At 44.7% G+C, this 144,179-nt stretch overlaps 1 protein-coding gene across 3 annotated transcripts; it reads right to left on the bottom strand.

Moving 5' to 3' along the window:
* Positions 1–29,828: 29,828 nt before the first annotated feature.
* GPR161 (G protein-coupled receptor 161) lies at positions 29,829–138,371 on the bottom strand. Of its 3 annotated transcripts, XM_085622992.1 has the most exons (8): positions 138,252–138,348; positions 137,214–137,369; positions 126,199–126,252; positions 97,231–97,636; positions 87,995–88,719; positions 42,412–42,516; positions 42,050–42,166; positions 29,829–38,062 (listed from the first exon to the last, which is right to left on the bottom strand). In XM_085622992.1, exons 2-8 carry the CDS (start codon positions 137,245–137,247, stop codon positions 37,818–37,820), a joined length of 1,686 nt encoding a protein of 561 aa, XP_085479118.1. In that variant the 5' UTR covers positions 137,248–137,369; positions 138,252–138,348; the 3' UTR covers positions 29,829–37,817. The 3 variants fall into 3 exon arrangements, with proteins under 3 accessions (XP_085479118.1, XP_085479119.1, XP_085479120.1); XM_085622993.1 differs by lacking the exon at positions 137,214–137,369 and having other exon boundaries at positions 138,252–138,371; XM_085622994.1 differs by lacking the exons at positions 126,199–126,252; positions 137,214–137,369 and having other exon boundaries at positions 138,252–138,363.
* Positions 138,372–144,179: the final 5,808 nt, after the last annotated feature.

Below are 144,179 nucleotides of genomic sequence, written 5' to 3'. Positions count from 1 at the left end.
AATTTCCCTTTAAAGGATGGAATACCCCAAGCCTTGCCTTCATCCTCTATCATATTGCAGTATTCTTCATAAGAGTCAGAAGAAGTATTTAAATCCCCTGCAGTGATTACTATTGGGTTGTGGCAAGTTTTCGGGTCAGAAATCCAAGCAATTAGTGCCTGTCCGAGGGTCAAGAGACCTTTTGCGGTTTCTACAGGAAGGCTCTTTTGCAAAACACATTAAAAAGTGAAATTTGTAAGGTAGAACAGTTAAAAGTAGGTGCTAGATGCTGGAGTGATTGCAAGTGATAGGCTTAATCTTGCAGTTCAATGGGATATGAATCCAGATGGACAATCCACCTGAAGGTGGGGTTTTTTGTACAGAAGGGACATCGCAGCAACTACTGCCAGACCTGTGCAGGGGAGAGGGCACAGGTATCCTGGAATACGCATATGTGGGGTTTGTGAAAGAAGAGTGAGTGCGTTCTCCTGTGAATTTAAGATATTTCCTTGTTCCACAGTTAAGGTGTTTTCTGCTATAAGTTAAGGTGTTTTCTGCTATAAAGAATATGAGCTTCTCGTATATTATCTTGCTTTATTATTATTCACCATCGGAAAATATTCATCATTTTTGACATATAGGACATGTTTCACAGAATATCAAACGCCACAGCAGCCAACACATGTTTCACCCTTTTAATGGGCCAGTTAGCCCGGGGCTTTCTCAAGGCTTTTACATTCAAACAAACATCATGATTTCAACAGTCCTGGTAATCAATGTCCCACAAGACACGTATTTAGAGAGGAGCTTAGGTAGAGAATAGGTTATACCGATATGGCTGATCATGTAATTTCAAGTCATGGGTTTAATCCCCGATGTCAGCATTCGCCGATAGTAAACTTCACTATTGTTCCTCCTACACAAAAAACATGGAAGGGGCATTGCTTGCCAGGGGGAGAGTTTTGGACCTTGCATTTGAAAACTGCATGTGTGGTATTTGTTGATAAACTCACACCATTTATTGTCGTCCATGTTGCCCAGCAGGTCTGCCACATTCCAGCGGAGTCATTTGAAGAAAGGGCAATGATGTACTTTATATGAGGACAGTGAATGATTAACATGTGAAGGTGCTGTTAATGCTCAAATGCTAGATACGGTATTAGATATCTTGGAGTGGTTTATGTAGTAAAGACTGCAGCACATCATCATTCTTTTTTTTTTTTTTTTTTTTTTTTTTTTTGAAAATTTTATTGTGCAGAAAGAAAATTACAATCACGGGCCTACAACCACCAGGGCCGGCCGCTAGTAGGTGAGAGATCACACAGTGCAATAAAAATGACTGGCCCACCGGGGACCCGCATAATACAGAAGAGCATACTGCACATAGAGGAAATCAGGATACACCCTTTTAACATAAATAACAACTTAAAACAAGGGCGAGGCAGAAAACATAAGATGGGCGTCAGGCCACAGCAGGGGCACGTCCGTATCCGACCACCCGATGGCAGTCAAAAAACAGGGAAACCAGGAGGTAGGGTGGGGGGGGGAGAGACGGGAATACAAATCTATACTCATGTGCCAGATAAGTAAGGAACCATCAAGGATCAGGGGGACATGGCTACATCAGACGTTTCCATCAGGGGGGGAGCACAAATACTTCCACGATACACATTCCACTGCCCCCAGATTCTGTTCCAAGCCCCGGGCTTACCACGAGCCACATAAACAGTCTTTTCCCTAAACATGCACCAGTCCATGTTCTCCTTCCAGACAGACACGGTGGGGGCCCGCTGCGAACCCCAAAGCTGCGCTATGTCCCTCTTTGCTATCATGTTCCCCAGGGAACCCCACCGCGTCTGGGCAGCATTATAGTCATTGGGCTCCCACACATTCAAAACACAACGACGCACCTCCGGCAACAGCGCGACCCCGGTGACTCTCCCCATAACCTCATGCACCTGACGCCAGTATTCCACCACCTCGCGGCACTCCCACAGGATGTGAAGAAAGGTGGCACTGCGCCCACAGCCACGCTTACAGAGCCCGTCCTCAGAAAACCCCATCGAGACCAAACTGGGGCCCGTAACGTAAACGCGATGGAGGATCTTAAGCTGGACCAACCGGAGACGGGCCGGGATGGCCACCTCCTTAGGAGATGACAGCGCGGACTGCCAGTCCTCGTCGTCCAACTCAACTCCATCCCCCGTCCACGTCTCCCGTAGACGCACCAAAAGGTCAGCCCGGTTGTTTATCAACTTTTTATATATCAAGGAGATAGTACTATCGGTAACGTGACCATCGAGTACGCGGTCCTCGAGGGGCGAAGAAACAGGGACCGTGGACCCTTCCCCAAAGACCGAGAGCAGGGCATGCCGAACCTGGGCGTAGCGAAAAAACTCCCTCTCACTAAGATCATACTCGCTTCGGAGCGCCGCGAAGGTCTTGACCGCGCCCTTGACCCACATATCCCCCACTCTGCTAATACCGATCGTGTCCCAGTGCTCAAAGCCTTTCGTAGTCCAGAGGCTCCCCAGGCGGTCTGAGGCAAACAGGGGAGTAGCACACGTTAAACGCTCACCCCTCCCCATCGCCACATTCGCCGCCTTCCACACCCTTACCGCAATCTTGGTAGGGCCCGTGAGGGTACCACCAGCAGATCGGGAATAAAGCGCTCTGTTGTAATTACCGCCGGGAAGCAGGAATTTATCCATCTCATACGCCGGGTTCAGACCAGGAGCATACGTGGCATGGTTAATTGCCGACAGTTGAGAGGCCCAGTAATACCGTCTAATGTCAGGAAGCGCGATGCCCCCGTCGTACCAGGGGAGAGTAAGCTTTGCCAGAGCGATACGCGCCCGCCCGTCCCAGACCAGTCTCCTCTGCAAGCTCTCCACCTCCCGAAAGTAGGCCACCGGGATGACATCAAATGAGTTCTGTAGTGCGTATAGAAATCTGGGAAGGGACATCATTTTGTACAGGGCCGCGCGACCAAGCGGAGACAGGGGCAACCTACACCAACGCGCCACATCCACCCTCAAACGTCGGAGTGGAGACAGGAGGTTCTGCTCATAGCGGACCGCCGGGTCCAACGAAACATACACCCCCAGGTACTTAAAGCCGGATGAGGACATTTGGATAGGAAGTAGAGGCGGCAAGACGGGAGGGCCACCGGAGAGAGGGTACACACAAGATTTGGACCAGTTAATTGTCAAGCCCGAGTTTTTCCCAAAGGAGGTGAGGACATCAAAGAGAACATTGAGTGACTGTCGCGGCGAGGTGAGGTACAGAAGGATATCATCCGCGTACAGCGAGACCCGATCCTCGAAGCCCGGAGCCCACCGGATCCCCCTAATAGAGGGCTCCCAGCGGAGCCAGGCGGCGAGCGGCTCCAAGGCCAGAGCAAAAAGCAGAGGGGACAACGGGCACCCCTGCCTAGTGCCCCTCCGGAGAGCAAAGGGCCTGGAAGCCCGCCCATTGACAACCACCTGAGCCACTGGTCCGGCATAAAGAAGCCTCACCCAGCTCTGAAATCCCTCCCCAAAGCCAAACTTCTCCAAGACCGCCCAGAGGAAAGGCCACTCGATGGTATCAAAAGCCATGGTGGCGTCCAATGAGACCAATACGGCTGGTTCCGAAAAGTATTTCGCCCTAGCTAGGACACCGTGCAGACGCCGCAGATTAAGAGCGGTATTACGGTGGGGGATGAAGCCGCTTTGATCCGGATGAATCAGATCACAGATAACGCTCAGCAAGCGGTTGGCGAGGACTTTAGCCAAAATTTTGGGTTCTGCGTTTAAGAGGGAGATAGGCCTATATGAAGCACAGCGGTCACGTGGTTTACCCTCCTTAGGAATCACGACTATAGTCGCCAGACGCTGGTCGGCGGGAAGGGAACCCCTCTCGTTCGACTCCTGAAACATACGACGAAGGAAGGGCGCGATTTTATCCGGGCGTAGTTTGTATAGTTCGATCGGCAGGCCATTAGGGCCCATGGCCTTGCCCGAGCGAAGGGAGCCAATCGCGGCCGCAATCTCGTCGACGGCCAAGGGGGCATCCAACCGCTCACGGTCCTCGACGGATAAGCCGGGCAGGACAATATCCCGTAGCAGAAGACGAGAGTCGTCTTCATCTCTGTCAGACACCGGGGAATACACCGTCCGGAGGTGGTCAGCAAAGCACTCCACAATCTCACCAGGTTCAGTCACACACGCTCCATCTGCAGCCCGGAGCTCTGGGACCACACGATTCACTCTCTCCTTCCTATCCAGCCACGCAATCAATTTACCAGCCTTGTCCCCAGCATCATACAACCTACCCTGCTGCTCCCTATACATGGTCCGGGCAGCGTCTGTGACAAGGGACTTATACTCGAACTGTTTCAGGCTGAGGGCATGTAGCCCATCCGGCGAGACACCCGTCTCCAAGGCCGCCTCCAACCCCAAGATGTCGGTCTCCAGCTTCTCCACCTCCTCCGTCTTAACCTTCTTAGCCGCCACAATCTGGGATAGGGCATGCCCACGGATTACTGTCTTAAAGGCCTCCCACAGGGACACTGCGGACATCACCGACCCATCATTCTCAAGGAAGTATTGGTCAATCGACTTGACCAGACTATAGCGGATCGTGGGGTTCCGCAGGTACCAAGGGTTAATAGGAGCGATCCGCCCAGCAGACCGCGTCCCAGTGTCAAAGAGCAACCACAGTGGGGAGTGATCAGAGATACCCCGGGCCAAATACTTAACCCCTCGAATCCGACCAGTCTGGGCCGCGGGCATAAGAAAGTAATCCAATCTGGAGAGACTCCCATGCGCCCCCGAATGAAAGGTGTACTGACACTGTGTAGGATGCATTAACCTCCAGCAATCAACCAGACCCAAGGTCTCCATGAATCCGCCAAGCCACCCCTGCGCAGCAGGGAGGGCCCTGGGCGGGTGGCGATCCCGGTCGCCCGAGACCACCGAATTGAAATCCCCACCCATAAGCAGAAGACTATCAGGAAGCTCAAGCAGCATTCGACCCAAATCTGAAAAGGTGGAGTTCTGGAGGCCCGGGGGGACATAGACAGAGACCAGGGAAAGGGACTGCCCCTCCCACCGCCCAGTCAGAGCCACATAGCGCCCTCTGTCGTCCGGGACTACCCCGGTGATCTCCAGCGGAAGTGAAGATCGCAGGAGAATGCCAACCCCTCTAGAGCCAGTGGTGAAACCAGAATGGGCAACGAGTCGGTACCCCCCCCTGTTCATGGCATGACAAACGTTACCCACCAGATGCGTCTCCTGTAAAAACACCACATCAGGTGACATACGTCGCAGGTACTGCAGCACAACACCCCGTTTGATACGGTCCCCCAATCCATTGACGTTCCATGACATCAATCACAACCCGTCTCCCCCCATCCCCCCCAATCGATCAAGAGTCCCCCAGCAGTTAGCGCGACGCCCAAGACAAGAACAGAACAAAAGCCTCGCATGAAAAACAAAACACACAAATCAAAACCCCCCAACCCCCCCCAACTACCAACTCCCCCCACCCTGCACCCCTGCGACCCAAAAAACCACCCCAACTTGCAGTGTGCCTGTCGCCCCATAAACCCCATTCTACGGAAAGACCCCGGAGGAGGAGAGGGACCCGTCCCCAGCCGCCCCCCACATAGATCATAATGAAACAAAATGCAATAGAGAAGTCAAACCCAGCCGAACAGTACAGAATGGCAAAATCAAGGACCAAAGTCACTCCGAGGGAGACCCGCCACCCTCGGTACCAGGAGAGGGCCCAGGCCGGTCCCCGCGGCCCGGCAACGAGTCAAGCCAGTCACTCACAGTCACGGGAGAGTCAAAAAAGAGTGTCCGATCTTCGTGCTCCACTCTGAGCCTAGCAGGAAAAAGCATGGAGTACTTGAGACCCAGGTCGCGGAGGCGACGCTTTACCCCTTGGAAGCCCATCCTTTGCTTCTGGACAAGTTGGGTGAAGTCCGGGAAAAAGTTAATAGACGCATTCTCATGGCGGACCGGGCCGTGGGCCCGCGAGGCCTGCAAAATCACATCTCGGTCTCTGTAATAGAAAAGTTTGGCCACAATGGGCCTCGGGGGGCCCCGGGCCGCGGCCGACCGCCCGGAACCCGATGGGCCCGCTCCACGGCAAAGAACTTACTCAGGCCGGCAGGGGCAAGATGCTTAAGGATGAGCTCTTCCACCAGGAGATCCACCGGGTGGTTGTCAGAGGACTCCGGGACGCCCACGACTCGGACGTTATTGCGGCGGGCCCGTCCCTCAAAGTCCTCCAGCCGCCGGGCCATCAGATCGTTGGCCGACTTGAGGTCGCCGAGAGTGGCCCGCTGGTCCGACACATCCGTAACCAGGGTGGACGTCCGCACCTCAAGCGATTGGACCCTCTCGTTGGTCTTCGAGAGATCCGCCCGAATCAGTGCGACATCAATTGCCACCGTGTCGATTTTACGGGCCAAGGCCTCGTATTGCGTAGCAATAGTCTCCTTGATGCCGTTGATGGCGCCCATAATGTCCTGCAGGGACGGATCCGAGGGCATGGTCGAGCCACCACCAGCCTCGTCCGAGGGGGCTCCAGCCGCTCCAGGGGACCCTCTTCCTTGAGTATAGCGATCCATGTTGTTCGTCTGGACCGGACCCCGCGGAGGGAGGTCTTAGTCTTACGCCCCTCGGGGCCTCCCCTGCCACCCATGAGAACCACGCTCACCAACGGGGACCGCCGGCCCAGCTTCAAGGGGGGTGCCGGTCACTCAGTCAGAAGCCGCACCAGGTACCGTTGTGCGGCCGGGCGAAGAAACAAAAATCCACGGACACACTGGTGGCAAGCGGAGACAAGGGCATCCAGCGGAGATGAACACCCAGCCGCTCCAATCAGTGACGACCTCCAGCTCCTCAGGGATCCAAAAGTGAAACCGAAAGTAATGGAGCGGCCCCTGGCACAGATCCGCTGCCGCTGTTGTTCAATTACAACCCGGCTCCACAGGTCACCCTCTCACCGGGCACAGCCATCGATTGGGCCTCGAAAGTTCCAACCACCGTAAATCAGGATTCCCAGGTCCGATTTGATTTCTGAAAGAAGATCCACGCTCAGCCAGAATTCGCCTTCCAGATTCCGTCAACCAAGTCAGGATAGTTTCAGGATAAATTCCGAGGAGCGGCAAGGGTCCGGGGAGCCCTGTGCTCACGCGACCATCTTGGATGCGCGCTAGGCTCCTCCCCCCCACATCATCATTCTTGAGAAGTTTGTCATTGGCTTTCATTATTGTTCTACTGTCGTTGCAGATGTCATATCTTATTTTCGAGTGGAGATTCTGAGCTAATGAGAACCCTAAGCATGGGTCAATGTTTTAGTCCAGCAGTTCTTTACCTTTTGAATTCCATGGACTTCTACTTAATCATTACTGGAGCCGGGGACCCCCACTGAAATCATTATTGAAAACTGGGGACCCCCACCAAGTTATTATTGGCAGGCTGGGTCTATGCTAAGCATTTTCGATGATTTGAACGACAATAAAAATACACAAGTATTGAAAATGCAATAGGTCTTGCCTTTAATCAAGTCAAAGCTATCTGCTTATGGTATTGTATAGCAAAGCAAATGGCTTTAACTTAATGAAAGGTGAGACCTATTGCATTTTTAATGCTTGTTTATTAGGTCTTGCTGAGCCAGCGCATGCGCTGCTCTGCGAGACATTTAGTGTACGGGTTTCCAAAGTGCTGCCACAGACTTTTGGTGGCCTAAAGCTTGCGTGCACGTGAGCGTGCACACGCGCAGCCACCTTCTACACAACTCCCGCTTCTCTTGATCACGATCTCTTTCACTTTTGCAGGCCGCGCGTCCGTGTCACTTTCACGGACGCGTGGCCAATGCTTGTAATTTAGTGTTTGCAGTCTGCCTCCTCTCCTCTGTTGCGTCCTGCTCCCACCCCCGTTAATTGTCTAGTCCCCTTCTGGCCATCCACGTTGTTTGCACCCCATTCTCCCTCTTGTACCTGGGATTTCACACTGTTCACATCATGCACAAGGACACAGTGCGTGTTTGCATGAACTATTAGTGACTTCAAAAGCTTACTTTCCGCACGTGATTTTGGGCTGATCTTTAAGGTTGGAAATCGCGTGCGTGTGTCATGTATGTGCTGCTGCCTGTGTCAGGTGAGTCACGGAGGCTTGTAAAGTTGCCCACACTGCTGCTCCAGGTTGTGTCAGGAAAGGTTTCACTGCTGCCAGGCATGTTCTCTGTGGAAGGATTATTTAATTAATTTGAAGATGTATATAGCGCGGCTTATCACTACGTGAGGGTTTCCAGGCGCTGTCTGGGCACAGGGAGATGAAGTGATTTGCCCAGAATCATAGGATTTTGAGCCGAGACGCGAACCCAGAACTCCAGCTTCCGAATTGGCAGCTCTGGTCCCTGCGCCACGTCCTCTCGGGATAGCAACGTTTCCTCCTCTGTCTTTATTTGTTTTGTGAGGTCATCTTGCTGTGTGTAGAGAAGCGTGTGCTGCTGCTGCTGCCCTTGAAGTACCTGTTCTGTATAATGGATTGTAGGTTGGGAAAAACATTTTCTCTAACCAAAAGCCAGGCCTCTCCTGTTGTCAGTGTGTTTGTACATTGTCCTGGACAGATGTCAGCGGGCGGACCGACACTTTGTGCTCGTTAAAGGAAAATATAATGTGCCCCCTTCTTTTCCCTCAGGTCGTTTCCCTAACGGTCTTGGGGCAGTTCTCATTCCTTTATTTCACGTTTGTTTCATAGCTCACAGGCACTACATGCTACTGCAATACTCGTGGATTTACACCAGCACTTGTGACTTATTTTGTGTTGCATTTTTTTGCTCTGAATGATTTTCTCTTTTTTGTTTCTCTTGCGATGGCTTGTCCTGACGCCACGTCTTGCTGAAAGTGAGACTCCATTTTCTGTAAACACGCATTTCCAATGCAGTAGGTCTTGCATTTACGCAAGTTTAAGCTATTGGCATTGTAAATGACAGTGTCTCTTCTTTATGTTTTAAAAACAGAAACAAAAATAAAAGGCATTGTTCTTTGTAATGTCAACAGCTCAAACTTGCGTAAATGCGAGACCTATTGCATTGCAAATGCTTGTTTATTGGGTCAAGAGCACAAGAGACACCCGAGCAAAACCACTTACTATAGGGAGGCACTGCACAATGTTTTGGGCTTCGCAGGAAGCGGATCACTTGGTTGGTTCAGGCATGTTCGTATCTTGGTGAGGCAGATAGGTTTGTTACATTTTTTTGTCCTTCCCTCAGTCCCTTACCACTAACACAGCACCTGAAGTCAAATTTGCATACAAATTATGGTTCCAGGAGATATTCTCCAATACTACACCTGGATTTTTTCCTGACTTACAACCGTATACCCAAACTAGAGGGTTATGTTTGGATAAGGGGGAACCAGTGCTGGCTAAGGTTCTGTATTTTAAGTTCAGGGATGGCATTTTACATTTCAAATATTTTACTTTTAAACAAGGTGCTTTGTCTAGTCACAGAAAACGAGGGTACAGTTGCCAAAACTGGGTTGAAGACGAGACACACTTCTTGTCCCTTTGTCCAATTTATGCCTTCCAGATGTCAAAATGGCTCCGGCAACTGTAGAGAGCCCTAGGCATCCAGAACCTCAGGTTGGGACTGGACCTAGAGAAAAACAAATTTAAAAAACGTTGGTGTTCGCAGTGTCACATTATCTGATATCTCCCAGCACAATCAGATGCTGTTTTATTGATCAATGAAAAATATGTTTTTATAAAGTGTGTGTGTGTATAAATTTTGTTCAGATTGTGTTTTATTGTATTTTAAAGTTGTATGGATTATAACCTATACCGATTTACCACATTTGGTGTTAAAGGCATGTGTAGGTGTGTACAAAATGCAATGATTAATCTTGACACACGAATAAGCAGTTGTAAGAAATGAGAAATGGTGAATGAGGCATGCTGGTGGCTGCATATCTTCAAACCACCAAATCAACAAACCATCTTACAAATCTTTGCGTTCTTAAATATGTAATCAATGTATGAAAAGTGTATAGTATAAAGTAAACTGTATTGGTTTCTTCAGCCTAGACAAACGAGTGAACCACGAGGACCGAACGTTTTACTGTGTACAAAGACAGACATAACATTTGGCCTGACTATGATGCAAGTGTTTGCATTGACACTGTGAGGAATCTTTATGACAGCACTCAGCCGATAAAAGACTTTACGTTGTCTGGCCCAAAGATAAGTGTTTCGCCAGGTTATCAAAGGACTCCCTTTCGCCGTCTCCAGTAAGATCTTTTACAAGGCACCGATTCCACGTCTTAAGTTCTAGTAAACATACATAACATAAACATAACAAACATAACACCAAACACACTACTGAGCCTGCCACTGACAAATAAATGCATAACCCATCTCTTTGTGTAGAAAGCAAGCTCCTCCCCCAACTTCCTAGCAAACCCCGACAGGGGTCTTCAACCTTTACTATCCATTTCATTTATGAACAGAAAGTAAAGATAGACAAGCATTTGCAATGCAATAGGTCTCGCATTTGCGAGAGTTTGAGCTATTAGCATTGTAAGTGACAGTGCCTTTTATTTATGTTTTAAAATAACCAAACTTAAATAAAAATCATTGTCATTTACAATCCCAATAGCTCAAACTCGTATAAATGCGAGACCTATTGCATTGCAAATGCTTGTTTATTGTGTGGAGCACCATAGAGTTTTCCGATTAACTCCGAGCAGTGTGCATCAGTGCTTTTTTAAAAGCTTTCACAACAATAAAAAAAAAACACAGAAAAACAAGGGTGGAATGTTGGGTAGTAAAGCAGGTTAGAGGGTAGGGTGGGGTGGGGTGGCAGGCGGTGGGAAAGCAAGCAGAAACAGCTGGCAGGAGGCACGGGGGCGAAGAGAACCAACACAAGACACGGAGCTCGGTTGATGATAAAGTAAAACAAAGGGTCTGGAATAGGGTGACCCAATTCAGAAATCCAACTAGGTTAACCAAGTGCGGCAGCGACTAGAAAGGCCATAAATTTCATTAGCAGATAACAACCAAAAGTGAAGCGAAAGCACGTGACCAACAAGAAATGCAGCTATTAAGCCCCTGTATGTGGAGAGTGGCACACTGCACAAATGCCCTATAGCATACCATATATATTAGCTGCAGTTTTTTATGTTTTAATATGTTTTGTTCATTAGCGTTCCGGGAAACACGGGGTGAAATTCAGCCCCTGTATGGAGAGAGCGGCGCACCGCACAACCGATATTTTAAATGTACTGTAATGCATAATGTATAGCAAAGATAATTGGAAAGGAGCAGAATTGTATGCACTGTAACTGTTGTGATATTGTTCCATGTAAAATTACTAATGGGGTAGGATAACTGGCACAATAATTGGTGTGCCATATTTACAGACATGATAACATATGATGGAGCATTATTTCCTCCACAGACACTTTCTGAAGCATCTGATGGCATGCACAATAACTGCTGGGGCATGATTACTGGCACACTAGCTCACAGTGCATGATTGCTGTCACAATAACAGTTGATCTTTGTGCTCAGGACAAAATTTTCATTACTGCTGTTGTAAAAAGTAGCACACGGCTCTGCTGTGTATTATTATTTAATAAACGTGAACAAAACAGTGACGAAAAAGGTCCTTTGGGGACTGCTTTCAATTACAAAAAGTTGAGAAATCAGAAGTGAAAGCACATGACCAAGGAGGAATGCAGCTATTAAGCCCCTGGATGGAGAGAGTGGCGCTCTGCATAAATGCCCAATAGCAGATCATACATTTTAACCGTATTTTTGTATATTTTAATATGTTTTGGTCATGAGCGTACCGGCAACCACCAGGTGAAATTAAGCCCCTGAATGAAGAGAGTGGCGCACTGCACAACTGCCCTATAGCATCCAGTGAGCAGCTTCTGTTGAAACAACTTTGAGAGGGAAGTTTGAGGCAGTCTTCGAGTTCATTTTTGTGCTCAGGACAACATTTTCATTACTGCTGTTGTAAAATGTGGCACACGGCTCTACTGTGTATTATTTAATAAACTTGGACAACAACAGTGACAGTTATGCAGCACAATATCCTTGGTGCAATAACATTAACTGTTGCATGGTTAAACACTTATAAGGTCCCAAAGGCGAGACCTATTGCCTATGCTTGTTTTTTTTTAGTTTGTTTGTTTTCCTCGGCTCAATATCCCACAGATGCTGCACGCTGCTGAGCTCCCCAGGAAGGGGACCCCTCATCTCCAACAGTGCTGAAGATGTGCTCTGAGAAGCTGCGCCAACTCCCCCACACCTGCTGCCTCTGAATAAGTCACTTCTCCCCGCGCAGGTCCTCAGACAGGGCAGCAGGTGCCCCCCAGTGGCCAGGGTCACACGTCGGGTGCTTCTAGAGGCTGCAGCGCTCAATAGTACTCTAAAGTGCCGGCTGCCCTCCTCTTCTCATGGGGCGTCCTCCCTAGCGCCGGTGGCTCCGATGCTCCTGGCTGCCAGGTTCAGCCCTGTTAGCGGCTCCTCTTCAGGAAATGACGTGGCGGCTCAGGAGCCGGTTGGCAGGAGACGGAGGGACACAGTCCAGCTCTGCATAGGTGAAGCGAACAGTGTCTGGGGCCTGCAGCATGTGCTGGGGGTGCCCTGGGGCTTTATCTAGGGCCTAGCAACCGGAGTGCACCGAGGGTCCGTGAACGGGGCAGCTACTTTCAGTCTAGTAGAAACAAGCATTGGGGTTATGGTGTCACTCACCCAAGTAAGGCTTCGAATAGGTAAACCTACAATAAAAAGTCTGGAATTACTTAGTTTTACCAAAATTCAAATGTCCTGTCAAATCCTTAAGCTGAAAGAAGTTCATACAAGATTTCTTTTTCGCGCCTTTGCGGAATCCCCTGCAGAAATCGATGTCCAGCCTGGGATCAGTGTGTTTATTTTCGAGATCTCACATTTAGAAAAATGTTGAGCACTTTATAATGGAGGCTGTAACAGTAACCCTCACAAAAGACCTAATTCCCCAATACTCAGTAGCGTTGCCAGTGTGACATGGGCGCTAGAAAGGACATGGGCCGTCTGGATGCTGTCGGCAATATAAATAAAAAGCAACAATCGGTGTGACGGCCCCCTCAGACCTCTGGGCGCGGTGTCACTGCACTTGCTGCACCAATGGAAGCTACACCACTGCCACTATTACACCTGTGTGATTCTCAGGGATGGGCATTGAAGTGTTGTGTCATTAGAGTGGAAGGAGGCGTGCTGCCAGGTTATACTTACATGTACGAGTCTCAGAACGAGAAGTGATAGGTGACATCTGAGCCTGTTGCCTTCAGCTGTTGTAGCAGGTGCATTAACCCTGTGCGCTGCCTTACCAGTTAACGTAAATAGTAACCGCAAATGTCAGCGACGCCAGGGGGCAGCTAACTCTTCTTCAGTCGTGTGTTTCTTCGTGCATTGTGGGACTTGCGGTTCTACATCATGTACAAATGCATAACTACAAAAGCAAGCATGAACTGGGAGTGCTACCATCACCCCTCACTCAAGGCACCTCGAGAGCTCTGTGTGATGAGCGTTGCTGGGTGTACTATATCGGTTTACCAGTTTGAACTTCCTCTCGTCTGTAGAGATCTGCATTTATACTTCAAAGTTAGTAAAACAAAGTGTGCTCACGTATGTATTTAAATTTTACAGTGCTACGAAACGTCAAAGGACATGTAGCACTATTCGTTTTATTTTCTCATAGTGTATCGGGTGCCAGAAGCATCACCTATTCTTATTCCGTGTTTCAAAAAAGGTGGAAAGGGCAAAAAAGGCGCGAGCTGCTCTCTTGTTTAGAACTATTAGCAATGCGGGCAGAAGGAATCCGGATGGGGCACCATGGCGGTCTGCGCCCTGTCTGAGCTAAGAAATGCTGAAAGGCTCGAAACCCCCTCTCCCCCCTCCCCCCCCAACAACCCTATGTCGCCTGCATCTAACATATTTATCACCTGCGGGATTTTCTTAAATTTGTGTACCCCTCCCTAATATTCAAGCCATATCTACCTGGTTCTCTCCCTTCTGTCCAAATTATGCCATTTCCCCACCACTCAATTCGCTACCTCATCTGTCAGTGGCATCAATATTCTTACATCCAATCTGATTATTTTGAAATGTAAATCATTGAAAATGAAATTAATGAAAAATGTAAATCATGAAAACACTTTATATTTGTGGGGAGTCTCTCGCAAAAGAGAGGTGTTCAGATAGTGTAGTAGGTTAAAACGCTTGATGGGAAAATCCGTGGGTGGTCTGCAAAGTATGCCACTGCTCTGTACACCACCTTCAATTGTGCGTGACTTCGCCTTCACCCTTGCAATATCGATAAGAGAAGTGCAGTCCAGTTGATATTAGCATCTGATATCACCTGGTGGTGAAGAGTGCGAAGACAGCGGTGGAAAGCAACGAGCTGAATTGTATTTTCAACGTATCTGCATCCTCGCAATGTGTGATCTTGGGCTAATCAGTTTGTCAATTCCCTTTAATCTCGGTAACGCTGGTAGCGCCAAGAAACAGGATAGAATATGGTGCAGGGGACTATATATGTACAATTGCACATTTGCTTACAGTGAATCAATATTCGGGTAAACAACGATTGATGTAAAAAAAAAAAAAAACAGTTCCTAGTATAAAAGAGGCCCGTCGTAATAAAAGGTTTCACATCGCCTGGGGGTTTATTTCCTACATAGAGCTGTCAGAGGGGGTGATGTGCTCCCTACGTGGAAGGGAACTCTGCTGGGGAGGAATTACTGGTCCGTGCAGCCGGCATCCCTGCGTGGGTGGGGCGGGAGCTGCGCGTGCTTGTCATACAGCAGAGACAAGCGGATGACACAAAGCAAGTCATTCAAGAGCGGTGTCTACAGCGTTCGGGACGGGGGGTGAGCAGCACGGCTCGGAACACTGAGGCAGGGAATAATAGCTGGGCGGGGTAGGGGCTGCACGGAGAAAAGCAGGGTAGAGAGAATTTGTGATGGGGTGGAAGCAACAACATCAGTAAAAGAGGGAGAGAAGGGACAGCGTGTGAAGGAGAGTAGCGTGATGTGAAGAGGAGTGTGCATGAGCGGTGGAAGCAACAGCATCAGGAAAAGAGGGGAGAAAAGGGGCAGTGTGTGAAGAAGAGTAGCGTGATGTGATGAGGTGTGGGCACGTGCGGCAGGTTCGGGGTGACCAGAAGGAGCCAAAAAAAATGTCCCCAGCATTTTGGAGGCCGTGAGAGGATGCCAGTAAATGGGGAACACACTTTAGATGTTGCTCTCTGGTGCGCACCACTGTAAAGTTGCGATTAAATGGTTTTGATTAAATGAAAGACAAAGAACGCTTACTTGGTTAAAGCATGGTCGGGGGGAGGAGGGCTTTAACGCGGCAGGATGTGACAGGCGATTGGTGGAGGGGGGGGCACAGACGGGCACCGAAGCTGAACACACATCGACACGAGCAGGAAACGCGAACATCCAAACATAAGCCGAGACAGGAAACACATTTAAAACAAGACAAGCCCGGCGGAGCGTGGAGCACGCGCTTGGCGGGGGCGGGGGAGCGCATTCCAGGCGGGGGAGCGGACCCTTTGAAGTACGATGCCAAACGGATTGCATGGCGGCACGATGCACGTGATTGTGCGCGTGCTCGCCATGCAATCCGCTTTTGGGAGCACTTTTGGGAGCCCCTTTACTAGAGTCTCGCATAGCGATTGCTATCGCAATAGCTAGGCGAGACCTAAAAAACAATCCCTGGGGTCGGAGGGCGGTTTGAAGGGGCCACTCAGGCCAGTCTCTTCAGCGCTCCTTTTACCTTCCTTTGTCCGAGTACAGAATGGTCTGAAAAGCTGGGAACCTGCAGGTGGGAAGGTCTGAGCCACAGTGGGAGTCAAAGCTTTACTCAGCCCACATAAACAAAACAAGCACAGTCTTATGTAGGAGCCCGACTTGTGGGTTGGTTAATAAAGTAAATAACCAAGCGCGGCCGCTAATGTTTGCGGACCGCGCCACAAAATATTTAAATAAACATATGCAAATGTGAAAGCAGCCCGCACAGCCAAACAATTAAATAACAAGACTGCGAACCCGGCGTCAAGTGTGGTGGAAAAGAGTGCATAGGGACCAGTTAAAGGAAACCGTATCATGCCGCATGTGAAAGATCCAATCCTGGTGGGTGGGGCCAAAAGGTGACAAGGCAACAACAAGGAGGGACTAAGATGCCTCCTTTACAATCAGAAGCCTGCGTGTAGCCTAAGCTATGACGCAAGCCAATGGGAAAAGGGGGTGGGGCTTCAAGTCACCTTTCTCGACCGTATTGATTTCAAGAAGCTCTCGGAAGCCTAGAGCAGCGCATGCACGCTCCTTTCGACAGCCGAGACCTAAAAACAAGCATTCATCAAACAAATACACAAATAATTTAATCTTTTATTTAGTTCCCAAACAAATAAAAACAAATTAAAAAATCTAACTTTTAATAAGAAGGTTGGAGCTTTTCTAAATTCAATTGCGGTCACGCACCATGCATATTATATTCTGTTTGATGCATTTGCGCTGCTCCCACAAATCAATCTGAGGATACTAGCAATTTTTAATTTCCAATTTTAAAATCCTTTACATTTATAGAACATTTTAATTTGACAATTTACTTCTTTATATGCACTTGTTTAGTATGTTAATATTTCATTTTCTGGGCAGTCAGAGACCCCCTGAGAAGGCTTTGGGGACTCCGTAGGGGTCCCTGGACCACAGATTAAGAACCACCATTTTAGGCAGTTGAACTAATATGCTCCTAATACAATTTTGTATTTGCATGGTGAAGGATAATGAGACCCAAGCAAGAACAGATACTTTTGAAGTGGGACCTTTGTTACCAATATTCCTAAATTGCTTAGTAATGACTTTTAAGCCTATAAAGCAACACATGGGAGATCGGTCACCCAGCTCATCCTCGCGGTTTCATTGTGACCTAAATAGATACTAGATTGTCAAAGCCTTAAAAATGTGGCAGAAGGAGCAATAAATTTAATCTGCTCAAAATTTCGTGAAGATCCTAAGAGATGTAGTTGGGGTAAAGTAAATTCTATTCGCTTCAAAGGGCTCCTACGGCTCGGTAATGGAACTGATATAGTTGTCATTTTCTACACTTCACTGGGCAGGAGAGAAAATATTTGCATTGGCTCCCTAGTTTCAGCTATTGTTAAATGTTCCTGTGTCTTATTCTATTGTGGGGAAAGGCAGTAGGGGACAGAAGACCTGATGGTCTTACTCATTGCCCAATGCGGCAGTTGTAGGGGAGGCAATATGGCCGCATTCAGAATGATTAGATTTATTGATACAGATCAGGTGATAATCACCGAATAGCATCTTATTAGAAGCAGTCATATTTGATTGAACCACAGATTTGGCGTGTATTGCTCTCTATTTATTTTATTCTTGCTAGTTTTCTAAGTTTTGTATTGGACACAAACTGGAATCCACTATTCAGACCATTGTCTGCAGTGTCTGTTGTTACAAGGCTAAGGTCCATAGTCTCAATAGGGGCCAGTGTTTTGAGAGGAGCCTTTGGTTCAAATGCCATGGTTCCAAGAACGCCAGGCGCTGTGGGAGTTTTTGAAACATTGCCACGGTCAATAAGGGCAAGCCTAGTGGTTGTAGGTAGTGGAATATGGAGGGCTAATATACTAGCCCCAGTTGCAGGTGATAACTTTTCAACAGTTTGCATAAACTATATAGAAGGCAACTAATTAAGAACTTTTAAAGAAAAAAAAGCTTTAAATCCTTCACTACAGTTTTATACCACTGCCAACTCAAAGCTATGACACCTCCACATGAACTGTAGCTAGGCGTCGCTGAAAAATAGGTGTGGTGAGATAAGCACCCTTGAGCTCTAGACAGAGCACCAGATATCCTGGTTGAAGGATTATACCCCTAGGAGAGTATCCATCAGAAGATAAGTCCCTCCATCTTGAAGTGTGCTTCATGTATGGAAGCGAGATGCCCAGTTTAGTGAAGGCAACAGGTTGGTGAATGACCCACACCTGATCTGAAGCATTCCAGGGACAAGTGACACTGTTAACCAGACTGTATTTAATAACATGATATTGCCACAAAGCTGCTTTAAAGAGAAAATCTACACTAGCACCGGAAAGCCCTCACGTGTGGATGCAAGTTGAAGGACCAAGTGTAAAATTTACAAGTCTAAGGCTTACAACGTGCACATTTGCAAGAAAGCTACTAGTTTCACCTATAAATGATATCATAAATCTTAAAAACAGAGTATTTAATTCCACATTGGTACAAGGGAACCTCCCCTGTGGCATATCAAAGCTTAATTTTGAAGCTCAGGCTACAGAATCAAAGCATAAAGTGCGGCTTACAGTACTGAAACTAGAAGAGCTCCAATGGAAGCCTGTAGGCATACCAACATCGTAGCGGATATTACTGGATCACACCAGTCTGTTTATGAGGCACATATTACTCTTTTGCGGCCCCCCCCCCCAATCCCCACATGTGGGGAGGGGCCCAGAAGTTGTTGGTTAACTTTCAGCTAGTAAGAGGAGTTGGCCTAACAGCTAGGGCGGTCGACCTCGAAACTGGGGAACTGGGTTCGAGTCTCGGCAAGGACGCTGAACATCCTATGATTCTGGGCAAATCACTTAATCTCCCCGTGCCTAACAAAAATGACTGTGTCCTAATGTAACGCACTGGTGCTATGTAAAGCGCTGCGATACCAGATTCGGGTCAAGTTTGCTCTATATAAAACTCTGTAAAAAAATAAGGAAGACACGGTTGAGGAAATTGAGCGTTTTTTTACATGAAGGGAAAACAGGCTTCTTGTCTTTTCTTATAATGCATAGAGCAAAGGTGCTTATTAGAAAACAATTCATTAAATGCTCACCAATTCCCCAAGTATGGAATAAGGTACAGCCTATCCTGGGTTGCAGATGTGCAGCACTAGCAATTCACCCTTACAAAATATTAAGGTAGCCCTAATACTGCCGGACCTACCACAGCTTCTTCTGGAGTTTACTCACTTGACCGTAGATGTTGTGATAGAAGTAGCGGAAGAAATAAGGATGTTCCTGCAGGCCTAACAATATGCAACCTCAAGGTGGTCAAGGAACAAGTGAATCCAATCTAGGGCTAGGCCCATTATTCCAGTCCATTATTTTATTACAGTCACATAGTCTACCACATCTGTCTGCAACCAGTGGATTGCGAGCGACCAGTAAGTAGCTCGCAGCCTTGAGTTAATTTTTAAATAAGCACAGGATCACATTTTACTTTTAAGGTTAAGGGAAAGCGGGTGTTCACCTTACATTATTATCACCAGGCTGCAGATGGCAGAGCGTGATAATAAGCAGTGCTCAGTCAGATTCATGGTCCAGGCTGGGCAATAGAGGTGAAGAACTGAAGTATTTAACTCTTAAATTACAGTCGGAACAAAATTATGTTTCGGAATGGGAGAAAATTAAAATGAAAGTTTACTCTAATGATTAACTCTTCCTTTTAATTTTCCCCCATTTCAAAGTGTTGCATCTGCAAGCAGCAGGCCCTTCTCCTCCTCCCACTCCCTTCCTTCCTTCCAATCAGCAAGCAGACTCCAGGGTTTTCGTAAGAGTAGGCAATAGCTGACGCACGCCTTTTTTAGGTCTCGCCTGGCGAACGCAGCGCGAAGCGCTGTCGCCAGCGAGATCTATTGTTACTGACTTGCCTCGGAAGTGGGACAGGAGATGGGCACGCGCATGGTCTCGGCGGATTTGAGTTGGTGTACGCGCCTACAGCCACGCGGCGTGCACATCTCCTGTCTCTCTTCCCTCAGCAAGCCAGTATCCAGTTTCACTTTCGTCCTCATTAGTCTCTGTGAACGCTCATACATACGCCCCAGCATTCAGTGATCCACATCAGCGTCTGCTTAGGTAACTGTTCGCGCCACGTTAATTGGCTTTCTGCGTTGCTACATGATTAGCATAGCTCCAACTCGTAGCAAAACATTGGCAGCCGTCTAACTGCCGCCATAGTTTTCTTAAAATACGGAAGGGGATTAAATAACAAATTACTTGTTTCTAAAGCCGAATAAAGTTTATATTGATTGACTGACTTTCTTACCTTTGGAAACCATAATAGTAATGTTCAGTAGCAAAAACCCAACCTCCACACGAAGGAGCGTCCTGAGCGGAGGGCACTCTCCATGCAATGGGGAATCTGCTGCGTGAGGCGCGGGCATTACCACAAGCAAGCCCTTCTCCTCACAAACAGGGTTAGACTCGCGCACCCTAAAGCTGAAAACGTCCTCCGGAAGTTCACGTTCTAGATGCCTTAACCAATAGCCCTCTTGTCACCTTGAAAGCGTGCGCACGCCCTAGCCGGAAGATCCTGCCAGTCTGCTGTTGACGCAACCAATCGCGCAGATCTTCTCGGGAGCGCGTTCCTCCCAACAGAGGAAGTCACAAACATTGTCTTTGCCTACCTTTTTGGATTGTGAACGCTTAAAACACGTGTTCGGGATATAATAAGTATGTGAGGTGGCAGATTAGTTCCAATAGCCTGTGCTTTATTTTTCACATCGATAAGAAGTTTTGCAGTGCTGCTGCACATCGTGTAACTGTCGTGAGTAAGTTTGCGCCGTCACCGGTTTTGTAGCTTCAAAGTAAGAGAAGTTTGCATTTAAATAATGCTTGGTGGACATCTCTCAGTTGTACAGAAAGTAAAATAATTTCATTTCTCAGTGTAAGAGTAGCTTACATGTTATGCTTGGGCAAAGCATTTTCACAGGAGGCAAAACTATTGACACTTTTCAAAGGGAATGTGGTGCAAGGTGCACATTGGGGATAGCGCGGACAGCAAAATGGGCAGCAGAAATGGAACGGAACACACAGGGTAAACTTCCTTGACACGCAACGAGCAGCACCAATGCATACTTTCCTCACGGAAAACTACACATGCCTGAACAAACAATTCAAGCGACAAGCTCTCTGTTCTTTACCCATTATGCGTTGCTAAATTTCTTCTGCTTACTTCGTTAGTCGGTGGGATATTAAATTGCACCGATTTCTGTTCAAAGGCTTCCACTTTCCTGTTCTCAAATGTTGGTATGTATGCACATGGGCATCAGCAGTGCGGTCTTCCTTCACCCACAAGATACTTCTGGCAGCAGAAGTGGTAAGATGAATGTCACTTACATTTGCTAGCAATATTTCTGGTGTATACCTAGTCCCTGATTTAGAGTTTGGCAGAGGGAGTGTACTTTACTCCTGCCATGGCAAGGGTACTCTACTCGCCAGATTTACAGATGTCCGCCAGTCCAGCAGAATCGCTAGCAATTCTAGGGACTACTGTCAAAGCATTCCTGTCAATGCATTGAAAGTTTGATGGACGGCTCTGTCAACATCCCATAACCATATGTCAAACTTTCAACATTTTATTTATTTAAAAAAACATAATCCTAAAATGGCATTTTATTTTTGAAAATAAAAATCAATGCCCCCACCCCTCCGCCATACTAAAAAAACCTCATGGGAGAAAAGTGATTTTACTGTTTTCACTGTCCCTTACCACCAGGTTCTTACCTGACAGTGATGAACAGTGAAAATTGACCATGTGTTTGCCAACTCTAAATAGGGCAGGCTGACACATGGTCAAACCTTCCACAGCCCTTACTTCGTCGGTCCGTTGGAGGTGTATGTAGGCAGCTGAGATGGAGTAGTTTATGCTGTCTACATACTGAACTTTGCTTTGGCGTAGAGGGTTCTGTGTCGCTGTTGTGAGACAGAGTACCCACTCCACCAATGTATTAATCAGGGACATAGTCTTCCTGCAGATTCCTCACCTGATGAACATCCCTCCAGGCACCAGATGTTCAAAAACTGTGCCAATAATAGCTCTCCAGTATCACCAGGGGCTACGTCGGTTCCCAGACAGTTAATTTTGATCATAATTTTGTTGTTTTCGTACTCTAATGATTTGGGACTATACACTACTTTGAGGACTCTTGAGTGGCAGCCTTCTTTTGAGTTGCTATGGGCTCTTACAAATCCTGCGCTTGTATTTTGGTTGCTAATTAGAGGCTTTTCATTTGGCCGTTGATGCATTGATGTTTGATCTTGGCTTGGCATAAAGAACGTGGGATATCACTCCGATTTGGGTAAAAAGACTAAGGCCGACAGTTTGTTTTTGAGACATTACAGAGCCAATTTTTTCCTTATACCTTCAGGCCATTTTTAGTAGATTCTTGAGTTTCGCCTAGTTGAGTAGGTAGAAATTCTATTTTTATTAACAATTGATCAGAGAACATGTGTACGCTTAGCAGAGTTTTAGTGTTTAGAAATGTTTCCCCAGTTTAAATAATCATGCCGGAATTTCAAAGTGTATTGTCGATTTGGTAATATGATGTGTTTGTAAGTTTCCTCCTCGTTTGCAGCCAGTTGTATTTCATTTCTTTTAGAGTTGCTTGTGTTTTTTTTTTTAAATGTTTGATTCTGTCTGAACACTTTTGTCTGCTTGTGTGATTGACTGTTTTGTTATCTCGAGGTTATTTATACTTTTGGCCAGGTTGCTTTATGTTTTCTTTCACTTACTATATATACATATGGTCGACCGACCTTCCCCATCGGTTGAATGCTAGACCCGATTTTAGGCTGCACAGGTGTTAAATTTGTTTGCTGCTTTACTGAGGCGGTGGGCTCGGTAGAAAGCTTGGTCCGAACTTTTATAAAATAATGTAGTCCTTTTTTCAATAGCTCAGAAGGTATGTGGCATGTGCAATGCGGAGGGTGAGGGTGCCAAAAACAAAGCGCCTGATTTAGAGTTTAACAGATGGGTACCCAGTCACAAATTCAACACATTTTCCATCCACCTTAATACGGAGTTTTATATAGCGCAAAGTTGACCCGACGGTATCAGAGCGCTTTACAGGAGCACCAGTTGCGTTACATGAGGACACATTCATTTTTGTTAGGCACAGGGAGATTAAGTGATTTTCCCAGAATCACAGGATGTTGAGCGTCCTTGCCAAGGCTGGAACCCGGTACCCCAGATTTGAGTTCGACCGCCCTAGCAGCTAGGCCACATCCTCTCTCCAATTTATTATAAGTCCATTATGTTATAATGGACTTGTAATAGGGCTGACGAAATATCCCACCCACAACTCAAAATAAGGCCAAACGACTGTACAGGCCCTAGAGTGGAGCTTTTTGGACTCTATAGAAGGTGATTTAAGAAAAGACATTTGGGGCCAAATGTACAAAACCTTTTTTGAGGTCGCAAACGGCCTGATTTGCAGAATCAGGACATTTGCAAATGCAAAAAAGGTTTTAAAAATGTACAAAAGCCAAATTGCGATTCGGTATCCCATTACCAAATCGCAACTTGGGTTTGTGAATTGGTATTTGGAAGGGGCGTGTTTAGGGTGTCCCCTCCTAATACTGATCTGCAATAGTATGTATGAATGTTGTGCAACCAAAATACGGACACAAAACATTCCTTTTTTCCAACACCTCAAGTGTGGTGGTAACCATTTGCAAATGGGAAAGGGTCATCATGGGACCCCCTTCCCCTTTGTGAATGTTGATACATATATTTCTCAAGAGCAGGCAGCGGTTCCACGAACCACTGACTACTCTTAAAAAACAAGCATTTGTAATGCAATAAGTCTCGCATTTGCGAGCGTTTAAGCCATTGTCTTTGTAAATGACAATGACTTCTATTTATGTTTTCAAAACTAATATGTAAATAAAAGACATTGTCATTCACAACGCCAATGGCTCAAACTCTCGCAAATGCGAGACCTATTGCATTGTAAATGCTTGTTTTTTTTGCTCGCTCGTTCTTGCTTCTCCCTTCAACAGCTGAGTACGAAATTGCTCTCCTCCCAAACAATCCTGTCGCTTCTAGCAGCCTTGCTCCTAGACTTTCTGGGAGCGAAGACACACCCGCTTGATTCAAAGGGAACGTGCATCTGAACCCACCAAGCAGCCATTAGGCAGCTGCCACTTGATGCGTCTTGGCATGTCCATTTCACTGGACTGCCAGGCACATGCACATGCACATCACATACATGCAAAGCAGCAGAGCACGAGTTAAGATTTAGAAAAACACAGAGGGGCATGGAAAGGGATACACCTCGGAGATATTCGAGGACCCTTCTTCGCAGGAATGGTAGGACACTTAGCAAGAGGATGTAAACGTGGTGTCAGTGTGACTGAAAGGGCGAAACCGCTACAAAAGGTTTGCTGCTGCGTGCTGTCTGCGGTGGCGTCTGCTGCGATAAAGATTCTAATGCAAGGGGCGCTTTGTGTTAACAACGCTGAAAATATACTGGGGCGACGAGAGAGAAATATTGCATTTGGAATTTTGGGGGCAGAACAGCAGAAGGTAGGAAATGGTGGGTGTGCAACACGGATGCCATGGATGTATATCTTTCGTTTGTGTGCCAATCCTTAGGAATTCATTGTGAAATGGGTTGGCAGCTGAGCAGCGTGATGGATTATTTATGGATGTGCTTTTAGAACAGCTTAAAATCTCGTCTACTACAACACGGAATGTGCGTGTAGCTGCTGTGCAAATGTCTACCCAATACTTGGTTACCTGTTCTGGGCAAACAGTAACTGACATGTTTGGTGTTTAGGGCTTACTATCAGATTAGTTGCTGCGTTATACACTTATCTGTGGATAGACGAAAGGTTGAATCAACCACTCCACAATGGAACATGTGACTTGCAAAATATATGCTAGGTATGAGCAACATAACTGACAAATATGCAAAAAAAAACATCACATGAAATGCACGTGGAGCAGATACACCTACTGTAGGATAAAGTGGATAAAAGTGAAAAGCTACATCCAAGCCCACTAAACACATTTTCACCGTTTTAAAATGACTACCTGGGTAAGAATAGCAGCTCGCAAGAATGTAATAAAAATGGTGAGATTTTCTTCACTGTGATAGAATAGATATTGTTGAGCCTTAAGCCACACTGAGTGAAGAAACCTTGTTTAGTTGCAAGACTTGACTCGAGGCCGCTGAGCCAACAGATCACAGGGTCTTTTCAAGCGGACATTGGCTGATGCGAAAACAAGATAGCAAGGCTTGAAGCAGCGACCAGATATCGCAAGAATGAAAGGGTCCCAGGAAAGGCCCCATGTAGCGCCAAGTACCAGCATGCAGCCTAATGGAATAAACTCATGAATTCATTAACCAAAAGCAAATACATGAAGCATCTGCCATCTGTGTACTAACTGAAAAGTCAAAGAGCAGCACAAAACACAATACATGGCTTGCTGCTCATCCCCAAAACTGTCCAGCAAAGTAATACTTCAGAACCAGCTTGTTGAACGACACTATTAAACACCAAGCAGGTGTAAATTATGAAAGAGGTTATTGTAGCACGTCACTATACAGGATTAACTGATAAAACTATATATGCCAAAACGGCACTTCATTGGCCAGGTGGTCACCCAGTCAATACAAAACATCATATGCAATGTGATTGGTTATTTACTTGTCCACAGGGCCCTGGGGGGGGGGATCACTAGTTCTCAACAGTGAACCCTATGCGGACTGGACCGTGGCTACTGATTTTTGCATCGTTGATGCTGCGGCTCTAACTTCACTGAGTGCTGCTATTCACTGGAAGTCTGCCTTGTTAGAGACCCGCATTGAGGCTGGAGTTGCAGATACTGCTGCACATGCTGCGCACAGGGCTACACTTAACGGGAGTTGCATAGGTGGCACTGGCACTGGTTGTGGGATGGAAACGGTCTGCCTCCTCTGTGGTGACTGAATAACTTAGGTGCTGAATGAACTGGCAGGCTAAGATGTTGTTGAGCATGCATGGCCATTCCAGTCCAGTTCAATATCGGACAGTCAACTGGCAGCTGCTAGCTACTTATCTGGTCTCATCAGTAATTCCTCATTTTAAGTCCTCTAGACAGTGCTGCCGCTGCTTTTCTGGCCCGAGTGATAATTCCTCATGTTAAGTCCGCCAGACAGTGCTGCTTCTATGGTCTCATCAGTAATTTCCCTCATTCTAAGTCCTCCAGACAGTGCTGCTAGCTGCTCCTCGGGTCCCGTCGGTAACTCCTCCATTCTAAGTCCTCCAGACAGTGCTGCTGGCTGCTCCTCTGGTCCTGTCGGTAACTCCTCCATTCTAAGTCCGCCAGACAGTGCTGCTAGCTGCTTCTCTGGTCCCGTCGGTAACTCCTCCATTCTAAGTCCTCTAGACAGTGTTGCCCCTATGTCTCTGTTCCCAGGACCCCATTCTTAGTCCTCTGGACACTGCTGCAGCTGCTTCTAGGGTCCCAGTGGTAATTCCTCATTCTTACGCTTCTACAAAGTGCTGCTAGCTGCTTCGCAGTTCCCGTTGATAATTCCTCATTCTTGGTCCTCTAGACACTTCCATGCTTCCCTAAAGACCACACTCTCGTTGATACATGGCAGCCCTGTCAAAGTGCCCCTAGTCAGAGTATTTTGCTAAAACAAAAATAGAATCTAGTTCTATGAACATTAGGCTTAAAGCCAATTAGGCTGCGTGTAGGAACATCTGGTAACAACGTGTGAGTTGCTTAGCCTTCAGTACCTCAATGATTTTCACTGAGCAGAAGTACTATAGAAAAAGTTGGAGACCCCTGGTCTACCACATTATATGCTGCAAGTGTTTCTAGATTAATTGCTACTTTGTTGTCTTAAAGTCAAACTACTAGAAGAGTGTCTTGTGTGTTTGCACAGTAGCTGTCACTGTTCCACATAGGTATTGTCATTTTGCGATTACAGTTACAATAATTTTGCTTTTTGGGCCACTTAGAATCAGTCTACAATGGCTAGTATCACGCAGTCAAAAAATATTTTCTTCCAAAGTAAGCGACTACTCCTAGCATCAGCATTTTGGTGTTAACCCTTTGACTTGAGATGCCCTATGGAGGTCTGTAGTATCATGGATGTTCAGTGGGGAACACAATCTGCCAGCATCCTAACCCCTAGCTGTACTAGGGCTTACAAAGAGGAATCTAGGTATGGAGCAACTAGAGAGGTAGAGTTATTCTTTGGATATATTTTTTATGCACTCTTGCCTTTTCATTAACTTAAATTTAAACAACTTTTATGAGTGGTGTCACTAAAATTATTCCTCGCCTGTTCTTGGTTGCTAAAACTCAGGAATATGCCAAATATTTCCTCAGGTAATTTGCAGCACCGCTGGTTTAGTCTGCATAGAATGCACTTCTGGTCCTCTATACTGCTCTGTAGACTTAGATTTTGATTAAAAATTTGTCTCATCATTGTGGGATTGGCTTCATTACTCATTGCCAGTACATTCACTATTTCTTGATGTTGGCAAGCTATTTGTACAGGACTTTGCTTAGGTTTTTACTCCTTTAGCGTGGTTGCTGTATGCAGTGTTTTGGATATATTGTCATGTAGTGTTTCTAGAAAATCAGTTGTCTTACAGTTAACTGTAGACCGTTCCACCTTTCCATGTGTGTTCTGTCAGTGAAGAGGGTTTCATCTAATTTGTCAGGTTGCCATCCTGTGGTTTGCTGCAGTGGCATATAGTAAAAACAAATTTATAAAGCAAGTGTTATTTTCAACAAATTATTACCTTGATCTTTGTTAACAGGAAAAGGCAGTGAATATTCAGCAGATTTGTAGTACTCAACAAAAATCGGGAGATTGTTAAAGAAGGCTGTTGTATATAAATGTCCATTGGCCAGTTGTATAAAACAGGATAGGTTTATTCAGGCTGATTTCCAAAGGTAATTTTAGTAGAAGATGGGTAGAGGGAAGTATAGCCCCACCAGGAGCAGCCTCCCTCAGCCTGCATCCACCAACTGACACTCCAGACATAAGCAGGTACCCAAGCATTCCGTGATATCATCACACATTCCAACACTCATCCTGGCTGAGCAGTAGGGAAGACACAGCAAGAGAAGAGGAGTTCAAGATCTGATGCATATTTTGTTTGTTTGCCCTAACTCCACAGTAGTCATTGCCAGAAAGCGATTTTTAAAAATCAATTCAAACAAAGTGTAACTCTACAAGTGTACAGAGTTTGATTTCCATTCTTAATTCACCTCCCAATTAATTTGTATGCTACAATCTGTTTAAATTTATAAAAACGTTTTTAAATTTGTATTAGGATAAGTGTTCACAATTTTGCTAAATTATAAATGTAATTTTATTCTTTTATCATATTTGTTGTTCTCAGTAGAGAACTAAATCAAATAAATACATTTGAATTTTGATTTGAAAAGAGGAATGGCAACAAGTAATTTATAACAAAGGCATTATAATTGTCCATCCCATGTACAGAAATAATCCAGTGTGCCTGGCCTTTGGCCCTGCATAGGAACAGTTGGGTACAAGGCTGTACTACAGTCAAGCCATGCACGCATACTTGCGTCCCAGGAACTCTGCATTGGGCTTGGCCTTTAGTGAGGCCCAATCCTGGCCATCAAGTAGACCTAACCCATTGCCCACAACGTTTGGCCCTGTACAGCCACCCCAATTTTACTCCATTTACCTCCCCCAACCCTGACTGAGCCCGCAGGCCCAACTGTACACTGCAATAGCGGTGTCCATTCAGGAACTGGGGACGGCATGGCCTTTGGACATTTTGCCTGAAATATCTGTTGGTGCTGTTGACAATAGTGATGAGATCACATATGCCATCAATAATATCACTTCAGATATCATTTGTGAACTCATGAGCAGTGCACAGCAGGGGTATGAGTTACAGTTTGTGAGGTCTACTATAATGGCGTTATTTCAGGGGTTTTGCATTGTAACTACTCCATATCAGAATTTTTCATAGTATTTGAAATTTTTATTAGCAAATATGAATTTGAGTATGTACAACTATAACGCAACTTAAAGGGCCGTGTGCTGAGCCTCATTTTACACAAACCAGGAGGCACATGGCCTACAGCTATATGATGTGTGCCCTTTGGTCAAGGGCCAGCCCCCACACCACTCATTTCATCTGCACACATCCTTGAGGCATGAAAGCAACCTCTGGGCAGTCATTTGTGGGACTCTATGCTATAACATTTGCCACCTGGACTGAACTTCACAACACTCTTCAAGAAAGAGAAAGGTTTTGCTGTAAGCTTCGCTGTGGATACTGTCGGCAAAGAAGGGAGTGGTCAATCAATGTCCACATTCATAACAGTTAAAATCCCCTGCTACCAGTACAGGTTCATTAGGAATGATCACCAATATGAAGGAGGTGTTGCTTAAATTAACTTTTTGGGCAGTCTAGCTTTCCACCTATATACTTATCTGCACTGATCAATTAACCTCTTTTCCAATCCTCGCTGGACTAAAAAAAAAAAACAAAAAAAAAAAAACCCCAAAAACTCCTCTGGCATATCTAGAGAAGGTGGTGCCATCTGCGCTTTTTTCACTTCAGTTTTTGTGAAGTGTGTGTTCAAAGTAATCCAGATAATGCCTATCGGAAACTTCACATGTATAAACACCCAACCAAAACAAATAAAGGAGACTCTTGCTTCCCCTCGTGATGTTGCTTGTTCTCAGACTTGTAAGGGTTGTAAGATGAGGTGGCTAATGTGATTTGTAGTGTACTCTACTGGTAATAAAGATCTTTAAAGGGGTCAGGGGTTTATGCCACGGCCTTACTAAAAATAGTAACACTCTGTTATATTTCTGATAACAGTACAGTTGCGATGCAATTGCTGTACTGTTCCTAGTATTTATCAGTGTGATACAGCCAATAGGAATACTTCCGGTGTTATAATGTTGCAACTTTGTCTCTAGTATAGAAATCAAGTAAACCCAAAACAGCCATTTTGTGTACTCATTTGATCGAAAACTCAAACACAAAAGAAAAATTCAGTGTAAAATTTTATTAAAAAATTACAAATTAAAAAACTGCTAAAATACATTTTTTGTTTCCAACTACATATAGTAAAACCTAACATTTAGAAAAGTGAGCCATTTTAACATTTTCTCTTCTCAAAATATCAGTCAAGAAATGTCACTTGTCAGATTCATCACCAGCAATGTATTTAACCATCCAGGCAGTAGTTTAGCACTCCACTTTTGTGTCAGGTGTGAACTTACAATTTTAAGTGAAATAATGGAACTGTAAACAATGACACTTCTAATTAATTTCTCAGTTTGTTAGTGCCATCAACGTCAATGTTAACCATGATGCAACATTGCGAACCAAGGATTGTAGAAAGCTTTGATAACCAGCAGGAAAAATGGCACTTTTGATCAAAATTAAAATATCAGTTCTGTTACACATTTATAAATGACAAGCCTAATCATACTACTCTTTACTCAAACACTGGTTTTAAAAATATTGACACTTGTACTTTTAGAATTGCAGGAGGCAGTGCACTAAGTCCTCATGTAACATAACAGGTGCTTGTGTAAAGCGCTCTGATACCCGATACCTTCGGGTCAAGTTCGCGCTATATAAAACTCCGTAAAAAAAATGAAAAATTAAGCATACAATTCAAAAACATACAGACTGTTAGGCAACAGATAGCTGGTACAAAAATGTAATGTACGGATAGATCCCCAGGGATCTGGTCTCCATGTATTATTTTGAGATGCTACCTGGATTTTGTAAACTTTCAACTAAGATCCCTAAACCAAAAGGCACATTGCTCTATAGTTTTTACAGATGTGATGCCCTCCAAGGTACTAAGTGTGTGAATCAAAGACAGCAGTGATCAGGTTGCCTTGTCCTTTCCATCTTAACAGAGGAAGGTTACCACAACCGTTTGGTCAGACAAGAGATATGGTGCTACGTACCTATATAAGGACACCGAAAAATTGCCTTGAAAAAAAGTCAGCAAAGCTCTATAGGATTTGAAGAAATATACAACGTTCTCTTGCATGTAGGCAACAGATGGTGCAAGGAGTTTTAGTAATTAGTAGGTATACTATCCACTTTGGCAGATATAGATGCAGATGAATGCTGGTGTTAAATCTTTGGTCAACCAATGTATAAGAGGTTGTCACAATGGCTTGTGACAGTAATTGCAAGGCATACAATCTCCTTTTAAATTGCATTTAGACAGATTCATATGAAAATGTTATCAAATCCAGAGTGACCATAATCAATGAATAAAAATAAGTAATTAACAGGTTAGCTTCACGTAAAGAAAAACAAAAACGTACACAGGGCAGTACAGCCTCCTGTGACCAAAAGTGAAGAGACTTTCTCCATTGTTTAATCTAATTTAGACAATCTTCATGTCTCTAGTGTTTGTACTACTATAATTGGCAAGTCTGTTTATGGTGCATACTTTACTCCGTAAAATGTGCAACATTTCACTAAGCGGATGCTAAACTGGTGTACGAAAACGTACCCACATACACAACCATAAAGTACACATGGCTGACTAAATATAACCTACAAACATATTTACAATAGTCAGGATGAATTCGAAAGCAAATGTTTAACTGGATACAAGGCTTCTATTTATTCAAAATGTTGCCATTAATAAGTGGGAAATGTTGTATCCCTGACTGTGCAATGTGACATATAATGTGGAAAGTCATTTCACTTCACACTCTTTCACAAAAAGGCTTCCAATTGAGAAGTTGGGTACTTTATACATTTCTAAACTTGCATTACTGTTCTGAGAACCTCAGTCTATACATCCATAGTTTTAAAACGAAACACTGTTTTGAGCTGAGGATTTGCAACCAACCTAACAATTCCAAACTAAAACAAAGCATGAAAACCGACCTCAGTCTTATTCCCCCTTTCTTGCCACTCAGCCTACTGCCTTTTCTCTGCATGCAGAATTAAAAGTCTCCTTTCTGGATTCCCTGTGCTGTGAAACAAGCATATTTCCTAGCATATGCTTTTAAAGCAGTACGAAGAAACCCACCATAGCCTATTACATCTGCGTGCAATCAAAACACTGGCGAGAGGCAGAGCTTTCAATACTTCGTAAAAGTGGTAAGCAGTGGTGAGTGAAGAAGGGGTTGCTCCTGTGCAAGAAAATAATATTTGAAGAAGAGTGCAGGTTGAGATCTAGAAACCCTTTCTTATGTGGCCTTAAAATGCTACAAAAATAAGATTTGCAAGACAAAGATATTCCTCAGATATGATAACATGATCAAATAACAATTTGAACTCACTCAAAATTCACGTTTGGTTGTGAAGTCATCAGAACAACTTGCTTACGTTGTCTTTAAAAGGGTGTGCATATTCAAATACTTGAACACTTTGAGTGCAAAGACATTACACACTTTACATGATCTAAATACAAACTGAGAAACGCCATATGTAAAAATATTCTATTCAGAATAATATGAAAAACCTTTATGAAATTCACTAACTCTTCAAACAAGCAAATAAATACATTAAGTTGCAGAGATACAGTTCGTCATAACAAGTACACAAATACTGAACTATTATTTTTTGTCAGAATAATAATACATTAAAGGGTAGTGGGATACTGCAGGGAAACAAATTAAATTGTCTGCTCAAAAAGGCTAAGATCATACATGCAAACTATTGCACGTATGTTTTTGTTTCATAATTTGGAAGAACATCAGATTCAAGTACATTTTATTTGGCATGATTTTTCAAACTACCCACTTATCTTTCATTAATGTTTGACTATGGCACACCTTCACTCCGAATACCTGTAGAAATGTGTCAGATGCCTGCGCTAGACAGTTTCATTTTTCATGCCAATGGAAATATATTTCAAGGCATACCTCACCACCCACTTACAATATGGTTGTAATATTAAAAACAACTTAGTCGATAATTACAAAAGAAGGTATTTAAAGCGGATTTGGTGTTTAAACAGTGGTGTCCTTTAGCTTCAGAATAAAACCTTATACAGTCTCACAGAGGAATTCTGGAAAGGCTTATATTGACTACTGGGGCAAAACTTTCCATTGCTATGTCTCAGCCTTAAGGACCATGTCCCACATCAAATGAACAAAATAAAAAAATCTGGAATCTGTATAAGTATTGACATTGATTCCAAAATACAACTTCCAAGTTTGTGTTGGTTGATAAGGCATATGTTGGTGCAAAGGGGAAATTATCCTATAGGCTCTCTTATAATTTACAGGAGGCCCTTAACCATGTCAAGTTTCTAACCATTCTATATGACTAACAGGTAGCCTATGATGAAATATGCATACATTATTCAGATACTAATCTAGTTCACAAAATCTTAATAACAAGGGTTAAAAACAAAAAAGCTAAAGCTGTAAATTTTGCATATTGCAGTACAAAAAGAAGCACAGTTGTTGTAAGTTCTAGTCACAAGGAGCCTGCATGATACAGATGCCCGACGCAATGCATTAATATCTGACATCATTGTTTTCTTTTCAGCGCTTACCTCAACGACATTACCTTTCCCTCTCCCACCATCCTCGTCCTCAAGAAAAATCTAGATTACTGTCACTTTTTAGAACTGAAATCAGTGTGTACAAGGCTAGAATACAAATGCCACTTGAATATTTGATATTGACCATTTGGCACTGGAAAGTGTTTTATGAAGCAGTGTGCATTCCTGCAAATATTGAATACAAATCTGATCCCTCTACTTGTAGCTGCTTGAAGCTATTTTTCATTGTGCAGTTGCTTACACTTTTGTTTCTGAATGCATAAATGCAGCATCACTAACTAACAAAATGTATAAGTCAATGTGTGCACACAATAAGACAGTTAATGTTAACACTATATTACATATTGTCAAAGCATTTTGTGGTGGGATAATATGGTGTTTCTCACAAATAGTGTGAATTTCCAGAGTTGTAGTCTCACTTGTGAGATTAAACGTTAAACATTACAAAAGCAACCCACAGCTATAATTAAAAAAATACTTTGTTGGTGCAACATTAAGGACACATTTCTGGCAGATGCAGGAGTTCACAGCACTGATATGAAATCAATTTGCTGTAAAAGGGGAGGAAAGCAAAATATACATAAAACATTTGTATCCAGAATGTATGCAGACATGCAGAAAAACAACCAAGCTATAAGTTCTCATTGGTAAGCTAGCTCAGTGATGTAATGCACCTGTTGCCCATGTGCACTTTTAGCCTGCAAGTCATAGATTTAAATCAGATTGTGTCACTAGAGCCTCATACTTTTCAGTAGTCAGTAAAATTAGTATATCATTAAGTTACAATTAGCGTCTGTTACTAGCTAAGATCACCTACTTAAGTTGCATTAAAATAAAGAACATAGTTACCAATAGACTTCTGAAAGAATCATTGCTGCAAATGATAGTGTACAGTTTCTTGACTTGCTAATCAATAGGTAACCTTTCCACCATATGCCCAGGCTCAAGTTTGTCTCCTTACTAAGCGTGTATTACCGAGCAGTCTTTAGACAGAAAGGGATTTAAAGGCTGAATTATGATGCTTCAGTCCTGATAAGAATACAGAAATGCGCTAAAGTACTCAAAACAGAAATCAGAACTGAAAACCGATAAAAAATAAAAAAGAACTTAGTCTAGTGCCCTACTGTGTGCAACTAAAATATTAACCATTTTAAAAACATGAAGTGATTTGTACTTCCAGTAACCATTTTAGAGATTTAAGAAATGGAAAGCAACTTCTTCTCTAATTAGTAGAAATGCAACACTGGCTTAAAACTGGAGCTTCAAAGGGAAGACAACATGATAAGCAACACTGAGACAGCTGTTTGTAAAAGAGGAAGTGCCCTTGACAATAGTTGGCAAATCAGATAGGAAAGAAAGGCTCTGCCTAACTTAGAATTCATCAGATACTTATATTAAAACTTATGGCTGCATTTGACATGTTTTACTCAGCTTGTAGGCCATAACAATTATTAGCCTCCCATTGGATGAATTGTCACTTTTGCAGGAAGTGCCTCTTTACAACCCAAAAACAGTGTAACCGTTTGGGTGTTGTGCAGTATATAAACTATGAAAGGTCATCGTAAAAAATCGAAATTGTGGTTTTTTTTATTAAAATGTTTTGTTTTTGGAAACAATCTAATGCCTAATTTCTAGAAATCAAAGTAAAGTTAGTCAGCCTGGTTCTGCCTAGGCTTGAAAGATCATGAACATCACCCCCCCCCAAAAATCCAGTTCTTAGAGGTAAGGGCATAGAAGGAGGGCACTTTCGGTAACAGAAAAAGGCCACATGGTGTTGGCAGTCTGCACTGTACGCTTTGAACCAACTTCAACATAACCAAAGCACGATGCTAATAAAATTATGATGAGCTATTTAACAGATTTACAGTAAAGGGCTGTAACACGTAAAGGCTGCCATGAATTATGAACACAATCTGTCACATTTATATTACTTTTAGGGCAATATCAGCTAATAAAATCTCCATTAAAAGCTTAAAAAAGAAATCAGATCAGTTAAAATATTTGTAATCGCTGTGTTCACACCTAGAGGGTGATGAAAGCAGCTCGATTGTCAATTTATAGACTTCCATAAGTTAAATGTGGGTCGACAGAGCATACCAACCATACCAGAACAGAATTCCCTCTCGATAAAAGAACAATATACTCTGCTCTCTTTGCATTCAGACAATGCACAGCCACGTCAAGAGGCAAAAGATGGAAAAACTGAAGCAATCGAGGATTGGTGAAACCTCTGAAGAGATGTATTCAATGTAATAGGGAAAGTTGGGGAATGTTGGCTTGCTATGGCATTTTTGGAATGGTTAATGGAAGGCTGTGAAATAATCACACTTGAAAGGATTGGATACATTTAAAAAAATGGACGTTCAATGCTGTAAGTTCCAGCTACAAAAAAGGGAAAACCCCTCCATAAAATTCCACTAAAACATTATGTAGTGCATGTTGTAGAAAAAAGGGTTCCTGAGATTCCCATTTAGGAATGTATCCATGTGTATTGAGCCAAATAGTTCTATACAAAACAGTTTGTGACCCTTTTAGTGTAAGTTCCAAATACATAATGTGTTTGTAAATCTAACATTTTGGATAGCACTAGCATGGTTAGACCCTCCGACATTTGCTAGGCACCTCTGCTTACTAAGAAATCCTCTCAGCCAAGCTTTTCAATGTCCTTGAAACAATTCAAGCCCATGATGCTGTTCCTACAGAAAATAATCATAAATGCCACAAATTGAACACTCAATGAACTAAAACAATTTCTGCAGTCATTCTCCTTGTGTAATTTTAGAAAGTTTGTTCTGGACACTTTGAAAAGATTGAAAAGGCAAAAATGTAGTGTGCATAACAAAAGTACTTACACACTGCAATGAATTACTAACGTCTGCTGATGTAATCTTTGCAAAATAAGTGTCAAATATCTGTAAGCATTTCCTAATTTCCAAACTTTCATTTTGGTAAGCCAGGTAAAAAGCAGATGAAGTCTCAGATTTTAAGGTAGAGGGGCATAATTCAGGAACCAATCAGAATTAAATGCAAATGTGATCTAAGTTTGGTAGTAAAAACAAAAAAAACCTCATTATAAGAACTCAGAGCTATCGTGCAATAACACGTCACTGAAAGCGAACACTTACTTATGCATGTATGCATAGAGAAAGAACCCCTGAACGTATAGATGTAAATATCTACAGTAGATAATGCATCTCTAGGGGAAACTAAATACTGTCAGGACAAGTGCTTCTGGTAATACTGCTACAGTTATTTACTTTAAACTCCGTTTTCCACTTAGTCGTGAGCAGGAGGACGCAATAGAAAAGTATACACACCCGTTAACTATTACAGGCTGTGAATTAATTATAAGACTCATTGAGAATTGGTTTTCTCAAATGAACCTTACAAAACACATATGTTTATGTAATTTGTGGTGTGCTGACAATTGAAAGGGTAGAAAGAAAACAAATTCGGGCATTATATAATTTAGACCATGGGATCTATTTTCTAAATTCACGTGATCTTTAACCTTGCACGTTCTTCCATTCAGGTTTTTTCTTCTTTTACTCATAACAATAACTCCATTTTAAAGCTCTGTATTATATTGTAAGCATTAGCGTCTTTCTTAGTACTTCACAACAAATACTTTCATTTGGTGAAACGTCCTCAAGCCCAGTTCAGATGACCCAGAATTTCTTGGCCGTAAAACGCTAACCACCCAGAATATGGAATTTTGACACCAACGGATCCCTCTGAAATCCTGACACAAGAGTGGCAAACATCAAAAGCATGGCTGGGCAAGGGCTGCTGCTGGCACTCTTGCTGGAACTTATATTCTACATGCCTCCTTCTCCTGGGTCCCCTTGCAACCACTCTGGCATTTTTTAGGTGGAGGTGCCTGGACGCAGGTGCGAAGACAAAAGAAAGCACTAATATATAATGTTTGCTCATCTACCTCCCTTCTATCCCCTTTCCAGATAACTGCTGTGCATTTTAGATCATAAGTACCACTAGAGCAGATAGTTTCCACATGCAGTTATGACACCCATGGAAATGACTCATTCACTTCTGAGGTCAGGTCTTAGCAGCTGGAAATGAGCATTTTTACTTTTTTAAGCACTACGTGCAGCTTGGGGACTGAAGGTCTATAGGAGTACCATAGCCATTTATTCACACTGTACTTCAGCACCATCAAGGAAATCTAATGTACTTTGTATAAGCATTTGGCAAGATTGCAACCATCCCTTATTACACCTGGATAGAATAACTAGTAAGAAGGAGTGGCAGTCCCTACAATTTAGCAAACTCATATGTCCGTGCACCGTAACCGTAGATCAGATAGGTTCAGCACAGCAAAAGGATTGATCTCCATGTGCTTCAAAGTAACTGATTTCAAGTGTTTTTTGCTTGCGTTGTCACAAAAAAAAAAAAAACACAAAAAAAGGAATGAATTTAGTCAAAGTTGGTGGATTTGTTTTCTTCTTTGTCGCTACTGTTAAACATTCCCTTCCTCAATACTCTGCAGGTGAAGTCTTTGACCGGTGTGGCTTTTGGTGCATTTTCTCGTATTGATACTGCCTGGAGTTGTTCGCGCTGCAAAGGAAGCACCTTGAATGGCCTCTTCCCCAAACAAACTGATTTTAGCATCAGTTTCGATAGTTTTTGCAAGACTGGCAGCAAAGTTGTCCAACGATGTATGGACTTCAGCACTGACATGGACAATAGATTTTTTAGCTGATTCTGGAATAAATCAAGAGATACATATAACATTAAAAACACTGCAATTAATAGACTGTATGTAATAAGTAAAAATGGAGAGAACGTAAGCACCACCAACAAATTGGATTGTTTTTGTAACATTAAATGTTTTGCATTAACACATTTAAGCTTCACAAGCTTAATCTTGTCTAGACCAATGGCCCTCTTCATTCGGTACAAGGGAGCCTGGGTATATTTAAGCATGCCTAAACATCAGGATTTTAGCAGCAAACCCATATCAATTATGACCACTGTATAGTTAACTAGAATGAACTATTTCGGTCCATTTAATCATAGTGTAATTTTCCTGTTTCATATTCTTGTAGGCACTTTAAAATAATGTATTTTGTATATATTTGTACTATCTTATTAAGGCATTTTTTCTGAAAGTCAAAATACAACAAATTAGTCTAATTTAATCTAAAGGGCACTCATTTGTATCTATACCATTGTAAACAGTTGAGGGATGTAAAACCTGAAGTTGCAGGAACAGAGAAAAGTCCAGCAATATTTGCAATCTGAAATACAATAGTTACACTTTGCCCTCACACTCAAAGAATGCAAGGTCTGTGAGGTACCTTTCAAGTACAACTGGATTTCACATCGATACAGCAGTGCTTTTCAAAAGCAACAGTTATTGTGTTGGAGGTAGAAAGTGGAGCAAATAGCTGATTCGTAGGATTACAGGGTATCCGGAATAAAAAAAGTGTATAAAGTTAGAAAATAAAAGAATGACCTTGTGGAACTAAAAGTCTTAGGAGCAGAGAAAGTGTGATTCTTTGGCTGCCACTTTCCCGCATTATTATGAATCCTACACACTTGCAACGTAATGCATCATCTGCTGCATAATTTTCAGATTTTAACAAAAATGTATGTCTAGCTCAAACAGATCAAATGTTACTAAGAATGCTTTCACAAGTCTTGGTGCACAGTGACAGGCCCTTTGAATCAACCTTTCAGCTGCTGACTGATGCATCTAGGTATTAAACTGATAACTAATGAAGTGGAACCCTTGCCCAAACAGTGTTAAAATATGTAAAAACTATGGAATAATTAATACTGCCACAAAATGTGCAGGCAGTATGCTGCATAATTTGCCTTTCTTTGGAGCATAATTTATTAAACCCTGATGCACGATTAGGACCTTCCTTGCTACTTAATTCCAGTGACCCTACTCTTAGTCCTCCTAAGCTGTAGGCTCTTTACCATTATTATCTTGTGGTTCTCTGCCACCTACTGGAGAGACCACAAACTACGCCTGTACTTGTCTTAACCTTATTTCCGATTTCTAATGTGTGGATGGAATTTATAGAAAAAGATAAACAGAATGGGATGAGGAAGAGAAAATACCCAGCAGGCTAGGCAAATCGCTGCACAGAACCTTCTGATAAAATGTTACAGTACACTGGGAGGATTCCTGGAAGATAGTATTTGCAAAAGTTTCATGCCTGAAGAATGTCACAACAATGCCTAAATATTAGATGGAGGCCGGGCTTCATGCAGAGTGTAGTAATGATAACTATTCAGCATTTGTAGTCTAATCAGAGGTTGTGGAGGAAAAGCATAAGCAATTAACCCTGGCCAGTTTCTCTATAGTGCATTACCCATGGACAGTGGGTGTAGGTTTTGGGAATTTGGCATTTTATGCTGTTGCAAACAGATCAATTGTGAGCATTCCCCAGTGCCTGATGAACTTTTAAAATACTTGGAGAGTCATTTCCCATTCAAGTACTTATCAATAGGTGCTGTTAATAAGTCCACAAATTCAATGCCCACCCCGGAAGATGCTTTACTTTAAGCAAAATTTGGTGATGACTGGCCCAGTGCGCTATCGATTATACCAATGAGGACCGTTGAGGTGAGCGAGGGCTCTTTGTTTCTGCAAGTCACACATTGCTGTCTCGTTTGTTTTCACCAGGGCTGTTTTACTGCAAAACAGCACTTAAAATACTTTGAGTTCCAACTGAATTGCTATTAGCTCTAAGAAATTGCTATTCATTTTTTGCTGCTGTTGTGTTTAGGTGCCTCGAACTGCCAGTCTGCCAAGACTTGCACCCTATCCCGACACTGCGGCATCTCATCACCAGTGGCGGAGGTTGGCAAACAATCAACCCAGTAACAAGTTCTTGTGGCTCCACCCTTTGAGATTGAGCTGAAGTCTACCATCACTAGATTGACACATTGACCCGTAGCTTGTGACTATTTCCTAGCCAGACACTACTGTGGCGGCCAAAAGGATAGTTGAGCATGCAGCACTATCGCAATGCATAAGGGCTATCCTCCACAATAAATTCATTATCATTGTTACAGGACATATGGCATCTGAAAAAGATGGAGCAGCCTTTAAAATGTAATTTCCCTCTCCTGGATGAGATGAGCTTAGCCTATGACTGATTAATACTACCCCAAAAAAGCGATGTATCTGATAAGGGGAGAGTTGCAACATTTTTTGGCGTGGACAGTGAAACCTAACCTGTGTACTAGTGACTCGGCTGTCTGAGTGTGCGCTAGGCAGTGCTGCTCTTTATCAGCGAGTCGTCCAGATACGAAAGACATGAATAGCGCTGCAGCTAAAGAGTGCTGTAATTGTCCCTAAACACCTTCTAAAAACCTTGCAGGACGTCTGTAGTTCAACAAGACCCTGTAACTACCAGGATGACATGGCCGCTTTGCACATAATGTAATGCAACATAAGGGTGAAGGCCGTTGCCCTTTGTGGAGGGCAAAACTAATTCAAATGGCAAGAGTCTAGGACTGAACCTTTTGAACCGGATACTACTGGATGAATCCAAAGAGGTTTTTGAATAGTTCATGAGAATTCAAGGATACACCAATGGCAGCAGTGTTCAAATTACTTGCTTTCCTTGGTTGCTCACCTTTGGGACAACAGTACTGAAGTAGAATCCTTAGCACTTAATATATCAATTTAAAATTGCAGGCCTCATGGCAAATTGATGAAAGTCCACCCGTACTTCAAAAATAACTATCCTTCCAGTCGTCTTGTTTTATTTAAGGAAAACCATTTTTCTTAAACTAACCCTCACCTACCAAAAGGTCCCTTGGTGGCATGCTTCATCATCGGGTTCTTCCCGCCCGCTGCGGGACGGGGCATGCTATGACAGAAAAAGATGTGGGAGCACTTTGTAAGGTGTGGGCTATATAATGATGTGATAATACCTGGCTACATGGAGCCTAACTTTTATTAGAACATTGGAATGTGGAGCACTCCATTGTAGACAATGGAGTGCTCCATGCTTCTACGGGCCGGTAAAGGCCCGCAGAGCAACATTCCAATGTTTTACAAAAGCCGCTCGAAGCTCGAGGGGATTTAAATCTCCTCGAGCTTCGAGAAGCCTTTGTTTAATTTGTTAGAGTATTCTGCCCTCTAGTGGCAGAATGTTCTAATAGCCTTATAGCCCTTCGTAGCAGGGCTATACCGCTATTAAAGTCCCGCTGCTTTTGTTAAAGTCCCTCGCCTTCGGCTCGGGCCTTTAACTCTGCAGCGGGCCTTTAATAGCCGGTATAGCCCGCTACGGCGGGCTATAAGGCTATATTAAATCCTGTAGCTAGTATTGTTAAAAAAGAAGGGGGGGGGGGGGGGGGGAAGAGTGGGAGAAATACACTATAATGGGGACACCTTTTGGTGGGTGAGGGTTATTTTAAGAAAACGTATCGTTTTCCTTAAATAAAACAAGACTACTGGAAGGATAGTTATTTTTGAAGTATAGGTGGACTTTCTTTGGTTAGCCATATAAGACAGGAGGAGGCGGAGTACACAGCGAACTTGACCTCTTTCTCCCCCTTTGTTTGAAATGCTTATGGCAAATTGAACAAAGGCATATCCCACAGTAAAGGTAACATACTGATTTACCTAATAGAATTGATAAATAATGCATCAATTCATGACATTGATAAATAATGCATCAATTCATGACATTTCTGAAACATAAGTCATCAACTGAAACATACCTTTAAGTTGCTCAACCTCGTCTTCAAAAGTAACTGAACTCCTCCTTCGGCTAGGATAAATATACTCAGGCTGGTGTGCACTGTCAGAACATTCCTCAAGCAGCATTACATCAGTACCTGAAACAATTGGGAAACCGACAGAATATGTGATCTAAAATGTTACTAAACAGTTATAGCAAATAAGATGGAATGATTGAAACTAAAAAGTGTCACTGCTTGTAACAAACATATGCAATACCCTAAAACAGAATGACACTTAAACCTTTACATGAAAATTATTACCAATACTAAAGCTTGAGAAGCAGCTGCAAATATACCAATCACCAGTTTCTATATAAATGTATCAAAAACGTTATATTTACCAGATTCTTGTGAGCAACTGAAACCAGTATCCCCAGTGCTACTGCTATACCCAGCAGGCTGTGAACTTGCCATGATAGCTGTGAGATGTGGCGACAATCCCAAATCTGAAAAACACATTGTGAAAAAACTGTTCTTAGAATGGGATAAGCATTTAAAAGAAATGCCTTTTACACTGTCTTTACAAAAGGCAAACTTAGTTCATATCGATATACATTAAAATGTGATAATCAAAGCAAGCCTCTCCCTGTGAGTAAGTTCACTTTACCATAAAAATGAATTTAAATTCTTAATTATGTAACATAACAACCAAATATTTGGGTACTTGTCAAGATGGCATGTTAGCATAGAGTATAACAAATGTAAAGATAGCAAGAATATGATTCAAGATTACAGTAGTCTGAGATTACACTACTGTCCACCAGCATAATACCTCAGATACAGCATCTGGAACTGGGGACTGGAAAATGCACTAAGCGATGAATGAAGAAGGGAATTTACATCTTGTGGCAAAATATTAGTTGCATATGCTGACAACCCTTATTTCAATCCCAACTTATTTATTTCTTGGTACACCAGAACCTTTTCCCAAGAGGTTCAGCACATACTTGAAATGAATACAGTACAGAAACAGTTTAGTTGGTAGACAAGATGTTTTGTGGATTTGAAACATGGCGGGTAGTAAATGAGAAGCAATATACAGACTTAACGAACCTGTACCTTATATGTATCTTGCACTCTCTCTCATATATAAAGATTTGTGTATGAACTAAACACATACATTTATGTTAGGGCATTTGGCAGTAGAGGGGAGTAAAAAGCAGAGCTAAACGGAATTAGTGTGGCCACTTTCCAGCGGTGTCTTGGGTGACAAGCCAATAAAGAGTACTGTCGCTAATACCAGAGAACGAGTTGTATGGTAGCATCACTACTCATGCTACATGGATCTATGAAGTAATGTTTGAGTACTACCCCTTTACCCACCTAATCCAATGAAGGTCACTATGAATAAGGACACAATATTGGCTTAATGAAAATGTTACAAACCTGAACAGGGAGGAGACTATTGAGCTGAAGGGCCATGACATGCTGGTGGTTATGAAGGGCATAACCTAAGGGAGGTAGGGGGGCAACAACGGTATCAGGGTGAAATGTTATTGAGAATTAGATATTTTAGTTAAACAACTCATCACTTTACAGGTAGGGGGTGTGTTTGGGTGTAAAAACCCTACCTCGATCAGTCGCCATAATTACAGTACACCAAACATACTCCTCACACGTTCCTTTTGTTATTCAACTGCGATGTGAAAATTCTGGGCACAGTACTTTCAACACATTTACTCCAGTGTTCACTAACCTGGAGCGTTTTGCAAGAAATGGCAATCAGAAACGTAGACTTTGGATGCAAATTCCACTGGTGCGATTGCTGATAAATGGCACCTTAAATAGTCAGTCATCTTTATTTGGTACGTGGATAATACTAGTGCACATTCCAGTGAGAGGTTCAATGAGGGGCACATATTCAGATGTATCACATACATCACTCATAACCTGATGGGATGGAATAAACTGTTTCCCTTAACGGATGAAATAGCGGTTTTGAAAAATGCGTTGCTGCTTACATTTTATCGCTCTAGAAAAGCTTTGCGAATCTGGATGCTACTGAGACTATGCGTGGGTGTGCAATTTCCCTTAAGAACTTCAGTCAAGTGTAGGAGGCCAAATTAAGCATAGTTATTCTCCCTTTGAACCAAAGGTCACGCCAATCTTGTGCAACTCACCCCCTTAGAAATGCCCACAAATCAACTGCTAGGGATTCTACATTTCAAAATGTTCCAATTGACCCAATAATGTTCATACCTTCCAGTGATGTATGGAAATCATAGCCGGCTGTACGAATGCTGACAATACAAATCTAGGAGGGAGACCTCATGCAAAGAGGTTTCTGATAGTAAGTGCCCATTGGTGCATATGAGGAGTTCATTTTTTCTTGTCAGAGAGTAATCATTGTTACAGTCACAGAGCCATGCAGTTCAATATTCTAAACACTATGCTGTGCCATTAAAATTAGTGTTCACCTACAATATGATGTCAAAGAAAACAAGCATCTGCAATAGGTCTCGCATTTATGAGAGTTTGAGCTATTGACATAGTAAATGACAATTCCATTTATTTATGTTTTGGTTTTTAAAAACATAAATAAAAGGCATAATCATTTACAATGTCAATAGTATAACCCCTTCTATGCGTCGGATGCGCGGGAGCCGTCTGACACCATGGCACAGGGAATCCCTCTGGCACGGGCACCAGTGGGATTCCCTTTACCCCCAACAGCCTCGGGAGCTGGGGGGGGGGGGGTTTAAGAGCTTCCCCAGCTCCCGAGGACCCCCCCACTGGTTTCCCTGAAATGACGATCAGCGCACACGTCGAGCTAACGTCATTTCAGTGAAACCGAGACTGAAATGAGACAAGAGGCTAATTTCTGTTTCGCTTTCTACGTGCTCGGCGGGCTATCTCAGCCCCCTGAGCACGTAGAAAGTCAGGAGAGGTATTGTTGGAAAGGGGATATTCTCCCCTTTCCAATGGTACCCCTCCTCAGTGGATCCCGGCTTGGCAGGGATCCACCCACTAGGCACCAGGGAGGGGGGGGGGTTAGCCCCTTGGGCAAGGGCCTTTGCTCCCCCCAATAAAATTAGATGAATTCAGTCTTTCTGGCCTCCACTCCCCCGGGCGGCAAAAAGCCCACTAGACGCCGGAATTTATTTTTTGGGCAATTTGAATTACCCCCACAAAAATTACAGTCTTTCTGCCCCCCCCGGGGGCAGTACCCTCTAGGAAGCAGGGATTTTTTTTGGCAAGTACAATTAGGGGTGGGGCTGCCCAAAACGGGCATGCGCCAATGCTCCCACCCCCCACAAAAATTCCAGTCTTTCTGCCCCCAATCTGCCCCCCCGGGGGCAGAAAGCCCACTAGAAACCAGGGATTTTTTGGTTGTTTTTATGTAGGGGTGGGGGCTGCCCAAAATGGTCATGACAATACCCCCAACCCCCGCTCCCGAGAAATTCCAGTCTCTCTGCAGATGGGATAGTGGCCCCTGATCTGCCCCCGGGGGGGCAGAAAGCCCACGAGGCACCAACGATTTCGCTGGCTTTTCTTATGTGTGGGGGCTGCCCAGAATGGGCATACCAATGCCATAGTCTTCTGCCCCCCTTGGGGGCATATAGGGGCAAACCCCAACCCCCACTGATTCACCCCTCAGGGCGGCAGAAAGGCCACTAGGCACAGACTTTTTTTTTTTTTTAGCAATGTGCCTCCCTGTGGGTTTTTGGCCCTAGCGCAGCCGGCACATAGGGGACCTAGCAAACCTGTACCTAGACACCATGGGGAATCCAGGATGGGGTGACTGGTGTGCCTCTCACCAGGTTCTGTTACACAGAAGGCCTAACTTAGTTAAAAAAAAAAAAAAAAAAAACACCATTTTCCTCACATTTCTGTGATGGAAAGTTCTGGAATCTGCGTAGATCCACAAAATTGCACCAACCCCGCATTCCCCAAAGTCTTCTGAGAAAAATGGTACCTCTCTTGTGTGGGTGGGTCAAGTACCCGTGACAGGCAAAGGCCCAAAACCTATTGAGGCGACATCAAAATTACCTATCACAAAACAACCTGGTTTTGCAAGGGGGGGTCCCATGAGATTTTGGCCCCGGGCTCGGGGGCCATCTAGGGAAACCTACCAAACCCACATATTTCTGAAAACTAGACACCCTGGGGAGACCAACAAGGTATGGCTTGCATGGGTCCCCCATCATTTCCCTACCCAGAATCCCCTGCACACCTTAAATTTAGCTGAAGAAAATCACTTTTTTCCTCAAAGTTCTTTGTGGGAAAGTTATGGAATCTGCGTGGATCCACAAAGTTCCTACCACCCAGCGTTCCCCCAGGTCTCCCGATAAAAATGGTACCTCACTCGCGTGGGTGGGTCAAGTACCCGCAACAGGCAAGGGCCCAAAACCTATTGAGGCGACATCAAATTACCTATCACAAAACAACCTGGTTTTGCAAGGGGGGTCCCCATGAGTTTTTGGCCCGGGCTCGCCGCCATCTAGGGAAACCTACCAAACCCACACATTTCTGAAAACTAGACACCCTGGGGAGTCCAATGAGGTATGGCTTGCGTGGATCCCCCAATGTTTCCCTACCCAAAATCCCCAGCAAACCTCAAATTTAGCTGTAAAAAACACATTTTCCACATATTTTTGTGTGGAATCACTGTGCCGGAATAAATGTCCTACCCTACAGCGTTCTCCTTAGTGTCCAGAGTAAAATGATACCTCACTTGTGTGGGTGTCCAATGCAGAATTGGCTAAAAACATATTTTTACAAAAAAGTAGCGCTTAGAATTCTCGGTGCTATACCCTTAATCCCTATGTTTTGGGCTCTTCCCAGTCACAGGCCCTTGCCCCACCCACACAAGTGAGGTATCATTTTACTTGGGGCACTGAGGGGAACGCTGTGGGGTAGGACATTCGTGCCGGCACGGTGATTTCACCCAGAAATGTGGAAAACGTGTGTGTTTAAAGCTAAATTTGAGGTTTGCATGGCATTCTGGGTAGGAAAACGTTGGGGGATCCATGCAAGCCATACCTCGCTGGACTCCCCAGATGATGGGGGCATCTGCATTTTTGGTCCCGGGGTCGGCGGCCATCTAGGGAAACCTACCAAACCTACACATTTCTGAAAACTAGAGACCCAGGGGAGTCCAGGGAGGTATGGCTAGCTTGAATCCCCCAACGTTTCCCTACACAGAATCCCCAGCAAACCTCAAAATGTTATTAAAAAAAATCAAAATGTTTCTCAAACTTCCGTGTTGGAAAGCTCTGGCATCTGTGTGGATCCACAAATTTTCTACCACCCAGCATTACCCCAGGTCTCCCGATAAAAACGATACCTCACTCCCGTGGGTCGCCTCAATAGGTTTTGATTTTCTTCAGCTAAATTTAAGGTGTGCAGGGGATTCTGGGTAGGGAAATGATGGGGGATCCATGCAAGCCATACCTTGCTGGACTCCCCCGGGTGTCTAGTTTTCAGAAATATGTGGGTTTGGTAGGTTTCCCTAGATGGCCCCCGAGCCCGGGGCCAAAATCTCATGAGACCCCCCTTGCAAAACCAGGTTATTTTGTGATAGGTAATTTTGATGTTGCCTCAATAGGTTTTGGGCCTTTGCCTGTCGCGGGTACTTGACCCACCCACACAAGTGAGGTACCATTTTTCTCAGAAGACTTTGGGGAATGCGGGGTGGGTGGAATTTTTGTGGATCCACACAGAATTCCAGGAGTTTCCACCACAGAAATGTTTTTGGGGACAGATTGAGGTTTTCAAGGGATTCTGGGTAGCAGAACCTGGTGAGAGCCAGACAAGTCACCCCATCCTGGATTCCCCTGGGTGTCTAGTTTTCAAAAATGTGTAGGTTTCCCTATGTGCCGGCAGAGCTAGGGTTCAAAATCTACAGCTAGGCACTTTGCAAAAAAAGGGTCCGTTTTGGGCCGTTTCCTGTTGCGGGCACTAGGCCTACCCACACAAGTGAGGTACCATTTTTATCGGGAAACTTCGGGTAACACAGATTTGTAGAGCAACTGTTATTACCTATTGAATTTCGATGCATTTCTGCCTTCCAAATGAAAGACAATGTGTAAAAAAGAAGTCACTTTGAAAAATTTCATATTTCTCATGCTAGTATGGGTACTCACAATTTCAGAAATGTGCAAATATCTAATGTTTCTAAACTCCATATTCTGTTCCAATTTCAGAAATACATAGGTGTCTTTCGTAACTATTTTTCCATGTATATTTTTTCCCAAATTAATTTCTATATACCAGGTACATAATAAAAAACCTTTGCAAGACGCGGCTCAGTTTTTGGCTCTGGGTTAGTCGGGTTCTTGGTGAACCTATAAGTCCTATATAACCCCACAACCAGAAAGGTCCAGTGGATGTAACGGTATATTGCTTTCACACAGCTGTCATAATTAGAAGAAGTTACAGAAGAAAACGTTGGCACAAATGTCTGTTTTTTTCAACTAATTTTCAATTTCCTATATTCAACTGTTAGTTTTTATAAAGAAACCTTGAGGGATCTACACAAATGACCCCTTTCTGGAAATCAGAATTGTGTCTACTTTTCTAAAATGTATAGCTTTCCAGGATCCATTATTGGTTTCATACGGCTTTCTACCATTAACTGGAAGAAGGTTGAAAGCACAAAAAATAGCACAAATAGGCTATATCCCAGTAAAATGCCTGAACTGTGTAAAAAATGTTGGTTTTCTGATAAAAGTCTGCATGTCCATGAAAGCTGGGAAATGGTGATTTCGACCCCACAAACCCTTTGTTGATACCATTTGCAGGGAAAAACCATACTCTTTCATTTGCAGCACTTATTTCCCATCCCCCCCCCCCCAAAAAAAAAGTAGCTGTTTATTTGCTAATTTCTGGGTCCCCTCCAGGGGAATCCACAAACCCTGGGTACCTGTAGAATCCCTGTGTTGTAGGAAGAAAAGGACGCAAATTTGGCATGGGTACCTTGTGGTCAAAAAGTTACAAGGGCCTAAGCGCGAACTACCTCAAATAGCCAAAAAAGGCTTAGCACAGGGGGGGGGGAAGGCATAGCAACAAAGGGGTTAAACTCTCACAAATGCGAGACCTATTTATTTTTTTTAATTTTTTTTTTTAAGATTTTTATATAGCGCGAATTAGACCAGAGAAATCGGGTATCAGAGCGCTTTAGATGAGCACCAGTTTCATTACAGATGGACACATTCATTTTTGTTAGGCACGGGGAGATTGATGGATTTGCCCAGAATAACAGGATGTTGAGCGTTGTTGCAGAGAGTCGAATCCTGTTCCCCAGCTTCGAGGTCGACTGCTCTAGCTGTAAAGCTACATCCTCTTCCCTACTGTATTCCAAATGCTTGAAGGCATCGCTGAATTGCCCCCTTCTGTCTCCCATGGTCCCTGAAGAGCTCCCAGTTTGCTACGAGTTAAATAAACAAGCCGGTCGTCACAACAGCGCACGAGAAACCCTCCTGCAGTAAGAGAAACCCATTAAAGAAAATAGTGGTTACAGACTAAAGAAGACGTACCGTGTAACAGCTGTAGTAAAAGGGCCAGTCTTCATGGGAGGTTACAAATGAAGACAAGGCGGTACTAAGGAGGGACTAACAAGCCTAATAACGAATCAGAGGCCAGCATTTACAAAGGACAATGACACAAGCCAATGACAAATATGGGCGGAGAGTGGGCGGGGCTTCAAGCTTATACTCCATACAGCATGGCTCGCAGAGCAGCGCATGCGCTGCCCAAGCTCGACCTGAAAAGGAACTCTGGACCTTACAATAAATTACAATTATTCATAACTCTAGTTTTAGAAGAAGTGAGTTTAATTAAGCACTAGATCCGAGGGCGTGGCTTGGATAGGGAGGAAGATGGCAGCTTGAGCCTGCAGCTCTGCACCAGGGGAGCGCTTACACTAAATCATTCGCCTACACAGCCCACAACATGGCAGAACTAGTCAAAATAGGTGAGTTTTTTTACTTAATGTGCACTAAGAAGCTGCCAATTAGGACTCCGGTGACCCAGTAAAAAAAAAAACAGCGCATGCAGCCTTGACTTGGACTGTAATGGCGCTGCATGACTGCACAGCTTACTCGGAGAACAGAAAGCCAGCTGTACAAGCATAATAGCTGCAATCAAACAAGCGCTTCTAACTTGCAAGTGAGCGCGCCAGTCCGATTGTCTGTTTGACTGTATACCTTCCCTGAATTAAAGCAACCTACATGAGACATGGAGCCACTAGGGCTAAGGGAAAATGGCGGCCTTGTATGTATTGATCGGAGGATAATAAACTGATATACAGTCAGTGACACCGTATGAATAACTGAATGAGGATAGTATTTTGGATGGATTGATTGAGCTCAGATGCGTCTAGAAGCTTAGAAGCTCTAACATGCATTGAAGTCCTGAGGCTCTTTAATCAAGCTCGTCAAACAGCTGAAGTGGCATAGGTTGCATTGCTCAGAGAAAGAAAAGCCCACTCTGCTCAACACCTGCATGACTACCTTGGCCAACGTTGTCAGATCGCATGGACAAACATATTTACCTATGTTGATGATACCCAGTTCATCCTTTCGCTATCAAAAGACCCCTCTGCCACACTAACCCACTTGCGCAGGTGCATGACACGCATCGTCGACTGGATGAGACAACTGTCTCAAACTCAACACAGACAAGACAGAAGTGCTGATCTTCGGGAACAACACCTCCCTGTGGAATGGCTCCCTGGTAGCTTCCCGAACTAGGACCCTCACCCACTCCGACTAACCACACCGACAACCTTGGCATCATCCTGCACAGCAAGCTTACCATGAAAAGACACATCAGCGCAGTCTCATATGCCTGCTACCACACCCTTTGCATGCTCCGCAAGATCTTCAAGTGCCACTCCTTCAACACCAGACGGACCGTCACCCAAGCCCTTGCTACCAGCCAACTGGACTACAGCAATGCACTCTATGTAGGAATCACCTTGCAACTCAAGAGACTACAAACCATACAGAGCTCAGCAGCCAGACACATCCTAGACCAGGGGTCTCCAACCTTTTCTGTAGTGAGTGCTACTTCTGCTCAACGAAAGTCTTCCCGAGCTACTAGCACATTCTATACCTGTAAAATAGTGACTACACTATGACCACCCAAAGCAGGATTTTCAGTAGCTACCACCCAAGTACACCAAGTGCGGTTACCAGCAAAAATGCTGGGAAAAAGTCCTTCAATATTAAATGCCTCCCCTTGACTTATGAAGTAGCATTCAAATCTTGACATGCCCAGTGGCACAAATAACATAACCACAGCAGTACGTCTCCCCAGCTCAGCTTGAATTATCATTCACCAGTTTCTGAAAATGCACATTTTTCTATCTAATACTACTTTCCATTGTGGGCAAACAAACTCAATTTTCCAGAAGAAACCCCATTTTTGAAAACTAAAACTGCCTTTAAAATATCAGTTTTCAGTTTTCGAGAAATGCACAGTCTCAAAACATCAGCTTGTCATTATCATAATGTACTCCCATGTACAAATGCCTCATATGGACAGACTACTTTGAATTCCCAGGTATTACAGTCTTATGCCATGGATGCTCACCATTGGTATAGGAAACAATAGTCCTAGGCTTCTTTAAAGCTACAATTCAGTTATGAAAAACATTCATTAGTCAAAGGGCATCCGCTACATATAGAATTAGCATTGTATCATTAATGTACCACCATTTTCTTTACAATGCAAACAAGTATATCCTCAAAAGACACAAAGGCACAAAATATCGCTCCAATAGTGACTGTTTATTATTTAGTCACTTTTATAACAGATCACCATATTCAATGCTCCAAATAGAGAAAGATGTTGCTCTAAGGGGAGTGTGAAAAAGGAATGTGCTCGTGAGGTAGGACAGATATAAAGGAGGGGAATCCAAAAGGCAAATTCAATAACCAATCAATTACACATTCTGGTATCCTTAGTAAAACTGGTTGTGGTTCATAGTGGCACCAGTTTTACAGATAGGCCTGTCCCTTATGGATTTACAAATATTCATTTCATGGTTTTCTGATGACGCACAGAGAACATTCATCTGTGAAAAGGCAGGGCTGGGATGATATCAGGTACAGGCCCACTGGGGGAGAGTGTCGACGTTTCGACCCTGGTCCAATGAGGGTAATTTATATCCTCTGCAGGCGGGGGGAGGGGAGGCAACCTAGGGTGAGGTACAGTCAGGATACAGCCCCTGAGGAAAAAGGATCTGGGATAAGATCACATATCCGTCATGACCATTAACATGCCAGGAATAGGTACATATAGGCCAGTCATGCTCAGAGTAGGTCTATGATGGCTGCCAGCATACCACAACTAGACCAAAAATACTAAAATAGTCAAGGATGACCATTATTATGCCATTGGCACTATTATGTCAGGAATGGACACAATTATGCCAAATATAACACTCTTATGATGGGGCTAGCATATATATTTGGTGGTTCTTGGCACCAGGCATAGTTTCAGGAAGCAATAGTGTTTATTATGGGCACACACATAAATGTTGATCAATCTCTTAATTTTCTCTGGTCTGGATCATACCCTGTTCTCCTCAGGTCTTGAGCTGATCATGCATCTAACTGACACATTTTCACTCCGACTCCTGCCGTCCCGCACTTTGGTGGGTCAGCACTGATTACAGCTCATGCTACTGCCTCCATACTTTGATGGTGCTCGGTTCACACACATGTTGTGACTGATAAAGGAGGGACTGCAACATGGTCAATCTCTTTGTGGCTTAATCATATTGAGATTGGATACAGACTGTCATGTAGCAGGTCCTATAAGCTGGCACAGTGTGTGTTTGAGTGTTAGTATGAGTTACTGTGATAAGTTTGGCTGGCTGTCACTCTTAGGGTCTTGAGATGATCAGTGCTGCCTTCTTTAATAGGCACCTACTCTGAAATTGATACTGGGCTTGACTTCACCTCAGAGAGCTACTTTGAAGGTACTTGCGAGCTACCAGTAGCTCCAGAGCTACTTGTTGGAGACCCCTGTCCTAGACCTTCCCAAGCGGACCTACATCACCCCTTACCTCAAGAAGCTCCACTGGCTCCCCATTCAGAAGAGATGCCAGTTCAAGATGTTGACCCACACATTCAATAACATTCACAACCAATGACCAGCATACATCAACCACCACACTAACTTCCACCTCCCCTCCAGACATGAGCACTCCAGTTCCTCTGCCTCTCTCCACCCCCACATGTGCCGAAGCAACACAGTAGTACGCTCCTTCTGCTACCTTGCTGCGACGTCCTGGAATGACCACCAACTTCACCTCTGGACCTCATGCTCTCTACTGAAATTCAGAAAAGGATGCAAGACCTGGCTGCTCAACTGAGCCTGCTAACAGCAGTGTTCTATGCGCCTGGATACCCTCATGGGTCATTATATGTGCTTTACAAATCCAGATTTATTGAATTATCTCAGATTTGTCTAGTAGCTTAGAAGTTCTAAACTGCATTGAGGCCCTGGGCAGAGGCAGATGAGTAGAAGCGTAGAAACATAAACCGGCATAAACTCCAACCGGGTCCCACAAATAAAGCGGCATCAACAACGGAGCGTGACACCTTATGGGGGCCATATAATGTCTGAGCATCTGAAATGAAACTTCAGAGCGACTGAATTGAAATAACCTTATACCATATGGAAAACGGAATTTCTGCATCTGTGTGGCTATGTATAAGCAATCCTTAAGATCTACACTGGTGCTGGGGTGGTGGTGGTGGAAGGGGGCGGCATGGCCAAGATGGCAGCGAGTACGGATGCAGGCTGAATAGCTTCGCATCGGGCTCGCCATACAATCCTGTATTTAATGTGCACCAGCCTGCCAATCGCTGTGTGGTGAGCAGGAAGATACCTCCTAATATCATTCTGTCCCGGTGGCCGAGAGGTTTGATTGCTGGTGGGACAATCCGGCTCGGTGAGCCCCAGCACCTGGAGGTCCGGCCGGGTGCGCTTGCTGCCGCAGATTTGCACCCGCTCCTGCTGTCGACCGCTCCCTTCGGCGGACGAGTTGTGCCAGCTGTGGTGGACTCGCTGTGCAGGGGCCCAAACGGCCTGCATCCACCCCACGGAGGCCAAGAGGAAAGGGATCGATGACGATTACTCCGCGGGCACACTGGGGATGGCACGATGGCCTGGGAGAGCAGGGCCTTGCAACCCCGGCGGAGAAGAACTCGAGGCCTTTTATTCGTCGCCCTGCCGCACGTTCCTGAAAATCATATGCAGGCGGCATAGAGTGCTAGGAGTGGCTGCCCCGGTCCCGCTGGCTGCACGAGGGCTGCTACGGACGGTCTGCAAGACAGGAATTGACCCGTCTGGGTGCCTGGAGCCTGGGGAGGCGCCACCCCTCCTGGAGCTGCTCTTCAGGTCCCACTGTAGAGCCCGCATATGCCACCTGATATGATCGACCAGCAGGATGCAGAAGGCCATGAGGCCCAGCAGCCTCAGGGTCATTCTGACCGAAACCCGGGACAGAGGCTGAAAGATCGGAATCGGAGCCTGAATGTCCCGGACTTGCTGTTCGGGAGGATAGACCCAAAACCGCCAAGTGTCCAGACCCGCTCTGATGAAGAGGAGCTTCTGCGAGGGAATCAGGTGTGACTTTGGCACATTGATGGAGAACCCCAGCGAATGCAGGAGGTCGGCCATAGACTGGAGACGACTGCCTAGGGCGAGCTTGCCTTCAACAGCAGTCGTCGAGATGGAGGAAGACTGACACCCCTGATCTGCGCAGATGAGCTGCAACCACCGCCATCACTTTTGTGAACACCTGAGGGGTGCTGGTAAGGCCAGAGGGGAGCGCGGTAAACTGGAAATGCTCGTGGCCTACCGTGAACCGCAGGTGGGCCAGCAGGACGGGGTTGTGAAAATAAGCATCCTGCAAGTCCAACGCTACCATCCAGTCTTCCGGGTCGAGGGCAGGCAAGACATTAGCAAGCGTCAACATTTTGAACTTCTCCTTCCGGAGGAAGCGGTTGACGCCCCCAAGATCCATGATAGGACAAAGGCCCTTGTCCTTCTTGGGGACCAGAAAGTAGTGGGAGTAACAACCACAACCTACTTCTGGGACAGGAACGCGCTCGAGGACTCCCTTGGCCAAGAGAGCCGTAACTTCCTGCTAGAGAAGGGCCAGATATTCCTCCGACATGCAGTGATATCGTGGTGGCATGGCTGGAGGAGTAATCTCGAAGGGGAGGGAGTAGCCCCTTCGGACTATTTGCAAAACCCACCTGTCCGACGTGATGGTGCGCCAGTGGGGGAGGTGATGGTGGATCCTGCCGCCCACTGGCATTTGATGGGCCTGAAAAGTCGGACTAGGAGGGTCTGGAGGCTGCTTCAGAGGGGGGGGGGGGGGGTTGGTGGACTGGCACGCCCGCTGGCCCCCGGAACCACGACGGTTGTTCCCCCGTCCCCAGCTGCGCGAAGGGTGGGTAACTTGCTGCGGCCTGTGGCTCTGGGCGGGACGTAGCAGGGCACCCCTTCCGTAGACACAAAAGGGGCGAAAAGCAGACTGCGCAGGGTGGGTGGAGAGGCCCAAGGACTTGGCCATAGCCCGTGAGTCCTTGAAACGCTCAAGAGCGTGGTCTGCTTTGTCGCAAAAACAGCGACGGCCATCACAGAGCATGTCCATTAAGGTGTTCTGGACATCCCCTGAAAAACCAGTCGGCCTCATCCAGGCGTAGCGACGAAGCGCTACGGATGTTGAAATGGTCCTGCCCAGAGAGTCGGCAGTGTCCAGCCCACAATGTATCGCAAACTTTGTTGCATCCCTCCCGGCAGACACTGAGGCAGCACGTGCGCCTCCATATCCCACACCGAGTGGGATTAACAGCCCAAGAGACATGCGGTGTTTACGGACCGCAGTCCTAAGCTGGCGGAAGAGAAAATGTTCTTTCCAAGATGGTCGAGCTTCTTGGATTCCCTTTCCGGTGGAGCGGAAGGGAAGGCGCTTTTGGAAGTGGAGGTTTGGACCACCAAGCTCTCCAGGGTGGGGTGTTGGGAAAGGAAAGTGGGGTCGCCCGGAGTCAGGCGGTGGCGTCAGGCAATCATCCTGTCCACGGGAGCCCCTGAAATGAAATGAAATGAAATGAAAAAAGTATTTAATAAAGCGCAATGCGGCCAAGCGGCTTCCTGGCGCTGGGGACCTGGTCAGAGCTCACAGAAGGGATCCGGGGACTTATGAAGAAAAGGCCTGGGTGAAAAGAAAAGTTTTAAGGGCTTTTCGAAAGTGGGAATAAATGGGGATGGAGCGAATATGAAGTGGAAGGGTGTTCCAGAACTGGGGGGCCAAAACGGAGAGGCGAGTGCCACCAGTTCTGAGTTTACGAAAACAGGGGATGTGCAAAAGAGAAAGAGAAGAGCGGAGGGTTCGACTAGTGACGTGGGATGTAATAAGGGAGGTGATGTAGGGAGGGGCAGAGCGGGAGTGAGCTCGAAAAGCGAAGCAAGCTAATTTGAAAAGAGATCTGAAACGGATAGGGAGCCAGTGAAGAGATTTAAGGACAGAAGTAATGTGAGAGAATTTGGGAAGGGAGAAAATAAGGCGGGCAGCTTGATTTTGAATGGCCTGTAAACGTCGAGACTCGTAGGCAGGAATGCCCACGTAAAGGCCATTCCCATAGTCGAGGCGAGAGATGACTAAAGCCAGGACTATGGTTTTAAGTGCCTCCGTAGTGAAAAAACGAGAGATTTTCCTGATGAGACGAAGGGAAAGAAAGCAGGAAGACACAACGGAGCTAATCTGACTATGCATTGTTAAGTCAGAACTGACTTTGATGCCAAGGGTGCGAACAGAGGGAGAGGGCGTGGGAGGGGGACCGAAGGAAAGGGGCCAATGTGCTGGGGACCAGGGGTTAGATGAACCACCCGTGAGAACAAGTTCCGTCTTATCGGGGTTGAGCTTAAGATGGTTAGCGCTCATCCACTCGGAAATGAAGATTAAGGTGGAACTGAACTTAGGAAGAGAGTCAGGGGAGGAGGAAAGATCGAAGACGAGCTGGAGGTCATCTGCGTAGTTATACACAGAGACCCCCAGCTCAAGAAGAGAAGTAACAAGGGGACAGATATAAAGATTAAAGAGAAGAGGGGAGAGAGAAGAACCCTGGGGAACACCACAAGTGACCGGACGGGGGGGGGGGCAGAGAAGCCGGAGAGATGAACCGCCTGGTACCTATCCCGAAGGAAGGATGCCAGCCAGGAGAAGGCCGCACCCCGAATGCCCGCTGCGCTGACACGGGCAAGAAGAATGGAATGATCAACCGTGTCAAACGCAGCAGACAGATCGAGAAGGACCAGGGCTTGGGGGAGGTTGGAATCAGCCTTCCCCTTGAGTTCATCCAGAACCGCGAGAACCACTGCCTCCGTTGAATGACCTGAGCGAAACCCCGCCTGATGGGAAGCGAGAAGGCCATTATCCTCGATATACGCGGAGAGGCAAGAGGTGACATGGGTCTCGAGGATTTTAGCTAAATAGGGAAGAAGGGAAATGGGTCGGAAATGAGCAGGGAGGGAGGGATCCAGACCAGGTTTTTTTAGAATGGGGAGAACGACGGCAGATTTAAATGATAAAGGAACAGACCCAGAGGCCAAAGAAGAATTAAGTAGAGTGAGTGGGGGAACAGGAGAATCATTAAAAAGAGTTTTAAGGATACGCGCCGGGGCGCAATCTGTCGGGGAACCAGATTTAACCTTGAGCAGGTAGTTATGGAATAGCTCAAGAGAAATAGGAGGGAAAGTGGTGAGGGAAGAAAGCGGGGAAGTAGCAGGGCGCATGAGGGTGGGTTGAGGTACAATAGGAATGTTAGCTTTGATCTTCACAATCTTGTCTATGAAAAAGTCATTGAGTGACAAACAGAGGGACTGAGAGGGGACCAAACCGAGGGAAGAACGATCAGAAGTGGCAAGATTGTGAACCAGAGAAAAAATTTCACGGGATTTGTTTGCTGAGAGAGCTACTCTCTCAGTGAAATAGGAGGTTTTGGCCACAAGGATAGCTTGTTTGTAGTCAGTGAGGAGAGATTTGTATTTAGCACGCAAAGGGGGAGAATACTGCCGTCTCCAGAGACGTTCCGACCGCCTGAGCTCGAGTTTTAAAGCTTTGAGCTCAGGAGAAAACCATTTGTGCGCATCGTAAGGGCGAACCGCCTTAATTTTTTTTAGCGGGGCCACTCGATCGCACGAGGAGGAAAGCCATGTACTGATGGCGTTAGCCTGGGACTCAAGGGGGAGGTTAGTGAGATCAGGAGCAGAGGAAACCAAAGAAAGTGAAAGAGAATCAAGGTCGGTCTGATTCCAGTTACGGGCAAGAAGATTCTTGGGAAAAGAGGGCTTATCAACCACACCCAAGTGAATAGAAAAAGAAATAATATAGTGATCCGACCAAACACAAGGAGAAACAGAAGGAGGTGAAGCAAGGGGACGAGAAGACCAGATTTGGTCAAGGATATGACCTTGTACATGGGTAGAGGCTGTGACATGGGAGGAGAGATTCAAACAGTGGAGAGTGGCTGAAAAGTCTTTGGAGAGGAGATCTTCCTTAGGATCTCCTGGCCAGAAGTTGAAATCTCCGAGAAATAGAACGGAGGAGTTGTTAACCACCAAGGTGGCTAGAAGATCCTGAATAGATGCTACGAAAGAAGGCATCGATTGGGGGGGGACGGTAAACAAGAACAACAGTAAGAGGAGAGGGCAGATTAAGGGAGCGGGCCACAAGGTAGTCCACGTTGGATATGAGGGGGTGAGAGAGAAGTTGAAATTTAAGTGACGACCGGACGATCATCGCCACCCCTCCACCGGCCCTACCATCCGAGCGATCCGCTCGGAGGGCATAGTAGGTGTCGGGGAGGATGGCTAAAAGATCAAGGAGAGAGTCAGCAGTGAACCAGGTTTCAGTCAGAAATAAAAAATCAGGAGAGTCAGTAGTCAAAAGATGAAAGAGTGCTGTCTGGTGTTTGACTGCAGACCGGGTATTAAGTAAATAGGCAGAAGCTACAGTGGGAACAGGGGGGGGGATGGGAAACCGGAGATGATGTAGTGGGGCAAAAGGAGGAGTTAAGAGAGGTTGGTAGCGAGTGAGGCAAGGAGGAGGAGAGAATACCAAGTGAGTGTAAATGATGTAAGGGAATAGGGGGAGAAGAAGGAAAGGCAGATAGTGCTATCAGTTGATCAGGGGAATAAACCAAGTGAGGAGCAGGGTGTGTGGCCCCTGGTCCCGGCCCGTCGTGGACGGGTGCAGACGGGCTTAACTTAGGCGCAACTTCGGCGCGCCTTCGTCGCGCCCGCTGAGCTCGTCCGCTGCGCTGCCGGAAGGCAGGAGCCGTTATATAGGGACGACACATGGGAATGGAGGGTCAAGGGGGCGTGGCAGGGGGTGGAGGAGCCAAAGAGCTGCAGCGCCGAGGCCAGACCCGCCCAAGATGGAGGAGCCGCCCGTCCCTCTCCGAGCGTCAGGCGAGGAGGGGGCGATCAGCGGAGGCGGTCTGGTCGCGTGCAGGAGAGAGGGCAGCCAGGAAGGATCAGGGCGACGGATCCGAGGCGCCTTGAAGACGTGCAGGTAGGCGGCAAGTAAAAGGACTGAAGTCCAGAGTCAGGAGCTCTTATTAAAAATCACGTTGCTCCCGGAGAAGCCTCGGGAGATCTGGCGACAGGTCAGATAATGAGAGCAAGTGTGCGCCTTAAGTGTCAGCCAGGGGGGGAGGAGCCAAAGAGCTGCAGCGCCGAGGCCAGACCCGCCCAAGATGGAGGAGCCGCCCGTCCCCCTCCGAGCGTCAGGCGAGGAGGGGGCGATCAGCGGAGGCGGTCTGGTCGCGTGCAGGAGAGAGGGCAGCCAGGAAGGATCAGGGCGACGGATCCGAGGCGCCTTGAAGACGTGCAGGTAGGCGGCAAGTAAAAGGACTGAAGTCCAGAGTCAGGAGCTCTTATTAAAAATCACGTTGCTCCCGGAGAAGCCTCGGGAGATCTGGTCCCCTGTGTTGGACCTAGACAATGTGCCCAAAAGGGTGAGGGCTTCATTAAACGAAAGCAAGGGCTCTGAAGAGCTCGCAGCCGGCTGAAGCACCTCCGTCAGGAGGTTAGTCCGGACTACCACTGTAGGAAGCTCTAGGGTGAGAGCCTCGGTCGCCCTATGCAACACCACTGCGTACGACGCTCCCTCCTCCGTAGACACGGTAGGAGGAGAAAACATGCTAAGGTCAGCCGAGGTGTCCAAACCACTGTCATCCCCCGGTTCCTCTCTCCAGTCCCGTTCACTGTACTGGTCAGCTAGAGGGTCACGTCACCCCTCCCCGTCCTCTTCCTCAGTATCTGGGTGCCATTCTGGTTGAGAAGGGGCCCAAGGAGTAAACCGGGACATAAAAATCCCTCTCTGCTCCGGGTCCAGCGTCTGACGACCCCGGTCTGGCTCCGGGTCCACGTCGCTATGGAGGCCGGGGTCAACGCTGGCCAGGGTCCAACTGGCGTCGAACTCGGTAGTGGTGCCGATCCAGATCCAGGCCTCGATCCAAGGGAGCGGCGCTAGGGGCTGGAGCCGCCGGCGGAGAAGGCATAGGCCCCCCCAACTGAGTCCGCGAGGCTCTAAGGCGCGCCGGTGGGCCGCCCAAAGATGGCGTGCATCGCTTTGTAGAACATACGAAGCTGGGCGGGAGTCGCTCCAGGTCCCGGAAAGGGAGGGAAACGCGGAGTAGACTCTTCAGGCTCCACGCGCGGTCCCGCGGGAGAGGTACCACCCGCGTCCCTCGTTGGGTCGACTGACCGACGAGGAGAAGTTGAAGCGCGACGATTCTTATGCTTAGACTTACCCGACCCGGAGTGCGAAGACTTGGAAGACTTGGAACCAGAAGGATGGTGGCTCCGCGACCAGTCCCTCGACCGGGACCTCGAACGGCACGGAGCCGACTGCCGGTGTTCAAGCAGCTTTCGGGACTGCTCCCGCAAAGCCTTCGGCGCCATCGACTGGCAGTCCGAGCACGACTTGGGGTCGTGGTCGCGCTCCAGGCAAAAAAGACACGCGGTGCGGATCCGTCACTGACCTCAAACTGACCGGGAATCCCTCAAAAGTCGAGAAAAAGTCAGCCAAAAAATGACTAAGTACCGCTCTTCCCAGATCTGCGCTGGCTGGCGGGGAAAAAGAAAGAACTGACGTCTCTAAGTAGCTACTGGGACGTCATTCCGGCGACACGGTGCCAACGACGGACGTGGAGCCAACCAACGCCACCTTCCGACGCGCAGAGGTACCGCTGACGAAAAACTTTCTGGATCCAGTCGGACGCCTGGGGGTAATTCTAAGGTAAGGAATCTATAACTAATGTGCTTCTTTCAGATATACATGTCAGTTAAAGCTCATTTGTATAACCAGTTGAAAATTGAAAAAGATAAATTAAAAAAAAAATCTGCACTAGAGCGACAGCTATGGCTCAACATTTGAGACACAGCAGTGGAACGTATTACACTTCATGGAGGCTGTGATTGTAATAGTCTGGTGTATAGTAGCACCAACTGTAATTGTTACAGAGGACATGTGCTTCATACATGTAATGCTACTAATCTGGATTGAACTGGTTATGCAGCGCTATTTTAATTCTATGCCTGAAAGTTAGCACTCATAAACCTCCCTTAAGCTGTACGAAAGTTCTTGAAACAAAACCAAAATGGCAGCCCGCAACCACCATGCAGAGTAAAACAGGTTGACCAGCCAACTCAGAGTCATTGTCCTCGAGCATATTGCTAAAGTAATAAGGGAGTCAAGCGCACCGTAGAGGAAATGTACTAAAAGTGGTTTAAAAATGGGTCTGCTGTTTTGGGTGTCAAAGAATGCCTTGCCCAAGATTCTGATCAACTGGAGTCAACTAGCCCAATCAGCATGGTTTAAAAACTAGTGAAAGTAGTTTGAAAATCTTCTGCCATTTTGGGGGATAAGGGAGTGTCTGGCCCAAGATTAAGACCTACAAGAGCTGCAATTTACTACCCGGTATCAACAATCATTCAACCATTGCTCCAATTTTAATATGAACACCTGGTTCCTACTTAAGGCACAGCCATATCCTGGCTGATGGTGCAGATAGTGCTCACACTGAACTTGATAATGTACCCACCGCCTACTTAAGTGCACAGCATTCTTTCTCCTGGGTGACAGTGCTCACACTTACCTGGAGAAAAACCACCCCTTGACTCACATCTATTTGCTTGCTACTTGGCAGCTCAACCCTACAGCCATTACTTCTACCTATGCTGGGGCATATAGTCAAATACAGGTGGAACAGTGTATCATCCACATCCCCACTGACAGGATACACAAGTTCACTCAGAGGAACATTCCTGCCAATATGGGAGATAGAGAAACCAAAGCGAGCCTAAAATGAGTCAAAACAGATCCACCCAATCCCGACCCCCATTAAAAAAAAAAAAAACATCAACACTACAATGGATAGAAGTATATTTTTTATGGTCTACCTGATTTGTCTCAGTTTATAAGAAAGTAATATTTGTTGATATTCTGATCTACTCAAACCTTCTGTATGTCCTCACTCCCATTTAGCAGAGTCGAAACTAGCCAATACAATGATTTTGCGGTCTGAAAAAACAAGGTAGGATTATTTCACTTCAAAATGAGAATGTGAGAGACACTGCTAACTAACAAAGTGGTTATAATGTAAGCTCTGTAATCAAGGTTATATCCATTTTTAAATATGTATATAGCTTGATTTACGACTACCAGTGTTGTGGTCAAGAGGTTCTAATGCATCAGCCACTTGCATTGCTAATTGCATATTTGGAAGGTAAGATCATTCATCTGTAAAATTGCCTGGTCATTAACTAATCACTACCGCTGTATGTTACAACAGTTGCATGATATTGTACGATAGTAGTCCATACACCTAGTTTGACAATGGTGTTAATTATCTTTCGCTGTTTTTATCCTAAACGAACCATGTCCCTGGGGGAGCATTTCCTCCTTTCGCCATTTTGTTATCATGCTTGGGGTAGTGGGGTGGATATATGGGAAAGATTGTGCGAACATTTTGTTTTGTTTATTCTTGGTTTGTTATGGTTTGCCATTATTTCTTCACTACACTTTCAAAGGAAAGTCCTACAGTATATGAGTGAGTATTCCACACCTGAATGAATTTAACACAACTCAACTGTCAACATTTTCATGCATTTCTTGGAAGCTTTTGTGGGCTTGCATTTACTATACCACAACTTCTCATCATCCCGACTTATTAATTAAGTCGCCTTTACCCGTACACCTACAAGCAACCCCACAACATTCTAGCTAAACCCATTAAGTCCTGCAAGGGAGATAAGAATACCAGGAACCATACTTATGACGAAAACTGAGCAGAATATAAAGATAACATCCCTTAATGTTAAAGGGATCAACCATCCAATTAAGAAAAATAAAATCACTGACTACTTATACAAACTTCGGGCGACATTATCCTACACCAGGAAACCATGGTTGACTCCACACATATCATCATTAATAACCAGATTAGTGACGTAGCATGCTCCACTGCAGTGTCCTAATTTTGCTCTTAAAAAGTCAAATATAGATATGGTGTCCAACCTATCTGATAAACAAGGGAGATGGATTGTCTCAAAGCTTAGCAAGAATAATATCTTATGTGTGGTCTACGTGCCCACTGCCGACAACCCTTCTTTCTCGAATGACTGGTCAACTGAACAAAACTTAATTCCTGACACCGCCATGAGCATTTTTGCAGACAATTTCAATATACTGCTAGATCCTACACTAGATCAACTCACACAGTGTATTTACCACCCCACAAAAAGCCATAAGGCCGTAAAGAACTTATGCTCTAGGCACAATCTCATTGACACTTGGAGAACACAAAACCCAGATGAAAGGAACTAAACCTTTTACTCAACTCCACATAATTCATACTCTTGAATAGATTGCCTACTAATATCGGGACAATCTTTTAGCAGAGTTGACCAAACGACATTCGAGCCAAAAGTGATCTCCCATTACTCGTGCATCATCTTGACAAACTCTGATACTTCACCAGATATAAAGCAAAAGCAACGGAGATTCAATAAGGAGATACTCTAACATCAACATAACATGCAACTTATTGAAGAAGCTTTATAGAACTTGCTTCGTGAAAACTATGAAAATGGCTCCTCTGACTTTATTAGATGAGAGGCACTTTAAAATGGTGGGATTATCACAATTAGATCGAATATGAACAAGGAAGCTAGTACCAAGCTAAAGGAACTAGAGAAACAAGTCATAGACTTAGAGAAACCCCACATCACCTTTAACGATAAAAACATTCTGAATGAGATTGTCAAACAAGCATTGGCATAGCCAATAGGTCTCGCCTTTGGGACCTTATAAGTGTTTAGCCATGCAAAAGTTGATGTTGTTGCACCAAGGATATTGTGCTGCATAACTAAATACTTATAAGGTCCCAAAAGCGAGACCTATTGGCTATGCCAATGCTTGTTTTCTTTACTGACGTTTACAGTAAAACCACCATTACACTAAGGGTGAGACACTGTTGGCCTGCATACACCTCCTCTGTTTCAAGCCTGATCAATATAGGCTAGAGAGGTGCTTCACGTGCTTGGGAGAACGGCTTTTCATGTTGCCCACAGAATCGATAGTGTGCTGCATATGGCTAATCACTTAGAAGATACCAAAGGCGAAACTTAAAACTATGCTAATGCTTTACTGCAGCTGCGGCCCTTTGCTGTGGGGGAGAGGCGCGCTAGCCCTGTGGGCAGTGGAGCTGCTAGCATCTGTGCTGCCTGTGTGCGAGGTGGGGCGCGGGAGGTACATTCTCCGTCTGGGGCTGTTTGCCCGTTCTTCCCCAAAGTAAGGAGGGTGCTGCACGTTGCAGATGACACAGCTGTGGGAGGTTGCTATCCCTGCGCCGACATCTCCGAGGGCCCTGTGTTGTGTGCGGTGGATTGGCGGCGGCGCCTATGGGTGGTGTCCTCCGAAATACGAAATCGTGTCTTTAATGGACTAGATGGTGTTTACCGAGTATCTACAATGTCCTAGTTGTCGGAATCAAAGGTGCTACCGGAAAAGGCGAAAAGCTGAGCGTATGAAACTGCAGCAGCCGCATAAACCTCTAAATTCTACGGCAGTGTTTCGTGAGGGGAGAAGTTGCTCACCTAAAGGGCGCATGCATGACAGTGAGGCCGGCACGCACTGCGAAGGGCAAAAGATGCTGGCGGATAAGAGACTGTTACCAGTTATTCACTGTGGCATTTTGTGAGCACGGGGAGGACAGGGGCTGCCCCGGCACTGGATGCCCGACTACCGTCTGCGCAAGGGAGGGGGACGTTTTCCGGCAACAGCCAAGGAAGGGTCAGAGCGGCGGATTCGCACTGCGGCAGCGCTGGAGCAGTGTGGCCCCCCTGCCGTCACTGCCTGTATTCTCTCTGTGACTCGTATCGATGCTGATTTCCCCACACCGGTGTCTCCAGCACAGGTGTTGCATCCTGCATGCGGCCTGCAGGGAGGAACACTAGGAGCCAGCTGCGCTGCATTAAAGGCTGAGTGCACTTTATGCCACACCATCAGTCAATTGGCCCCCCCCCCCACCTTTGTTTGTGCCTGGTAGGCGGCGTTGGGGTGGCTGTTCTGGGACCCTTAGTTACAGCGGAGGCAGTGCTGTGAGAGTTGCAGGGAGGTACACGTTGCGGCTATTCCACCAAGTAACACTTTGGTGCACCTTACCTGTGATAGCGAAAGCTGCCTCCAATGTGTGAAACCCGGCGGCTGACGCTCAGCATCACCTGCATGAAGTAGGAATACAAGCCTGTGACGAGAAGCTAGTTCCTACAGTACGATGCGCAATGGCTGGAAATTTACGTTTTGAGATCGAGCACAGATGAACTGAATGAATGTGGTCGTATGGGCTTCCCACTGCTCGGCTAAAACATACTCATGGGCTGAACAGGCATGCAGCTACAAGAGTTAGGTGGGTGAGGCACTCTGCCCGTTGGACTGGTTTTGTCGCTGCTGTCCCATGTTACCACCCCTCGAGTGCAGCGGTGGCCTACGGCTGTAAAAGTGGCGCCACCTAGCGGCCGAACGGCAACTTCAGGGAAGTAATTTGATACTGAAGCGGCTCGACGGAGCAGACCAATCGATACTCTGATGTGGAGCAGTTTACCTCTCATAGGAGGTTGCACTATCGTAACAGATGCTGGTTACCAAAAAGGTAATTGCTGCATGTTAACGAGGCAGAGAGTTGCTCTGAACTGAGAGGTGTGATTTGCTCGTGCAAGCGCTGAGGCCAGCCAGGAAATCAGTAAAGACGAGCGCGAAAGTGAAAGCTCATTGAGGCACGCAAGGCTTAATAAGCCTTGACAGAAACCCACATGGCGGCTGCGCACGTGCACGCTCGCGTGAACGCAAGCGCTAGGCCACCAAAAGCCTGTGGCAGCACTTGGAAAACCCACACACTAAATTTCTCGCAGCGCATGCGCTGTCTCAGTGAGACCTAAAAACAAATATGACTACAACAAGATTAAGCACTTGAGAAGGCACTTGGGTCAACAAACAAGCATTAGGCTATGCGAGGCTAACAAAAAGGGCAAAACCGTAGAGCCTATTTAAAAGAATAGTATACAAAGATAGTCTATAAATGCTATTAAGGAGGATAAAGGCATCGTCCACACTAACTCCAATAAAACTGCAGATATCTTCAGAGAGTTCTCCCAAGAACTTTAGACAAGCAATACATAAATAGATCACAAGTGTGACGCACATCTTGAGATGAAAATGAGTAATTGGCCTATAAAACAAGAGGAAATAGCCAATGCTATCAAAAAGATCCAAACTTCGGCCATCAGGAACGAGTTGAGAAAGTACGCAGACATAGAGCAGCACTAAAACACCAGATACCATTCAGGTCGCAAATGCTATTGTTAATCCGCCGCATATGGCGCTACTACCCTTACGATGACTGGGGGTGACAGGGATGTGTCGCTTTCCATCCTTGCCTGGAATGTCAATGGGATGGGGGACAAAATCAAGCGAGGGGTGGTACAACAGTATTTAAAGCGCCAATCTCCAGACGTAGTGTTATTACAAGAGACACACCTAATTGGGAATAAAAGCAAAGCACTTACGCGATGGGGATATAAACTTTTGGTACATGCAGGCTACACTACAGGCTCACGAGGAACAGGTATCCTAGTTAAAAAAAACGTAGCCCTAATTTTACACCGGACATGGGCGGATCCCCGGGGTAGATTTGCTGTTCTGGAGGCTCAATGGGAGGGGAGAGCTTTAAATATAATTTCAGTGTACCTGCCGCCGGCACTAGGTAAAGACGCCCTAGCGGATTTGGGTAAAATACTAGTCGACCTCCCTGCAGGCACCCTGATCATGGGCGGAGATTACAACCTCACGATCGATGACTCCACCGACAGACACCCGCAGAGGATAGGAGGTAAATCAAACTGGCTCATGCCAGCTATGGGCCTCATAGACATAGGGCGCGACGCACACTTGGCCGCGCCACAGTTTACTTACTACTCAAATGCACACAAGAGTTCATCCCGTATCGACTATTTCCTGACGTATGCGGCCACGCAGGGTTTTTTTTCGCATTCCCGTGTCCTCCCGAGAGGGATCTCCGATCACTCCCCGGTGTGGATTGAGTAAACACATAGGGAACGGCAGCCTCGAAACACGATCATAATAGACCCTTGGTTGTTAAAGATACCGGACATCAAGGAAGACCTATGCATTAATACCAAAAACTACTTTGATGATACTCTGATGTGGAGCAGTTTACCTCTCATAGGAGGTTGCACTATCGTAACAGATGCTGGTTACCGAAAAGGTAATTGCTGCATGTTAACGAGGTAGTGAGGGCACGTTGCTCTGAACGGAGAGGTGTGATTTGCTCGTGCAAGCGCTGAGGGCTGAGGCCAGCCAGGAAATCAGTAAAGACGAGCGCAAAAGTGAAAGCTCATGGAGGCACGCAAGGCTTAATAAGCCTTGACAGAAACCCACATGGCGGCTGCGCGCGTGCACGCTCGCGTGAACGCAAGCGCTAGGCCACCAAAAGCCTGTGGCAGCACTTGGAAAACCCACACTAAATTTCTCGCAGAGCAGCGCATGCGCGGTCTCAGTGAGAACTAAAAAAAAATATGACTACAACAAGATTTTAAGCACTTGAGAAGGCACTTGGGTCAACAAACAAGCATTAGGCTATGCGAGGCTAACAAAAAGGGCAAAACCGTAGAGCCTATTTAAAAAATAGTATACAAAGATAGTCTATAAATGCTATTAAGGAGGATAAAGGCATCGTCCACACTAACTCCAATAAAACTGTGGATATCTTCAGAGAGTTCTCCCAAGAACTTTAGACAAGCAATACATAAATAGATCACAAGTGTGACGCACATCTTGAGATGAAAATGAGTAACTGGCCTATCAAACAAGAGGAAATAGCCAATGCTATCAAAAAGATCCAAACTTCGGCCATCAGGAACGAGTTGAGAAAGTACGCAGACATAGAGCAGCACTAAAACACCAGATACCATTCAGGTCGCAAATGCTATTGTTAATCCGCCGCATATGGCGCTACTACCCTTACGATGACTGGGGGTGACAGGGATGTGTCGCTTTCCATCCTTGCCTGGAATGTCAATGGGATGGGGGACAAAATCAAGCGAGTGGTGGTACAACAGTATTTAAAGCGCCAATCTCCAGACGTAGTGTTACTACAAGAGACACACCTAATTGGGAATAAAAGCAAAGCACTTACGCGATGGGGATATAAACTTTTGGTACATGCAGGCTACACTACAGGCTCACGAGGAACAGGTATCCTAGTTAAAAAAAACGTAGCCCTAATTGTACACCGGACATGGGCGGACCCCCGGGGTAGATTTGCTGTTCTGGAGGCTCAATGGGAGGGGAGAGCTTTAAAAATATAATAATTTCAGTGTACCTGCCGCCGGCACTAGGTAAAGACGCCCTAGCGGATTTGGGTAAAATACTAGTCGACCTCCCTGCAGGCACCCTGATCATGGGCGGAGATTACAACCTCACGATCAATGATTGCACCGACAGACACCCGCAGGGGATAGGAGGTAAATCAGACAGGCTCATGCCAGAATTCATGGCAGCTATGGGCCTCATAGACATAGGGCGCGACGCACACTTGGCCGCGCCACAGTTTACTTACTACTCAAATGCACACAAGAGTTCATCCCGTATCGACTTTTTCCTGACGTATGAGGCCACGCAGGGTTTTTTTTCGCATTCCCGTGTCCTTCCGAGAGGGATCTCCGATCACTCCCCGGTGTGGATTGAGTACACACATAGGGAACGGCAGCCTCGAAACACGATCATAAAAGACCCTTGGTTGTTAAAGATACCGGACATCAAGGAAGACCTATGCATTAATACCAAATACTACTTTGACGAAAACCTGGGGTCGGTGGACTAGGCCTGTACTATATGGGAGGCATTCAAGGTGGTACTGAAGGGCCTTGGCATTAAAGACTGGCTATACAGGTAACAAACGCAAAATGATTCTCCAGCTGGAGGCTGAGCTTCAACACTGGGAAGCTGAGTATGCTGCCAATCCCACCGATGATGCACTACACCGCCTCACACTTAAGCAAGATGAGTACAGACTGAAGACGAGGGAGCATATGATGACCAAACACCTAAGTATACAACATAGACTATATGAGCTAGGAGATAAGACGGGAAAGACACTAGCATGGCTCGAGAAAAGAGATCAAGGGGACAGGTGGGTGCAGCGAATAGCCTTGCCCAATGGCGAGATGGTTACGCACCCCAAGGACATAGCAGAAGCGTTCGTAGAGCACTTTGAAAAAGTCTACTCCCCGTCTACCGCATATAACGCGGAAGACTCCAGACAGCTCCTCGTGGATAGTGACCTCCCCACCCTTTCTGAACAAGACAGACAGGTCCTAGATAGCGACCCTTTTAGATGAGGAAATTCTGAAAGCAATAGCCCAAATTCGCTCGGGCAAGGCGATTGGGCCTAATGGCACCCCTATCGAATTTCTGAAAGTTACGGCCTCGCAAATAGCCCCACACCTTCAAGCCATGTACAACGAAAGCTATGAAACAGGTCGACTCCCTGCAGATCAGCGTCTGGATACTATAGTGGTGATCCACAAACCTGGGAAGCCAGGAGACAAATGTGGGTCATATAGACCAATATCACTGATCAGTGTGGAAGCTAAGATACTAGCGAAAGTACTGGCCACGAGGTTGGTCGGGGTCATCTCTTCCCTGGTACACCCGGACCAATCGGGCTTTATGCCAGGTAGAAACAGGACGTTGAACATTCGTCGTCTCCAGAACGTATTGGCCCGGAAAAACTACATACAGGAGGATGCGGCGATCATATCCTTAGATGCCTCTATGGCGTTTGACTCTATAGAATGGCCATATCTATTTGAGGTGCTAGCGCGGTTTGGGTTCGGCCCTAAGTTCCTAAAATGGGTGCAACTCCTCTACGAGGATATCTGGGGCCAAATACGGGTTAACAACCATGCATCCCGCACCTTTCAGTTAAGGAGAGGCACCCGACAGGGCTGCCCACTGTCGCCACTAATATTCTCCCTTATGCTTGAACCATTGGCGGCATGGATCCGGCGGGACGGAATGGTAAAGGGGTTGCAATGGACGCCAAATCTGGAGGACAAAATATCATTATACGCAGACGATATCCTCCTCTATCTTGCCTCTCCATATCGGTCGATCAGGGCAGTTCTAGATATATTCACTAACTTTGGTAAATACTATGGATACGCTATTAACTGGACCAAATCTATACTGTATATCCTCCATGGGCAGGTGCCCCCCCTCCCCACCGATTGCAGATTGGAGGTGGCTGAGGATGGGTTTCGCTACTTGGGGGTGTATGTTACGGCAAGTCCGGTCCTGTTTTACACCCACAATCTGGCCCCCCCACTGACCCGACTGAGATCCGATGTCGAGCACTGGCGGTCACTGCCGCTCTCCCTGGCGGGCCGAGCCGCCCTCTTTAAGATGCTTGCTCTCCCGCGATTCTTATACATCCTTCAAAACTGCCCGAATAAGGTTCCAGATACCTATTTTACAGCGGTAGAGAGTGAGGTTTGTACGCTACTATGGAACGGCGGCGCCCCCCGGATATCGCTGAAAACTCTCACCAAGGGGTGGTACGATGGCGGCATAGCCTTGCCAGACCTGAAACTATATTATTGGGCCTCACAGTTGGTGGTGATAAATCATTGGATGCATCGGCCCCCTGACGACCCAGCTTTCGTGCTCGATAAATATCAAACAGGTCGTACGGGGTATTTGGGAGCGCTTTGCTCCAAAGGCAAAAAAACATACATGTATAGGCCCTATGTCCCATACAATTGACATTTGGTGCCGAGCTAATTCTCAACTAGGATGGGCAAACGTCCTTACAAAGGCGACACCACTGTGGCAGACCCAAAGACTTGGTACATTAGGTTTTCAACCAGGGTTTGACAAATGGGACCTGATCGGTATCTCAAAGGTCGGAGACTTGATAAAATAAGGAGCCGTCCTTAGATTTGCGGAACTGCAGGGCACCTACCGTATGACGCAAGGTGAACTATTTCGCTATCTTCAGGTTCGACATGCCCTCCAGACAGCATTTACTGACCCACACGACATCCCTGACTCATCACCTCTAGAGGACAGATTATTAGATGGGCAACTGCACTCGAAGGCCACATCCCTGACGTATAAAAAGCTATGTACCACCTCCCCGATACATTTGAGGCGCTTCGAGAGAAGTGGCAACAGGACGTAGGACCCATTGAGGATGAAGACTGGAGAGAGGTTTTGATGTCTCCTAGGGAGGCAGCGATTACCCTCCGATACCGACTGATCCAATTGAAAGTCCTGCATAGGGCCTATATGACGGGGGTGGTCCTTGCGCGCATAGGGGCTAGGGATGACTCACTATGTATTAGAGGATGTCAACGGGAGGCCACTTTCCATCATACGATATGGGAATGCCCCGTGATCAGGTCGCTATGGGAGGGGGCCACAACTAAGCTCCAAACCGCGCTGGGGAAAACACTGACCCTCACGCCTCAGATAGGCTTACTTAACATATGGGTGGATACAGACCTCACGGAGATAGAGCGGCAGATGGTAACGCTGGGCTTCACCCTGGTCAAACGGGAGATAGCACGCCGCTGGCGGGCTATAGAGGTGCCATCCATACGAACATGGATACAGGAGTTAGACAGATGTATGATAGCTGAAAAGGAAGTCTTCATAATTCGAGGGTGCCCCAGGAAGTGGGAAAAGAAATGGAAAGCATGGAACAGATACAGAGGGTCCTTATGTACATCCCCACTGGCGGATTTGGCAATACGACAGAAAGAACTTAAAGAAGTGTTAAAACTAGGAATGTAATTCATTGGAAGTTATTCAGAAAAGTGTTTTTATGGTGCTGCTGCTATGCATATAACCCTGTATGTGCATCTGATAAAATCAATAAAATGTTATCCAAAAAAAAAAAGATCCAAACTGGAAAAAGCGAGGATGGGTACACAGCACAATTCTTTAAAACAACTATTTAAAGTTTTATATTATGGGACCTTTTCTCTATTAGCTAAGGATTCCCTACCACCAACAAGCTAGTGCCAGGCATAAAAGTGGTACAGCAGGGTACCTTCTTCAGAACACTGATGGACCTGTGAAAAACAGAGTAAGGACTGCACCTGCTGAACCGAAGGACTGGAACTCAGAAGGACGGAGCTTGCTATTTACCTGTGGAGAGAACCCTCAGGGCGGGATCTGCTCCTACTCAAACCCAGAAAAGAAGGATGGACTTCAAGGGCTGGTTGGCTAGCCTTGTGTTAGACTCCAGGAACACAGCACCTGCAAGAACCCAGCAACATGAAAAGCCCAGGTGACAAGTTCCTACTGGTTTTACCCTGGGCTGATGGCTTCCAGGAAATGGAGTACTAACTCACCAAGTGCTGCCCAAAAAGTCCGGGACCCTTGGCTGGAGTTAGTGTACTCTCTCCACTTCAAGACTGCAAAAATAGGCAGTTTTTCTGAACTTTTTCCTAAAAGAATGAGGCTACCAAGGGACTGCCACCGAACCAGTCGTCGCATTGCTGGTGAGCTTCAACTTGCTAGTTTGCCTTGCTGAATGCAGCACCAAATTTTCCAAGTTTCTGGACGAATGTTGAAAAGCACACCATCAGTCTAGCACTCTGTAGGATCCATCTGGCTGCCCGCTACGCCGACGAGAACAATCTTCCAGAAAAAACACTAAGTCAAAAGGTAAACTTTTCATTGGGACGAACCTAGTCTTTGTATCGGACACGCGCTCCATTATGGCCAGCCTCGTCTTTTGACTTTAACCTGGTCTAGCATGACCAGATACCCACGGTTTGCGCTTTGGGCTTACTGGCGTTAGGAAACTCAAACTCCTAAAAATCATGTCTCCAGTTCCCCAGATTTGAATTTTCTTGTTTTGATGTCTTATCTTGGGGATTTTTATTGTGTTGTGTTTTCGACTTAACACAGTACTGGTAAATGATTTACACTGATTTTCCTTTGTGTTAAGCCTGACTGCTCTGTGCCACAGCTACTGAGGACTGTGCTAAGCTTTAAAATACTTACCTGGATTTAATCCAGAATAGTGACATTATTACTTAGTAAGGTCTCAAAACCACACCAATTAACAATCAATCCACTTTCTCACATTATACATTTATTTTATTTATTACTGTTGCGAAGCAGTTCCAAAAACTCTACATTTGGTCCAGCTATTTTAAGTTGTTGGTTTTAGGGCTCGTGGTGGTTTGTCGTCATCCTATTTTTTCCTGCTTGATGTACTCTTTTTGTTTAGTTGTATGATTTTATTGCTGTGCTTTGAGATTATTCATTTACTGCTGTAGTAAGTTTGACATTGACTTTGGAAATGTAAATTGTGTTCATTCTTATTTTAGGTACAGTCTTCTCATGATTTTCTTATAGATATATCCTCTACCTTCACTCTCTAACTCATCCCAAACCTCAATTTCCTACTGTGGTCTCCCTAATCTATTTCTAGGGACTATTGCCTACGCCATCTCTCCTTTTACTTATTCTAAACCTCATCTTATTACTATGATCTCCCAAATAACACTTTCTATTTCCTCAATTATCCTATTCAGTTAACAGACTTGCGTATCTACCACTCAAATTAACTCATGTTTCCCTATACTAATCCTTTTTGGGCTCCAGAGTACCGTGCTACTTGCCGAAAAACACTTCAAACGCCTCATCCGGTGTAGTAAGCGCTATATAAATACAATTACAATACTTTGCCAATATTGGTCAAGTCACAGGCACCCTCGCAGAGGCCATCATAACTGTTATGCCAGGGAAAGATGCCTTGCTTCCAAACAATTACAGAGCATCGCAATGTTTAACCTAGACTGCAAAATTTATGCCAGTCTTTTTTCCACCTGGCTACAAAAATACACATCTGATCTCATCCAAGCCTCACAAGTTGGATTTCTAACGAATTGAATATCCAGCGACTATAGAATACTCTGCCACATTACTGAGAAAGCCAAACTGTCAAACACCCCTACACTAGCAGTCACACTAGATGTGGAAAAATCGTTTGCTAAAGTAGATTTGCACGATTTAAAATTGGTCCTTGAGAAATGTTACTTGGATGAACGACTGATCCAAATGATAAATGGTACCATCACAACCCTGTGGCTAGGGTTTGGGCCGAGGGGACAATCTCTAATCAATTCTTCTTGAAGCAATATACCAGATAAGGCTGCCCCCTCTTGCCTCCCCTCTTCCTCCTAGCACTAGAGCCATTTCTCCATAACCTTAGGAAATATGCAGAGATATCCTGTGTCATTTGAAAATACCACCATAAAAATAGCTGCCTAGGCAGACTATCTTAATTACCACAGAGCATGCCCCCTCTTCCATGCTCGAATGTCATTTATCAAGGAATTTGTAGAGATTTTAGGCTTCACACAGAAAGACAAATCTGGGGTTAAACTTAACATCGGAAATAAAGAAATAGCAATTTCAGGCCTCGCATGGCGGTCTGGTTGCATCAAATATTTAGGGATAGAATTCTTCAATGACCTTATTAAAACTTTAAAGCATAATGAAGAGGACACACTCAAAAAGATCAACAAACTACTTAATGATTGGTCACCCAAATTTCTCTTGGGATGGGGAAGGGCTGAATCCCTCCAAATGATGATTACCCCTCTAATGATATAATTAGTATACTCCCAATGACAATCTGGACAACTTATTCCTTATTGACAATAGCTCCAACAAATTTGAGGCAAAAAAAACAAACTAATGATAAAGGAGGTGTAGGCCTCGCCAACTTAAGAATCACTCCTAGACAGTAAACCTATTATTTGCTCATACCTCACGATGAAAAACATTCACCTTCCCCATTCTAAATACATCATGAATAATAGTAAAAATGCTATTATGAGATTGGACCACCACTCTAAAATAAGATGCGTAACTCCAACTTGGCATCCATCTGGCTCAACCCCAAAATTAGGATTGATGGACAACCAATAAAATGGTCTGACTGTCAAGTAGAGCCTAGTCAATCACTTATTTGACAGGACCTACCCCCTACCCTTTTCAAATTTACAATCGCGCTACAGGTTGGATAGCCTCGACTTTTACAAATTTCTAAGGCCCAGCTTTCCAAAAACCCAGCACTAGAGATAGACCCCAAGACTAGCTAGCCTCATTAATAATTTGTGCGAAGCAGGCCATGCGGTATCCAAATTATACAAGCCTCTCACCAAAATCTACAAAGTCTCATTCACGGAATAAACCAAAATGGGATATAAAACCTTGCAGTAGGAACATAAAATTTGATTTAGATACCCATCTAAAAATACCCCTTTACAAATAAGATTTCGCCAATGCCGTCTTAAACTAAATACATACTTCTTCACAGATCCTACTGGAGGAGTGTGGCTCAATGGTTAGAGCGGCAGACCCTGAAGCAGAGTTCTGGCCAGGGACCAGGGTTTGATTCCCACCTCAGCGGGGCTCGGGCTTAATTTCCTCGGACCTGTCTATTCTCGCCTCGGTGCCTATTCTAATCACGGGCCCCACGCTGCAACTCTGGGCAATAGCTTGCTTAGCCTCCACACCGGCCCCAACAGCGCTAAGGATGCCTGGCTTCACCCTGGGGGTGCCCAGGAGTGGACACTTCACAGGGAAAGCCAGGAGGGGTTCCACAGCGGTATGAATATCAGCGCCAGGAAAACGCAAAGGCGACACCGCAAGGTGGCCGTCTGGTGACAGTGCGCTCTATAAGTACCTTGACATTTACATTTACATTTACCCCTGAAAAACGACAAACTCGACCCCACCTACTGAAACTGTGGCGTTCATACAGGTGTCCTGGTACACATGCTCTTTTATTGTCCCACACTACAAAATTACTGGGATAACATTTTTTAATTAATTAAAAGTACCTAGGCCATTAACTCCTTTAATGAATTCTTACATTTTGCTAGGACCCACAAATAAGAAATGAAGCAGATGAATTTCGCCTAGACTTAATGTTAACTCTAGCTTGTAAATTGGTTCTCATCAATCGGAAGAACTCCAATATTATTCTTTGTGGAGTGAATGGCTAATGCTTCTAAGAGGATAAGATACTACCGCACTGCAACTTACTCCCTGGCGTCCGCCCAGCAGATCTATCTTGACGCTGCTACTGCATCATTTGAACGACCATAGTCTGAAGACTTTCTTGCTATGGCCTAAACAGTCTGATTTACTCAACACTCCACCTTGGTTACATAGTCTCAAATATCAGTAATGCAACTCTTAATGAATTCAAAACAGCTCACTCATACTCATCCGATCTTTGTTATTCAAGTGTTTATTGTAGTTCTTACTGTGTGTCCATAAACAACACCAAGAAATTATGTTTACCCCCCTTCCCTAACCATATGTTCCTCTCGATCTATTCTGCTTGTGCTGGACGTGTTCAGTGATACAATACAATTGTAATACGGACTGTATGGAGGGGACATTCGGTTTCTTATGTTTCTGCATTCCAACTGTTTGTCTATCTTCTTATATAAGCAATAAAAGATTATTTGAACAAAAATAAAGTATCCACTAAAGCCTCTTGTGAATGAACTGGTCTTCTAGAGAAACCAGATTGTGGCTCTGTCTGGATAGCCATGATGTGACCCTCAAATGTTGGCAACATGCCTTAAACTTAGATGGAACAGAATCTCAAGGGATGTTGAAAAAGTATGTTTTTTAAAAAAAATACCTTATTTTGCCTTTTTCTTTTACTTAAGAGATCAGTCAGCATCAGCAATGGGGGTAACGCGAACTTATTGTAAAGCAAAAATAAAGTTCTAAGTGGAGAAATAAAGTAGGACAACTAAAATCCGCTCTGCTACCATTCAGAGAAGTCTGACAGCAAAACCTAGAATATGAATTGTGTAAACCTGATGGAAAGGACATAAATGCATTGGAGCTGAACAATGAGCCGAGCACCTGAATAAAGCTGTGGTACAACAGCAAACCTTTCAAAAACAGTGGTGGGTCAGTCCACACAATACGACAGACAGTTAATACTGCATACCTTTATAACATCAGTGACAGGCCTTCAGAGATCGCAGAACTCCCGTGAAGAAGGTAAAGAAAATGGATAGCTCACCAGTGTTTGACTGCAGTTGGTCGGTTCAACTAACAAAGTGACCCACGCCTTTGCGATTTTATATGAACCCGTTACATTGGCAACCATCTTCAACAACAAGCCTTCTACTGTGGCATATTTGTATGTAAGCCTTGATTCACCCAGTCTCAGATGAGGGGGAACTTTGATTTCCCTGCCATACTAACTACCAGGAATACTCAAACCCTAGACAATGGAACAACTTGTCTGAGTGACATCTGTGGCAGAAATTAACCATGACACAGTTGGTTCTGTAGTGAAAAAGAAGGTGCGAGAAACATGTGACACAAAAAATTAAAGTGCACAGACTTGAAGTGGGAGTTATGGGAAACTGACACAGCGTATGCCAACAGTCTCTCCAATTTGATTGGTTTTGCCCTTTCCCTATAGCCTAGCTAGAGATAATGCCGGGCATATTACAAGGTGCAGCCTTCAGAGATCTTACCCACGTGCTAACAATTGTGAAAATATTCATTTAAACACACTGCACATAGATGATGTTCTAAGTCCAATAAGAGCTGAAGGGAACCAACCCAGTGTGGGACTCTGCCACCTTTTTGTGGAAGAAAATCCTATTCAAGAGAATAGTATTAGCATAATGGCTACCCTATTCATAACCTAATTCTAAATTATGCTACAATCAATCAATCATCGCATTTATATAGCGCACTACTCACCCAGAGGGTCTCAAGGCGCTGGGGGGTCCGCTATTGCTCGAACAGCCAAGTCTTGAGTTGCTTCCTGAAGGCGAAGTGGTCCTGGGTCTGGCGGAGGTGGGTGGGGAGGGAGTTCCATGTCTTGGCGGCGAGGTAGGAGAAGGATCGTCCCCCTGTGGTGGCTCTTCGGATGCGGGGGACGGTGGCGAGGGCGTGGCTGGTCGATCGAAGCTGGCGTTTGGGAGAGTAGAAGTTGAGGCGGCTGTTGAGGTATCCTGGGCCTTGGTTGTGTAGGGCTTTGTGTGCGTGGGTGAGGAGACGGAAGGTGATTCTCTTGTTGACCGGGAGCCAGTGCAGGTCTCTCAAGTGTCTGGAGATGTGGCTGCGACGGGGGATGTCCAGGATGAGTCGTGCTGAGGCGTTCTGGATCCGCTGGAGTCTCTTCTGGAGTTTGGCGGTGGTTCCAGCGTAGAGGGAGTTGCCGTAGTCCAGACGGCTGGTGACGAGGGCCTGGGTGACCGTCTTCCTGGTCTCGGTGGGGATCCACCGGAAGATCTTGCGTAGCATACGCAGGATGTTGAAGCACGACGAGGAGACAGCGTTGACTTGTCTGGTCATGGAGAGGGAGGAGTCCAGGATGAAGCCCAGGTTGCGTGCGTGGTCTGTTGGTTTGGGTGCGCTGCCTAGGGCGGGGGGCCACCAGGAGTCGTCCCAAGCGGCGGGTGAGGATCCCAGGATGAGGACTTCCGTCTTGTCCGAGTTCAGTTTCAGGCGGCTGTTCTTCATCCATTCGGCTACCTCTTTCATCCCTTCGTGAAGGTTGGCTCTGGCGGTGGCGGGGTCGTTGGTGAGGGAGAGGATCAGCTGGGTGTCGTCGGCGTAGGAGATGATGTTGAGGTTGTGCTGGCGTGCGATGTCAGCGAGGGGGCTCATGTAGACGTTGAAGAGAGTAGGACTGAGCGAGGAGCCTTGAGGGACGCCGCAGATGACTTCGGTGGCTTCAGATCTGAACGGAGGGAGGCGGACTCTCTGTGTCCTTCCGGCGAGGAAGGAGATGATCCACTCCAGTGCCTTTTCTTGGACTCCGACGTTGCTGAGGCGTTGTACTAGGGTACGGTGGCAGACAGTGTCGAAGGTACAAACTTCTACTCTTGTCAACGTATTGCTCTGGGAGTTTTAGCCGGGCAATTTTGTCACATACAGTAAGTGTAATATCCCTGGTAGTTGCTGCCAATTGCACTTTAATTAAATGGTACCAGCCACCATGGGGGTGTACTTGAAGGTCCAGCATCCATGTCCTCAGACAAGTGTCTAGAATATAAATTAGTGTTGCTGTGGGTGAGGCACTAACATTTCCCAAACCTAGCAATCTTATCAGCATGCCCAACTTTCTCCTGTTGGATTGCTGCCTTGGGTATAGCCGAGGAACCCATTCTGTTCCAAGTTTCAGAAATTTCAACCCCAGTGGGTCTAGTCTAGGTTGGACATACTTCTCCTCCAACGTAGCATCCCAATCCCAGGTGGCTTTCGTATTTGTGACTCAAAGTTACTTAGCACCAGTAACCATCTTTAGCTTTGTTGGGAAGGAATATCAACAGGAACTTTACCGCCAAACTCCACAGCTTCATTTTAATGCCCTCAACTGAATCTTGTTGTTGTTCGAGTACTTGGTTGAAGGTGGAGGAAGATAAACACAGGCATTCTGGTGGTGCATGCAATCATGGCATCTTGACATTTATAGAAAATGACTTGGATCGGTGTTAGTCAAAGGACAAGTAATGATGCTGTGCGGAGGGGCCCCATGTAGGGATTAAGGGCCAGGCACTTCTGAGGACCTTGTGAGCATGCTGCATGAAGAAGCTCCTCTTCTGGCAGGCAACACATTAATATGGTGGCACCTTAACCAGCCTTTTGCCTCCCTGGTTGGGTAATCATGGAATTTAAAGTGACCCAGAATATCTTACATTTGCTGTTTAAGGATAGTGACTGTTGCCACTAGGTCTCCAACAGACCCTTTTGAACTGGTAACTCTTACGGGGATATTGTGCAAATGACAGCATTCGGAATTTAAGTCTATTGTTACCCAGATCGGTGCATGAGATGAAAAGGGGGGCAACAAGGTTGAAAGTCCCCCTACTCCGGTTACTTCTCACACTGGCGGAGTACCAGCTCCGACCAGGACAGTGGAGCCGGCCTTACTAAAGACATTTAACCCCTTCAGTGCCCGCCCCTTTCCCCGCCCTGTGCCGGCCGTTGCATTAGCGGGCGGGGTCTATGACGAGCTGGACTCGTCATGGGCACAGCGCAACCGCGGCCCATGACGAGTCCAGCTCGTCATGGGTACTGAAGGGGTTAAGGGCATTCTTTTAAATGTACGTTCGGTGGTAAAACACAAACTCGAGCTGAAATCTTTTTAAGTTTACATAACCCTGACATGGTCTTCTTAACTGAGACTTGGGCGGAGGCAGCATCCGCTCCTGACTGGAATGCCGCTCTGCCCTCAGGTTATGCAGTTCTGACCCTTGATCGATCGGGTAGTAGAGGTGGGGGCATTGCCATTGTCTATAAGCAAAATTTTAAATTCCACGCTGAAGCAATCCAATTCTGTATTAAGCTTAGGGACGTAACGATATTCCAAGGCCTGCTGGTCTATTGACCGCCTTTGCTTTTCCATTGGCCCTAGATTCCCACTCCATTCTTGGCGATTTCAACTTCCATTTGGAATAGAGTACTAATCCAGACACGAATAGACTTCTAGATGTCATGGCAGCCTTTGGTCTACATCAGTTAGTGACTGAGCCCACACATGAAGGAGGCCACATTCTTGATGGGCTGTTCTCCAATTACCCAGATGTTACTTACTGTAGGGCTGATGCGCTTCCGTGGACCGACCACAAAGCAGTATTCTTTGAGGTCAGGGCCAGGATAGCCGGCACTGGTACCTCCCTTAAACCGGTTAAGGTCATGTTTAGGCAATGGACTAGGATTACTAGCACCGGTCTAGCGGCCGCCCTTGACCACCCCCCTCCTAATCTAGACAGAGATAATGATGTGGCAGCAGCCCAGTTTAATGATTGGATTTCGGTAGCGATCAATCGTGTCGCCCCCGTACAGACGGCCACACTCAACAGGCGCCCGGCCGGTGCCCTGTGGTTTGGCCCTAAACTCAAACAACTAAAAGTTCAATGTAGACGGTATGAGCGTATGTGGAGAGTGGATTACAGCAGGGCCACTAAAGACCGCTATAATTTTGCCCTTAACAAATACAAAGAGGCCATTCGTTTAGCCAAGACTAAACATCTCACGGGGAAAATTCAGGCTACAGGCAATTCTGCAAAATAACTTTTTAAATCTGTGTCCCTTCTGGCCAAACCTCAGCAGGGCAGTTTGTTCGGCCCTGACCAGGACTTCTGTAATCAGTTGGCAATGATATGATAAGGTCCAGACAATATATGATGATCTGTCTAACCTCTAAACCCCACTCGTTGCCCAAGGTTTATCCCAACCCTTTTCGCCTTCCGAAATTAGGCAGGATGGCTTTACTAGGTTTGGGTTACTATCTGTTGAGGCTGTAACAGACATGTTAAAAACCATCAAATCAGGCTCAATTCTCGATCCCTGTCCCCAGTCGGTTATGCATTTGGTTGCGGACAAGATCAGTCCGACCCTCATGCTTCTAATAAATCAAGCGCTGGTGTCAGGGACTTACCCTATTGCCTGGAAGACTGCCAGCATCAGACCAATCCTGAAGAAAGCCTCGCTTGATCCCACTGATTTTAAAAATTACCGGCCTATTTCTGGTCTGCCTCTGGTTGCTAAGATTATGGAAAAACATATGAATACCTTGCTAATTGAATACCTGGACTGTAATAATTTGCTCGATTCATCTCAGCATGGTTTTCGTTCGAAACACTCCGAGTCTGCTTTGATTGCTGCAGCAGAAGGAATCCTGGCAGCAGTTGACGGGGGCGGGAGGGCTATTTTAGTCCTCCTTGACCTCTCGGCTGCTTTCGATACCGTCAATCACACGGTCCTAGTGCAACGACTAAAGGAGGGAGGCATTAGTCAGCGAGCTCTGGCCCTTCTTTCCTCTTTTCTGCAGGATCGACAGCAATCATTGAACTGGAAGGGTTTAAAATCAGATAATCTCAATCTGCCCTGTGGGGTTCCACACGGCTCAGCCTTATCCCCTACCCTGTTCAATCTCTATGTGCGGCCGCTGGCTACTGTTGTCAGGAAGCATGGCTTTGCTTTTTTGTCTTATGCGGACTCGCAACTGGTCATTTCGCTATCCGACACACCAGAGCTAACAGCGGTACTGTTTCATGCTTGTCTTAAGGACATCATGGCCTGGATGACGCAAAGTTTCCTAAAAATCAATACAGAGAAGACTGAAGTCATGGAATTTGGGAACGGACCACCAATTTGGAACAATCTTTGGTGGCCGTCAGAGGCAGGAGTCTGTTCTCTCCCTGTAGAAAAGGTCAGAAATCTCGGCGTGATCTTTGACAACAAAATTAACATGGCAGCACATGTGAACAGCATAACCTCTGCCTGTCATTTTTTGCTTAAAATCCTCCGTAAAATCTTTCCTTTTATTCCCAAGGCACTCCAGAAGACGGTAATGGCTGCTCTTTTCATGTCAAGACTCGATTACTGTAACTCGATGTTCTTGGGCATCGATAAGTTCCAGATCAGTCAAATTAAATCTTTGCAGAACGCTGCTGTTCGCGTTCTTTTACAACTTCCGAAGGGCCATCCCACCTCCTCTGCAAGAAGATCATTACACTGGCTTCCTGTTCAACAGAGAATTGAGTTCAAGGCATTTTGCCTTGTGGCCAAGGCACGCTATGGTGGTGGGTCCACATATTGTCAGAATCTGTTCAAACTCTAAGTCCCCCCTCAAGACCTTCGCTCGGCCAATCTTGGCCTGATCTGCACTTCTAGATACGGACGTGCTAGATGGGGTGGTCGTTCATTTTCCACCTGTGCAACCCAACTATGGAACAAGCTCCCCGTCACCCTACGCCTTCAGCCAGACCTCCTTTCTTTTAGGAAATCCCTGAAGTCCAGGCAATTCAATGTCCAGTAGTCACCTACTTCTACCTATCTCCATCTCTATCGTCTTTCTCACACTTCAGCGCCAAGACGCCATTGGCATTCGAGCGCTTAATAAGCTTCTTTATACTTAAAGTCCGTGACAGTCCAGCAACACTGTGTAATCTCAGCATTTTGGTTTATCATGTATTCGGTTTCTTTGGGGCTAAGGAGGATAGGGAGAGCCAATTCACCTTGGATATTCAGCAATCAACTGCCGAGGTACAGGCCTCTCATCATTACTAGAGGTCAGCCAGCATGTTGCCTCATCCTCAAACAAAGCACTTTGGGGCTGTGCGTACTTCTCTCACCAGCTCCAGGCCAAGTATGGATCATCAGTGCAAGGCTGCAAAAGACTATATGACAAAGATGTTTGGATACACCACACATCTTGATCACCCAGCTCACTTCTCTCCAAGGGAGGTATGCCTGATCAGTGCACTGGGCTGCAGCAGACAACCCACACTAAGGACTTACCCTGCCTGCTGTTCACTTGGTCCCAGAGCAATAAACATCATGATCATTTGATTTAGCAACAGATTACCAGAAGCCCCTCAGGTTTCAGTCATGTGTCTCCAGCAGCAATGCCTGCATTCACCCAGCAATACTGCTGGAAGGTACTACACCCTTATTTTATTTATTTTAATTTTAAAAGGTTTTATATAGCGCTGGCTAGACCCGGAGATATCAGAGCGCTTTACAAGAGTATCAGACCATAGTTGCATGTTACATCGTTACAAAGGTTACACAGTTATTAGAACATGGCAACATAGTTACATGTAAGGTCGAGACAAACAATAAGGACATATATGTAAGGGAAAAAGCAGGCAAGGGGAGAGATTCAGGGGAGGGGGGTGGGAGCAGGGGAAGTAGACAGAGAATGAAGGAGGGAAAGAGGAGGGGAGGATGAGAGACAGCATGGAAAGAGGAGGGGGAGGGCGACGGGGACACAAACCGGTAGACGAATCAAAGCTGCGTTCAAAGTCCAGTAAGCTGTGATCCCAGGGGGAAGTGATATCATTTCCCCATCTCTGTTGGGAGAAGCTCCCTTTACGCAGTGGACTCTCTCAGAGGGGTCTCTGATACTCCAAGGCCTACATACTGGATCCTTCCCCAAAAAGGGGAGAGGGAGTCCTTTGCCAAGGGGTGCCATACCATACCTCAACTGAGTGGCTCCCTTGGCGCTGTGGACTCTCTCAGCGAGTTCGCGGAGACTCCAAAGTATAAATATTGGATCTTTCCCCAACAAGGGGAGAAGGAGTGCTTAGTCAAAGGGCACAAAGGACAGGGGGCTAGGCAGTGTAGCAGGCAAGGGGAGAGATTCAGGGGAGAGGGGATAGGAGCAAAGGAAGTAGTCAAAGAAAGAAAGAGTACTAAAAGGGAACAAACCGCATCAGTTTGGGGAACAGACTGTTTTCTCTCTGTGGCCAAGAGTTTGCCCCATCTCTAAGGTAAAAGCCTAGCACAGGCCATTCCAGAAGCGTTGCCATCCAGGACATGAAGCACACAGTTTGTAATTCGAATTATTTTTCTCAATTTACAGAGGTTTATAGTACGCTGCACATCAGCAATCCAGATGTTTTCATATTAAGTTCTTGGGTGCAGAGGATGATGCTCAACTAACAGTGTTTAACCCAGTCAATTTCCAGGGGAGATAGTTCGGAATCATGAGGCTGAGGGAGAAGATCATGAACCCAATGAAGGCCAACTCGTGGACCGCAGGGTTCTCTGTAGAGGACACGTATGTCAGAGGGAGTAGGCATAGGTTCTCCAGGACGTTCAGGATAAAGTTAATGTGGCACAAGACGTGGTAAGTGCGGGTGGAACATGACGTGGCACGATAAAGATTCCAGTAGGCCACATCCACCAGGAAGCAGGGTGCAGAGTGGAAGCCAATGCAGAAGCGCCAACCATACCTTTGTGGGCTTTCCCCCCCAAATCGAAGCGCTAATGGAGGAGAGAATTCAGAACCCCAACCTCATCAGATACCAACTGCGCTCCTCCGGTCCTCTACTCGCTGAAACTGCCACTCCGATTTGGTGACTGCGGTCGGCATACAAGGTAGAGACACGATGAATCACCCCAGGAGACAAAGAAATCTTCCTTCGGGTGCGCTATGCTGCCATCTTAAGAGCCAGGCGAGGTATCTCGTAGTGCGACAATGCTCATTCCGGCGCAAATCTGAATATATAGAAATTCCTCACCGGACCTCAGATGACGATGTGGACACGAGGATTCAACCATAAGCAGGATGCAGAGTGACCTCATCTGTCAGCGGTAGCCACCAGGAGAAAAAATAAACACTACGTCCGCCATTTTGGTTCGCTGGAGAAGATCGAGACACGGTGAAAAGTCCTTAATTGCCAATATCCCATTCAGCTAAGGAGATCATTAGACGCAACAACCATTCTGATGTGAAATGCCATCCTTTTCAAGCATATATGGTGCCATTTTCAAGGGGGATCCAACGGTGATGTTCCGCACTCGACAGAGCGACGGGATCAGGCAGCTATCGTCCAAGCCACGCCCCCTTATGCTCAGGAGCCAACACCCAAGAGAACTGAACTGGTACCCTGGCATGCGAGGGGATGCATGTTCACCATGGGCAACAGAATCATGCCAGAATGCTGTTTTAGTAAGGTACACAGCAGAGGATGTGGGAGGCAGCCACTGGCATGTCTATCCTCACAGAAAGTAGTTTTAATGAAGCTACTAGATTCATAAGGTTTCCATTCAACCTTCTCTTCTTAATATTGGAATAAGATATTTATTTTTATGGAGAGATTTTCAATATGTCAAAATGATTTCATAATTGAGTAGAGCTTAGGATGCAACCAACTCTAGCATATTTTCAGATGCAAGACTGACATATGGCGATTTCTGTTGCAGCCTTGCCCAGCAGTACTAATCTTCAATCACTAGGACTTGTAGAGTCTGGATACGGTAAGGACTTCAACAACTCAATCTCCAACTAGTTAATTGTTGCTAAGAGGACAAGAACAAATAAGACTAGAATCCGTTTTATTAAAAAAGGATAAAGAATAAGAAAGTGGCTTCTCTACATAGAATTGTTTATGGTAGGAAAATTGTCCCAAGATCTCGCACATAAGCAGAGTTAGTCAAACATCTTTGAATAATACACAATATTTCATGATGGAGAACTGTGATATTCGAATTCTTAGCCGGTAATGGTAGCAGAAAGATAATCCCCTGCTATGGATCTGAGCTTGCAGTTGCTGACCGTACACTATTTATGACAATCACACAACTCTTTATATAAATCAAGGCTCTCCTGTTGCATATGTCTAATAACAAGATTAACATCTTTAAAAAAAAATATAAAAAAAAAATAAAAAAAAGAGTGATAAAAAATAAATCTTTATATTTTTGTGTTTCTGAAGCACAAGAGTAAAAAGAGATATAGCGGACAATGCCTAAAGTACTGTTTAAACAAGCTATAGTAACTAGCTCAAAATCGGTCTTTGGCACTTTCTCAGTTTATAGGTGATCGAGTTTGTTTTCTCTACAGCAGTTGTAGGATATTATCTCCAATTCAAGGAAGCAAAACTCCCAAATAAGGACTCGAATAGGATCATGTACCCGAAATAAAATTATCGTCTTTGGTGAAACAGTTTAACATTGGGTCTGCAATTCATATTTTTACATCTACATCTTAAGCATACTGGCCAACTTCTAGTCTTCGTAAATTCCATACTGCTCAATGTCTTTCGACCCTTCAACACATCTTAGTCCCAGACTTGATAGGAGGAAAGAAAAACCCACCATACTTCTTTCTTTAATAGAAAATAAGTAACATTTACACACACCACTTCCAATCCACCTGCCTCAACTCCCTCTGAATGAGTAAAATAATGCTGGCATCATAAGTTTACGCTGACAAGTGTAGTTAATCCACCCTTGCTTTACATATATAAAGCAACAATGGTCTAACCACTAGCTTCTGAACTGACCACCACAAAATACGGACACCCAGACTCCATCAACCAATGTTCCTGCCCTAACCATGCACTAATGTGCACACTTTTTCAATTACATGTGGTATAATGCAACATGATCCACATTCACCTTCCAAGGTTAATTAGCTGTACAAAACACATCCCTCTATCCCTCAAACTAACAGGACAACCCTTTCCTACAAACATAAAAACTAAATTCAAAAAGGGGTCCATTAGACTTCAATAGTCAACATGTGATCCTCCTAATATTTGTAAAACAAAAAAAATATGTCTTAAAGTTGAAGAGTTTAGTATGTAATACTCATTTTCATTTGAAAGAACCCTTCTGCAATTAGCTACAGCTCCTTCAGAATCAGTGCATGTGATATTAACGAAGATTGTTTGTTATATTATTAATGTATCACATTAACATTGCTTTGAAGAAAATATATGTACAGGTTTTTAAAGTGCCTGTTAACAAGTTGGGAATATATTCATTACCTGTGATCCTGTTGGAAATGCTGAACATCCTGGACGTCCTATGACGTTGAACAAAAGACTCTCTGTAGTATCGGTCTCCAAAGCACATTCCTAATAGCTCCTTTCGAACGGTTTTGTTCCACAGTCCATAAATAAGTGGATGGCAGATTGCACTTGTGAAAGAGAGCCAAGTAGCTAAAGTCTCAAGAGCAGGTGAAATACTGTCTTTCCCCCAAAGGGCTTCGGTGCTTATCACAACCATGTAAGGTCCCCAGGTGAGAACAAAAGCACCAATCACAACTAAGATAGTAAAAAGTGCTTTGCATTGATTGGCAGAATAGACAATATGCGGAAAGGCACTCCTTTTGCTTCCAGATGAAGAGGTAGAAGTGTTTGAGTTTTTTCTTCCATTCTTTTGGGAATCTTCTTGAACGATGACCACAGTACCACAGTGAACCTTCCGTGCTTTAATTCTAGCAACACGGAAGATAAATCCATAGCAAAGCACCATAACAAGAAACGGCAGTAATGCACACCAAATCTGCCAAAAAGCTGTGTATCCAACATTCTTGTGCCAGGCAGCTACACACATCCATTTGAAATGATCAAATTCCAAAGATGACCACCCAAAAAGAGGAGGAAGGCATCCAATGAGGGAATGCAGCCATACATAGACGATGGCAAAGACTGCTCGATTTCCAGTTATCTTCATAGGATAAACCATTGGATAGAGAACAGCATAATAGCTAATGAGAGAGAGAGAGAGAAAACTATTTTGGTTAAACAGGTGTCTGTATTGGTTTTAAACTTAAAAAAATAAACGTGCCATTAAACATTAGTGTTGGAAAAATATATATTAGTCCTAGCAACAGAAAAAAATGCTTAGCAACTACATAAGAGTTCAGAGATGGGAGAACATGGGTTAAGTAGTACTGCCCCCTCACAGCGAGCCCACGTCAGCAAGGTCATCCTCCAAATGGACATCTGGGGGCCGGTAGATGCCTTCCATTTCATAGTGATTGCCCGTTTTGCTTGTACTAACGTTAGGTCTACAAATCTAGTAATGAACCAATGTTTAGCAGGGGATGGGAAGTTCCCTCGTAGGCAGACGAGTGGGGTACATAGGAGGGTTCTATCTGATACGTCATTAATACAGGCCATCACTCCCTCCCAAACCTATTGTAGTTCCAGACAGGCCCAGACCATATGCAGGATATCAGCTCCCAGATCTCCACATCTAGGACATCTCAGTTCACGTGCCCCAAAATTCTGCATTATCTTCCCCGGTGTAAGGCATGCACTATGTAAGAGGAAGTAGTTAATAAGTTTAAATCTGGCACTGCGAGAGACTGTATGGACATTATTCAATATCTTAGTCCAGTGTGCCTCTAGGAACGGTACAGCTACAGCCTGCATTTTCTAATTAGTGAACATATCTCCCAGTTGCAGTAAAATGTTACTGTGGGGATTTTGTCAGTCTGGGCTTGCAACTCCAATATTCGTGGTTTTATACGTTTCCTCAAAATTATATAGATTCTTACTTCACTCATTGGGAGATATGTTTTTTGTAAAACACTGAATAGTATGATCGAACCATACTCTTATGATGGGTATACACGCTTGCTAATGTAATCTCTTACCTGCACAGCAAATTTCAATATTATCCCAAATTGAAGATAACAAGAGTAGTAGGGAGTTTAACTTACGCTTTGCATATACATAACATGATATGGAGCATGTGGTCCTAACTCTAGCCAGGAAGTGCAACTTTGACCTGATCAGCTGGCAATATCAGGCTTAAATAGTAACATGAGGAAGCCTCTTTTTTTAAAGGACACGCAGGTGGGGAGGTCTGACTCACTTGCAGGCAGCCAAAACAAAGCTTCACACACACTAAATGCCCTACTGTAATCGTGAAGGCCAGACAACCAAAATCTTCTTTTGGAGATTGGAATTGGACGTTTTCTGAGGGAAAACATTGCTTTGCAGTTGACACACCTGCAAAATCTTATACATTTTGTCCCAATGACGCCACAAGGTGTAACAGAACTGAGAAGAAAGACGTGGGTTCAGAAATTGTTAACAGCAACTTGTTTGTAAAACTCAATGTCTTATATTCATATGAATCTAGGATAACATTTAACTGTGTTCTTATTTCTACCAGCGAAAGTGGTAAGTTGAACTCCCGAGTGTATTCCTGTTTAGAACCGTTGTTTAAAGACACTTACTCTGGAACCAGACAAATACATTAATTCCTATTTTGGAACCTTCATATGAAGAAACTAAAATTATAGCAGAATAATTCTCCCAAGTTTAGTCTTCTTAACACCATATGTAAAAATCCCCATCGTACTGTAGTAGATGCCTTTTCGGCAACAACTCTCACCAATAAATAATGACCTAGCCTAGTTCTTCAAACATCTATTAAGGGCCTATTCACAAAGGTCATTATTTTTGTAAACGTAAGTTAGGTCAGAAATTGCCTTTTTTTCCATTACTCGACAGAAGTCAACAAGGGGATTCCTGGCAGCTGTAAATGCATTTACACGAGTGGATTTCCCCACCACTAGTGCAGAGAAATCTGCAGTAGGAAATCAAGAGGTGAGACGTGAGAGTTTTTAGGCATGGTTTGTCTTTGAAGTTTGGGCTCGCCCACAAACCTATACAGTTGTAGGCATTCTCAAACTTCTCTCAGATCCCTTTGCACCATGGGAATGGCCAGAGGATGGAAAGGGGTAACCTGGTCCCAGGGGCACTTAATCGAACAAACTGACTGGGAAAATCAAACTCATTTACAACTAAAGTGGGAGAAAGCAATTCTGAGGTGGGGTTTGTCAGCTTCAGAGTACGGGGTTATCCTACTCAATGGCGAATTGTTGAACACAATAGAATGTTGAATGGGAATACTGGCTCAAGGAGCAAAGAATTACATGCGATTGGGGGAAAGCCAGAGCTAATGTTAGTGGGAGGCCCATAGGAACCTTAAATATAGGCTATTTACATAGGCCCAATGTTGAACAACCAACTAAGATTAAAGTACTATCATGGAATGGGATTAGTGGTATGTGATCTGAATTGGATTGGGGGCGGCATATAGAGGACACAACAAGAGGATGGACGGAGTGCTGAAACATTTTAACCGCCCGCCACCAGTCACAGATCCGGGTTTAATCTATTGTTCTTTTGCTCACTATGCCACCCCAGTTTGGACCCAACCATATGTTGTTTAACCAGTGAGAAGACGGTAGGATGATGAACTTTAGTTGCTCCACAGCGCCGAGACACCTTCGGGTATTTGTCGCGCTATAAAAGTTGCGTAAATAAATAAATAAAATAAATATGCAAATCAGTCTTGACCCTGTTCCTCATGGGAACAGTACAGCCCTAACTGCTGGGCCAGATCCTCTCTGGACCGGAAACAAGCATCCTAGGACCAGTTTTAGTGTTTGATCACTCATCAGCCAGGCTAGCTTGAATCCAGTGGCACAGTGAGCAATGCATACAATTGGTTGGTTGCTCATAATGTAGAGTATGAGGTGATTAATATCCTAGATAATATGCTTTCCAAGTCATTTGGAAAAAAGCCACCTAATAGTAGCTGGGGATTTTAATATTATTTTTGAACCCAAGACAGACAACATCGCTTTCCATCTTCGTAAGAAACCTCAAAACCTGGCTCTTCAACGGACCCCCTCCTTGATAGAGTGGAATCTGCACCCCCCACCCCCAGCGCCTTGAGACCCTTACGGGTGAGTAGTCGTGCTTAACAAACGCCTAATTGATTGACCTCCTCTGATCTGACTGAGGAACATGATAGCCAGTGGAATATTCCACAGACAGATCTCCTGTCTGAAGAGGTTTCCTAGATCGAAGCAAGTATTTGCCTTGAAACTTAATTTTGATCTACGAGCTGCCAATGGAAGGACACCTTCCGATAAGGAAAGCACGGCCACATTCAATAGCCTGGGTCACTCGAGTCAGATTTAATCAACTCAAGTTGTTGGCCCTTTCTGAAAGACATGGTAGTAAAGAAGAAACAAAAACCTCACCCGCGAGCTACAGAACATCCAGAACGCCGCCGCAAGACTGGTCTTCAACCTGCTAAAACACTGCCACATCTACCAGCACCTGCGCACACTCCACTGGCTCCCCATCGAGGCCATAGTCACGTTCAAGATGCTCACTCATGCACACAAGGCCCTCCACAACACCGGACCAGCATACCTGAACAGCGGACTCAAATTCCACGCACCCCAAAGGACCCTACGATCAGCCCAGCTCTCCTACGCCGAGGTCCCACGCACCAGAAAAAACAGATCGGGAGGCCGCTCCTTCTTCTACCTCGCAGCCAAAGCCTGGAACGCCCTTCCGCTCCAACTCAGACAGACATCGCTTCCCATCTTCGTAAGAAACCTCAAAACCTGGCTCTGACGGACCCCGTACTTGATGGACTGGAACCTGCACCCCCCCCAGCGCCTTGAGACCCTTACGGGTGAGTAGTTCACTTAACAAACGCCCGATTGATTGACCTCCTCTGATCTGACTGAGGAACATGATAGCCAGTGGAAGATTCCACAGACAGATCTCCTGTCTGAAGAGGTTTCCTAGACCGAAGCCAGAATTGGCCTTGAAACTTAATTTTGATCTATGAGCTGCCAATGGAAGGACACCTTCCGATAAGGAAAGCAAGCCCACATTTAATAGACTGGGTCACTCGAGTCAGATTTAATCACCTCAAGTTTTAGGCCCTTTCTGAAAGACATAGTAGTAAGGAAGAGACTGGACAGTGACCATAAAGCCTTAACCCTGAATTTAGTGAGATGTATGATAGAGAAACCACGGATTATAGGAGACATGGCTTGTTGGGGATCTTTCCCACGCTAATAATGGAAAAGTAATTTGGTGTGACTTGGGGGCATATGTATCAAAAACCGTATTTGCGATTCTCAAATAGCGATTTTTTGAGAATCGCTATTTGAGAATTGCAAAACGGGATGTATTTAAAAATTCGCACATATTTTGCGAATTCTTAATATTCCTTAATTTCGATTACCAAATTGCGAAATCGCAATTAAGGAATACCTTCCCATTCATTCCTATGGGCCAGGAGGCCCATAGGAATGAGTGGGAAGTAATTCTCAAATTGCGAATCGCAAATTGAGAAAAATTTCAAAGGTGCAAGGGTGTCATGATGACACCCTGATGCACCCCTGAAATGAGCATGTGTGCGCATATGGCGCACATACATGCCCTAAGGTCATGTATGTGCGCCACATGGCACTTTGAAAAATGCCAAAAATTGCATTTTTCAAAGAAATCGCACATTACCACCAACTTGAAGTTGGTGGTAATTTGCGATTTCTTAAGGAGAATTCGCACAACTTGGGTGCGTGTTACATAGCATTTAAGGAATCACAATTTGCGATTCCTTAAATGCTTACGCAAAATTAAGGAATCGCAAAATTAGCGATTTCTTAATAATGCGATGCGAAAATGTCACATACATCGCGTTTTGCGATTTTGCATTCGCAAACGCTGTTTTTTTGGGGATTCGCAGCGTTTGCGAATACAAAATCGTTTGATACATATGCCCCTAGGTCATCATGCACCTTAATGTATTGAAGTAGCCCACAAGAAGGTTAAGGTAGAAGTTGAGAAAATGTCTGCCCTTCCCCCTGAGGAAAGAATAGTCATAATGCAGGAAAATCATGAAGTGTTGTATACACAAATTAGAGAAATGCTATTGAATCACCAGACAATGTGGGCCATAATACTCCTAAGGATGTGGCCTGGAATAACAAAGACTGCAATGAAGCAAAATCAAATCTGTTAGCAGCTTTTAAGGTAAAAGGCAGATCTGATTTGGTGAGGTGTAGATTGCTTCATAGGGAGGATGGGATGACACCGGCAGATCGCCTGGAACTTCACACAATGGGATTTGAGGGTCTACTCGACAGTCTCTATGGAAGCCGGTGTCCAAGTGCACCCGAGTGGTGATACACTGCTGGAGGGCAGCACTTGGCTCGATTCATTCGGACCGCAAACTAACCAAACTCACCCCCCCTAAGGTGTGGCGCGTGGCTCCATCAGCTCTCTGACTTAAAGGTGTTCCATCAAAGGGACTGTATAGGTATCACATATCTGGGAGATGTTTACAAAGGGACTACGCTGATGTCCTTCCAAGAGTTGCAGGAGCAGTATGCCCTGCTGGCCACCATGCAGTTTTTTCGTTTTCTCCAGCTGCGACATGCCTTGGCAATGCATCTTGCCTCCGGCACACAAATCCTGGAATATAATCACTGGAAACAAAAGATACTGATGGGGCAGTTTGGGAAGGAAGAGATCACCCAAATCTATCGCTCATTCATTATTCACGCTCCTGATAATTTGGACTCCCTTCGCCAAAAGCCGGTTGGATTTGTGAGACTTAGACGATGACTGGCGGGAGGCTTGTATGGCCCCTAGAGAGCTGGCAATCTCTGCGCGACTGCATATGATACAGATAAACTATCTCCATGAGACCTACATATCCACTTCACGCATACAACAGATGTTCCCCGATGCTTGTTCCCTATGAGAACGCTGTAAACAGCCAACTGCTGACCTTCTGAATGAAATGCAGGACTGCACTGGGCTTAAGCCGTTTTGGACTGAGGTGGATAGTGAAATTGCTGAGGTCCTGGGTTAATCCCTAGAATGGCCTTACTGGGGCTGGTGGAGGAGCTGGGGGGGGGGGGGGGGGTCCCCCGTGCTGAACAACTGTTCGTAGGCCTGACCTGCCTAGTGACCAACATAGATACATTTAGGATTTTCGGCTTGCCAAATCAAAAGGCCTACAAGAGAAATGTGTACGTGGTAGGTAATCAAATTGAGCAGGTGTCCTATTGTGATTACCTAGAGGTAAGACGAACTCCAAATTTAAATTTGACAATGTTAAACTGAATACAAGTTTATTAGATCACTCCTGGGCCTCCCAGTGAGCACACAGATGACTCAGGTGTACATAGAGATGGCACATCGGGGAGCTGACCAGAAAATAGAGAGCAGACTTTTCATTTACTGGTACAGATTGTGGACAATGGCAGCCTTAAAATCATATTAGGCGGGAGTAAATGATCTCATATCTCCTGCATGTGTCCATAAGATCTGGTGGCTAAACGCTGTAAAATCATTACTGGGGAGACTAGGTCTGGACAAATTTTGGGTTACCCCAGAAGAAATGGATTACATCTCCAAAGCAGGCCTGAAAGAAATATATTGGGAATATTGGATGGTCCACATGGTAACAAATTGCAGAGGATCTTTGACCTCCGAGTTCTTGGATGCAAAACCCTTCCCCTGCTACAAGTCCTCAATAGACAAAATCACCCCCCCCCAGCAAACTGTATAGTCTGTACACAATTTGTTTTGCAGCAAATGGCCAGTAGCTATACGTGGGAGTGACCTTTGTCCTTTTGTGTAGAGGCATCAGAATCATTATTCACATTCTGCTGTCCAGCATACCATTATCAAAGAGCAAACTGGATAGCACCTAGAGGCTGGGTACAACTCAGCACAAGGAGGCATTCAGGTTCTTTAGCTCAGACACAAGCAGATTGATGGTTTTCTCGATTGCCAGATTTCTTATGTCAATTTGAATCTGGTGCAGAAAATGCATTTTTGCTTGTGTGGTTCTAGCTTTAAGCCCTCTTTTTTGTATATTTGCAGACTTTTGCTGGGCAGTCTCCTAAACTGTGCTTCTGCATAACATTTGGCATATGATGACATTTTGTGACTCTTAAAATAGACAACATTAGCTGGACTAATGCTGCTTCTGTCACTACACTTTATTGCCTTTTGCACATAAGGGAGTTGTGCTTGGGGAGTTAAGAGCCCCATCCCAGAAAATGTTTGGTGGTCCTATAAGGAAATCTTTTGTGGTTCTATTTTAGTCTCCCCTTATGTAAAATAGGAGATTATTGCTAGACTCAGTCCTCTAAAATTATGCTTTCTGTATACTATAGCCTTATAGCCTGCAGTAGTGGGCTATACCGGCTATTAAAGGCCTGCTGCAGCGTTAAAGGCCCGAGCCGGTATAGCCCTGCTACGAAGGGCTATAAGGCTATTAGAACATTCTGCCACTAGAGGGCAGAATGTTCTAACATTAAACAAAAGACTTCAGGGAGCGTGAGGGGATTGAAATCCCTTCAGGCTCCCTGAAGCCTTTGTTCACAGCCACAAAGAAGCATTGGAATGTTGGAGCTCCGGGCTTCTACCAGCCATTATAAGCCCGGAGCGCTCCATTGTTTTCAATGGAGCTTCCAACATTCCAATGTTATAATGTTTTTTATGTAATGAATTTATGGGATTCATTAAACAGACAACACTAGCTAACTTATGCTACTTCGGTTATTTCACTTTATTGCTTTATGCACATAAGGGAGTTGCGTTCTTGGGAGCTAAGAGTTCTGTAACAGAGTTTTTAAAACGTTGTGTTTTTGCCAGGATGGAGAAAATTGTTTAACTGGTCATTTTTATCACCCTTTGTTTTTTAAATTGATTTTAGCTTCCATTTAGTTCTTTCAATCTGTATTTAAATTTAAGAGAAATATATTTATGCACTTGCGGTTTTAAATCATTGTGGCGAGGAATCAAAACCAATGTAACCTAGCCTCATCGGAGAAAGTATGGATCGTATTTGGAAATATGACTTTTTACTGGTTATGCAAACTAAATTGTGGAACCGGTGACCTGCAAAAATATATGTCAAATAGCCAAAACGAGGTAAAATTTGATACAGCCACGTGAAGTGTTACTATTGTTGGTCCACCATAGCATGGTTGTTTTATATGTAAACTTTTCCTTGTGATGATTTTATGTTTAGTCGTACTTTTACAATCATATTGATCGAAATAAAGTTATTATGATGAAATAAAACATGAAGCCCATGAAAGAAAAAGACGCAATATTCCGCACCCTGGAAAAGATGACAAGCAAGTGCAAGTATGCAAATCTACACACAAACTCGCTAAAGGTTTCATTTGACAATCAGGAAGAACCTGCATAAAGTCTCTTAAGCATTTGTTCCCCATTATCATATTTTTATAAGGAGATGTAGGTGAACATACTATTATATATTTCTATGTGAAACGGTAACAAATGTTAATCACAAATGCAAGATGCATATATTCTTGTTATGTACAGTATTGTTTAAAAACTGTGTAATGAAGTTTGTACCACGAAGATGAGAAGAGAGAAAAATATACTGGGCAACTTACCGATCGATAGCAATCAGTCCTAGAGTGAGCATGCTTGCAGAGCTGATCAGCATGTACAGAAGTGCGGAGAAGTTGCACCAGACTACCCCAAAAATCCATGTCCTACGAATGGAGCTAGTGACAACAAAAGGGAGTACCAAGACGGACAAGAGACAGTTTGACAATGTTAAACTGAATACAAACTTATTGCTTAGTGTCAGGAGGTAAGATTTCTTGTACAGGGTGACCGTAATCACAAGATTACCCAGGCAGACCAGGACAGCAATAACTATGATGGCAATAGATTCAGTGACTATAACAGCATCATCTTCTTCTGAGGTATGGTTTGTTAGTTCCTCTCCATCTGTAGAGTTGCTGCTCATTGTAAATAAACACAGTTGTAAAACAGGCTGCACATGATGCCAATCTGCAATAAGAAAGAGAAAAGCCCTTAGAAACATATACAATGAAACACACAGCCCACATAGTGTTTTAATGACGGTCTGTTTATTTATTGTACAGTTAATAAAAACTCACAACACTTGATATAATAATATCATTGCTAAAAATTTAGGTTTAATAAGTACGAAAAGGAATAAAATGTCTACTTGTTAAAAGTCTTTAAAAAGAATTAAAGGTCATAGCTCGAGTCTATTAGTGGCCCATTTTTTCTTTGAGTCTGCCCGCCACTATATCAAAAAATGTTGTTGTTCTGCAATTTAATTGGATTTCCGTGGGGTTAAAACAGAGCAGCACGGCCTGTCTACAGCTGGTTATCCTCCTCTGATTCCAAAGGGCCCGAAGCAGGGAACGCCTTATGTCCATAAGGTTTTTGCAAATACAAATAATGTGTATAAGATCTTCCTTGTTTTACGGATCAGTACTGTAGAACTAAGCCATTCAAGTTGCAGGATCCCAACAATATAATGTTCATATTACTAGCCCCTGAAAGGTCCCTACATATGGTACTATAGATCTCACGAGGTACGCGAGAACAACTCGCAATCGGTCGTGCGTAGGCCACAGGAATCTTCATGCTGGCCTAAGCGCCTGATCAGGTGAGGCGTGGGTGGACAATTGGCATTCCGGTCTCTTCTACCTCACTCCCTGGGGTCTGGAATAAACTTATCTTTAATAGTCTGCTGCTTCCTGCATCTTGCTTTCGCATACTACCAACCCTTCCATTTGTTTCCCTATTTCTAAACTATGGTATATTTTCTTGTTTTAACCTCATCTAATGTACTGAGGCACAGTTCTCGTACCATGTTTACTTTAATGTAACTTAAGAAAATTATTTGGAAATTTGCCTTCTTTCCTTTGCATATTGGTGCCATAATGTGCTTTATTATATGTCGTGAATATCTTGCTTTATTTGGGCTGCTACCTCAACAATAAAACGTCCTTTAATAAGAAGGATTGTTAGACCTGCTTTGCCAGTCATTCAGCATTTTCTTTATGCATGTGCCAGAACTTGAAAATGCTTTGATCTTATAAAAAAGAAATGTATCAAGATACTGGAAAAATTACAGAAAACCAATGTTACGGACTTTATACTACTTCTAGAGTAGGGCACAGCATTTTTAACACTGAAGGCTAATTCGTTATTGAGAGGGTGCAACACTTTAGCCTGCTAGTCAGACGCAGCTTAACTTTCAGCACAGTCATTAACAAACATAGGAAATGGCAGTCTCTCCTTCAAAGATGTGACCTCATCTTTAGCTTTGCCAATGGTGCTGACAATGTTTTGTTTTGGAGGGAGAGAAAACAACAACAAAAAACCACTTGTTTGCCCTTATGAACAGCGCCAACTCCTACCCTCCTCCAAAAAGCCAAAGCAAGATGACAAAAATGCACATGCGTCAGACATGCACTTTAAAAAAAAAAAAACATCTTTATGGGTTTTTCACAGGTTATTCATAATACAATCTGTCAGTTGCGTTATACAGAACAGTACAGTGACATTTACATATGTGACACTTGTTGAGGAACCAGGTTGTATAGGTTGCTGATAATAGACAACAGAAGAAATAATAGCCATTTCGGACGTTATATGCAGGTCTATATATGCTATCCACTACGTGATTATCTAATAAAATAGCAAACTATCTGTGGCTCAACATTTTCACACCAACCAAAGCAGTAAACACAAAATTATGCGATTTCAGTTAACTCACAGGCAACATGTGGTTCGGAACATATCTAAGCTAGGGCGGCTGCTTAGGAGTACACCTATTAAGAGCAGCGGGTGCAGCTATCAAAAACAAAAGCAGACGGGGGTGAGGGGAGGAAACGTCATGCGCACTTGTGCTGTCGTATAATCACAGGGGTCAGTTCAGCCGAGTCACACCCGAGGGGGGGGTGGGTATGTGGACAGTCAACACAACAGACATGCACGTTGAAAAGCAGCAACCATTTTTCCCTTTTAATTTACTAATCCAAGATGGCAGACCCCAATATTGCAGTGAATAAAAACATATAAAAAAAGTGCACAAAACCATATAAAAGTGAAAGAAATGGCCTGATACCAAGCTGCTCATTCTGTGCACTTCAACAAACAGACTCCAAGACGGAGCGACTGAGGAGCAACAAGTGGGTTGGGCTAGGGTGATTAGTCACACCGGAGCAGTGGAGCGCGGAACAGTGGAGGAGCCGGGAGGGGTGTGGAAGCAATGGATGAATGGGGGAAGGGGTGAGCAACACAGAGCGGGGATGGATTTCAGGGAGTAAAAGTACGCAGCCAGGCAGAGCAAGAAAACAAACAACTCTCATAGGATGCTGAAAAGGAGAAAGTAGTTTCCTAAATGTAGGCAGCGGAAGAATACAAGCAACCCATTCAAAAGGATGATAACGAGGCTATGCTTCAGGGGAGGGTCTAACAAGAGGACGGAAAGCCAGTGAATAAGAACCAAGTAAGTGACATTGACCAACCATCCAACCAATGGTAAGGAATGGGCTAACATGAAACCCGCTTTACGTATTGGTATTGCCTACAACAGGTCTTCGATAACGGACAGCTCAAATGTTTTGTGCGAGAGACTTAAAATGCTAGATAGTAGCAATGTTCAGAAACTAAAAACAAAGGCACAGCCTCAGTATATCGGCTTGATAAGGAGAATCTCAGCCTAGCCAACTTCAACACTTGGAGTATATTGTGATGGTAGCCATTTGGGAACCGGTCTAATGTGTGGACGAAGAAACTAGCATTTGATGGGCTGCCCTGCGCTGTGCTACAACGGCATCTTAGGCTGCAGAAGTTGAGTGGATGGAGAGGCATTTCTCTTTATACTCTGCGTGTAGCTTACTTGGCGATGAAAACAAGGAATATGCTTGCAAATGAAACAATATGAAATACGAAAGAATATGAAGATTTCCTACATGATTTCCATCTCTTTCCAGTTAAGGCTTTGCCTAAGGAGCAGTGCACATTAAAAGCATTGCAGACAGAGGCAGCGCAAGCATTCCCTCACAAAACTGGTTTTCTACCACCGGTGAAAAAGGCCACGGTCTAGAAGCAAAAAGTCAGTAGAGAGGGGTATAGATTTGTTGATGAAGCAATGATTTCCCCAGAGACAGAGGTAAGATTGTCTGGAACTACTAAGACTTTAGATATGGACAGCGACGGGGGGATATAGTGGGGACTGAGCTCGCTAGCTTTTCCCATAGTTGGTCCTTCCTGTAGCCCCCCTGCTCGCTTTCACAGGGTCACCCACCACACACAGTGCAACAGCGTATAGAACAGGAACCCAAGAACTAATTCAGAAAAGAAAGGGGATTTACTGCCAAGGCATTTAAAAACATGAAAGCATAATGTTAAGGATAAAAATGGTCGCTATGAAAATTGAAAGCAGCAGTATATACATTTTAAATACTCGGAAGTGGAAATAACAGTTGAGCAAAAACCACAAAGAATGCTGGAGACTATAATAGGATCCTCGTGTGCTGCTAGAGGTAAATAGACATACTCAACAGGCTTGATGCTCTTTTATGCTGTCCCTTTGTCAGTATGCATTTGCTATGTGTATTAATGAATGAAAAAATGGTCTGTCTACCCTCCAAGCGCATAAAAGATTGTGTGCTCATTCAGGCAGATTTTCAAAAACAGTTGTGGTAGACAGAATCAAACATTTGGATCCTAGTGGACCTGTGACACACAAAACACAAAGAGGGCCTAGTGTTGATATGATGAAGAAGCTGGTCGCATCACTGGGTGCAAATGCAACACACGACTGCTCAGCTACTGCAATTTAAAACCCTAATGGCCTTATCCTGGGCTACTATAGCCTTTTTAAGTGTAAGTGGGGGAAACTAAATCTGCGGTCTTGTGCAAGAACCTAGGCTTCCTTCAGTTAGGTAAATACTTCAGAAGAAGCACATTATTGCCTCTGACATCTTTCTGCCAAGTCATTTTCCAGCTCCATTCCCACTATCGGACTTTTCTCTGCAGTTAAAATCCTGGTGACGCCTTTGGAGAAAAGGCTTACCAGCTAAGGTTCGGGATGCTAACTTTGACAAAGTATCCATTCAAGCAAAGTTATGAATAGCTTTTGCCAGAATGTCCTCACCGACTACAGCACTGTCTGTATGCATGTACATATACAGCAGGATTTGGGAAATGTGACCTATGCTGGGAAGCAATGGAGCAAAGAAAAGGCGGAGAGGGTCTACGCGAAAAATATAGGATCATTTATAACGAGGCAGATAATAAGTTAGACTGTATTGTGTGAGTTGATGAAGGAGTAATGCTACTTGTACAGATGTCTTCTTAAAATTCTGAAAGAATCTGAAGGGTCAGAGCAGTTCTGATGTCAATGGGGATGTTGCTCCAAGTTAGGTGTACAGTATGAGAAGGTCCGCCTTCAGGTTCTTTGCTTTTTTGCACTTCATTTCCAATCTGGCAGTCATGTGGCTTTGCATGTGGTGCTGCCCACCTGAGGAAGCTAGAAGTATATGGTCACACTTCAAGCCCTTCAAGAGATGAGCAGCATGTAGGATGCTCTTCAGGAATGCCAGAGTGCTGCTGAGGAGGTCGTTACGCACAGTCCAGTCGCAATAGATTCTTTGCTCCTGGGAAGATTATTTTTGCCTCCTGGACAGCTACAGTGAAATCTGGAGAGATGGCCATCATTGTGGAAAAACAATTCACGTTGTTTTAGAGGCAAAGTGTCATATCCCAATCACTTTAGATCAAAAAGTGTACAATGATGGGCCCGACAGTTGGACCAGGAACCAATCTAAGGGTCAGGGTGCAATGCGCTCTTTCAATGACAAAGAAGACCGAACACTTAGCTTTATCAAAAGGGCACATAAGACTATCTTCCACAGAGGTTTTCCGTATAGTCGATACTGGGACTCCCACAAAACTAAAATTGTTGGGTTAGATTTGGCCAAGAGATCTTGGTTTTTAGCCTGGTTCACATAAGGGACATTTTCATCTGCAGCACTTTCATACTGAGCATTAGAATAACAATCTGTATCAGACATTCTCCCCCAAGTCATATCAATATGAATTGCTTGTATGTCTCATCTACCCATCATGCAATCCAAATGATCGTCAGGGAGCTTATTTCACCCACGGTGGTGCAAACTTCTTTGTACATCCAAAAGAGATTATATATCCTATCCACACTGAAAATCAATGCATTGTTCAATTTGTGAGTCAGAGTCCAGGGCTGGCTCCCTTTTCGCAGCTGTTCGTTCTCTTGTGGTCAAAAGCACTTGGTGTCTGCTTCAACACCTTTGCTTTGCCCTGGACGATTGAACAGAATGAGCTACATGCCCAAGGTAAAGAAAAGGCAGGTCTACCACTGTATCCGGCTACTAGCCAGGTCACCTACACTTAAGTGTTTATGGATCTGTGTTCACTACCCTTGCAGAGGTAGAACAGAATTAATATACCAGGCAAGCCAAAAGTCAGTTGACTGTAGCATTCACAACTGGCAAAGGTGCAACTGCTCTGCTTCCATAAGAGCATGAGGTCCACACCTGAGCAGGAACTATGCTACAGTCAAGAGAGGAGCCCAAGAATGGTAAATAGAAAACAATTAGATCATGCTGTGTTTTTGGGGGACGAGAGGAGTTTGGAGGGTGGTGGGTTTCAAGTCAGTCAGCAGTTGAAGGAGCCAAGGGTCTGGCCTCACAGATCCCCAAAAAACATGTTACACAACAAGATGATCACAGGTATACCAGCAGTCCCCGCTCACCTCTTGGCCACCGCGGATTAGGCAGCCAGGTTGGGGCGTCACTTTGTCAAGCAGGTGAGCTTCATGCAAGCGTGTTGATCATAACGATTGTGGGCATAGTATGCTGAAGGATCTTGTATTTGAAATTTTTAGAAAGCAGCCAGTCATAGCTCCCAAGATATTACAGTACATTCATATTCATTTATATATTGTGTGCCATAGCATCCTTAATTATTTTGTTTGCTCTAATGAAAGAGCTCATGCAGCACACATCTTCAAGATCGTAAGGCAATCTGTTCGAACCAAATGTATTTTACATTTTTCTATAGCTCTACTCTGCCCAGAAGTGACAGTGCAAAGTGAACCAAGATGTATTGAAACAAGCCATGGGGGTGCTCACTTCAGAGTCAGCAATTAAGGACTGAACACATTTGTAAAAGCTCAATAACAGTCAGCATATTTAGGAAATCTGTGGTGATCACATAGGAATTAAAGCCTCTAGTAGCAGGGGAAACAAACAAATTCGGAGGGTAAGGAAGAGGGGGTAAGTGTACGAACAGTAATGATCCCTCCCCTTGCTCGCTACACTGATTCAAGTGGAAAGACCAGAAAGAAAGTCTAGGAGCTCATGAATTACCAAACCAAGTGGTATTTAAATAGAAACGTTTTTATTTTTTGAGAAATGTGTACAAATTTTCTTGACCTCTTATTTCAGCTGAGAAGAAATTTGAAAGGGCTGGGGCTGCTCTGGAGAAGGAATGGTAAAAGGCCTCATGTGTCCTCAGTTTTTCGGCTGGAGTATACTTGATTGTTCAGTGTTCATTCCCTAGTGAGATCTTTAGGGTAGATCGCAAGTAAGGGTTTGGGCCAATTAAATGCCTTTGAAAGTTATGGAGAGCAGTTTAAACAGGATTCCAACATCAGCTAATGGAGTTCTTTCAGTACTGAAGCAAATGGATCAAATACTATGTTGCTAGACACCAATTTTGCCAATGAATGCAGAATAGCACAAAGTAGCGTGTGTGCGAACTTTGGGGTTCTCAGAACTGTGGCATTATCATAATCAAACCAGCTATTACTAGAGTTAATGAATTATGACAATCAGCTCGTGCAGATTTTATTTTTTTCAGGATATTAGTGTAGATTTGGATGACTGTACAGTGTGGTCGAGCTGTGATGACACAGATAGGGAGCGACTGATCAAGAGGGCAAAGTACTTTACTTCATTTGATAGAAGACCGAGGCACTTCATGTTTGAATTTGCATTCTTGGCATCTTCGCAGAATTCACTATTCTCTGGATTAAGGCTGAGAAGATTCAATGTCATCCACTATTGCAATTTTTTCCAGAGTGAGAAGATTGTGGCAGGAGTTTGCTTTTCAGTAGATCTGTGCCTCATCAGTACACTGGTGGATCTTAACACCAATCTCTTCCATGAGATTTCTCATTAGCTCCACGTACAAATGGAATGAAACCGGCGCATATACTGAACTCTAAGGGGCTCCACAAATTACTGGTTTTGTTTTAAGGTAACCCACGGTTTTCAGATGGTGAGGAATCAGATCAAGCAACCAAGAACCTTTCCGATGAAGCACATACAGCTATCAAGAAACTGGAAGAGAACAATATTGTCAAGGGTATTAAAGGCTGCTGTTAAATCGAGAACGGTAAGGAGGCTAGCACCAATATCATTCAATGCGTTATGCAAGTCATCAAGGCGGTTTAATATTGCAGTTGCTGTGCTGCATCTCCTGTGGATAGCAGATTGGTAGGAGGCTATACCTGTTTTGGAGGCAAGGCTTGCTCAGCCAAGATGGCAGACTCACTCTAGTGAGGCTCCACTACAGTGCCCATAATTATCAGCACAATATCTGGCTGCCAACGAGCCAGCCAGCATTGAGACCGGTCCAGCTCCATTTCCAGCTCAGCTGCATACCGGAGGAGCTGCCCATTTCACATCAGACCCACCGGAGGCACCTTCCAAGCCTAATGCCGCTGTTGGAGCCTGGGGCGGGAGACCGCACTGCATCACGCTTGCAACCACCTGGGCACCCGAGACAGGACTTGGGGAGTGCACTCACACTAGCGACTGCTGAACCGGCCGTCCGCAACAGAAGATCTCAGACCCAATACACGGAAGGGCCACGTGCCACTGAGGGGGCTGTCCCCGCTATCGTTAAGCCTGGTAGGTGCCACTGGACGCTGCTTGCTTGCTTGGTGAGCCCCGCCCTTCCATCTTTCGCTTCCGGAGACTTTGGGGAAGAGACCATGGCCTGGAAGACGCATGGGCTGACGGGACTGCAGATTCGGCCCCGGGGAGCAGCTTCAGGCCTATCCATGCGACTCATGGCTTAGGGAACCTCCCTCTGCTCATGACTCAACTCAGGGCTTCTTGCAGGAAACGCATGTATGGGGAGATATTGTTCCAAGCATGCACATAAGGTGGAGGGGACAGGTCTATGCAACGTTGTACTAGGGCTATGCGTGGGGTGTCATGATCTGGGTGGCTCCTGGGGTGCCTTTTCAACATAGGGGTCATGTGCTGAATCCAGAGAATGATTTATTTTGTCTGTAGTCCCGGATGCACTGGAGGTATGCTTTTTAAATGTATATGCTCCAAATGTCAACTTGCACGCTTCCCTTCTTTCTGATGACTGAAAGGATACTGGCGGGTGATTGGGATGCTAGATCATGAGTCCCCCAGGAGAACATGAAACCCCATATGACTGGACAGCTAAGAGAAGTGAAGCAGGGCCTTGGCCTTCTGGATGTGTGGAGAAAAAGACACCCAGTGTCCAGACTGTTCTGCTATACTCCAGCGATGGTGACATATAGCAGATTGGACAAATGTTTTGTTACCCCTGGGCTCGCTCAACAATTTCAGGAGGCTACCTATCTAGCGCAATACATATATATCTCTGATCAATCCCCACTCCTAGTCTACCTGGCAAGGGGCCGTACATGCATTGCGGTGCCGCTATGGCAACTGCACGTCGAAGTGACAGACCCACCCTTAGTGTCTACCACATGGGAGAAGATCACCAATTTCAAGGAGAACAGGGGGTAGTTTGAGCAGTAGGGCTCATGATTGGATTACTGTGAGGTGCAGAGGGAGTACATTATTTGGTTAGAAGCATTGCCCATGGAAAGAAGAACTTCCTGATGGCCGGTGTGCTTTAGTACGGTTCTGGAGAGACCACCAGCTCATGGGTAGGGCTTCATTGGGTAAAATGGTGGTGTTGCCACAGTGTTTATACATCTTGCAAGGCACGCCCCATGAGATCCCTAGGAGATACTTTAAGGAGTTAGATAATAGATCTCCTGCAGGCCACAAAAAGGAAGCGGATAGGACTAGCCACGCATAAACCGGTGTGGGTGTGGAGGCATTGAACTTACCCATGTGGAACTTTAATACTTGGCGGGCCACCTTTAATATTCCGGTCCTTCGGCTCGATGAGGACGACAACTGCGGGGGGGGGGGGGGGGGGCGGGGGAGAGGCTACTGAGCAGCTCACATGGGGACCATATGCTTCAGAGCTGCTTATGTGCGGTACACTAGTACCGGCAATGAAGCAGTTTCTGATCGGACAGGTGAGTCTCATATGGGAGCGGGTGGGTGGGTGCTTTGTCGCACACCGTACACATGTAATATGCCGATCTGGGTTTTGAAGACGGTGAAGGTCATGAAGGTGGTGAAGTCGCTAGTTTATCATGCGTGAATATGCTGCAGACTCATTTGCCTTAAGTATCGGGCAGTACACCAAAATATCTGCTACGGCCCGTGAGACGTGGCCCTGTTTTCCTGACAGACCATTTCCTTTACAGGCGCTGACCAGACTGTTGGACACGATTGGAAGTCGCAGACTCGTAACACATTTATATCGTGCACTCCAAGAGGGCCTACCGGGGATTGTCCCTGGGATACATGGCAGATTGGAGGAGGCTCTTGGTCAAATGTTATGTACGCGAGATTGGGAAAATTACATATGGGGGGCACGCACCGCAAGCTCAAATGCACGCTTTAATCTCATACAATATAACTATATACACAAGGCGTACCTTTCTCCCAGGTCGTTTACCCCACTCTATCTGGCAGATGACCACGCTGTGGAACTCCGGAGGCGGAATTTGCACATTTGGTGTGGAGTTGCTCTCTTATACTGTCTTACTGGAGTGAAGTCTTGCAAAGTTTAAATGGGGCAGCGAGATGGGAAGTACAGTGTACCTACCCCACGTGAGATACTGCTGGGTCTAATCCCTGCCTTGTCGAAGAAGACATTTAGCCGCAAATTCATGATGCTGGGATTAGTATTGGCTAAGCAGCAAATTGCTATCAAACGGATGTGCGAGCATCCGTCCAGATATACAGAGTGGTTGCAGAATTATTTTTGAATGGGCGGAGGAAGTTTGAATGAAGCATGTGAAACGTGATCAGCACTTGGAAGATGACCTGGCAGCATGGAGAAAGATGCCATTGGACCTGCAGAATATTAGGGTGGATGGGTCCGGTAACGGGATATAAAAGATAATGCGTGGTGTGTGGGTGGTAGTCTTAGGTAGTGTGGGAACAGTGAAAAAAAAGAAAACTATACCTGTTCTACCACACATTTCTTTTAGACTTTCCTTAGACATGGCTGTTTAGTAAGAGATAGTTTGAGAGATCATATGGGGCGGTTATTTTTTTTTAGCAGGGCGATTTGGGCTGCTTTGAATAAAACCTGCAAAATGCCTTACTTTATACAAAGTAAGGAAGTTGCATTTGTTGTTACAAATATTTTATCATTTCAACCAACGCAACCAGGCTGCAGTAGAAAGCACCTCAGAATTCACCTTTCAGCACTACTTTTTCAAGGCCATCTGCTAACTGCTTCCTCCAGATGGTCTGCTAAGTGATGCAGTGGTATGGCAAAGTCTAATGGCATCAGGTAACTAAGTAGCTCACAGGCATGGTATCAGCTTATAGAAGAAAAGTAAACAATGATTTTCTACTAACCAATACTAGTTGACAGATTGTTGAGCCGGTAACTATCAGGTTGCCCTTTTTGTCAGACGCACTGGTCTAATAAAAGTACAATCTGGAATTCAGTCCAATACGATCAATTGCAAAAAAAAACTATAAAGTTTATTCATCTAACAGGACAGTTGATTAAATATATTTTAAAAAAAGAACAAAAGAACCCCAACATATTCAGAAAGCACAAGGAGCTAAAGTACTGAAACTCACCAAAAAAAGTGACAGGACTGCATTTGACAGCTTGAAAATTGTCAATAAATGTTACAAAACGATCAGCAGTGATTGTTAACAACAGACAGCAAAAAAAGTGCCCACATAGATTTGAAGGGGGACTTTTCTTTCCCCTGGCTGCGTGAACGACAAGCGGTCTCATCAGCTGACCACCATCCTAGTTGCAGCCATGTTTTAACATATGGTAGTGGTTCAAACCTTGGAATGGGTGGGCCTACACATTTAAAAAACAGAAGGGTTGACAGATAATTTATGGGAAGAGAATTTCTCTGCTGTGACCAGATCATACAGCTAAAACTTCTTTCGCATAAACCGGTGGACACAGCAATGGTTTCAACAGCTTTCATCAATGGCATAAAATTGAGAGGTATGTAGGCAGGTTTGACCTTGTACTCTCTAAATCCTGATACTATTCACAACATTTACTCAATATTGGACACAGTTGTCTCACGTTCTTGTCACCATATTGACTATTCATGTCTTCTGGCCAGTTTTCAGGATTAAGCAGCGTTATGTGCTGCGTAAACAATTTTATGTTGTCGGCTTTCGGAGTGTGCCATTTTAGTGCCGGCATGGGAAGATTATGTGGTCAAACTCTCGTTTTAAAATTTTCGACTAAGCTCATGTAGAACTGTGCTGCATTTATCATTGGAAAAATGCTTTTTGTGCAGGTCTACACCCCTGAATGAAAGGCTGCTGCACGCTTCTCCAGTGTATGGACCAGAGGTGTTAACCATCGATTCAAAGACCCTGACAGCCCTGGTCAACAATTTGTCAGCATCTGGAAGAGTTGCATCATTGCGCAGAAGCTGGCGAGAAAGGCAATTCTGCTAGAGAATCCAACACAACATCAACATTCTTTAAAAATGAACAAGAGGTCAGTATATAATCAATAGCCGGCATATTTTGCTCTCTCTGGCATCACCTTTTTGTTCAACAGGAGCTTTTGAGAAATGCTGGTGTAGTGAAGAAAAGTTCTGCCAGACAGCCTTTACACTCCTTTCACTGGAAGCAACCCAGTGAATGGAAACAATCCGTACAATTACAAGGAAACGCTGCTCAATTTCCTTTGCACACTGCCTCAGATTTTTAGGAGAGATTGGTACAAAGAATATAGTTTGTCAAAGAAAATCTGAAAGTGATTTAGGACTGAAATGTATTTCACATCTCCCACAGTTAGCTCCAACTGATGATTGCTACAGTGCCACACAAATAAAGCTAGATAGCAAATCTGAAGCTGTGCTTCAACTCCAGCCTGCTTGCCAAGCATAACCGATGCACCATCACAGGTCAAGAAAATGTAATTTTTTTCGAAGAAAGTACTCATGAAAGCCATGCTGATATCATTAGCTGTGGTGCCATCAAATTAAAGTAAAAAAAAAAAAAAGAATATAAGTACGCACATCACAATCTAAGGTGGTTAATTTGCCTATTAACAAGCATATTTTAAGTCCCCCCCCCCCCCCCCCCCCAAATATGTCCTTTGAAAGTTTTTTCCTCAAGCCTGAGGCTATATGGTCTAAAATGTCAACACATGAATTGTTTATATGAATGACATGGCCCATATTCAATTAGCTCCGTTGTTGGACATCAACATCCAGTGACATTTCTACAAGTGGCAATCCATGTGTCCCTATTTTGTATGTTGCACAAAACATGCCAAATTGTTTCCTGTTCTGCAAGGTTTTCCATGCTCCGTCTCTGGGACTCTTGTGCAATTTTTTCTACAGTGACATGAGCTGTTGAAAATGTATACTCTCCGATTTGTTTCCATAGAGGAATCTGCTGCTTACATTTTGCTTTCCATAATGAGTTACATTGCAATCGGGCCATTCTTGTGCAAGTCTTAAGGCTTGGGGTTTATTTACACCCAGTTTTAGCGATGAACATGTTGAGCAACCTAAATTTTTCCCAATAATTAGCCAGCTGTGTTCTCTGCAGAAATATTGCATATGCTCAATATTCCAACAGTCCAGGCTGTCCCCCTCTTTGAACTCATTGAAGCAGATGTAGTGCAGTGTTTTGTTTGGCAAACAGGACAAACTCTCACTAGAATGAAGCACAGTAGCGTCCACAGTAATATAATCCCTTGCATGATAATTAATATTACCACCTTCAGATGCAATCAATGTCATCAGAACACTTAGGCTCCATTTGCTTCCTTTTAGCATCTTGAGAGGCACTATTGTTTTGCAACCACTTCAGCAAACTAATTTTCACCACACTGACTGAATTTGGATCTGTAGCAACCTAATGTCTGACACAGACAACCTCTCCCGGTTCACAATGTCTTACGAAGCCAGACAGAGAAACTGAAACATATAAAATAATAAATGTTGCTTTGATCTGCAATGACAATAAATGGTGAGGCTCAGATGATGTAAAGTGATTCGTCAAGGTGAAATCTTGCACTCTTTGATGAATTTGTATTGAAAAACTGCACACTGAAGCAAATTCTGAAATATTCCCACAGGCAGTCCCGTCCGTAATTCAAGTGAGTTAAAGAGAAGAGTTAATTTGCTAGGATCACATAATTCGTCATAGCAGAAGGCTTGCTTTGAAGGATGATATAGCTTCTCATAACTAAGTCTTGATCTGCACAGAGATCTATTTCACAGACAGCGAGTGTGCTGTGCTACCTTCCACAGCACCAGTACTTCAAACAAAACATTAACTGTGGAGACTGGTTTTACAGGAAGAGGAATTAGCCTGTTACTATAATATGGTACAGCATTAGCAGAGCATTCCTGGTTACTTACAGATGTGGTGGTTCTTTATGAGAACCACTAGCGTTATTAGATTGGGGAGGACCAAATAACGCAGCAGGTTTTGCATCAAGAAAAGACAATTATGCATCAAAAAAGACAATTACGCATCAAGAAAAGGCAACTACAGTATAATGCAGCACAGTTTATGGCAGTTTTACTGTAACTGTCTGGGTAACGGTTTCACATCACCTTACTAGTTGAATACATAAATGCTGCAGTCAGTAGCTGAAAGGTGACCAATTAACCTTTACAAATGCCCTGCCACTGTGCAGCAATTTGTATAGAAGTGTTATTGGAAACTTTTGATTTGTTTGAGGTAGAAAGTATTCTGGTTTAAAATCTGCAAATTATGCAAAATATTGATTAAGTGCTACCTAATCCAAGCAGCATCAAATAGAGACACGAGTAAATTAACAGATTTGCAGTCACGTTTGTCTTGGTTGACAATTACCAAGTGTTTAAAATATAAATGTTTTCCCCACTTTCAGTACAGTCAGGGCGGGAACAGGACTGACACCAATGTACTCCCCCCCCCCCCCCCCCGTGTGTGTGTAGCAATGAAGGGTCTCTGTGCACTACAGCCAAGGCTACGTAGCGCAAACACTTGCATGTAAGTTATCAAAACTTTTGCCATCTGTAAACCCAAAATTTTGATTGGAGGCTGGAGAGACTGCAAATTATCTGTTTGGAGACACTGCCAGATATGGATTTTTACACAGAGGTACAGGTCATAGAAGCTCTGTTGAAGAGGAACAAAGTGGACCTTTAAGGCTGTGCGTTTATATTTTTGCACATTAACAATGTGCATTTACTCTCAAATATACATATGAACACCAACATAGTGCTACTGCATTTGAAGCAAATTTCCTAAGACGTGTAGAAGTGGATTTTCCAACTTTTGACAACTAGGCCTCAATTCAGGCCCAGTCACCATCTTTCTCAAAATCTGTTCCTTCAGCAGCACACACTCCAGCAGAGTCATATATGTTTATTTCCATTGACACTGTTCCTGCAGTTCTCGATGAGAAAAGAAGAAAAAAAAAAAAAAAAAAGTTCACCGTGCCCTATTCATTTCTAATAGTTAGTGGTTGTTCATGCAACTAGTTTGCCATGACCTCGCCACTTGACATTGGCTAGAGTGGCCAGAATCAATATTCATGTAGTGGTATAGCGTTTAAGCACGAAGGCAATGTGACATTTAATAAAACTGTGCTCTGATTGGCTAAGAACCATGATGAATCTGCACTTTCCATTCTGTTTTATGATAAGAGTCCCTCAGGGGTTAGGAAAAAGACTTTGAAATTCTACTACGGATAATGCAGGTTTTTGATTTTACTGCTCATTTGGGACTTTGAATACTTCACACTTTGCACAATCCTGTAATACTCCATTTACTGATAGCCTTTATGGCTGACTATCGTAACATCTGAATTTCTGTCCTAAATCTTTTAAACGTATTCCGCGGATTTAGAATTTAATTATTGGTTGGGTCTTCACTGGATCTACTGTATTTTTGGTGTGTAGAGGAGCCTTTACCTTGGAAATACATTGCCTTATGACATTGAGACATAACACAGTTACCGACTCATTAATTCTGTAGCCAAGTTATCGAGGTATATTTTGGGATGTTCACATTTGGGTGTTTCTCATGGCCACGCCTTAAAGAAGTACTTATGTAGGATGGCTGGCACTTGAAAGTTTCAGACTCAGGTAATTGAGAAGTTTAAATGAGAGGAGGCATTATACTGGAGAAGAGTACCTGAGGGAATTAAAGGATAGTGTAAGGAGTTGAAGGTATCTGTAGTAGAGTTGAAGGTATCTGTAGTGGGAGTTGATGGTACGGGACATGGATTGAAGTTACCTGCATGGGGTGCAAAATATCTGACCGATGTGGCAGAAAACTTGAAAAATGGAGCTTAACCTTTGGTGATGGACAAGAGAGTGAAGGGCAGAAAGCACTTGAGACAATGCGATGGATAATACTAAGGGAAAAGGAGGAGAGTATTAGTAGTTGGATCTATTAGAGTGCAAGAGTGAGTAGAGAGTACCCAAGTGGGGACAGTGAAGAGAATATAAGGGAATGAAGGAAAGCATCATGGGCCAGCCAGTGTTTAGGGTTCCAGGCCACCGTCTACTGGCCAGTATTACCAAACTAAGATAGTGGTTGACAGTGAAATATATCCTCTCTCTACCACTACTTTTTCCTGAGAGCCATATACATTGAGCTGCAGTTTTAACTTTGCCAGCTGTAGTTCTATATTTATAACAGGAAATAAGTCAGTCTATCGGAATGGAAAGTTTTAAAAACACATAAATGGATAAGCTAATCAAGCCTGACACTTGATAGCTTGAGACCATAACACGCCAAGATAATTAAACAAAAGAAAGGTAGCTTTTGCAGTACAGTGACAGACTGGTTCAAATACTTTATAACTGTTTTGCCACAGCAGCAGAATAAACTGCTTTGCTATCTTGTATATGTGTCTTTGCAATGATAGAAGGGCAGGGGCTTCAGCTAAACAGTCACGATCAGTCATATCAGTGAAATCTCATTATTAAATAAAGTATTTTTAGCCTCCAAGAACTCTATGCAATTGCACACATTAATAATACATTGTATAAAAGATTTTACAGATATATACAGGTCTGTAGAGAAGGGCACAAGTACAGCTTAGAAGATCTGTGGCTGCCTTTATCAGTAGAATACAACAAATGTATGTGCTGATGGCTGGTATTTTGCACTTTTAAATTACGGAGCTATAACATGCTTTGTCACTTTTTAACTGTGAAGTTGCTATTTAAACACCAAGTAGAAACCTTAGTGGGCACTTTAAAAAGTACAAAAATAAAGCAGCGAGACACCCATCTAGAAGGCTCTGTTTCTAAGCATCAAGAAAAGAGAGAACACTGGAGAAGTAAGAACACGGTCTGAGCAGGCCCTAGCCCAAATAATCTCCATGCTGAATGATCTCTCTGCTGATAAAGTGAAGCTGAAATGCGCAAAAAACAGGACAAAGACAGCCTTTCCCCTCCCCAGAACTGTAGAAAGGAAGCCATGGAACCCTGTGTGAACAAGTAAAATGGCCTTTTGAATGCAGTTTGGTTAATAAGTGCACCGATTATCAGAGTTCAGTGGGCCCCTCAGGGCTCTGGTGCAACTGCACCAATGGTAACTACGCCACTGCCCCTGCCGACACTGACCATGGCTTACTCTGATCACTACAACTCTCCTGTGCATGCAGTAAGTTGTAGCCAGTTGATTTAGGAAGGCCCGCTGCTGGCAGATAGAAACCTCACTATTCCCAAGAGGCCCTTTAGCACTACCTTAATGAGGCCACTGATGAAAGCTTTCCCAATGCTTCCTTGCTTCAACCCTTCTGCGCTGCCCTACCTCCGGAAAAAAAACCTTTACCACTGCAGGTGCTTTTACTTTTAATTGAGAAGAAGCAGCTGTTAACTTGCTTCATGGAGTGCAAGTTCCCAGGGAGACCCCGAGCGCTGGGTGAAAGACGCACGCACTTTACAGGGAACCTACACACACTAGCGTGTCACGTTTCTAAGGTCCAGGGGTGACGTGCTGCTCGGTTTAAATCTTTGAATTATGGGACTTGTAGTCTTGTTTATTCCATTATAAAGCAGGACTACAAGTCACACAATTCAAATCACAAAATAACTGGACTGAGGAAAAGGGAAAAGAAAGAAAACAAAAAAAAACAAAAAAAAAATCAGTCATGGTCCTGAAAAAGTTAGCAACCATGTCAGGCCATGAAGAACTGACTGGCAAGCTTAGTTTCCCAATACAGCCAGAGAATTTCTTGATCTGCAGGAGGAATGTTGTGTGTGCCACGTGGGAAGTGTCCAGGTGCTGCATCAATCTAGTCCTGGATGGTCAGTCTCCAGTTGCTGGGAATCCCTTGATGGCACTGGATAGTGGAGTCCTTGTTGAAGATGTTCCTGCTCACTGGGTCCTCAATCCGGCTGGCGCTGTTGGCAAACCTGCATCTGGCAGGTGCTCTTCTCTGCCTCGTCGGTGGACTTAGATGGCTTTGTTTTCCACCCTACTGCACTGGCAATTAAGAAAAGAAAAGCCAGAGCAAATTGCGCTTTTTAAAGGCCTTCTCACCATACAGTTATGTGGCAGGTGACGTCACACGTTTCTCTGTCTGGATCGTCGCTACTGGTGTGAACTGCCATCATGCGAGCATACACTGCAGCGTAGAAATGCAATGCATGCTCACATGACGACTATTTCTGACTCAAATGCCGTCCGGACACAACGAGTACTGGTACTCTCCTTGGTAACCGACAAATTCGGGTACTCTGGGATGTGGGTAAGAAGTGCCCATACTCCGTACTAGTAAGCACCGGCCCATTTAAAGCACTGCTGTGGGCCAGAGAATCATGTGACAAATATCGCCTTTTTTAAGCTTAGAGCAAGTTGCATTTAGATTTTCCTTTAACACTAAAAATATTGCAGCAAGCGCAGCGCTCTTAATTAAAAATGTGTGACTAACTTAAGGTGTCACATGATATTGGGCCTTTTGCCAGCTATGCAAATTGCCATACGGATATCACTCACAGAGAACTTCTACAGACAGTGCAAGCTTCACCCATACACGCCGACAGATCCAATTCAGGCAGAAGATAGGATATTTTTTTTTAAAAGACAGCTTTATTTTAGCAGTCTTCCCCCTAAAATTGCCCCGTAATTGGGGGAAATACAGTCCGATTTTTTTCTCAGAATCTTCCTCTTAACAATTTCAATGTATGCATACACAAATCCTGGGTCAACCATGGTTCCTATACAGCCTCCAGCAGTGCAACTGTTGAGATGAGAGTATACACAGGCGTGTTTCCCTGCCCAGAGTGCCTGACTCCATGTATACCTTGTATCCAGACCTTTTTGGCCCTGGCACCAATCTGGGCATGTGCACAGAGGTCTAGGCCTTTTCCCAACTATTTGAGGTACTGGATGTGGGAAAGTGGTGTGGAAGGGTTTTTCTAAACTTATATGTTTGTGCAATGAACAGAAATAATTTGTATGTTGTATCCAATACACAAATGGTACGTTAACATGATTACAAGTGATACAGGTTTAATATGATGAATGTAAGTGCGTTAATAAAAAAAACATGATTTAGTTATGCGACAAGGGCATCTTGGATAAAATGGATGCAGTTTCCATCACTCGCGCCTGTATTCATCCCTTGCCATCTTGTTCCCTGGCACAGTCTCTCCTCACAAGCTCAGCAGAGCTAAGACAGCTGATGTAATGGTTTGTTCCAACAGTTATGAATACTAAGCATTCAATAATTTTCTGTTGCAACGTCCAAGATCCTTCCGTTGTAGTTCCACTGCATAGACCGGTATTACTTATGTGTTAGGTGATATTGTTGAACTGCTTCTTATTTTGTTCGAACATCTTGGGATGGCAGTAGCACGAAAGATGCTGGATGCCTTCTTTTTTTTTTAACCATATTTTATTGGCATTTAATTCTTAGTATCACAGACATTTCTTGATGTTGCACAAGTCCATTACGTACTCGACAAGTGAGCGGTTGATCGTCATGAATTAGTACAATCAGTCTTCTCAATAAGTAAAACAGGAAAACAGTCTCCCCCCGTTGCAATTGAACAAACAATACGAGGGCAGTGTGCCAGTAGCTGCCCGTACATGTGGAGCTTATCGGCCGTGTGCGGTGTTGGCCTAGTTCGGATGTGTTAAGTGTGGTGTCCTCCCAGTCCATTGACTAAGGCCACGTCGTCTGCCCTAGGGGAGCCCAGCTCTTAGACGTCCTCACGTCCAGATGCTATTAGTTCATCTAAAAAAGTTGCCCATGCTTTGGCCCTGTCCATCTTACCAATCCCTCCGCTGGCTTCTCCAAGTATTAGCCTACATTCTGCGCCCGCCCACTTTTCCAGTTCTCCTCTCCAAGTGGCGATCTGCGGGCCTCTCAGGGTTTTCCAGTTTCTAGCTATCTCCCTTTTGGCTAGGACGTAAACAAGGTCCTGAAACTTCCCCGTCACTTTGTTCCTGGCTGCGTGCGGAAACCATCCTAACAGGAAGTGTTTTGGTGTCTGCGGCAACTCTTCATCTATCAGGTCGCCCACTATCTGCTGTATGTCTCCCCAGAAGGTCTGCATCAGGGGGGGGGGGGAGGCGGGGGTCAAGCAGTCCCAGAACAGGTGGAGTATGTGAGCTTCCTCCTCCCCACATCTCAGGCAGGTCGCAGTTCCCACTTCGAAGTACCTCCTAATGCGGGCTGGCGTTAGATGCTCTATGTAGTACAGAATAGTTAATTTAAAACGTGCGTTCCTGGACTCTTTTAGTAAGTGTTCCAGAATTTCCCCGTCCCTCTCTGGTATGTCCTTCCCAAGGTCTTCTTCCCATTGTAGCTTCAGTCATTCTGGCAGCCTCCGTGCATCTGTCTGAATGGCCTTGTATAGGCAGGACACAGTTTTAAGTCTTCCCGCTGAGAGCGCCCCATAGCTGCACCCCGCCAGCGCCCACGGCTCCATGCCCCGCTCCTCCAATGCGCCCAAATTCTCCGAGTCAAGGCTGTATGCTTCAGGAAGTGACCATCAGGGATGTCATATGTAGCCTGCAGGTCTTTGAAGGGTAATAGTGCAGAGTCTCTGTAAAGGTCTCCCATTTCCCTCATCCCTGCTTCTACCCAGTGCTCTCCCTGTGGAAGATGCCGCAACATGGTCAGTGGTATGGCAGGGGAATAGGAAGTCACACCGCCCACTTTCCTCAGGTATCTGGTCCAACAGCGCAGCACCACCTTGGTAGCAAGTACGTCTGCTGGTGCAGTGCGACAGACTCGTAAAAGGATTTTTGCTAGGTTGGCAGTGTCCAGTGCGTCCGGGCAGCGCTCTGTCAGGATTGCGATCTGCTGCTAGCCATTGGATCAGCCAGTATAGCTGCGCAGCTAGATAATAGCTCTCAAAGTCGGGCACTGCTAGCTCGCCCACTGCTGTAGGGTGTCGCAATAACAGTGATACTCTCTGCCTGCACCCCAAATAAAAGGAAGTGACCATCGAATCCAAGTCTATAAACATTGCTCGTGGGATCCACACTGGCAGTGTCCCGAAATAATATAAGAGGCGTGGCAATGTTATCATTTTCAGCACCGCCACTCTACCAGCTACAAAAAGCGGCAGTGTGCCCCAGAAATCCATTGCCACTTACACCGCCTTCACTTCTTTGCCTACATTACCTTCCAAGAGTTCCGCTGCGTCATGGTAAATTTTAACACCCAGGTATGGCAGGCACCTCGGCTCCCGCCGGAGACGTTCCAAGGTAAGCGGTGGAGGGGCATCCAGGGTTAAGGGAAACAAACTGGATTTTTGCCAGTTAACCCGGAGGCCAGCATAGCTTGCACCCCCTGAAGTTCACCCGCAGTGTCACGCAAAAAGATCAGAAGATCATCCGCATACAATGCTATTAAATGTCGGCCCGTTGAGATCTCTAGTCCGCTGTAAACCTGGCTCTACACGCCAGCGGCTCCATGGCCAGAGCAAACAGGAGGGGAGAGAGGGGGTCATCCCTGTCTCGTCCCCCTTTCCACCCCTAGTCTCGGCGAGATGACTGCCAGTGCGCACCCATGCTGTAGCATCTGCATACAGGAGCTGCACCCATTTCAGGAATCCCTCTCCCAGGCCCATCCCGGCCAAGACTGCATACAAGTATTGCCACTCTAGGCTGTCAAGTGCCTTCTCTACGTCTACTGCGAGCACTGCTGCTTATTGTATCCGTCAGAGTCTATTACCGCTAAAAGGCGTCTGAGGTTTGTGGCAGTGTTCCGCCCCGGAATAAATCCAGACTGATCTGATGGACAAGATGAGGCATATGTGGCAGTAAACATGTCGCGAGGATCTTAAATCAAGATTTTATAGTCCATGTTCAACATGGACAACGGTCTGTAGGCCATGTAGTCAGGGGGTTCCTTCCCTGGTTTAGGTATGGGGATCATAAGGGCCTCCCTGGGGCTGTCAGGTAACTGCCCCAGTTCTCGTGCCTTCTGGTACAGCACAGGCCAGGTGGGCTGCCAATTCCTCCACAAATGTTGCAAAAAATTCGGCTGGCGGGCCATCTGTGCCCAGCGTTTTATTATGCGCCATTCCTTTGATGGGCACCCAAATCTCCCGCTGCGTGATAGCTGCCCTAACAGTTCCGCAATATCAGGAGCCAGGCGTGTCAGCGGCAGATCACTCAGGTAGTCCCCATGGCTGTCACCTCACATGCACATGTTTTGGTATAAAATGGAGGTGTAATAGCGTGAAAAAACCTTGTTGATCTTACCCTGGGCAAAGTGCTTGATCCCCCGCTCATCTTCTATTTCCACTAGTGGAGAACCCCGGCTCACCGGATTAGTCAGCCATGCCAGGAGCGATCCAGATTGGTCTCGTTCAGCATGCGTGCATTCTAAATATTTTTTTTAGTCAAAACTCCAGAGTCTCTCAGTTTGCCTCTCTACTTCCTCTTTGGCATCCAGGAGCACCCTTTGGAGCTCCAGATGTCCCGGCCTCTTGCGTTCCATTTACCGGAGAGCTGACTCTGCCCCCTCCACTTCCCTCATAATGACCCTCCTGACTCCCGTGGCAACCGTAATGCACTGGCCCCTTAAAACTACTTTAAAAGCGTCCCATTCTGTAGTGAGGGATGCCGGTGACCCAGTATTAAGTCGGAAATAATCCACTATCTTACCTCTGATCTCCTCTCTAAAGACCTGATCTTCCAGTGTGTCTGGGCGAAGACACCACGTAGGGATCACCACTGGCACGTGCGCCCAGTTCAGGGACATAATCAGCAGATGATGATCTGAAATGGTGCACGCCAAATATTCTGCTGATGCGACCTGCTGCTGAGCATGCCGGATGCTTTCTTAAAGTGGAATAGTGATTATGGGTTAAGGTAATTACGTTCACACTTCTGGTTTGCTAATGAGTTTTTACTTACGAGGATACCATGATTAATTTGCTGTTTCACTAATTTGTTATACAAGAATGGTATATATAATGCCCTGTATTTGGGAGGTGAGCCAGAATACTTTTCTGTTCCAACAAGGATGCTGTCCAAACCTTTCCTGATTCTACCACTTATTTATTTTTTCTGCTGAAGGGTCGATTTTTTGCACAATTTAATGTAGTGGGAGAGCCATCTGAAGTAAAGTTTCAGGGCGTTTAAATTTTGGAGTGTCCAGAACATTGGAATACTGTTTTGCTCCCACAAAATTGGTAGTAAAGGACAGTTTCACATTAAAGAGCACCTCCTCTTTCTAAGGGGTCCCCAAAAGATTATTTTAGTTCCTAAAGCCCCTTACGAGAGAACAGTTGATTTTCTGGAACTCTACGTATTCCTGATGCCAGAGTTTCCCCAGGATGTCTGTCTTGCAGTGCGTTCCTAAATTAAATGATTTGGAGGGTAAGTATGAACTGATTAATTAATGGGGCGTGCATTTGTGAAGTGTACTGATGTAGGAGTTTGTGATATGGATTGCTATGCTTTGTGACATGTTACGATATGCAATGTCGATCATGGGTTCAATAGGTGGATTTATGACTGTACTGATGTAACATTGATGTAACATTCATATTTGTGATTTTATGTTGTTCATTATTGGTTGGTTTTGGTTATTGGGTTCGCCGAAATCCAAGATCCTGAGATATTGTGGCTTTACTCATCTGCATACGATAGTGTGTAGTGCAAAGCACTACATGCACACAATCAGTTGATGCATCTTTACTCCTAAATGCTTGGGAGTAAGATCATTAACCAGGGTGGATTGCTGCTGAACAGAGGTCTGCTTAGTGTAACTTGTGAGTTTAAACTTTACCGTGAAGGGTGCCGTTTTATTGCGCTTTGCTATTAATTGTGAGCCTTCACTTGCCTTAAATAAAATGGTCACCAAGGTAAAGTAAGTTGAGCAGACAGGGTTATTGTTTAAGATCTGACTCCGAGCCAAAATAATCTTTAGCAAGTTCCTCTCGCTCATAATCAAAGCTCATTTTGTACAGTGGTATTAGAAAGTATACTGCTTAGGGATGTGCTGACAACCCTATAATTCATGAGATCAAACAACGGTGGCTAGGGGACCCGTTTGCCGCATAATCAGGTGTTGATGGGAGTGTCAAGTAATATAGCAAAATCACAGTTGCCCACCAAAGAAATGGTTGGCCACCAGCTAGACCCTAGTCAAACAGCTCTCCACTGAAAACTTACAGCGCCCACGATTTTATGTGTGCGGAGGAAATAAAGCTGTATAGCTTCTGGTTCATCAAATAGATATTGCACTGGGAATAACCATGAAAACGAGAAGCCTGTCTTCTTGGATGCCCTGAAGAAGCCCAGATACGGGTGAAATGCGTTGGCTATATTCAAATTCTCAACAAACATCAAGGACGCACCTTTTTGTAAGGGGGAAAAAAGGAGAGTAAGGAGGCCAACTTTTCTGTATCCGATATATAGATGCCTGAAAACCATTCGTTGTTTTTTTTAAAAGACCCATCAACCTAGTTGGTGGCATGCTTAATCATTGAGGTCCCCACGGGATAGCCGAATGCCACCCAGTTGTGCTACGACGCCTGATTTCAGAGGAGCTGGTTTTGTACAATATGTGAGGGAAGTGGCGCAGGTTAAAAATATCTCTGGGAATCCTTGCCAAATGGTTTATTGTTAGCGGCCCAGGATAAGGTTAAAAGACGGAAGAAATCATTGGAGAAAATGGTCCTTATTGTCACTATGGAAGGTCTACATGTTCGAGGATCACAAGGAGACTGGAATAGGTGCTATGGCTGGTGTGCTATCTTGATGAAAGTGTGACTACAAATGGGAGCTCCTCCCGGGTCCTGATAAAGCTACCAGCTACACGTAGCCAGAGTTCTCTTCACCAGTGGGTCAACAAATTTACAGACACCACTCAGACTACAACACACCTTAGCGAGTGTGTTATGAAAATAACCTTACATGTGGTGTTATTTTGTCACACTCACACAGTCCAGAAGAAAGCCCTTCATTTTTAAAGGGGCTGAAACATGTAGACCTGCCATACTACATCTGGTAAAGTTTTACAGTTAACTTTGGAAGGTACCTTAAACATTAGAAAGTTGAGCTTCCTTAGACAAGCCATGAATGATATGAAGCCGATAACCAGACCTAACCAACTTGAGATACTAAATGGGATCGAACGGGTACAGAGAAGACTAAAAAGAAAATGTCAAAGTAAGTTAAACGTTCCCTTAGTGGCTGGAGTGTAAGTAGGATCGAAAAGAAAATGTTGGAACGACGTAGGATAGGAGGGTAAGATGATCCTGCCATAGTTAAAGAAACAAATGATCAAAAAAAGTCAAACGAAGGAGGGAACATGACAAGGATTACCCAATTAATCTTTTGAATTCCTGACCTCCTCCCCCTACAGCTATGGGAACAAATGGGTCTTCTGGTTCAGGACCAGATATGGGAGCTCCTACAGTTGTGGTACCAAGTATACCAAATGAAACCGCAATGGCAGTACTTCTCTTTGGCTAAAGTGCTACCTCCCAGGCCTATGGCCTGGACCGATCATTATCTTATAGAGTGGCATCTTACAATCGAGACTCCTTCTCATAGAGTAATTCCACCTGTGTCCTTTAGACGTCCCTGGAAAAAACTGAAGCTTGCCGATTTCCATCGACTCCTTGGTTTAAACCCTCCAGGTCCTTTCTCTGATGTTGAGTCAGGTTATGACCTTTTTTGCAGCTGGCTGACTGGAGCCTTAGACTGTCTGATCCCAATCGCTGAGAGTAAATGTCGGCGCACCGAACCTAGTCCATGGTATGATGATTCGCTTCGGCTCTTAAAAAAATCTTGTAAACAAGCTGCAAGGGCCTGGCGCAAGTCATATCTGTCTGACAGGAAAAAGCTGTATCTTGCTAGAACTAAGGCATATCACAGAGCGGCATGTCAAGCTCGAACCGCTTATTACTCTCATAAATTCAACACCAGCACCAATCCTACCAAACTAATATTTAAGGTGCTTAAGGATCTCACAGCCAGTAGAGCTCCAGTCGCTGAGATTCGTTCTGCCTCGCACTGCGAGGACCTGGCTGCCTTCTTTGTTCAAAAAGTGGAGGCTATTTATCGCTCTTTTCCCGACTCATCTGCTTCTCTGGAGAAACTGGAATCTGGCCCGAAGACATCTACGTCTCTGTGCTCTTTTCCGGGACTTTCTATGGAGGAATTCTATAGAATTGCGATGAAGGTCAAATCAATCAATGAATCAGTTACATTTATAAAGCGCGCTACTCACCCGTAAGGGTCTCAAGGCGCTGGGGGGATGGGTCAGGCTCACCCACTGACCCTCTCCGGCCTGCCCAATTCAGAGAATCTGCGTCGCTTTGTTTTCTTCCTCTATGTAACCTTGTCAACTTATCTTTGACGTCAGGCTCTGTCCCGGGCAGCTGGAAACAAGCCCAGGTGATGCCTATTTTAAAAAAACCTGCCTTGGATCCTTTAAAGTCAGAGAATTACCGCCCCATATCTCTTCTTCCGTGGGTGGCAAAACTGACTGAGGCCCACGTTAACACCATCTTATCCAACCATCTTCACTCGGCTAATATCTTAGACCCTTCACAGAATGGTTTTCGAGCTGGCCACAGCACCGAGACTGCGCTGCTTGCAATGGCCGACCATCTGAGATTTTTGGTTGACTCTGGTCGAACGGCGGCACTGGTGCTTTTAGATCTCAGTGCCGCGTTCGACACCGTCTCCCACACTATCTTATTGAAGCGACTAGTTGAGGCTGGTGTCGATAATACTGCACTTGAATGGTTTCGATCATTTTTATCAGGCCGCACATTTAGGGTTGTTACTCCTCCTTTTAAATCTAAACCCTACCCTATTGCTCAAGGTGTCCCACAGGGGTCGGCTCTCAGCCCCACTCTTTTCAATCTTTATGTGCAGCCGCTGGCTGCTGTCGCCAAACGTTGGAACCTGACTATGGTGTCCTACGCTGATGACACGCAGCTGGCGGTTGCAATAAGTGGGGCATCCGACCTTGAGGCAGCTAAGTTTTGTGAGGGTATCAGCTCAGTGGCCCGCTGGATGACAGATCACTGCCTACAATTGAATGCCAAAAAAACTGAGGTTCTCATTGTTGGTAGTCAGAGTCACCTTTGGGGCGACAATTGGTGGCCGTCTGAGCTTGCTGCAACCCCTCTTCCTATCACCGAGGTTAAAAACCTAGGGTCTGGCTGGACTCAAAACTTAGCTTTGTCTCCCACACTAAGAAAACTGCTGCCATTTGTTTTGGGACTCTTCGCAGACTCAGACCCATTCTGAAATTCTTGGATGCCCCCACCAGACAGCTTATTGTACAAGCTACAATCCTGTCTAGGTTGGATTACGCTAGTTCTCTTTTGCTGGGAGCCAATCAGGCCGAACTTTCAAGATTCCAACGCGTTCAAAACGCTGCGGCCAGCGTTTTGGTTGGTTTGCCGAGATTCTGCTCCGCCAGAAAAACTATTCATAAACTTCTTTGGCTCCCTGTTGCCCAGAGGATCCGGTTTAAATCTGTCTTTCTTTTAAAATTTTGAAGTATTCTTCCCCTCAGATTCTGGAGCATTTTATCTCGCCGTACGTACCAGCGCGGTCTCTAAGATCTTCAGGGCTTCACTTGGTTACAGTCCCGCGTTTTCAAGAGGGCTAGGGCAGGTGGTCGCGCTTTTAGAGTACTTGCTGCTAAGCTATGGAATTCTCTCCCTGTTCATATCCGTGCTATCGAGGAATTGACAGCTTTCAGGAAGGCTATAAAAACCTTCCTTTTTCCTTTGACTGTCTAGAGCAGGTGTATCGTCTCTCCTGGTATTGTTTGTTGTCTGGTTCCTTGTCTACTATAGCGCCGGGACGCCCCTTTGCTGGGGCAACTGTGCGCTCTATAAATCATGATAACATAACATTCAAGCTTTACTCAAGTTTGAGTCGATCCATTTTTTAAACAGTAGTGGTCGAAGAGCCTAAAACAATTAGCATTTTAAAAACTGAATTTCACAAAAGGTTACAGGGAAACATTGAGTTAAGCAGGCTCTTTACATACAATGTCGATAACATGAGATATCTGATCAAAGAAGCAGCTAGATGTGCAAATGAAGCACAAAATGAACTAGGAGTTAGCTGATGAGTGCGAGGAGGACATTAGTACAATGAAAAGAAATATTCATGTTTTAACTGAAAAGAAATAAAATAAACTACAAAGTACTAGAGTGACCTGAAGAAGTACAAGAAAAGATGCAAGAAAGTTTGGTCAGCAAGTAAAAAAAAAAGTGAACGGAACTAAAGATAGGGTAAAGGGTCCAGCAAGAGATTCAGAGGCTTAGACAGGAATGGTTTTAGAATGTTCTTGGAGTGAAGTGCAGAGAGCGAACCATGTGCCGTCACGACCTGTTCAGCCTGCTTCATCTGTGCTGCCCAGTGTCATGCTCCACATGTGCAGACTGATGTATCCAACTTAGGTTATGGCCCTCCATTCCTGGTTCAGACCCTTTTGCCTCCCTCCTTGGCACTCTAGATTCCCTAGTGTTTTCCCTCTTCCTTCCCCCTGCCGCCACAATAGAGGCCAGCAGCCTTCTTTGACTGGTTTTACCATGAGCCCCACCCTTCCAGACTCTGCGAGCACCCATCTTAGGCACGGTTGTATTATTATTTTTTTTAAAACCAACCCTCCTGTTGGCAACCGTTTGGCTTCAAACTGTCAAGAGATTATTCCCTACTGGCCCAGCAGTCCAGCACCTGAAAGGAGAGCAGCGCTGCACAACTTACCTATTCTAAATATCCTGTTTGGCCCAGAGTACTCATGGAGTTCTTCCCAATCACCTGTAAGGAGAAAAGACCATTTGATGAATCAAGTGCACATTAAGAATGATTACTGCATGCTTGGGAGCAACTGCCAATCACCCCTCTGAAGCAAAAGGTTAGCAAGGAACAATACTTATTGTTTACAAACTTGGTTAGTCATAAAGTTACTGAAGATTGTGTTGCAAGTTAAAAAGAGGCAAGAGATGAGCACAAATAGGAGGGGCATGGCCAACTGCCAATGGAGTGAGACATGGCCTTTGGGAGCTCCTAGCAGGGCCTCTAGATCAGATTCCATCCTGTTGAATATTCTTGCCCCCGTGGGCATGGTCTTTGGGAAGGAGGCCCAAGGACACAGCCACAAAAAGTCTTCTGCCTAGCAAGGAGTCTTGCTCACACTCAGATTACGTATTTAGACCACAGGACAAGTTGGACTCCACTTTTAGGGCCATTAAAGACTCTAAAGAAACTTTTTCACACAATAGACACAGTAGTAGTGGACCTCCACCTCCTGAGTGCGGATCACCGTAAACTAGGGGAACACATCACCGCTATGAAACTTCTTACGGGAGCTAGTCCATACATCTAAGGATCTGAAAACTCAGTTGGGAGAGGTGGTTGGCGGGATTAGAGTTTGAAGCCCATGCAGAAGTAGAGCCCACAGAACAATATCTGGGTGGTGGGTACGCCTGAGAAGTCAGACAGCATAGATGTGGTAGCCTTTTCTTGAAACATGGTTGCAGGAGAAAGTGGTGCCAGAGGGCTCGTCTTCCTTCTTTGCTCTGGTGAGAGTCCACAGAATGCTGGTCTGGCCCCACCCCCTAGGGGACCACCTCGACCGATCATTCTTCCTAGACAGGGACCACATCTATAAATGCACCAGAGATATCAGGGGAACTCCAATTGCAACAGTCTAGTAATGCTCTTCCCGGATTTCACACTTGCAGTCCAAAGACAGAGGGCCTTATTCCTGGAAGCCAAACACAAGCTCCGAGAACTTGATATTTAATATGCCACACATACCCGCATGATTGCAAGTGATCACTGCCCAGGGAACAAACTTTTTCCTGAAACCTAGTGATGGGTGGGACTGGTTTGTCCCGAGTGCAGACTCTAGGTGGCATAGTAGGCATCCTCAGAATCGACACCAAAATAGAAGGGGGCAAAGGGTGCGTACTCATCAGACCAGGTCCATAGAGGTCACTAGAGTGCTGTTGAAGCAGCAGCTAAACTTGTGACTTCCAGCTCTGGACAGCATTCACCAGAGGAATGGAGCAACATCCAGTGGCCCTAACACAGGTACAGAGTTGGATCCAACCCTACATACCGACTGGAGTAGGAATTAGCCGGAGTTCACCTCACAACTGTAGAAGAACTGCTTTAACACATTGTCCCTATGATAGTATCTTATGTACTATACTTTGTGCTCCCTTGCATTTCCCTCCCTGTTGTGCCTGGAGGTAGGATCTTTTGCTATTGCCCCGCACCATGCCAGAGGGATTCTTTCCTCTCACGCTTGGGGCTTCTCTCCCTTTTATTTGATAGATGAGTGGGGGTAACCCGTCAGGAGCGTCTATTTCCAGGGGACTGCATCTCATTTCAACCGCCCCTCTGCTTAGACTGTGGGTGCACTTCTCATTCAGAGTTGTAGTATTTCATTTGGCTGCGTGTGGGGGGGGGGGGGGGGGGGGGGGTCTTTACTGTCTTGGAGAGGGGGGTGTTGGGAGTGTTTTACTGTTTTCAGGGGTTACCTGGGGATCCTGCAGTCACCCTCTCCTTCCCCTTCTGGGCATGGCTATTTACCCCTGTTGTAGACATGCAGATACCCTGTGATTCTGGATTCTAGTACTATCTGATCGGGGAAGGTGCACACAATTATAAATTCCTCTCCTGGAATGTCCACGGCCTCCACAGCATGGTTAAACATAAGGTGTTAGCACTCCTGAAACGCAAGGGTGTTCATGTAGCATTCCTGCAGAAGACTCACTTGACTGCTAGTGAGGGGGTGGCTCAATACAAGAGATGGCAGGGGCACGGGGTGTGTACCATATACTATGCCTTCATCTGTGGAACCAGGTGTCCTGTTTCAGCTTACTAGTGATCTGATCGACGTGGATGGGCAATACACTTTTTTGAAGGGACGATTAGATGAACAAGATATCCCTTTAGTTAATGTTTACGCCCATAATGTTCAGCAATCCTTGTTCTTGGATAATTTGTCCAAAGTGTTGGTGCTTTTGTTACTTCTAGTAGTATGGCTGGGGTAGATGTCAACTGCGCTGCCAACACTGATTTTGACCACTTTCACCCTCCTCTCCAAGACTTCCCTACTGTGTGTCTGGCATGGAAATTTGAGACCTGGCAGGGGCACTGGGACTTGGTTAACAGCTGGCGTCACTGCCAGTCCCTGGATCTAGATTACTCCTTTTACTCGGTTTACTCGGTTATGCACGCACTACATAGGTGGCATGACATCTTATGCTCTCCCGACATCCTGGAGGCTATTTTATCGATGGAATACTTAGCCCGCAACTTCGCTGACCATAATACCTAGTTCTTGATAATGTAATGGAAAAGAACACACGGCATATCCCAGCTGGCACCCAAGGGCAGAGCCTAGAAGATCATGTTTCCGAAACTGTTCAGGAGGGCATTCAGCATTATTTCAACAATAACACCGGTTCAGCTTCCCCTCTGCTTGTGGACTAGGAGGCCTTTAAGGTTGTCATCAGGGGACTTATTACGAGATATTATCTCCGAGCGCACTCTTCGGGACTTCGAGTGCGTACGTCCAGAAACACCGGACCTGCAGCAGGAATTACTAGATGCAGAGGAGAGGGTAGCGGAACATGGAGTGCCTCCACTGTTTCGAACACAAAGCGTACATGGTTAGGGCACACTCTTAGGGGGACTGGTCCAAGCCCCTAATCGGCGTGGTTGACTAACACCTCAAACTGCGGATTGTAGATACTAGTTTGAAAGGTGCCCACCAATACACCTGGAGGGGGGGGGGGGGGGGGGAAGGGAAGAGATCAATCAACTTATTGGCAGACTGTTAGTCTCACCTATATGCTGCCCAAGAGGTGCCAAGGGACTCCATTGTTAATGAGTAGCTGACTGCTTTGCTGCCTAATGAACTGACCAAGGAGGTTGTTGGAGGACATTATGGAGGAGGAGATCCGTGCTGACGTCCGGTGAACGGCCTGTGGTAAAGTTCCAGGGACTAATGGCCTCACAGTGGAATTTTATGCTGTTTACCATGACATTCTTGCTCCCTTATTGGCAACCTTGTACCAACATGCACGAACCACCAAAATGCTGCTGCTGCTTGCCCCGCCCCCCCCCCCAAATGCGTGAGACCCATATTTTGCCCCTGCTCAAACCAGGGAAAATAGCCTTGGATGTGACTACCTACCCACCCCTGTCCATGTTAATGACAAGATTTTGTGGTGAGCAGGTGTATATCATTTACTTCCTGCCGGTCTGAATTTATACACATGGACCAGTCCGGGTCTATGCCAGTGCATGGCTCTTAACAGATGCCTGCTGGCAATAATGGGAGAGGGTTCACGACTGCTAAAATTGGTGGAGGTGCATGTCCGTGGACATCATTAAGGCATTTTATAGCCTGGATTGGGGCTTTCTCCGCACAGTCATGCCCCGGATGGGGTTGGGACCACGTTTTGTCTCTTGGTTCTCTGGTATATACTGATTCTGTTGCCAGGATTTGCATCGGATACACAATCTCAAGGAAACGTGCTGTGGGAAATTGCACCTGTCCCCAGTTGCTTTTTGCCACTGCAGTGGAACCACCAGTCTATATGCACGTAGTTGTGATCTTTACTGGTATTCTGGCTCGTGGGGAGTCTCACTTAATCTCCCTGTACACAGATGATCTGGTGCTTTACTTGCATAACTCGCACACAGAACCAGAGCCTGAGGCCTCCGAGTGAACAGGCAGAAATCCAGTTTGCTTCCAATCTGTGGAGACAGGAAAATGCCCCCGTGTGGAAGTGGCTTTATTGAAAACCCACTGGTGCAGGGTCACCCTTCATCCACTGGTTCTAAACAAGTAAGGAGGAATCAACACTAGAGTGAAGTACCAACCAAAGGTCATTTATTAGCATTCATGAATGGGGCCTCGTCCAACAAGCACCATAGAGATACTCAAGGAGGAAGCACACTGAATGATGGTTGGTTACATGGGTTTATATAGCAAAAGATCACAAACAAGACATGCCCAGAGGTAAACAGAGCTTTGGGAAGCACACCCAAATGAAGCAACAGTAAGAATCAACAGCCTTTGTGTCTTGCGCAATCGTCGCGTCTTGAGGCTGCGCAACAAGATAAGCTATCTGTGTAAACTTTAGCAAAGGCTTTACCATGGTCTAAAGACCCCGAGCAGACGTCAGCCGTTCTTTTGCGCTGACTGAATGTCTACACAGCCTACAATGCTCTGATTTAGATTCTTTACCAATCTTTATGCAGGTGCAGTCTCAAGGAGAGAGCCGGTGCTGGAAGTAGGGCAGGGGTGAAAGATGGATGATGCATATCTCAATCAAAAAACGAGAGAATCAGACTTTACATTTCAACAGTCGGACTTGGGAGACATGCACTGGGAACGAACGGGGCTGCAATACCTCAGGAGTCAGATCTACCAGATCCTCCCTGCCTTCCTTAAAGGCAATATAGTAACGACAATGGCTGCTACGAGTGCGAGCATAGTATTTTGGAAGGCTCTTACCCTCGGTGGCAGGGGCATATTGCTGTGGCTAAAATAGTGGTGCTGCATCTATTGTACTTCTTCGCAATGCTCTCAATAATGACGTTCCTGGACCCGAATTCCATCCTTATTGATTTCATATGGAATAAGGTGCAACAATCAGATGCTTTGGCCAAGTAGCAACGACAGTGGGATGAATGGGCCCAATTTTTACTCCTTGCCTAGCAGCAACCCTTGGTTTCTGGAGAGGGAGGCCCCAGGATTAATGAGTAAACCAGATCCCACCAGCACTTGGGAAGCTTTGAATCCTTAATCAGAGGTGGGCAAGCCCGGGGAGAGGGGGGGCAGGACTTCTGTCCTTCAGGCGTGTTGGATGAAGGTTCTTGGATGAGTGAAGGTATACTCCCCAGATATTCCCCTGCGGGTGCTAATCTCACAACTGTATAGGGTGGAAAAGAGACAGTTGTTAGACTGGGAAGAAGCTGGGCTACATACAGTAGGTATGCTATTTTCAGAGGGCATGCCGAGCCCCTTTGCTGATTTCAGTGAGGAGTTCGACCTCTCGTGGGTCAGTTCCTACTCTATGGCACCCTGACTGCAGATGTACACGAGCCATGGGATGGATGCGGAGGGGAGCCCAAACTTCTCCACAGTTGCCAATACCTGTGTGGCATGTCTAAAACTCACCAGCTGGTCTCTGGATTATATCATGCATTGCATGCTGATGTCACGAATGTGTTAATGCCAGAGTTTTGACCCTAGCTTCATCTTTCCTGTGTCACTATGGTTTTCCGACAAGGGAAAGAACATTACATAACATTGGAAGGAGACTACCATTCTGTTACTCTAATCTAATAATTTTTCCTTTTTCTTGTTTTGGTGGAACGGGTGGGGTTAGATGTTTGGTTTAGTTACTTGTTCGATTTAACGTGATGAACCTGTGTGTGCTTTATTATGTAACCCTGCTAAATTTAAACTACATTGTTGACCTTGTGATGGTCTCTTCTCCTAAAAAGCATGGATACTTGCTCTGAAATTTCACTTAAAGACCTGGATTTCTCATCACGCATCATATGCTAACAATGGTTCAAACAATAGCTTTTTGCTTGGGCACTCCCTCCCCCCCCCTCTTATTTCCTGTAACAACAATTATGCTTATGGTTTAGATCAATACAAAAAAAATCTGTTAAAATAAATAACCACGAACTCAGAACCGAGACATCAAGGTGCTCTGAAAGGAACACATCTTTCAACAAGCTAATACAGATAGTGAGACAAGTAAGAGAGGTGTTGACTAGTTAGAGGAGTCACTATCCGGTTTACTAGGTGACAGAGCGTAATCGTATTCCCCACAAAGAGGCCAATAGGAAAAGATCTGCATAAGAAAATTGATAAAACAAAGTGGAGACACACGAACAAGGAACCAAGTTGGGAGAGGACGGCACGACTACAGGAGTGATATAACCTTACCTTGTTCTTTTCAAGAGAGACCACCTATAGGCTAACCTGCCTGAAGCCCTCCCTCAACCAGAGGTTATGCAGTGACATCCCAGCCAATCTGAAAACGGCAAGACAACTCTCCCCTAACACCTTCCCCTCTTGACAGCCATTTCCAGTATGCAGTGTATCTGCTCTGTGTGTGGAGTAATCAGTCTTTTACTTCAACGCACACCTTAGTGAACAGACTTCCTGACGTGCAATAGACTAGGGCTGATCTTTATGATTTTCCCACAAATTTCCCAAAATTGAGAGAGGAATAGGAGAAGTGGTACAAAGCAGTTCATTGGTTTACAAACATATCACAGGTGTTGTGGACTGGTGTAAATTCATTATTTGAGATTTTAGTTCCTAGCGACTTGTGGGCATAATGTAAGACAGTGACTGCATGGCCAACTGAGGAGACAGCTAGGGAATGCTCCCAATAATACTCCTTCTGAGGAAGTAGGCAATAAGTGCAAACCGGTAATTGAGCATTTGAGAGAGAAAAAAAATAAAAAATAAAAACATATAAAAAAAAAAAGTGCTTACAAAGAATACAACTTGGGTGAAAGATTTGAGAACACAAGAACTGAAGGAGTTACTGCATGCTTTTTATGAGAGTTGATGATCCCGAGAAAGATTGTGTCAGTGATTTAATTTCAGCTTTTGTTATGGATTTAAGGCCAGAGTTTAGTAATCGTGTACAACAGAGTGAATTGTGTTGGCAGACAAAAAAACATTAATGAGAACATAAAGCTGGCACAATACAGTAGTGATTACTTTGACACAGAAAAAGATTAAAGAATAATCTGTTTACTCAGACAAAGCAGTTTGAGAGAGGATCCCTGAACCAAATGGTTTTAAATATGAATTATATTCAGCCTGGAATAATTGGGATGAATCAAATGCAAGGATTGCAAAGGGGAAATGGAATGATGCAAATGAAAGGTTGTGGAAGAGGAATTATGAATAATGATGGGGTGAACGTTGAAATGAAGAGAAACGCTGCTGATCACTTCGGTCTTTCCGACACAGCCCTGTAGCAAACCGTAAAACGGATTGTCAGGAACGGTCACAGCGGTCCTGCCAATGCCTTTATAAATGACCGAATGCATGGTGCTCATTTATAAACGAAGTGGGCGGTCTCTCCACCATGGGAACGGAGCAACTTTCTCACTCCTCTTGGACTCAGGGGCCGTACACCCAGACATAAATGTGGGCCAAAGTTCTTTTAAGGTGTAGAATTCCACAAGAGTATACAGAAATTCCTCCAATTTCAGTCACATCCTAAAGGATCTTGAAAAAGTAAGCTTGCCTTGTAACTCTTAGTACAGTATATAGATTTGTTATTTCCATCCGAAGTAAAAGATTACAGTAAGCTTGATTCAGTGGCCTTTTAAATCATCTAGCTGACAGTGGACATAAGGTCTCCAAGAAAAATGAAGTCTTGGCCCTCTAAAAGGTCACCTGCAAACATTTTGCCTCCACCCCTCCTACATTTGTTTTTGTTGGCATTAAGACTGTGCAATTTACCACTGCTTATCAGTGCTAAAGTGCTTGTGCTCCCTCCCCAACACATGGTACAATTGACTTCCATCTAATTGGCACATTTAATGTAAGTGTAAGTCTATAGTATATGGTACTACCTGTACCCAGGGACTGTAAATTAAATGCTACTAGTGAGCCTGATGCACTCGTTGTGCAACCCACTAAAGTACCCTTTGAAAATATGTCAGACACCTTTCACTGCAGCCTGTAGTGCAGTTTTAAACTGCCATTTTGACCTAAGTGAACCATAGGTAGGCTCTAAATACCCCGCAGGGCACATTGCATTTAAAAATTAGGACATGTGCTTTAAAGTTTTACATGTCCTGGTACTGAAAAACGACATTTGTTTTTCACTAATGTTAAGGCCTATCTTTCCCATAGAAAACCATTGAGTTACCTTATTACATTTAATAAGTGCTAACTTATGATTGGGAAAGCAAGCCTGGACTCGCGTGAATAGCAATTTAAAATTATTCTCAAAGGTAAAGTAGGATTTACAGTCACAATTATGAAAATGTCACTTTTAGAAAGTTGGACATTTCTTGTCCTAACCATTTGGTGTCTGCTGCCAATGTCCTAGGTCATTAGACTGAATAGCTTGGCAGTTGCCCTTTATGTATTCCTCAAAGACAGCGAGATAGAAAGGGAATAGGTTTGGTTAGGATGTGCCATCCTGCCAGGATGGGTGGGGCAATGTAACCCCAGACTCCTGGGAGCCTCGACAGGGAAAAGGAGAAACTTTCCAGTAGCAGATGTAGGAGGTAGTATAGGGAGTGACACCACTTTAAAGGCTGGCACCATCTTCAAATATTACATCTCCTGAGCTACTCATCAGTATACTGCAGGACACCACAGAAAGACTTGTTCCCCAGAGGACTACCTGTTGACTGAGGCCTGCTCTCTGAAAGGAAGACTGGACCTGCTCCTTTAATCCCACACAAACCTGGGTGACCCCAAGGGTCAGTTGCCTGATCTCCTGTTTGAGTTACACCGGCACAAGCTCCAGATGCACCCCTGCAACTGTCCAGCTGGCCTGTTGCATTAGACCTGCAACTGGATCTACCCGAGCCCTGTTTAGTGAATCCCAGAACGCCAAGATGTGGCTCCTCAAGTCCTGGACCCTTGGCTGGTATCAGAGAATCCCATAACTAGTCTAAGGGGAAGAAGAGGGCCCCTGGAAGACAAGGAACAAAGGGATGTGGAAGCATGAGAAATTGACTCAAATTAAAGAATACCTGCCAACCTTATATCATTACATTCATACATTGAGCCAAAAACTATAATAACCAGAAAAACAAACAAAAAGCATTTATATATTTCTTCACAAAACTTTATTGGTCATTTCTTTTCAGTGTGAGTCTCATATTGTTCACAAATTAACTACTCATTTGTGAATAATAAAAAGGTACAATAAATAATCATAAACCACAATACAGTCACATTTTATACAATAAGGCAAGACAAACCTTTCTCCACAGAGCACACCAAAACTTCAACACAAGCATATCACAATCATTCCTCAAACATACCTCAATTGTAACTGAGGTATCAAAACATGTGAACATCAGGTAAGGTATTTAGCTTGCATTACATCACAATACTCAAATTAATAACAAAGAAAAGGATGTACCCATTTACATTATACAAAAGATTATGCACTCTTGACAGTCAATATATTTTGATTTATGATTTGCAGAATTTAAATCTTTTCATAGAAATGAAAATAAACACTTTGGATAGAGGACTCTTGTTGGTGGCTCTTAAGTTTTCTTTCGACATGGGTAGTCTACCAGTCCCCCCTACTAGCACCAATAATTGTTTCGGTGTGAAACCAAAATGCAGTCGACCACTTTCTTCAGGGCGCAGAGATAAATAAAAATTACAGAAAAGAGAAACGAAAGGTCGCCTTTAAGGGATACCACCTGTAGATAATATGAAATTACAAGGCTCAATTAACAATGAAATAAACTGAATATTGAATATAATTGGTGTAGTCAGAAGCCCAAAAATAATTCATAAACAAGCATTTGCAATGCAATAGGTCTCGCATTTATAAGAGTTTAAGCTATTGGCATTGTAAAATTACAATGCCTTTTATTTATGTTTTGGTTTTAAAACAAATAAAAGGTATTGTCATTTACAATGTCAGTAGCATAAACTCGCATAAAAGCAGTGTGCGGCGTGCAGCAGTGTGCGGCATGCAGCAGTGTGTAATGCGGCAGTGTGCGGCGTGCAGCAGAGTAATGCAGCAGTGTGCGGCGTGCAGCAGAGTGCGGCGTGCAGCAGAGTGTAATGCGGCAGTGTGAGGCGTGCAGCAGAGTGTAATGCAGCAGAGTGTAATGCAGCAGTGTGAGGCGTGCAGCGGCGTGCAGCAGAGTAATGCAGCAGTGTGAGGCGTGCAGCAGCAGTGTGTGTGTAATGCAGCAGTGTGAGGCGTGCAGCACTGAGGCGTGCGGCAGTGTGCAGCGTGCGGCAGTGTGCAGCGTGCGGCATGGTTTGTAAACAACAAGAAAAGCGGACATTAAAGGAAGGGTGGGAAAGAACGAGCATATGGGGTGTGAGTTATAACGAAAGTTCTGGCAAAAGCAGTCTGCTGCTTTCAAGTCCGATGCCAGCTTCGCGCTTTAATGCCTCACATGCACTGGCCATAAACCGCATTCCTAAGGTCTTGTGCCCCTTACTAAATCTCTCTGAATGCGTGAGGCGGCGCACGCGCAGGAAGTAGCTGGTGGCAAATGGAATGCTCGTGGTAGTGCGCGTAACCGCCACCCGACCCGCCTGGGAAGCCTTTGGGAGCATTTTTGGAAGCCCCTACATAAGTCTCGCTGAGCGATCGCTTACGCGATAGCCAGGCAAGACCTAAAAGACCATAGGACTCCAACACCAAACATAACCAACATACCAAGTGTAACGGATATATGAGTGCGACTGATATGTACCAACAAAACTCACCCAAGAACGTGTATAGGCGTGAGAACGAAACCAAGATATGAAAGTGGTTGATAGATAACCCAGTATAAATCCAACAAATACATTAGGTATCACATCCATGTAGGTACTACTACAAAAAGGCTTACATCTTATCTCAAAATATATACACAGCTCTTAAAGCAGGTGGGCAAAACTATCCCTTAATCAAGAGAGTGCTCCCAGGATGAACAGACCAATTCGTGGCCACCAAGAAAAATATGAATAAAAGCACTAGCTGTCTGATGTTGCAATAATTACATACCTAGTGTTGATACAGCAAAGCCCCAAAAGGACATCTAGGTAGCTGGCTGGCATACAAAGAAATAGAGACTGAAGACAAGGAACTTTCTCCAGAGTAGCAAAGGTAAGCAAACAATGGCTCCGATATACAATGTACAGCATCGTTCTCAAGAGAACGCTGTAGGAGAAAAATACAACAATTTTAAAGAGCTGGTATAGGATAATTTCTACTTACTACACAGTGCGGAAAAGTAAAAAAAAAAATATGGAGTATACATATATAGTAAAGAGATTGAGGTCTCCTATAAAAGGATGCAAAGGACTAAACAAAGTATATAATAAAAGACACAAAACCCACATGGAAAGCAGCTCATTAAACATAGATCTCAATAACATAGAAAATACTGCTAGTGAAAAGTAAGCAGAAGAAAAAAAAACAACTTTTCCCCATGGTAAAGCTAATGTCTTCTTATAGCAAATGAGACCCCGTGAACAGGCTGGATTTCAGTCTATAAATAAATCTACAATGAAGGGTGTAGAAAGCCAGAACAAGCAACACGTTAAAATGTTATGAGGTCTCACCTGGTGCAAGTAAATAAGTCAGACAGATGGATTCAACAACCTTAGTAGGCCCACATCAAAAAATAAACCCATACGAAGTAGCGACCTTAATAAAATACATGGAGATAAACACCCACACCGGTCAGAGCGACGGGGCAAGGCGTGCAGACGTGGCCAGAAGATAAAATAGGCCATCAAGCTAGTAGAAAATGCTTAAGCATTCCAGAGAGGCATCTGTGGTAAAACCTGGGTAGAGTGTAAGCACACTGTAGCAATCTTAATATAACGCATTGGGACAAATGCATACTCGAGTCAAAATAATAGGTGAAGGCGTAGAGACGTAGCCGGGAATAAAATAGCCCATAATGCTAGACAAAAAGAGTGCAAGCATACCAGAGCCGTATTGATAAAAATAAAAGTGAGTTGGGTGCCGTGCACACAGAGCGGGAAACCGATCTAAATCTAAGCAAAAGGCTGGAGGCATACGGGTGCATCTTACCTGAAAGAGGGTAGAGAACCGTTGGACCGCAATATATCCGACTCAAATCCCCACGGCAAAACTACAGCCGAGAAAGCGCCCTAAATGCGGGTGCTTTGAAGCACGGGCTGCGTGTCACGTGACGCTGCAACAAGAATATAGAAAGAGGACTGTGAAGAGTGGAGAAAAAAACATTTGGAGGCCGCCATATTTGAAATGAAACCAACATTCCTGGTAGGCTATAAATGATTAACAGGCTGCCGAAATATAAGCATTTAACTAATATATAACAATAAATCAATAATGATAAATTAATAATAACATATGGAAAAATGAGAGTAAATAAACCTATGTGAACATCCCTGCGGAAACGTATAAAGACACGTGGGTATCCAGGGCTTTGAGTGGGTTGAAAAAACTGGGGGGGTCGCTCAAAGGGGCGTGGATGGCGTAATTAAGGGCATGGCTTAAAAACACGTAAACTAAAATCTGTGTTTAGCACAGAGTGCTGCCCGACTTGTATTTTGCTGTTTCTGTCATTGCATTCAGGACTATTGGCTTTGTCAATGGTTGTTAGCTGCATAGGATAAATAAGCAGCAACTATGGCTTGTATATAATATTGAAAAAGCTTCCACTTAAAGCCCTGGTGACACCACAATGTTGATGCTCCTGAGTTTCAAAAAGAGAAGGGAAATCCAGAGAGAAAATGACTCTCTTTAAAGGATTTCCCTTACCCTACAAGGCTCACTTGGCATGTCGTCATGCCGTAACTTCTCCACTAGTGAGAAGTGAGCAGTGCGAACACGCGCATACTAGTGAGAAGTGAGCAGTGTGAACACACGCACATCGATGTGCCTGCTGTCACTGCAGTCTGGAAAAATGGACCGCCTGTACCAGGGCTCAAAACAGAGCCCGATAGAGACCCGCTTCAAGACCTCCTTCAAGCAAGCATTGGCATAGCCAATAGGTCTCGCCTTTGGGACCTTATAAGTGTTTATCCATGCAACAGTTAATGTTATTGCACCAAGGATATTGAGTTGGATAAGTAGACACTTATAAGGTCCCAAAGGCAAGACCTATTGGCTATGCCAATGCTTTCAGCCATGCTGCACAGCATGTGGGCTGCTATATAACACGGCTAAAACATTGATAAAGCCAATAGATCTCGCATAGTTGAGACCTATAGGCTTTGTCAATTCTTGGAATCTAGTATATAGAGCTAGTTAAGGCATTTTCAGAGCCAGCAAATAATATGTGATAAGATTTACTTCACTTCACCCAGTTCAGGGTGCAGGTGATCAGAGCCCGCAGGGAGACGGCACTGGAATATCCCGTTAATAAGCGCGCTGCCCTGCTCTCACACATGTACCCTGTGTGCGAGCACTGGCGAGATTCGCACTGCATTCTCTTGTCCAGGGCTCCCAATCATTGGTATAGGTGTTTCCCATCTCGATGGGTTGAAGGACCCTATCCTTCTGAAGTGTTGGCCTCATAACACTGTCATTTAACAGCGCACAAAAGCAGCAAGCACCTCAAAAGTGCTCATTATCATTGAAGAGGTCCATACCACCCCTGGATATGGACCCGGACGCAATATGAAAAATAATAAATAAAAAAGCAATATCTCACAGGAGGCATATCATCGTGCTGCTGTGGGATACATGGGGGAGAAACATTGAGCAATGCATTTTTCAAGCCTATTGCCTCCGTTAAACGCTCTGTTTAATGCAATGAATAGGAGCTAGGGCTGTAAGACAAGCACCCCAGCCCCCTGTCCTAATAACTCTGAGCTCTTATCGGCGCTGCTGCGTTAATGGAATATGGGAGCACTATCAGGGCTTGCTATCCAGCCAGGGATCTGAGGGGGTGTGGGAGCGACGGTCTGCTAGATTCTCTTAAACTAAACAAGGAGGGGGGGCTCTCCCGCACAAACAACATACATTGCGTTTTTGAAGCACACCTAGTTTTTAAACCTTGGCTGTTCCCGTGATATGCTAATAAATAAAACAATAAATATTGCCACTGAATATGATAAACAATAAAACTAAACATACTAATTCCTAATTATATTTATAAAATAATTTCCGTACACAGCAAAAAAGTTCAGGGGACTATAATAACAAGCAGGGACAAGTGAAACAAGGAGGGTTAGAGGGAGTTAGCGAAAGTAAAGAGGGACAGAGGAGGCTCACAGAATTTAAGCGATGACAGATTGGGGTCAGAGAAAGCAAACAAGGACTTTACTTTTAGTATGAGGAAGTGAAGCGCACCCGACCGCAGGCTGGAACTGAGGCGAAGTAAAGACGCGCGGCCGCGAGACGCGCTCTCTGGTGGGGGATGGGCGGAGGGGTGCCACAAGGAAAGCCAGATGGCAGAATGAAGCCAAAAGAAGTGAGGAGCACAGTGGGGGCCAAGACATGCGCGAAAGTTAATTACCCACATGGAGGCTGCACCCGTGCATGCGCACGTGAACGCAAGCGCTAGGCCAGCCAAAGCAGCTTGTGGTAGCACTTTTTAAAGCTCCAACTAAATATCTCGCAGAGCAACGCATGCGCTGGCTCTAGCGAGACCTAAAATCCCACAGCGCTCCAAATGGAAACATTCTGCCTAAATGTGTAGTGTCCGCGCATTTCTTGATAGCTGCAAAGCAAGGGCATGCGTTCACGGTAGTTACCCGGACTTTCCGTGTCGCACAAGGTTCGGGTGTGGACAGTATCTCGCTTAGATCCCCCACCTTTCGTAATGGGGCTAGAAAGGCTTAAAAGGCGTCCATCGGGAGCTTAAAATGGCCCTTACAGTGCAGGGGTATCTGTAGCAAGTGCCATCGACAACTATGTGGTACTGTGTGCAGATACACTTAAAGGCGTGGGCAAATCACCAGTGAAAATGGACTTCCTCTCCATTCCACCCCTATCTATTCTACTGATCTGTTTAAAAGTCTCTCCCTTTCTAGCACCTCAAACTCTCATCCCAGCGTGAGTTCAATTATTTTTGTGGTCCCGGGAAAGACATATTTCAAATACTCTGTGAGACCCTGTTAAAGTTTAAAATATTATTTGTACATAGTAGAAAATCAGTGGATATGCTAAAGTGATCTGCACATCATTATTTGTACATATATAACATTTTTCAAACAGTATAAATTCTAACAATAAAAAACGAAGCCGAATACTCATCCACTTAAAGTATTGAACATATCTTTGCGACTATGATTAGTTCAAAGATTAGAATCCACTAGATAGGCAACGCAGCACACCACAACGGTACAATAATACCACAATTTATCCACTTAGTTGAATCATATCCATGAATTGTATAGTTCACATAGGAATGTAAATCATTATTCGATCTTCATTGGGATGTTGAATTCAATGTTTATTTTCCAAGTACGTATCCAATTTCAAACAGCAGCCGACGCGCGTTTCGCCCGCAGGGCTTTTTCAAGGCTGCATACATTATAAAGAAGAAAAGAAAACAATCTGCTTAACTCAATAGGTAAATATACCTAGGAGTATGACAATCTCACCTAGCTATATGAAAGTAGAGAAGAAAAATGAGATTGTGCTGGAACACCCGTGATAAAGACAAGAGTAAAAGACTTCAATCCAGGTATTGACCACCACCTAAAACAATCCGTTGTGCCAGATAAAGTAAAAGAACAAAATAATGGGTAAAAGGTAACAGAACACAACACAAGGTTGTGGCGTGAAGCAGAATCAAAAAGTCATCTTAAATGAGTAGTGTTTGGATAATATTAGATAGTGATTGATACGACCAATAACTACAACCTAACACTGTGAGAGATAGTCTAAATAATGGAGGGGCCGATGTCTCACCTCGAATGATTATAGTTATGCACTGCACTGTAGGTGCCTCCTGATAATATCAGAACTTGTTTAATCAATTTCTGCAAATAAATCAATATATATATATATGCTTTAGGTATAAACATTATACATTTATATTGATAGCCCCTCAACTAGCAAGATAGTTTATAAGTGACTAGGTTTTTTGTTATCGCATTTATGTATTGTAAATTAAAGATCTTACCTAATATAAGTATTTCCAACAAATGTTTATAAACCAATTCGCCAATGACACATGTTAGTCAGGTCCTAATTCGTTCTAGTCCATAGAGATGATTTGTATTGGGACCAATGTATGTCCTCTCTGTTCAAATAAAGTACAAAAACGTCCTTTTATAGATTCCCAGTATGTTAAACAAAACGTGTATGTATATATGTATATATACACATATTCTTCATAATTTTTCTTCAATCGTTCTAGATTTAATTGTAATTGGTATTAGGTCTAAACATGGTATTTGAAGGACCATTCGTGATCCTAGTTAGAGAATATATATGTCGAGGTATATATGACTCCCTAACATGAGAAAAAGTATATGAGCGAGGGACACTTCTGTTAAAAATTTAGGACTACGTTTCCTTTTTTTTTTTTTAATATTTCTTTATTTCCACAGTAATTCTGGCGACAATACAATTTATATACATAACGTGCCTGGATATTATACAAAATATTATAATCAACCTCTGACAATTTAGATTTGAGACATATTAATACATTAATAACAGATCCATACAATGTTTCATGATGCAAGGTAATCTGACAACACACCCAAGTTAATAATCCAATACGTTTTTTTCTAACCCCCTTCAATGCGTATAAACTCCATTCTAACTCATAGATACTATAAAGTTTGTTTCTCCACAATTCAAATTTCGGAGTGTCAGGGGAAAGCCAATCAGTTGCAATACATAAACGGACCACAGTCATAGCTAAAAAGATAAAATATTTATGCTCACTTAGGACAGGGAAACCATTTAAATTTGGTTCCACTCCCAATAACAGCAACACCGAAGATATCCTAAACGGATAATGTAGTACCACTGACATAAATTTTTCAATATTGGTCAAGAAAGGTGATAATTTATTACATTGGAAAAATATATGCAGCATATCAGCATCGGAATCCCCGCATCTAAAACATTTCCCATCATATTTACTACCCCAACTTGCCATCCGTTTAGGAGTATAATATAATCGAAAAACTGTTTTATACACTTGAGCTTTCAAGTTTGCGGCTAAACATATCTCTTTAGAAATAGATAAAGTATCCTGAATATCCAATTCCGGGACTCCAAGCAGATTTTGCCAATAAGTATTATATTTTTTCATATCATCCTCTCTGGACTGCATCAAAATCAAATAAAGTGATCCAATCCTTAATCTCCTCCGAATCCCCTCCACTAAATTATTAGACAGGGGCACAAATTGTTTTTTTTTTTTTAAACAGAAATTTCTAACTTGGAGTTATTTAAAAAAAGAATGTTGAGGCAGTTGATATTTAACTACTAATTCTGTAAATGTAGCGAATGTACCACTTCCATTATATAAATCTCCAATTCTAAATAGACCCTTTCTTATCCAACTCTTAGCAACATTATCCCAAAATACGGAAGGGAGAATTTTATCCGCACTGAAGGGAGTATAAAAGGTGATTCTGCCCAGATTTATTAAATTCCTAACACTTTTCCAAACTTGATAAGCCGAAATCAGAACCTTAAATCGAGTATGCTTGTAATAATTACCCTCCAGTTCTTTTAATAAGCATCCTTTTGCTTGCTCACCCAATAACAGAAAAAATATCGAAGGAGCTTCCGCTTCATCCTCCGTAGGTTCACCAGTCAGCATATATCTCATTCTTTGTAAAAAACATACATAATAATAAAGTAAAAAATCCGGTAGCCCACGTCCACCCCTTTCTTCAGGTAGCGTCAGCCATTTCATAGCTCGACGTACTTTTCCTGGAGCCCACAAAAATTCTCCACAAACAATCTGAAGTTGCGATATATTTTTAGGGGAAAACTGCAGTGGAATACTCTGAAATAAATATAATATTTTGGCAAGAACCTTCATCTTGATAATAT

The sequence above is a fragment of the Triturus cristatus genome, chromosome 8 (genome assembly GCF_964204655.1).
Source record: "Triturus cristatus chromosome 8, aTriCri1.1, whole genome shotgun sequence".
In the NCBI taxonomy this organism is placed as follows: domain Eukaryota; kingdom Metazoa; phylum Chordata; class Amphibia; order Caudata; family Salamandridae; genus Triturus; species Triturus cristatus.
This window is presented reverse-complemented; position numbering and strand designations above follow the sequence as displayed.

What these genes read in the sequence shown, in the direction of transcription:
- GPR161 (XM_085622992.1), bottom strand. Translation starts at nt 137,247, where the DNA reads ATGTCCTTTTGGGGCTTTGCTGTATCAACACTAG. An exon ending in CTTTGCTGTATCAACACTAG is followed by an intron (nt 126,253 to 137,213) that starts GTATGTAATTAT and finishes TTCTCCTTACAG; the next exon opens with GTGATTGGGAAGAACTCCAT. An exon ending in CGAGGTTGAGCAACTTAAAG is followed by an intron (nt 38,063 to 42,049) that starts GTATGTTTCAGT and finishes GATTTATTCCAG; the next exon opens with AATCAGCTAAAAAATCTATT.